This window comes from Nelumbo nucifera, chromosome 1 (assembly GCF_055504915.1).
Source record: "Nelumbo nucifera cultivar China Antique chromosome 1, China Antique-T2T, whole genome shotgun sequence".
Taxonomy (NCBI): domain Eukaryota; kingdom Viridiplantae; phylum Streptophyta; class Magnoliopsida; order Proteales; family Nelumbonaceae; genus Nelumbo; species Nelumbo nucifera.
Genome location: NC_142649.1, coordinates 157,892,896 through 157,998,935, shown reverse-complemented (window position 1 = coordinate 157,998,935; position 106,040 = coordinate 157,892,896). Strand labels below are relative to the sequence as shown.

At 39.6% G+C, this 106,040-nt stretch overlaps 3 protein-coding genes and 1 long non-coding RNA gene across 12 annotated transcripts; 1 reads left to right on the top strand and 3 right to left on the bottom strand.

The window, feature by feature from the left end:
* The first annotated feature begins 6,726 nt into the window (after positions 1 to 6,726).
* LOC104602821 (large ribosomal subunit protein eL14z) lies at positions 6,727 to 9,215 on the top strand. The gene is made up of 5 exons (XM_010266654.3): positions 6,727 to 6,859; positions 6,975 to 7,076; positions 8,121 to 8,250; positions 8,337 to 8,449; positions 8,938 to 9,215. Exons 1-5 carry the CDS (start codon positions 6,857 to 6,859, stop codon positions 8,992 to 8,994), a joined length of 405 nt encoding a protein of 134 aa, XP_010264956.1. The 5' UTR covers positions 6,727 to 6,856; the 3' UTR covers positions 8,995 to 9,215.
* Positions 9,216 to 10,613: 1,398 nt separating this feature from the next.
* On the bottom strand, positions 10,614 to 52,499 carry LOC104602820 (endoribonuclease). Of its 3 annotated transcripts, XR_016080483.1 has the most exons (14): positions 52,151 to 52,487; positions 51,952 to 52,023; positions 51,282 to 51,361; positions 31,488 to 31,713; positions 31,350 to 31,382; positions 30,933 to 31,015; positions 30,788 to 30,860; positions 30,163 to 30,514; positions 29,327 to 29,658; positions 28,245 to 28,582; positions 27,686 to 27,973; positions 23,045 to 23,167; positions 22,697 to 22,914; positions 10,797 to 11,035 (listed from the first exon to the last, which is right to left on the bottom strand). XR_016080483.1 is itself a non-coding variant. In XM_010266652.3 (12 exons), the coding sequence occupies exons 1-12, from the start codon at positions 52,226 to 52,228 to the stop codon at positions 10,820 to 10,822; spliced, it is 2,235 nt and encodes a 744-aa protein (XP_010264954.1). In that variant the 5' UTR covers positions 52,229 to 52,499; the 3' UTR covers positions 10,614 to 10,819. The 3 variants fall into 3 exon arrangements, 2 of the variants coding, with proteins under 2 accessions (XP_010264954.1, XP_010264955.1); XM_010266652.3 differs by lacking the exons at positions 22,697 to 22,914; positions 23,045 to 23,167 and having other exon boundaries at positions 10,614 to 11,035; positions 27,622 to 27,973; positions 52,151 to 52,499; XM_010266653.3 differs by lacking the exons at positions 22,697 to 22,914; positions 23,045 to 23,167.
* A 10,777-nt stretch (positions 52,500 to 63,276) lies between these two features.
* Positions 63,277 to 66,028, bottom strand: LOC104602819 (uncharacterized). 2 transcript variants are annotated; one of them, XR_016080482.1, is made up of 2 exons: positions 65,489 to 66,028; positions 63,277 to 65,161 (listed from the first exon to the last, which is right to left on the bottom strand). It is a non-coding gene; the product is annotated as an uncharacterized LOC104602819 (long non-coding RNA). The 2 variants fall into 2 exon arrangements; XR_016080481.1 differs by having other exon boundaries at positions 63,277 to 65,143.
* A 4,495-nt stretch (positions 66,029 to 70,523) lies between these two features.
* LOC104602817 (protein BUD31 homolog 2) lies at positions 70,524 to 82,170 on the bottom strand. 6 transcript variants are annotated; one of them, XM_010266648.3, is made up of 5 exons: positions 82,024 to 82,135; positions 81,851 to 81,895; positions 71,422 to 71,528; positions 71,111 to 71,298; positions 70,524 to 70,980 (listed from the first exon to the last, which is right to left on the bottom strand). In XM_010266648.3, the coding sequence occupies exons 3-5, from the start codon at positions 71,513 to 71,515 to the stop codon at positions 70,825 to 70,827; spliced, it is 438 nt and encodes a 145-aa protein (XP_010264950.1). In that variant the 5' UTR covers positions 71,516 to 71,528; positions 81,851 to 81,895; positions 82,024 to 82,135; the 3' UTR covers positions 70,524 to 70,824. The 6 variants fall into 6 exon arrangements, with proteins under 6 accessions (XP_010264950.1, XP_088751057.1, XP_088751056.1 ...); XM_088894928.1 differs by lacking the exons at positions 70,524 to 70,980; positions 71,111 to 71,298; positions 71,422 to 71,528 and adding exons at positions 73,464 to 73,539; positions 73,713 to 75,765; positions 75,905 to 76,067 and having other exon boundaries at positions 82,024 to 82,170; XM_088894929.1 differs by lacking the exons at positions 70,524 to 70,980; positions 71,111 to 71,298; positions 71,422 to 71,528 and adding exons at positions 73,464 to 73,539; positions 73,713 to 75,369; positions 75,905 to 76,067 and having other exon boundaries at positions 82,024 to 82,170.
* Positions 82,171 to 106,040: the final 23,870 nt, after the last annotated feature.

Sequence of the window (106,040 nt, the reverse complement as noted above, 5' to 3'; positions counted from 1 at the left end):
TAGCCAAATGTCCTTATTTCTTAGACTTAACAGTTGAGATCAATTCAGTTTTAGCATCATTACATGCACAAAAAAATAGTTATCATGCTTTGAAAAAAATTTTGCTTTAAAACCTTTTTCTAGCTTGCATTTAAACTGAAGATGTTGACATACATATGGATACACAAGTATATATACACATACGTAGGTACACATATCTATACGATTATAAATTTCATACTTGCATGCCTTAGTTTTGGTATAGACCCGTACAGTCGGACCGTTTGACCCGTACAATCATACATAGGTATACATATCTATACTTACTTCATGGTTTTCAAACCACCACTGACCTGTACAGTCGGACTGTTTGGCCCAAGAACTGTCCAGGCAATCGGTTTTGTTTTACCCCAAACCCGGTCACTGGCTAAAAACTATTGAATCGGTTAATGACCCATTGATTTGGGTGATCAAACTGGACCCGTTCGACTTGTTCAACAATTTTTTGCCATTTTTATTTTAATTCTTTTTTTAATTTTTAAATTCTTTGTTAAAATGGGTCATCCATCCGAACCAAACGATCAAACCATTGACCCAAAAACCGGTGGCCAGAACGGTTGTGGTTCCAGGTCATTTTTTAAAACATTGACTTACTTGTATGCATAGCACGCACCTTCACACTTGTAAATATATAATGCATACGTTTATGCATGCATAAATTGCACATATACATGTATATACACATATATACATAAGTACTTACAAACATAAATACATATTTATGCATATAAATATGAAGTTAAGTTAGACCCATGTTGGATTGGATTGACTAAAGCCTCAATCTTAAGCCAATTCATATTCAATTAGTTCCTTGACGATGGTTGTACCGTGTGCTCTTATAGATGATAGATCCGGTATCACTTTCCTCAAAGTTTAGTATATTTTTTGTTTCCACTTTTTTAATCCTTAGTCATTTTTTATGATGAGAGGATTAACTTTTATAGCTTTTATAAGGTTTTTATATCTCCACCTAGGTCACTTTTTTATTAAATTTTAATAAGATTTAATGGTGGCCACCCTTCACCGTGAATGTTTGAGGTTAAAAGAACCCAAACTTCAACTTGAGTAGGGATGGCAATTTTTCCCGTAAAACCAGGCCCCTGATTCGTCTCACCTCAAATGGGGTAGGTTTTTCTTAATCTTAAATGGGGATGAAATGGGAGCAAAGAAAATATTTTTGCTCTGAACTGGGCACGAGGCGGGAATAGGGTTTGTATATAAGTCCCCAAACCCCATGGTAAACTAGTAAAATATCCTTAAGTTTAATATTAATTTCTAAAATACCTCTAAGTTTCCCCCAATTTCTTAAAATTCCTAGGATCCCATAATTCCATTTTTATAATGTCCCCCCAAATTCTATAATCCAATTCCTAAAAATACCCCAAATTCCTATAACCCTCTTTCTAAAGTATTGCTAAATTAGATATATTTTTAGATGGTTGCATCAAAGCGGGAAAATTTTGAGGATTCCCCATCCCCGAGTGAGTGCCTTGCCCCGAATCCACCCTGCCACCAGGGATGAGGTAGGGATGGAGTAGGGTATTTTGGCTACAAGGCGTGAATGGGGAGGGGGTGCCCCATCCCACCCCACTGCCATTCCTAAACCCTACCCAACCCAACACGACCTTTTGGGTTAGGTTTATGCCCAAGTAGTCCTATGGAAGACTAGTAAAATGGCCTTTTCTAACACATTTTTTTTTATATCTTTCTCAACCATATTGTGTCTCTAACACCAATTAGGCTTTATTCAAAAAAAAAAAAAACCATTAACAGAACAACCTATTTTGTATTGTATGATTTAAAAAAAATGTCAATTAAAAATATAATATGGTTATGGCACCAAACCATTCTTTTTTTTTTTTTTTCAGAACCATGAACCAAACCTTTTTGGAACCATGAACAGACAAATTTTGCTTATTTGCTTTTCTGCCCTCTAAATGAAATTGAACCGTAAACTGAATACTAGTCAAAGTGTGAGGTCATCTTTTTAAGAAAAAGTTATGAAACACAACTTAGCTCATTAAGACATGGATGGGCATCAGACATGGACGTTATACCAAAAGGTGCAAACAAATGAGCTGAGAGGCAGTTATAGTGTCCATCAAATGTAAAATAGACACTATATTTACAACTGAAATATTTCAGTTATTTTTTCCACCCTTGTTTCTTTCTCTCATATTACAAGATTTAAAAGGCTAAAGCGTTAAAGGCATAGTTGAGATGTAATGGCCCAAAACGGTGAAGGTAAGCCTCAAAAAGAAAGTTTATAAATGATAAAACAATATAAAATGTTAGAAAAAAAGTTTATAAACAATAAAAAGAACACATGATAAAGCAATACAAAATGTTAGTACAAGTATACACAATAAAAGGAGTCTATAAGCAAGGAGTCTTAAGCTTTTAACGTTTCAACAAAATAATAACCAATTGGATAACAACCATAGACCTTTTATATTTCAAGTTTCAAGATTCAAACTTCTCAAATTATTCAAATGATCATTCATAATGTTTTAGATTACTAAAAAATTCCCTATCATCAAAAGTTTTTCACTAATGGAATCATGTAATGAATTATATATAATTGATACTAAATTTCTAATTGCCTAAGAGTTTAGAAAAAAGGGAAACAACTCAATTGATTAAATCTAAGCAATAAAAAACCCAATAAAAGGAAAAGAGGAGCAACAGGTGAAAATAGGGTAGATGGCATTTTGACTATTTTCTCGAGAAAAATAGCAAACCAAGGACTGGATCCGAAAAGTAAAAAAAAATAAAAGGAAAGAAAAAAAAAATCCCACTTAATTTGACCAATAATGAAGAGAGAACGATGAAGGTTCTTTTTGGACCTTATTGCATTGAATTCTTCTAAAACCTATGAGAAACTAATAACTCTATTTATCCCATTGCCTTTTATTTTACTCTTTTGATTTGGCCCATGATTAGCAAAGGACTCCTCTCATATGTTTGGAACTTAAGAAAAGAAAAGTAGAAGTTTTTTAACTTTATAATCAATGGTTATTGAGGCTCATGTCTTTCTATGCCTTACGCATTAAGGCTAAGGTTTACACCTCTATCTAAAAAATAATTCATAAACCTTAAGTCTATCTTTGGAAATGATGCAAGTGGAGTGTAAATCCCAATTCGGGGTAAATTTGCATTCTGGTTCACTTTTGCCCATGTTTGGCAACATTATATTTATGCATTGAAAAATGACATACCAATACATATTTACATTGATAATAAGATGTAAAAGCACATCAATAAAAAAAGAAGTAAATTTGTATCCAAATGGGCTTTTGATAAAAAAAAAAAATATGCTTTATTGAAAATTCATGTTTGCATCCATTACAGCTAAAAGTCTGTTTGGTAAGAAGATAAATTTATCAGTACAAAACTAACCCAACTTTACAATTTATATAAACCATTTTACATTCTACATATTTATATTCACACTTGTTTGCATTGTTTTCAAATACATCCTAAGGCAAAATATATGCACCTTGCCTCATTCCATATGCTTCACATTTCAAAGCTTGCCTTTTAAAACCATATTACCAACTTTTAGAATGGCAGCATCTGTTATTCTTTGGTGGCTTTGGAGCTTCATGGGGAGGGATGATCATAAAATTGGAACTTATTAGGCCGGCAGGGGGCAAGTGCTTATCAAATTCAGTGATACAAAGTCGTTAATAGGAGTTCAGAACAAATATAATTTGGCAGGGCCGAAAGCCCAATACTCAGGCTGCCCCAAAGTTTTAATTATATCGCGCTCAATTAGAGTTTGGGCCTATAATAAATTTAATAAATTCCTAACCCAATCCAACCCAAATTACAGCCCTTAAATTTGACCAACTTACGAGCAAGCATGTTCTTATAACAAAGTTTATTTCGGAATAGAACACATGATAGGCTCTTGAACATTACCATGGAAACATTAATTACTTCATCTTTTTCATTAAACAAGTTGATGACTTTTAGGGCATCCCACACACTAGTACACCATTGTTGCTGCAATTCTAAATTAGTGACTAACATGTTATTGGTGTAGTAGCAGCGCCATCAAACCCTCTACCATCCAAAGTTCGATACATACATAAGCAGCTAGCACATTGTCATTTGTTGCCAATGATAGAAACATGGTGCAAATAAGGTCCATTAACCTTATCACAAAGGGGGTATTTGTTTTTTTGGATTTTGAGAGGGGGAATGTAAGTCAATGGGATTTTGGTTCCTACTGATCAAGATATCTATGTTCATTTTTTCGAATTTATGTGAGATTCATGAAAAAATTATTTTCCCTACGGATTTGCTCTCACACCTCCATATTATGGGGGAAGCCATTGGCCAAGTAAAGATGACTTGACAATTATTATTATTATTATTATTATTATTATTATTATTATTATTATTATTATTATTATTATTATTATTATTTGTTTTAAAAACTAAAATCATACATGTTGGTAAAGAACACTAAAATTTGCATAGTGCTCTTTTGAATTTTCAAAACTCTTCCGTGTTTAGCATAAATAAAAACTGCCTTTATTCTAAAGAAAAATATGGAATACATATATACGACCTTAACTGTGATCATTATCAAACAACATAAGGTGTAATGCAGCTGTTAGGGCAATAAAGAACAAAAATGTATTAAAACAATAAAACAAATATATTCTTAAATTTGTTTCCAAACTGAAATGAAAAATGTTTTTGGTTGTATATGTTTTTCCCCCTCCTAGACTGAAATAATGAAAAATGTATTCTTAAAATTGTTGGCTTGAAGTCATGTTTCCATCCAAGGAAAAAATCTATGATGTTGGAAATATACAAAAATATTCATGTTGTATAACACGCTTATATGCATAGATGTCTTAGGTCAAGTCTTGAATCCTCTTCAAGGCTGCATTTGGAAACAATGCAAATGGAGTGTAAATCTCAGTTCAGGGTAAATTTGTACTTTGGTTCACTTTTGCCTGTGTCTTGGCAATATTACATTTATGCATTGACAAATGACAGACCAATGCATATTTATATTGATAATAAGATGTAAAAGCACATCAATAAAAAAGAAGTAAATTTGCATTCAAGTGGGATTTTGATAAAAAAAGAATATGCTTTATTGAAATTCATGTTTGCATCCATTACAACTAAAAGTCTGTTTGGTAAGAAGATAAATTTGTCAGTGCAAAACTAACCCAACTTTACAATTTATATGAACCGTTTTACGCTCTACATATTTGCATTCACACTTATTTGCATCGTTTTCAAACGCAACCCAAATTTCGGGACTTGCTCAACCTGAACCTGTACAAATGAAATGGCTGAACTGAAAAGTTTATTGCTTTGTATTTTAATTAATAAGTTTTTAAGGAGGTTATTGACTCTTTAATGGCTGAAGCTGACGTTGAATAGATCATTATACCCATAAATATTTTATTATTTTATCCATTAGTAAACACAATAATAAGTCTTTCAGCTCAACAACTTCAGTTCTAATTAAACAGCCTTCAATTTGATCAGTTCAGCCCAATGCTCAACCCTATCAAGTACTGTTAACCGGATTGGCTCGAACCGGGTGTACAAGACTCACCTTTGATTCATCAACAATTGAAGTTGAATTAAATATGTATCCATATCAGACACGGATCTAAACTAAACTGAAAATGATCAAACATTATATGTTATTAATAAATAAATCAAAATTATTTTTGACTTTTATGAAGACATAAAACATGAATATAAATATTATCAAATTTAAATTAAAAAACAATCAGAAAATATTGTTGGACCGAATCAGATTGGGGTATATTAGAAGTACAACTTGGGTGGGCCCAATTTAAGCCTGATCTGACCTAGACTGTAATTTCAGGTTAGGTTTAGGCCTAAAACTTTGGGCTTTTTTATTTCTTTTAAATTGTCTGAGATGGGTCGGGGCCTCTAAAGTAGTCCAAACTCAATAGGAGTCCAGTCTGAATTTACACATTTAGGCCCTTTTTGGTTCGTGGGAATAGGGGTTTGGAATTGAAATTGAAATGTTCATTGTTTGGTTGGATGGAATTGGAATTTCATTCCCATTCTTATTGGAATGGTATTCTCCCATTTAAGGGAATGGTTATTCCCTGCCCCTCCATCGGGAATGAAATCTCATTCTTGCTGATTTTAATTCCTATTTCCATTCCCATTTCTATCTGAACCAAACAGACTATGAGAATGGACCATTCTGATTTCAATTCCAGAAAATTTTGATTTTGATTCTAATTCCGATTCTAACGGTGGACCAAACAAATCCTTATATTTATATATATACATACATATTTACATAAATACATATATATATATATACATACGTATATACAAATTTTAAAATATATATACAAATTTTAAAAGTAGGTTCATTCACAACCCAAATCAGAGAGCACCATCCCACTGCATCAAATTTTAATACGAGCGAAGATTGGGTTTAACTATGGGCTCCGTCCAACTTTTGGGCCCAAATCTTGATATTGGGTTGGGTTGACCGTAAACCTGGCCTACCTCCGCTCGACTTGCGCTCCTACTCTCATATCCATGTTCTATCCATTTAATTTGATTCGCCTTTGATCGGACCGGATTCGAATTTACGTAAGGGTTCCACAACCCTATCAGTCAATAATAGTTCGAGTAGGGGTAAAATGGTAAATAAGAACACACACAACTCGTATATATTCGCGGAAGAAACCCTAAAAACCCCCGGAAGGAGTAAAACCTAATTGGAACACTTATCTCCCACACTCCCACCCATCGCCGTCGCCGTTGCCTTAATCGCGACTCCTGAAAAATGGTGAGTGTCTGCAATTCTCGTATCGTCTTATGCATTTTCAGTCATTCTTCTCGAATCGTCAAATTAAGGTTTAACCCTTTTCTTTTCCTCGCTTGTTTGCTGCTTTTCTCTGTAGCCTTTCAAGCGGTACGTGGAGATTGGGAGGGTAGCTCTTGTGAACTATGGCAAAGATTATGGGAAGCTCGTCGTGATCGTCGACGTAATCGATCAGAATCGGGTATGTACTTTGATCCAATTGCCGTCGAATTTTGTTACAGTAAAGAACTGATAGATATGCATCTTCTGTTTAAGTGGTTATATTGTTTCCCATGTGTTTTGAAGATCCCGTAATCTAACAATTTGTGTTGAACTTATCACGACCATTTACTTCTTCAGTAGGTTGACTCGTGATATGTCCTGGTTACCTGTTTCTACAATTTTTAGCTTTGAATTTCTTCTGATGCTTGAGAGAATTGAATCTAACTGTTATCTTTTTAGTGTGTTTGCCTATTTCGGATTACATGGAACAATTTATGACCTATCGATGCGTAGAACGGGCAAACCATTAGGAGGGGGTGTTCTATAATGTGAATTGTTTTACTTGTTGCCGGTTTCAAAAACAAATCAAAATGATCTGTTTTCAAAAAAATGCATTGTTTTTTTAAACAAAACCAACTTGCTTTGCATTACAAAGCAAAAAATGGTTCAAGAAAAATGTTTATTATTGCTAATGTAGTGATTTCAAAAACAAATGTTCATGTTTTAGAATACCCCTAATGTGTCTAAAGTTCATGGCTTCTGAGCTACTAGTTGGATGTCATGATTATTCTGAAATGTCTTGAAGCTATATATCCCAAATGGATTTTTAGAAGTTTCTTGGGATTCAAGTATATTCTTTGGCTTGTCATAACATTTGCATGCAAATATCGATTGTCTGAAAGGGAGTTACCACCTTTTTTCCTCTTCCAAAATGGAAATAATAACATTTTAATAAAATGTAGAAATGAATTCATTTCTTCATGCTTAAATTGGCGTGATCTCTATGGTTTTGGATTATTGAGCGCATCCTTTGGAATTTCAATGAAAAAACAATAAAAAAGATTTTTTGCCCTCTTGTTGCATATGTTCCACTAATTTATTTCCCATGCATCCAGTTATCAAGGGTCATGCCAGAGTTGTGCAATCTGGATTATAGTGGGTTTTTATATATTATTCTCTCCTGCATGTAAATTGCAGAACATCACTTTATCTAAATGTATTATTTCATATGAAACTTCAACAGGCCCTTGTAGATGCTCCTGACATGGTAAGAAGCCAGATGAATTTCAAGAGGCTATCATTGACTGATATAAAGATTGATATCAAGAGGATCCCCAAAAAGAAGAATCTTATTGATGCCATGGAGGCTGCAGGTAAGGACCAATTCATTGTTTTGATGCAATTTTTGTGTTTTTAGATAAGACTGAATTTAATTATATGAATCTCATTCTGGTGTTAGATGTCAAGAACAAGTGGGAGAATAGCTCCTGGGGAAGGAAGTTGATTGTGCAGAAGCGAAGGGCCTCCTTGAATGACTTTGACAGGTTTAAGCTCATGCTCACCAAGATTAAGGTTAGTAAGAAGTTTTCTATTGCGCTCTATGAACTGCTATTTATTTAAATTCACCTTTATGGTATTTTTTATTGTCAAAAATCAAAGTCACCTTGATGGTTAAAATAAGTTCTCCATGGTATGACATTTGTGGATAAAAAACTATAAATAGACCAAAACTTCTGCCAACTTTTCTGGGCCCTGTTTCCCAACTCCGATTATTAGATGTATCAATTCAAGGTTCTTAACATATGGTTCAAAGCATTAACACGAGCCATTGAACACAGACACTCAAGCTATTAATATGTTTCATTTAATACCCCTTTTCTAATCATTAATACACGCTATTTACCATTTAAAAGTTAAAAGATGTTTCTTAACTCAATTCATTAGACAGAGTATCCTCAACTGAAGAAAACACGGTGGCACAATATGTATCGATATATTGAACCTGGTTTTGGTCTGTTCTCTGTGCGCAAGCTAATGGATTGTGTATTCTGCCTTTGCAGAGAGGTGGTTTGATCAGGCAGGAGCTCTCAAAGTTGAAGAAGCAGGTTGCAGCTTAGAATGTTTCAAGTTGTTGAAATCTAAATTTTGAAAAAAAAAAGTTTTTTGCTACTAGTTTTCTTTAAATCGTTTTTATCTTCCATGTATTTTTGCTATCTCGGAGGTACATTTGAAGTTTTTTGCAACTAGTTGAGACTAATATGTGTATCAAAAATTCATGGTTGTGAACGTGGTTTTTAATTTAACAATTGGTCAAGGGCAATTTGATATTTGTTATCAATATATCATCCATTGATTCCGATACAGCATGTACAAATGTGTGCTGCAGCCCATGGATGGGTTCTGCATAGTTTATTGAATGTTTACGTATGCAATCAAGCGTCTGTGAGCTGTCTGCATCTTGGGTTCCTCGTGGTTATAGCTTATGCTGCCACGTGCTGTAGGAATTAGGATTTGTATTGGGTAAAAACATGCATGCCCACTGGGTTTTAATTATATTTTACTTCGACCTATTTTGGATTCGCTTATTTAGTGTATCAACTACACTTCGAACTAGGAATCAAAACATACAAACTGGCTTTAATCTAGTTAGTTGAAAGCCACGGTTCAGTAGATGGAGATGAGTCCAAAAAATAGGGCTGCAAGTTGGCCGGGTTGCCGGTGCCTGAGTTCGTAGAGTGAAAACGGTGCACTTTGGTTCACCAGTTCTGAGAGAGAAATGAGAATGAGAAGAAAAGTGAGAAGAATTTAGGGTTAGGTGGTTTAGGAATTTAGGATTTAAATTATAAAAAAGTTGGGTTGGACTTTTTTGACAAAGCCCGAGTTCTGCCCGAAAACAAATTGAATCAGGCTTTTAGGCCTGAGGTCAAGCCCGCAAGCTAAAACTCATACTCAAGCTCGTCCAGAGGCCAGGTCGGCCCGTCAATGTGGTGAGAGCTATACCATTATCATGCATATAAACAAATCAATATATGATATATCTATCATATATAATATATTTATATATGATATGTATTATAGAATTGGGTTGGATTGCCCAAAAGATTAACCCTAATCTAACCTGAAATAAAGTTGAGTTCATAAATTTTAACCCTAATCCTAACCTGAGCATTAACCCAACCCAACCCAACCGACTTTTTCGGATTAGATTCGGGCCAACGCGGCCCAAATTGCAGCCTTACCAAAAAATGTACTTGAAGCTCAACCCTCATCCAATGCAATGATCAAAGACCATACACGATGGATGTGGGGTACAAGTACCTCGTGGATCTGGATCCGGTTATGGAGTTACCGAAGGCTCGTAGTTGAGTTGCTCACTAGGCATCCCATAATGTGTAATTTTTAATACCAAAAAAATAGAGGTTGATATGAAGCCCCATATATGGATCCGGTTACGGGTTTCTCTCTCTCTCACACACATGCAGTTGACAGACGATTGCTGTTCGTTGGGCTTAAAGGTGCAACTGACTTTGGGCAGGGTCTGACTATTTATAGTTTTGGACAACAGGATAAGCCCTTAAGACGATTCAATATCCATGACCAAGAACCCGTAAATGGGTAGGGCCTTCAGTAGCTAGCTGGTCTGGTGTTATTAATCATCTTGTCAGATCGACTGCAAATCATCAGCCAAAAACACTTGGAAGGGGAGAGAAGTTTGCCACCAAACAATACGGTGTGATTAAAAAAATCCATTATTTCATCCATGTTTCATGTTTCCTGAATTGTATTGTAATCAGAAACGAACACATTTGTTTGAATATACAGATTGGCCAAAAAATTCATATCATCTACCATTCTATTAAATAAATTGTTTGATTCCAGTATCCTAATGAACATAAAATTTCCATGGATCTAGGTTGAGTTCCATGTCTAAATGAAACAATGTCAAGATTTTGAGGCAAACAATTCACATGTGATTATATCATGCATTAATGTAGCTGATCTACCAGCACCTAAAACAGGGACGATGTTGAATATTGGTTCATTACCCATTTCAATCCTCTGACTCATTTTTGCAAATTCAGTTAATATGTCCATGAACATGACTGATAACGTTTCTGCAGGAACACAGAGGTTTGTGGGGAAGTAGAACCTCAAGCTCTGCAAAGAGGACCCAAAATACACCATTAGAGAGGTGACACTGTCAAATAACACAACATGCACAAAATTAACACACTCAACCTTGTAATGCATACAGTATACTAGTTGGTAAAAGTTGAACCACCACAGTTATTGACAATTTTTGGGGGATTTGACATGGATAAGATGAAAACAGATCTAATACTTTTTTGATGATTACAAAAACACGCCAATTATTGAGCTAACAAAAACAGATATTTTCCATTACTGAAATCCCATGCCAAATTTAAATGACATCTAATGAAAATCAAGAATACGACCAATGACTTAAAGACTTGGAGATATTTCCAAGTGTAAGTTGGTCATTGTATCAAACAACACAAAAAGACACAATATCCTATATTCCCATGTGCATATAACACATTACTCTTTCTGCAATATAAAAGGTCATTACCCAATGTTGGTCCCAACTAAAGGTAACAACTGGCTCAGTTGGCAAGTGCTCTGGCTGGTTGGGGGATCCACTACCGACTAACCGACCATTGTGTGGCCCCATGAAACCAACAAAAAAAATGTTGGTCCCAACTACTGAGATATTGGAAGGGATAAACTAGTTATGGTTCTAACCTCTGGCATGTTTTTTCACAAAGTGGCCACTCTCACACTCAAACCTGCATTCTCGCAAATGCCAGCCTGAGATTTTACCACTACGGTTTTCTCATCTATTGGCAAAACCCATCAACACTGAATTGTCAAAGACCCAGAGATATTTCCAACTGTATTTGTATGTTGATGAACCGTCAAATAGCACAGAGATACAATACCCTAGGTGACTAGGTCAACAGAACAACTTAAGCTGAATTGCTATTCTTATGCTCTATAGTGAATTTTCTGCACCAACTTCTCTAGGTCCAACCTTTAACAACTTAGGCATGTCCGTTAAACCCAAAGAATCTCCAGTTATTCCTATGATCCTATAGTTCATTAACATAGAATCAGAGGTTAGCAGGATCGGTTTCTCAAGATTATACTCCGTGAAGGTCAAAGGTATCATTGCTTCCAAGGAAATAGTGGCATAAAAAAATTCCTTGCCCAATTCAAATCAATCATCTATATACAATTTCACCTAATCTCCTGACAAACCAATATGATGGGCAGCCTGATCTTATGGTTTTCAATTCAGAAAGATCTGCAAGGAGTACCATATAATACCTTTTTGATAATGAGTTTGTTTATAAGCTAATACTATACATTGTACAGTACCAATTCACAGCCACTGTGCATGTTGAATCTTAGTTTACAGCTTGTTATTAGTTTCTTTTATTTGTTTTTTCTCTTCTTTATCTTTTATCATTGCTAGAATGCTATTTAGTGCCGTTGTTTTCTTCTCTGTTTTATTGATTGGGCAGTCAGGGGTATAATGGTCATTAACTTTTTTTACCAATATATAATGGTCATTGTGTTCATCATTGATGCTTAATATAAATACAATAGGAGATGACTGTTTCAGTCCATACAGAGATTTTCTGAGTCTGCACACATTTCCTTTTCCAACATTTTCATAAAAGCCTACTGGAATGTCCATATATACCTCCTCCTGTAAATCACCATTGAGGAAGGCATTTTTGACATCAAGCTGGAACAAGGGCCATGTAGAGAACACTGATGTGGACGCCACTGCTGTGGTCCCCACTGTGTTCGTATGACAGCATAACATATGTTTTGTTAGTTATGCCAGTGTTAGTTGGTAGTTATTGGTAGTTATTTCAGTTTGTTGTTACAGCTTGTTATTTCAGCTTTATTATTAGTTTATTTGCCATGTAAGCAACAAGGGCAATTCAGCCCTTTTACAATTAATCAACATATATAAATATTAAGAGTGGGTCGGCAGATCGTTAAGATCAACCCTCTCTCTCTTTTCTAAATCCCTTCGTGTGCTTCTTCTTTTCTCCCTCTCTTCTTCTTCTTTTCTTCTAAAATCTTTCATTTTTTCTTTCGAATTCAAGACTGATTGTAGTCTTGATCGACTACTTGGTATCAGAGCAAGGATTATGGTTTCTCATCCGAGTCTGATCCAGCCAACCACATGAGAGTTGCCTAGGGCTGGAAGATTAAGAAGATCCCTTTTCAGCTGATTCTTGGAGGTTATCAGAGACTGTAGCAGCTGTCCAAAGAGTGGATTGTGTTCTTGATAATCAGGAAGAATCAGAGGAAGATAAAGAGTCCAAGATCAGTTTCTTTATCAAGACTGAAGGTGGCGATGAGAATTTCTGTTCAAAACCTAAACTGGTTGCAGAGAAGGTCTTATGTTAGTCTAATTAGATTGACTACATGAGAATTTCCTAGGTTTAGATGTTTTTCAACAAAGAAGGAGGATCGGCTAATTCTTGGAGGCTACTGGTAGTGTGCGGCTACTACTAAGAAGATTGTAGAAGGCTGGGAGAGTTCCAGTAGTCAGGAAGAATTAGAAAAGACTTCGGATCTCCAAGATTAGGGTTCTACATCAGACAAGATGGTGGCGGCCAAAGATTTTCTTTCATGAAGTAAGTTTATTTTTTGCTTGAGAATAACCTTGAAAGGTTCATCTTAGCCTATTTTGAGAGGTGCGGCTGGAAAACCTTTTTTTTCTTTCTAGGGTTTTGAGAGAAAACCCTAAAATTCATAACTGTTGTTGGTTTCAGATCAGATTTTGAACTGGTTTCATACAGAATTCTTTTTTTCCTTATTCTTTGGAAGACCTAGGCCGGCTGTTATCAATTGTTTAGGTGCTTTTTTCTATTACAGTAGCTTCAAAAGTTTGTTTATTGTTAATTCTTGACCAAGAATGGAGTTCAAGAATCAAGGGAAAGGTGTTTTTGGGACTAGCAATTCTGGTAACATGTCTGAGAATGCCTTTCAGATTACAACTGTGAAGTTTGATGGATCCAACTACTTAGAATGGGCCCAATCGGCCATGATGGCCATTGGGGGTAGAGGAAAAATCAGCTACTTTTTGAGAGATGTGAAAGAACCAACTAAGGAGAGGACCAAACATATACCAAATGGGTTCAGGAGAACTATTTGGTTATGACATGGCTGTGCAACTCTATGCAGCCACATATCAGCCGGAACTATTTGTGGGCAAAAACAACCAAGGAAATCTGGGATGTCATGAAAGAGACTTACTCCCAACTCCTTAATGTTGCTAGGGCCTATGAATTGAAGTGTGAGGTTAATAACCTTAAGCAAGGAGAGAAACCAGTCTCGGTTTACTTCTCTACTTTGAAATCTTTGTGGCATGAAATTGACCACCTAGAAACACTTGAGTGGGAAAATCAGAAGGATGCATAGACTCATAGAAAGCAAGTTGAAACTAATAGGGTTTTTGAATTCCTAGCTGGTCTAAATCCTGACTATGATATTGTGAGACAACAAATACTAACAAGGGATAGTGTGACCTTATCTCAAGCCTACTCCTTGGTGCATAGTGAAGAGACTAGGAGAAAGGTTATGATGCAGCATCAGCCCTTCCCACCAGCCTTGGCAGTACTTAAACCTACGTCTGGGGGTGATACGGAGAGGGATATAAAGAAGGAAGATAAGCGGGATCTAGTGTGTGAACATTGCAAAAAACCTAAGCATACTAAAGACGTGTTGGAAGCTGCACCCTCACCTAGTCCCAGCAAAACTGAGGAACAAAAGGGGTAATGCCCATATGGCTGTTAATACCGATTCTGCATCCTCATCGGGCACAAAAGGCACGCCTCTAAACACCTTAGTTGCTGTTCGGGCTGCCCTAACTCAGTTGGAAAAGGAAGTTGGGAATTCAGCTTGTTTCTACTGTAGCTACAGTAGTCCGAACTAGTAAGGAGAAGAAGAAAGAGAAGGAGGAGAAGAAGAAGAAGATGAAAGAACTGTCAAACTTGATAGCTAAACCCTATCAGTCGACCTCTTAATAGTGATTAGGCTTCTAATTAAATGTACAAGGACTAAACTGCCCCTACTTAAGTATGGGGCAGAGAACCTCTAATAAGACTGCCACATAAGCTCATAACTTAACCAAGGTGAGTTGACTAATCTACCCTTATTCGGCTAACTCTAACACTCCCCCTCAAGCTGGAGAATATATGTCATATAATCCCAGCTTGTTACATATATAGTTCACTCTCCCTGAGCTTAAGGCTTTTGTAAACAAATCTGCCCACTGATCAACCTGAGCTTACATGTTCTGTGCTTATCTCTCCAATAAGAACCTTCTCCCTCACAAAGTGGCAATCAATCTCTATGTGCTTTGTTCTCTCATGAAAAACAGGGTTGGATGAGATATGGAGCGCAGCTTGATTGTCACAGTACAACTTCATAGGTTTATCCATGTGGAACCCGATTTCTTGTAGGAGATTCCTCGACCACACTAATTCACATGTAGTGTGTGCCATGGCTCTGTACTCGGCTTCAGCACTGCTTCTAGCCACAACCGTCTGCTTTTTACTCTTCCACGTCACAAGATTTCCTCCAAGAAATGTGCAGTAACCTGTAGTAGATCTTCTATCAGACACAGAGCCCGCCCAATCTGCATCTGTGTACCCAACTACTTCAAGTTTTCCTCCTGGTTTATACAATAGCCCACGGCCCGGAGCTCCCTTCAAATATCTTACAATTCTAAGAACTGCATCCCAGTGAGATATACGAGGGTTCTGCATAAATTGGCTCACCACACTGACTGCAAAGGAGATGTCTGGTCTCGTGATAGTCAAATAGTTCAGCTTCCCCACTAGTCGTCTATACCTTCCAGGATCATCAAATATTTCCCCTGTATCACTGCTCAACTTAACATTTGGTTCCATAGGAGTCTCAGCTGGTTTTGCACCTAACAGTCCTATTTCGTCCAATAGATCGAGAACATATTTTCTTTGGCACAGGTTTACACCTTGTCTTGATCTAGCAACTTCTATACCCAAGAAATACTTCAATGTCCCAAGGTCTTTTGTTTGAAAATGATTTTGCAGAAAGACCTTGAGTTTGTCGATCCCCAATTTGTCACTGCCAGTTATGACAATATCATCCACATAGACCACTAATAAAATCTTTCCAGCTTCTGAGTCATAAATAAACACTGAGTAATCAACCTGGCATTGTTTCATTCCAAAATTCTTCACCACTTCACTAAACTTCCCGAACCAAGCACGAGGTGATTGTTTCAACCCATAAATTGTCTTTTTCAGTCTGCACACCTTACCAGCCTCCCCCTGAGCAACAAAACCAGGTGGTTGCTCCATATATACCTCCTCTATAAGGTCACCATGAAGGAAGGCATTTTTTATGTCAAGTTGAAATAAGGGTCAATCATACATAACTGCCAGGGAAATTAACACACGGATAGAGCTAATCTTAGCCACTGGAGAGAAGGTCTCCATATAGTCCACTCCATACAACTGTGAATACCCTTTAGCAACAAGTCTGGCTTTCAGACGCTCTACACCACCATCTGGCAAGTATTTAATAGTATACACCCATTACAACCCACAACATGCTTACCAGGAGGAAGAGTAGTGAGCTCCCACGTGTGAGTATGCTGAAGAGCAGAGAGTTCCTCCTCCATTGCCTGCCTCCACCCAGGTGAACTAAGAGCCTCTTGGACATTGTTAGGTATGGAAATAGATGACAATAGTGAAACAAACTGGCGATGTGAGGCGGAAAGGCGAGATACTGAAACAAAATTGGAAATGGGATGGAGAGTAGAACTACGTTTACCTTTCCGTAAGGCAATGGGTAGGTCAAGTCCTGAAGGTTCAGCAACAGGAGCAACGACAGGATCCGTAGACAAAGTAGAAGCTGGAGGAGGGGCCGGTGTCGTTCGACGTGTATACACTTGCCGAATTGGTGGTCGTGCAGTAGGGATTTGCACTGGATGAGGTGACGAGTCAACTCCAACAGGAACACCCGGAACGAGATCACTGACCGGAAGAGGAAGAGGAAGTAAAGGTGGAGACGAAGATGCTTCAGTTCCTGAGAAGAAGGGAACAGACTCAAAAAAGGTGACATCAGGACAGACATAGCACTTCCGAGTAATGGGATTGTAACACTTGTACCCTTTTTGAGTCCGAGAGTAGCCAAGAAAGACACTTAATGGAGCGTGCATCCAACTTGTCTATTCTAGGACTCAGATTGTGAACAAAGCACATACAACCAAAGATACGAGGTGTTAATGGAAAGGGAGACAAGGTGGGGAACAAGATAGAGAAGGGAGACCGACCATGAAGAATAAAGAAGGGCATCCGATTAATGAGGAAACACGCAGTAAGTACAGCATCACTCCAAAACCGTTTAGGAACACTCATATGATGAAGAAGAGACCGAGCTGTTTCAAGGAGATGACGGTTCTTCCGTTCAGCCACCCCATTTTGTTGAGGAGTGGATGCACAAGAAGTTTGATGAATGATGCCATGCTGTTTTAAATACTGTTGAAAGGAAGTTAGAAAATATTCACGACCATTATCTGAACGAAGAACTTTGATTGGAACACCAAATTGTGTACGTATTTCAGCATGGAATTTTTGAAAAATGGAAAATAATTCACTCCTTTCTTTCATTAAATAAATCCATGTCATTCTTGAACAATCATCAATAAAAGTGGCGAAATACTTGTAACCATTATAAGACTCTATTTTGATCGGGCCCCAAACATCTGAATGAACCAAAGCAAAATGACTCAACATACGACTTTCAACTCTAGGACTGAAGGAAACACGACGATGTTTCCCAAACTAACACGACTCACACTGTAACACTGACAAATGACTCAAAGACGGAACTAGTATCTTGAGTGCCTTGAGAAAAGGATGTCCCAGTCGACAATGCCACTGTAGAGGAGTGAGTGAAGTCTGAAGTGCAACTGACGATCCACCACCGTCATGGTAATACAATCCACCAGCTTCATGCCCCCCACCAATCTTCTTCCCCGTCCTGAGATCCTGAAAAACACAAGAGGAAGGGAAAAAAGTAACAGAACAGTTAAGAGTCTTGGTTAATTTACTAACAGACATAAGATTGAATGGAAACTTAGGGACATATAGAACAGATGATAAAGAAAGAGAAGCCATGTCAACATTGCCAACACCACAGATGGGAGAGGAGGAACCATTGGCAAGGGTAACAGTTTGAGATGTGGAAGTTTCAGAGAGAGAAGAGAACACACCTGGAGTCCCGGTCATGTGATTAGAGGCTCCAGAGTCAATAATCCAAGGAGAGGTTTTAGATGACAGGCAAGCTATACCTGAGTGGGCAAGGGTAACAGTTTGAGATGTGGAAGTTTCAGAGAGAGAAGAGAACACACCTGGAGTCCCGGTCATGTGATTAGAGGCTCCAGAGTCAATAATCCAAGGAGAGGTTTTAGATGACAGGCAAGCTATACCTGAGTGGGAAAGAGTAGCAGTAGTGTGCTGTGAAGTGGACTGAAGGAACCGCTCATACTCATCACGCGGTACACTCACCATCTCCCTTCCGGAAACAGATGTAGATGTGGAAGGAGTTAGGTCTGCCTGTTGATTATCACTGACATCAACCCCACCAACAACAGCATGATTGGCCCATTTAGAGGGAGGGCGGCCATGAAGATTATAACAGAAATTTACGGAATGTCCTTCCCTGCCACAGTGGGTACACTTCCTTGTAGAGCTGCCTTTTTCTTTGCCACGGCCTCCCCCTGAGTCACGACCACCACCACGACCAAATATGGAACCACCACGACCTCCTCGGAAGGCATGTCCTCCCCCTTTCATACCACGTCCACCTCCTCTGGCTGTCACAAAAGCTGATCTATCAGACTGTGTGGGATTCTCTATCTGTCCCAAAGAAATCCTGTGAAGCCGAGCAAACACTTCCTCAAGTGTAGGAAGGGTAGAGCCCCCCAATATTTGGGCCCTAACTGGTTCATACTCTGATTTCAACCCCACTAAGAACCTTGTGACATCTAGTTGTTCCCTCTGTTGTTGCTGAACCTTAACATCTGGAGTGAGGATGATAGACATTGAGTTCATTTCTGAGGTTCTTCATACTGGCATAGTACTCTTCTAGGATTTTATTTCCTTGTTGCAGACCAAAGTACTCCTGATAGAGCTGATATACCCTTGTAGTATTATCTTGCCCAGAATACAGCTTCTTGGCATATTCCCATATGTCCTTAGTTGTATCTAAGAACATGAAGTTGGCACTTATTTTGGGTTCCATACTGTTCCATAGCCATGTCATGATTTGACCATCCTCCTGTTCCCAATCATCAAACCCTGGAGAGTCAGCCGGTGGTTTATCTTCTTTCACATGCTTCACTTTTCTCTTTGCCTTGAGAAAAACTTCCACCGACTTGGCCCATGGAACATAGTTCTCACCATTCAGTTTAATTGAGGTCATCTGTACACCTAGATAGTCAGAGGAAACCACCACACTAGGTTTCTGATCACTACAGCCATCTCCCATTGCTGCCATGATACTCTTTCAATGCTGCCTCTAATCTGAATTCCCAATCACCAACTATGTGCTGCTGTCAAGAGTTTGATGTTCCAGAACCTACAGCAGTCCCTAAACACAATGATAGATACACACGCCTTTGTTCTTATCCACACCACTATTGATTTCACAAAAAAAAAACACAGACTACACCGACATTAATTCAGCACTTACTAACCACATGCAAGCTCTCTTACAACTACTCAACAAAGTTTGTGCATCACAAGCACCACCACACAGCCATAGCTGTCACACACAATACAGACCTGCTTTAACGCTTTTAAGAGGGCACCACAAGACCAACAAAAACTCAACTAGTACCATTGCATTACACCTTGCACCATTCGGCCACCTACAGTAGCAGCCCTTACACCATTTGGTCACTGTAAACACAGCCTGTTCTTGGAATTTTTCCAAGAACCAGGGCAACAACCAACCTAGTTCTCTAGGTTCTGATCAGTCCTCTCAAGTTCTTGAAGATTTTCAACCCAGAAATACCAACAACACACAGAGGAGAGATAACCAACCTTCGTTTGAGAGCTTCAGCCAACCATTCACTGCTGAAGTTGTTTTCTTAGGAAAGGAGGTTCTGTGCACCAGAAAAAAGAAGAGTTGTGATGTTTCAGGCCTAGGACGAACCACTTTTCTCCATTGACAGCCCAGAGAAGAAAAGGAGAGAACTGAAGCACGAACTGAAGTTGTCACGCTCTGATACCATGTTTCTACTGTAGCTACAGTAGTCCGAACCAGTAAGGAGAAGAAGAAAGAGAAGGAGTAGAAGAAGAAGAAGAGAAGAAGAAGAAGATGAAAGAACTGTCGAACCTGATAGCTAAACCCTATCAGTCTACCTCTTAATAGTGATTAGGCTTCTAATTAAATGTACAAGGACTAAACTGCCCCTACTTAAGTATGGGACAGAGAACCTCTAATAAGACTGCCACATAAGCCCATAACTTAACCAAGGTGAGTTGACTAATCTACCCTTATTCGACTAACTCTAACACAGCTCAATCATCTCATCCATCATCAGCTCCTTCCCCATCAGCCTTTGCTCATTTAGGTACTCGGGCCTCAGCTTACCATGCTTCAGCTCCAGGTAACACTGAACATTGTTGGGTAATAGATTCAGGTGCATCTGACCATATGACTAGCTTGCCATCACTGTTCACTACCTATCACTTATCTTCTGGTAGAGATAAAATGTCCATTGTTCCCATTTCTGGCAAGGGAGACATCAAGTTGTCTAATACCATTTCCTTATCTTCAGTTCTACATGTTCCTAAGCTTGACACTAACTTTCTTTCAGTTAGTAGTATTACAAAACATTAGAATTGTTCAGTAACTTTTTTCCCTGACCGATGTATTTTTCAGGACTTGGAGGCAAGGAAGGTGATTGAGACTAGCCGTGAGACGAATGGGATCTATCTGCTTGGAGAGAGTTCTCATTGGGAAGATCATGAAGTTAGGAAGTCGTTTGTTTCTCAGTCTGTTAGTCAGGTTATGCTTTGGCATAATCGGTTAGGTCATTTATCCTTTCAGTCTTTGAAGAATTTGTTTCCAAATTTGTTTGAGTCTGTTCAGATGTCAAATTTGAGATGTGAGAGTTGTGAGCTTGCAAAGCATTATAGAACATCTTATTCCTTGAGTAATAAAAGAAGTAATTCTTTTGATGTTGTGCACACCGATGTTTGGGGTCCGTATCACATCCCTTCTATGGGAGGATACTGATATTTTTTGTTGTTTGTTGATGACTATACCCGCTTTTCTTGGGTTTACCTTATGCGTTCTCGAGATGAGGTTCCTACTCTGACCCAGATCTTTCATCAGATGATTTTAACCCAGTTTGGGGTCAAAATCAAAATCTTCAGATCTGATAATGCGAAAGAATACTTTACCAAGCCATTAGCCTCTTATCTGTTTGATCATGGGATTATTCACTAGAGTACTTGTCCTTGTACACCACAGCAGAATGGAGTTGCTGAGAGGAAGAATAGGCACATATTGGAGGTGGCTAGAAGCATTATGTTTAACTCCAATGTGCCTATCCGTTTCTGGGGCGATGCTATTCTTACAGTAGTGTATCTCATTAATCGAGTTCCTTAACGGGTTCTTAACATGAAGCCTCCCTTTACCATTCTATACCCTGATAAAGAATTATTTATTGTTCCCCTTAAAACCTTTGGTTGCACTTGCTTTGTTCAGATTCTTGGACCTCATCGTTCCAAATTTGATCCTAAAGCCTCCAAATGCATTTTTCTCGGTTATGCACAAACTCAAAAGGGTTATTGCTGCTATGAACCTACTTCTGGGAGGAGATTTGTCTCGATGGATGTTACTTTCTTTGAGGAGGTACCCTATTACCCTAGGGTTTCTCCTCAGGGGGAGAGTAGTGAGAGTGGGGTTAACTCATCAGAAGTTCCTTTACCTGTTCCATTGAGTGATGAGGGATGTAATGGGGAGGGTTGTCAGAAGTGTCAGGATTTGAGAGTCTATCACAGGCGGTGGAGGCAGGTTGATTTCGATCATCAGCAATCCAGGCCAGCCCTAGTTCCTTTTGCGGATCCAGATCTAGGTACCACAATCCCTTTATCAGATCCAGGTCCCCCTGAGATACCTTCCACTGTTGCTACTTTACCTCCTTTGGATGACCTTGACCTCCCCATTGTAGTCCGTAAAGGCAAACGACGTTGCACCACATCCACAACTCACTGCATTTCCCAGTTTCTGTCCTATGATTGCCTGTCCCCCTCTTACAGATCCTTTCTCACATCCATTGCTGATATTCCTATTCCCAGAACAGTGTAGGAAGCCTTGTCAGTTCCTGAGTGGAAAGATACAATGAAGGTTGAAATGGATGCCCTTTTGAGGAATAATACTTGGGAGCTAGTTGACCAGCCTAAAGGAAAGAAACCAATTAGATGTAGATGGGTATTTACTGTGAAACATAATGTTGATGGTTCCATTGAAAGGTGTAAGGCCCGGTTAGTTGCAAAGGGATTTACTCAGACTTATGGTATAGACTACTTGGAGACTTTTGCTCCAGTAGCAAAGATGACCACTATTCGAGTTCTGCTATCCCTTGCAGCCAGTTATTCTTGGCCCTTGTTCCATATGGATGTTAAAAATGCCTTCCTCAATGGAGACTTACAGGAAGAAGTCTACATGTAGTTACCTCCTAGATTTTATAGATGTTAAAAGTACCTCGTCATTTGGTCTGCTTCCAAGTGGCCGATGACTTAGGCCAAAGTGGAGAACTTTGGCTGCCGAGATGAGTCACGCTGGGCAGGCTAGGTGGCGAGCTGACTATAGTGCGGAGCTGCCTGTGAGGTGCCAGGCTAACCAGATGCCGAGCTGCCTGTGAGGTGCCGGGCTGACCTGGTGGCGAGCTGGATTGATGAGATTCGTTGCTCTTTGGAGACCTACAAGGAACCAAATGTCAGAGGACCTGGGGTGGCTAACCTGGCAAGGTCGCTCCGATGCTTAAGTCAGTACTCTCATAGTAGACTGCGAGCTAAAAATCACACAGTATGAGAGCTAGAATTTACTTACTGACTCTGACCCACTACTACTGCTGCTGCTAACATGATGGCCCTGATGTCTCGGAATCTCATCCAGAAGGTAGACTCCATTCACCTCACGACCACTCCCAATCATCTTCTTTGACTCCAGATCCTGCAAAACACAATTAACGAGAAGAAAGGTCACGGAACAATTCAAATTTTTTGTCAAAGAACTAACAGACAATAGGCTGGTATGAAGTCTAGGGACATGTAAAACAAAAGACATAGTTATATCATTGGTCACTTTAACTGTCCCCTTCCCAACAATGGGAATATGTGAACCATCTGTTGTAGAGACTCTGCCTCTACCAGAGCACAACTGATAGGAACTAAAAAGGGTAGGGGCATTAGTCATGTGCTCAGATGCTCTTGAGTCTATAATCCAGAGAGGTCCCTCCTTACCTAAAGTGGATGCAAGATTTGTAGTTGCATATGAATTACCTGTATGTGCAAAGGAAGTGGTGTAGTTGGCTCCTGCATTCTGTTGTCCATCTAGAAGGCTAGAGCTAGGTGAATCTTTCTTACTCATAAGCTGTCCAAACCTCTCCAATTCTGTTCTCACTGTTGTTATTGCAATGGATTCCCAATCAGTTTGGGGAAGAGGGGCTGAAGAGTCTCCTGTAGTGGCTACATTTGCATTTCCCTTCTTGTTCCTTACCCAGGCAAGCATAAGATTTGGATGAAGCTTCCAACAAGTGTCCCTGGTATGCTTAGGCTTCTTGCAATAATCACACACCAAATCCTTCTTATCTTCCCTTCTAGTCTCACTACTCCCTCCGTCTCCATTCGACTTAAGTTTTGTTGTACCAACTATAGCCGAATGATCAATCCCAGGCTGTCTCAGCATTACATTCCTCCTACTCTCCTCTCCAGAGACAAAGGCATAGGATTGAGAGAGTGTCACACCCTCCCTAGAAAGAATATGTTGCCTAGCAATGTCAAATTCAAGCCCTGCCAAGAACTCAAAAACCCTATTCCTCTCTACTAGTCTATGATAGGTTGTTGCACCATTTACACTTTCCCATACCATAGTTTCTAAGTGATCTATTTCTTGCCATAGGGTTTTCAGTATGAAGAAATACACAACAAGAGGTTTTTCTCCTTGTTTCATACTTATCACCTGATTTCTTAACTGATAGGCTCTGGCTTCATTTTGCTTCTGAGAGTAGGTTTCAGCCACTCCATCCCAAATCTCCTTAGCAGTATTAGCCCATAGGATTTTTTTTTGCAATATGAGGTAACATAGAATTACGTAGCCAGGACATTACCATGTAATTTTCCTGCACCCATTGGGAAGAGTTTGTATCAGGTTTCTTCTCCTCCCCAATAAGATACCCTAATTTTCCACGGGCACCAATAGCCATCTTAGCTGATTGTACCAACTCCAAATAATTTGTACCATCAAGTTTTACTGTAGTAATGATCCCATACCCAAAAATATCACTACTACCTCCAACACCCAGTCCCATAGTACCGGTAGATTTCATCTCGGTATTCCAACTCTCCATCTTACTTCAAACAGTTCAACAATAAGAAAAAATAGATTGGAGACCTTCCAAAAATAATTTAATATCACACACACAGAAACCAACCCTTCCGAAAGAAGAAAACCCTATCTAGAGGGAAATCTCTCTCCTCCCCACGCCTCCCAACAGAAGAGAAGAGTGAATCAATCACTCCAGGAGGCTAAGAAAATTCCAGAAATCAAACCGCCCTCTTCAGAAAATCAAAAGAAAACTAACAATACCTAGGCACCCAAGATCAGGTCAAAAACAAAGAGTCCAACTTTTCTGGGACTCTTCCCCGTACTCTGGTTCTTCTTGATTTTGATGTCGAACAGTAGATCACCTTCTTGATGACTAAATCCCATCAAAAAATTCAATAACTGGGCAATCTATAGCAGATCAATCAACCCTTTATTACTTCATGCAGGCTGATCTAGGGCTGCATGAGAATGCTTCAAGAAACCCTAGCCGATACTCTGATACCAAGTAGAAATCTGCTGAATTAAAAAATATGAAAAAAAAGTAGTTTCTTGAAGAGAGAAGGAAGAGAGAAAGAGAGAAGGAGAGAAGAAGAGAAGAAAAGTTGAAAAGAAAAGAGAGCAATAATCTGACCGCCCCCTTCACTTATTATTTATACTAAAAATAATACAGCAATACAAAGACAACTATGCCCTTATAGGGCGGCAAAACATAAAACAGCATATATAACACTCAAAAACATAATAAAATTTGGACCCACATAACTACCGTGGTTCCCACCTCCTATCTAACAACTAACATAAAACATCTACTTAGAAAAACATCATAAAACTGATTAATCTTCAATGCTATTCTTCCTCTTATCTTTACTTCTCTCTTCTTGCTTTCTTCGTCAATCTTATATAGTTTTCTCTTCTTGTGGCCATGGGTACTGACTTTTGGATCTGTTTAAATTCTAATCAATGAAAATAAACAACAATCTACTTACCTTTTAAAAAGTTGAAAACTGAATGATTATGAAATTATGCATAACTGTTGTTAGGAGGTAAAGAGACCTTGAGTACTTTATGATTCATTGCTGTTTGATCACTGTTAACACATAGTTCCAATTATTTCAATTCAATAAATTTTTTATTTTTTATGGCTTAAAAATAATTTGACTATTTTTTCTTTGGATCTATAATAGATGGCCTATAATTTTGAGAATGTAGGGGTCTTCACCTTCTTCTTTGTGAGATGTTTGAAGATCCATGCACGGTTTCTGAGTTTTTACAAGGTCTCTTTTCTCAAAAGATAATGTTTTATTTTATTTTAATTTCTATGCATGCATTTTTTTGGCTGTTAGATTATTATTAGGTGGGTAATCTTATTAATAAAAAAATAATATCTAAAACAGTTCAATAGGTTGATAGAAATGGAACTTAATTATCAACTTGCACCAATTAATCAAAAAAATTTATTAACTTACCCGATGCAATGTCTCGTTTGTATTAGGTTCAAAATGAAAAGATATTTTATGCTAAGAAAATTGGAAACTAGGAATTAAAACATTATTCCTACAGAAGTAAATGATACATGTCAACTAGAAAATTAGTAACACTACTCATCAGTTTGGAATTAAGAACACAGTGGCTTCTCATGTAAATTTTGTAACACTTAAAAGCTTCACAAATTTCCACATCAGTTAGTAAGCTTTTTTCTTATATATTTTGATTAATAGATGGATTCATTAACTATTATTTGTTTCGGCTCATTTTTCTGCATGGGTTTCTAATTGGCATTTTAAGGTTCATATTTTCAGCCCATGGGGCTTTTTTGGTTTTGAAAAGAAGACCATGGAAGCAGGTAGTGGTACAAAAGTTAACATGAGCCCATAAGATTTAACTTTTATTGATTATATGGCTTAAGGTTTATGGACCTAAAGTAGAAAAGTTGTACGCTGCAGCTTTAATGGAGATGAAAAAGACGCAGTTGTTTTTATTGGACATACTACTTGGTAGAAGAAAGGGGAAAATATGCCTCTGCAGAAGACTGAAAGAGGAGAAGGTTCTATCGTTACATAACAGGTAGCACTTCTCTCTCTCTCTCTCTGTACCATGCTTCTCTCTCTTAGTGTTCCTTTCTCTTTCCAGCATGCTTCTATCTTACAGTCAAATTCTCACCTGTGCATGCATGGGAGACAGCATAGTTGTAAATTCATCTGATTTGTGTGGATGCTGAGTCAGACATGAGATCTGCCAAGTCCTTCACAAGTTGACTCATGGACACATGTCACCTCACGAAACCCAGACTAAGGTGTCTATGTAACACTACCTCAGACAAAATCTCTAATCTATTATTTTTCTGTGGAAAACCATTCTAAATCAAAATCAAGACAGCCAAAATTATTTCAAACAGGCATCTGTGCATGCTGAAAAATTTAGGTGGCATTTCCAAGTCTTAAGTCAGATACTTCTTTAAGTCTAATTAGATCTTATTGGAACAAGGGCTTATTTTTATGTTTGAACAGTCTCTGCCTGAAATCTAATTAAAATATCATATTGGAGTTGTTGAACCAGAATGCTTTCTATTTGAACATGGGTACGAGTGGCATTCTTATCATATGAAAGCTTTAAAAGGTTAAAAAGTAAAGAAAATATTGCTATAAAAAATGAGTAAAATAAGCATCTATATGCACCACTAAAAAGTTTAAGTGGTGAACAAATTGGAAAAAAAATGGTGACAAATGGCAACTCAAATACAGCAAAATTTTAGATAGAAGTGGACCTTTCAGAGGTAAAATAAAATGCATGATGACCACTAACCAAATCAGTTTCAGATTTCCAAATACTACCTTTATTTGGAAAAAATGGTGACAAATGGCGACCTAAATACAGAAAAATTTTAGATAGACGTGGACCTTTCAGGGTATAACAAAATGCATGACCACTTAACCTAATCAGTTTCAGATTTCCAAATACTACCTCAGTTTCGGTTGTTCCTAAAGCAGGTTATCATTATGAATGAACAAAAGACAGTTGACTGGTTGAACTAAAAAAACATCCTAAATCAGAAAATGCATGTTAAAGAGAAAAACACTGACCATAGTATCACCCCAAAAGAAATTGTTCTCCAGAAGGATTTTATCAAGAAGATAAATGCAGAACCTTGCTATTGTCTTCATGCTCTTCTCACTGATGGAATCTTGACATGTATGATCAGGGTCAAAGGATTCAGAACATATCCTTGCTGCAACTTCGTTTGTAATGCTTAAGATAACTGCACATATCTTTCTAGAGATGATAAATTTCTGGAAGCAAGAATCATGCCATTGTGCATGCTGAAAGTCCCAGTAATTTGGTAGCATCAAGCAAGATGTGTCCTGAATATCAGTTTGAGCTGTAGTTTCCTCATCCTCCGTAACATAAAGAATGGGTTTGACTTCTACCAGTGCTCTGCAATAAAGAATGAAAAATTTTCACATTAAATACTGGGGCAAATAGGAGCCAACTATGAACTATATTGGAGTATGCTGGGGGATCAGTAATGTAATAGCATTACCTGAATGAAAATAATTTGAGAAGGGCGGGAAACTGGCCCCTAATCAGGGGATGCCCAGCATTGTATATACTGGTTCTTTTATCATTCATTTAATACGTTTATAGTTATCCATAAAAAAATACTACATCCATATTCTGAAACAACATTATGGGCTTGTAGAAATACCTTTTTGGAAGGTTGGGTGCAAGAATATATAGAAAATTGGGATCAAACACTTTAGAGCTATCTCCATTGTCAAAATCATACGATCTTCTCTGCTCAAGGAATGCAACCTGCTTGCTTTGAATTTCAATTCTATCAGAGGGTGTGAGAGATGCTGAGCAGTAAACGACAAAGAGAATTGCAGAAGCAGCTATAGAACAGTTGTAGCACTTGGCAATGGCTTCGCAATTTTCCAGTGCTTGTTCCAGTTCTGCAGTAGGGCCTCCAGTGCAGAGTGTCATTGTGGGAGGGTCAAGTCCCAACTGCCCAGCCATATATAGTATTTCTTTATGCAAGGTAGCCTGAAAGAAAAGCAATGCAAATATTAGGTGCTTCCTAGGCAGCACTTTTAAAAATCACTGACCCATAAATTTTGAACATGTAGTTGAGTGGCTGATGGTAAAATGCATGATAAATATTGGTGTCTCTAAACCATATTTCACGAGTTTGTGTGGAACCATCATTAATAAAAAACATTGCCAGAATCTGTGGAATAGTGAATCTCAAAAAAAGGTTCATGCAGAATTGCAATATGTTGTTTTGCACATCAAACAAAAGATGCTGCAACTAAGAATTATGTCTTAAACATTTAAGTAATCAATATCTGTCTTTTTTACTTCCTGAGATCCTTTATTGTCTTGTTTAGCAAACAACTGTATTCAATGAAAAGAACACGAATTACTGTAGGAAAAATCTAACCATTAATTTCTGAATTTTTCTCGAGCCTAGTGTGATTGAATCACAAATGAGCAATAGTTTTCTTAGAGCTAGGAGTAGGTTAATGAATACATCTAGAATAACAATCACATCTAGTAGTAAATACCTATCTTTCAGCAAAATAATTGAAAAGCAGAGGGTAAGAATAAGGTTGGCTAGCAACATTGTCAAAGCTTATGCATGTAAACTCAAACACACCAAATGATGAAAGCATTCTGGAACAAAATTAGGTCCATGGACACTGATACAAACAAGGTTGACAAGGAGTCTAACTTAGAGAAGAAATAAAAGAAATAAGACAATATTGCCTTACTTTAGATTAGTTTTACCTGGCTATATGGTCCAATGCAACTTGGTGCCCAGCATGAAATACTCTGTACATGTAAAACTTTTTTTGTATGGTCATTGGACACTAGAACTTCAACATATGCATCCCCTAGACCCACTTGCATTAGAGGCAGTTCAATTGTACTGCGAGATGGAACACCGAAGTAGCACTTCTCTTGTGTAATAAATTTAACGTATGTTTCATTGGCAAGAGCGAAATCATTCATATCAGCAATATAAAGATGAATATAGAGAACATTCACCCATCCACAGCCATATTCAACAAGACATGATTCAATTTTCCTTAATACAGCACTCAGATCTTTATCCAAACCTGCCAATAAGAAAATTGGAAACCAATGGTTAAATAATTTGCCTACAATGCAGACTTGAAGGCTTACACTTTGATGTACCTGACAATGAAATATTGTTCATATCATTATGCATCAATTAAGGCTGTTATGTCAAAGCATCGGTTAGTCAACCAGCCAGTCACCATGCCAACTGCATCATTAACTAGTTAGTCAGTACCCATGATGCAGTTACTAGGAATGATCGATCATTGACTAGGTTGAGTAGCTTGACTAACCACAGTTATTTCAAAGTTTTATCTGCTTTTTCTCTAACTAATCATCATAATATATGCATGCTAGTTTAATTTTAATGGCAAACGTCTTGAGTGACTACAAGTGTACAAAATGGAAACAAGGCATGAAATAAAAGGACAGTGGAAAGGACTTCTGTAAGCCTCCTTCAAATTAGTGATGTACTGGTATGGAGTTGCCACAAACAAGGGAGCTACATCAAACATCAAGTTGTCAAAGTTGCATCAAGTTACCTTTTGAATTTTTGCATGAATTTTGGATCCAACAACAAATAGAAAACGTATTATCCCTTTTGGTTGTTGAAATTTGAAGCATAGCCTCTATGGTTTCACCAGAAGCAAGTGTTGAATTTTCAGAGTGGCACTCATCTTTACTTTCAGGCACTGGCTCTCCCTGGACCACAAATACAGAACTTGTTTTCTCTGATTCTAAAGAAGCATCAGTTGTGCTGTTATTGCTGCTGAAAAAAGTAAATCCCTTTTTGTGTTCTAAATGGAATGCTGATGGATGGAGGACCCCAACAGGAGCTATCGAGTCTGAAGAGTGCAGAACAACTTGAAAATCATCAAGCACAATCCGAGCATTCTGGAGATTCTACATGTTAAATCCTGACCAAGAAAAAGAAAAGGAAAGGACAACTTGCTAGGGATGAAACATTATTTGCAAATTCCATATTATGGAAGACATTCATGGATCAAATTGATCCTGGACAAAATCAATGTTATGAAGCACAGAGAAATGATCATATATCTACATTTATGACAGCCACAAGCGCAGAGCTATTCATAAAAAGATTCTACAGAATATGGTGATCCATAGATAAATAACTGGGGCAGGCCACAAAAATGGGAAACTTACTTTAAAAAGTGGGCAGTCAAGTGTAAGTGTTTCATATTCCCCTCCTTCACCACACACATTTATTCCGTACAACCTGTCCAAATGCCAAATAAATGCAGCATTCAGTATGGCTTAATATTAAAAAAGTTATTCTAGCTAGACGTACTCTTTCAAATGATGCAGTTGGGGTTGCAAATATGAAATCTCCTTTCCCAAGTGATTTTCAGGGGTCAATCCCATGGCTGCAACCTATGAGATTTGAAAATAATTTGGATTCAGAATTACAACTACAAGCAATAGAACCAATATCATCGTGGGAAAACTTAATGCAGATACAGTAAATAATTAAGGACATGATATCAGAGATGCCTCATCTTAGCACAGTTGTTAGGACTCTTGCAGTTATCCTGAGTTAGCTGTAGGAAACATATTTCATAAAGAAACTGGGTCTGGGAAGAAGATAGAGATATAATGCATATTTAGATGCCCCATCAGCCCATCTTATATTTGTGGGTATGGGAATTCAAGGAAAGGCAAAGTATGAAAGATGAAGAAAAAGATAATGTAGTGTAGTAAAATTTACCTTTACTGTGATAGCCACAATCCCTCTTGTGATCTACTCAAAACAAAAGGGGGAAACATAGTGACAGAAATAAGTAGAACACTCAGAGAATTTGAAAAAGGAAAAGTATTACACCTTTCAAATCGATAAAGAGATTACCATTTCTTGAAGGAGCAAAGATTGATCTTGTTTCCATAAATATGACAGAGAAACAAGACCCAACCTTGAACAAACACTTTCCACCCGTAGCCTCTGATAATCTGAAACGATAGCACCTGAAGACACTGCCATGATGGCTGGTATTTGTCGTTTTACTTCTTTTAGCAGAATAAACAAGTCTTCAACCTCATCACCTGGAGTTGTTCTGTAGCTAAGATTTTGACACCTATTTAACAAAAGGGGTAGAACAAAAAAAGCATTGAACATATTAAATCAAGATCCGTCATCATAAAAGCAACCTTATGGGAAATGGAAATTAAAGTGAATAATTAATTGTAATGGCAGGAAGGATATTTTCTCAACATTTATCATAATAAAGGGTCTGATTTTGATTCTCTTCAGTGTTCAGTGTTGATTTGGAGAATCAATCAAACACTGGGGCCCTTTATGTAACAGTAACAACATAATATGGACGGAATTGCAACTTTGGCATAATTTGGTGTCTGTGGGAGGAAAAGAACAAGTGCATAGTTGAAGATATTTGTATTTCTGTTGCTGCCAATCAACCATCATAAGAAAAGTGAAGATACCTATACATCACAAGAAAATGACATCTAGGGAGTTCAAAGGTATTAGCCAAAATAATATATGGGGAAGTCGATTCAAGTACTACAATCCTCCTTGTCAATCAACAAGGGTTTGCATTCTATGACTGTTCATAGAGTCTATTAGATCTTGAATATCACTATAAAACCCAGATAAATCAGAGCTAGTGACCTCTTTGAAACCAAACTAGAGTTGGTTTTATTGTTTATTTAGCTCCTATTAGAGTGAAGTGGGTAATTCAAGATATGGTTTTGGAAAATCTAGCACATACTTCCCCTTCGAGAAGGAGAAGCTATGGGCTAGAATAGTGGCAAGTATTCATGGGCTGGAGCATAATGGATGGGATGCTGGAATCAGAACTAGGACCACAAGCAATTCTCCTTGGAAAGCCATTCATGACCTGCTACCAGTTTTCTCCCCTAATATTAGGTATGATTTGAATTCCGATAACTCCATAAAATTCTAGGAACAAACTTGGGTGGGGAGTGCCCCTCTAAAGGATCAGTTTCCTTCTTTGTTTGCTCTTTCTGATCTGAAAAATGAGCCAATCTCGTCTTTTACCACCCCGTCCTCTTCCACTTCTAGGATTGGGTGGAATTGGGTCTAAGAAGGGATTTGAGGGAATCAGACTTTGACAATATTTTGAGCCTTATTGCAATTCTTGATAACGTTGTCTTAGACCCCACTAGGGCGGACTCTAGAATTTGGACACCTTCTCCCAACGGCATTTTTTCTTGTGCTTCTTTCTTCAAAGTCTTAAGTCAGTCCACCAGTCCTACCTTCCCTCCTTTTCCTGTTGATGAGGTTTGGTGCAAAGCAATACCTACTAGGGTTGGTAGTTTTTGTTGGGAAGCCTATCTGGAAAGAATCAACACTGGTGATCTACTCCAAAAGAAGAGACCAAATACTTGTTTGTCACCTCAGTGGTGTGTTCTTTGTAAAGTGGATGGGGAGACTGGTTTTCACCTACTGGTGTCTTGCCATTTTGCGAGGTCAATTTGGGAATGGGCTTTGTCCCTATTTGGATGTAGTTGGAATACCCCATCAGACTTGCAAGGCCTTTTTTCCCCTTCTCTTTTCAGGTAGCGGATAAAAAGGGGAAGGACAATGTGGAGAGGACTAAGAGCTGCAGTATGTTGGACACTTTGGGAAGAAAGAAACTCTAGGATATTCTCAGAAGCTCAAAGAGGAGTAGTAGATCTGAGGGCTATCATTCATATTAGGGCGGTATAGTGGCTGAAATCTTTGGAGCTTTTGATAGATTACACTATGGATGATATGTTGAGGAAGTGGGGTGAAATTGCAAATTGCACACAGACTAAGTCAGTAATGAGTGTGGCTTGGACCCCTCCACCTAGTGGATTCGTGAAACTAAACTTTGATGGGTGTAGCAGGGGAAATCCGGGACAATCGGGGATTGGGGGTGTTTTTAGGAATGAAAATGGGGTCATTTCTGCTATGTTCTCAGGCCCAATTGGAGTGGGTGACTCCCTTAGAGCTGAGATCTTTGCAGTTATGGAAGGAGTACAGAAAGCTAAGGAGTTGAACATCAGGAAACTCTTAATTGAAGGGGATTCAGAAGTGGTGATACGGTGGCTGATTAAAGATCACAATGGCTTATGGAAGTACAATAATGAGAGGAGGAAATTCAAGTGGCTGGTGCGGGAGATGGAAGTTAAGGAACTTTGGGTTAAAAGATCGGCTAATTCCCTAGCTGACGGTTTAGCTAAACAAGGGGCAGAAAGGGATTCACTTTTTTGGGCTAAGCTGTAACTATAGTGTGTTTTCTTTCTTTTTTTCTTTTCTTGAGGTTCTTCGTTGCTCTTGGAAGATAAGCGTGTTTGTCTTCCTATTGTAAATCTTCTTTTGATGAGTTAATGAAAGTGTTATTGATCAAAAAAAAAATCTGGCACATACTTCTCTAGAACAAGTAATGTAATAACAGATGATCTTTGATCTAGATAAATTCGAAGTGTGAGAAATTCCAGTATATTACATACTGGTGTGACCATGGCTTCATACTCAGCCTTTTGGGTTTTCCTACCTATCATACTGGACATAGACACAACCATCACCTTAGACATGAAACAAGGTTTCATGCATGGAAAGTCCTCAAGTCCTAATATTTTTGTGTATATTTATTTATATATTAGAGGATATATAGAGGATCAACTTCAAAAGACAATAGGATGAATTGTGAAACATTGATGTCTTTGTTTTTAATATTTGCAACCACAAGAGAGCAAGCATGAGAATGAGTGCATATGCACTCACAACACAACAACGTTGCAACCATGCTTTGAGAAAATTTACAATGTCATGCGATAGCTTAATTCAAAAACTGCTCTTGCATTTAATGATGCTTACTAATCATTATTTTGAAGACAATAATATACAACACCCATTTCTCCTCATAGTTTAGAGGTGGGTGACACAAAACAGCTAACAGCTGAACAGCCCAAAAAAACAGAAATTAGCACCATATATTACAATCACTGCTCCTGGACCCAGAGTACCCCATTCCAATTCAACCCTATGAAAGTGATGGGAAAACTGGCCCAATTCAGGCCCATGGACCTAGGCCACACGTCACGCAGATCTACCTCAGGAAGAATAAGAAGGAAGCTCTGGCTCAACCTGCACCTGAGTCCATCTCAGCCACCCCTGCAGTTGAGACAGTTACAGCCATCTGACAGCTAAAGAAATCATTAATGAAAGCATTACCAAGCTTCCCTATCTCTCTTCCCCCCCCCTCTCTTCTTCTTCTTCTTCTTCTTCCCTATCCCCTGTTCCCCTTTGTCCATTTCAGGAGTTAAGAGTCTCACTCTGAGAGACTCCAGAGGTAAGCTGAACTTATCAGATTGGTATTAGAGCTGTCAGATCGAGTAGACATGACGAACACTCAGTCAATGACCACCAGCAAACAAGATCAAAGTTGACCTGCACCAGGTTGTCTCCGAACTCAAACAAATCTAGGAGATGGTACCGGGAATAGCCTTCCAAAAGGAGAAGTCAGTAGTAGCCACCGGTAGAGACAGTGGCAATGAGGAATTGAGCTGGGGGAGTAATCAACAGGGGTCGGCAGGTCCTGGCAAGGTAACCAAGCTTGATTTCCCAACCTTCTATGGCAGAGATCCCATTCCTTTGGATATTTAAGGCTGAGTGGTACTCTGAGTACCATGAGATTTTGGGTCCCCAACGTGTTACAAACTTCCTTTCATTTTGAAGGTGAAACTATACTGTGGTTTCAATGGTTTAGATGCTCAAAGCCTCAAATTGCCTGGACAAAGTTCACCGACGCCCTTCGCACCCGATTCAGCCCGACGGGATATGATGACTATGACAAGATGCTCTCCAGAGTAAAGCAGAGGGGTACGATTAGGGATTATTAGGTTGAATTTGAGAAGCTCGCTACCATGGTTTATGGGTGGCCTAGGTCCATGGGCCTGAGTTGGGCCAGTGTTCCCATCAAAAAGTGAAATTGCAAGAAAGAAAACCAATCAATTCCATTGTAAACCCAAGATCTCCAAGGGGTATCTGACTATTTTCAAAATTTTCATACCTATAGAAAGAAGAAACTTAAACCACATGTCCAAATCAAGGTTTAAAATGTCAATGCCGATGGAAATGCCGCTTACCCAAATATAGGGCATATGTAATGATATTCTGTAAAAATGTAAAAATTAGACATTGGGGAAATATTATGAAATATTGGAAATATGCAATGATATTCTGTAAAATGATAAGAGAAACATTAATACACCTGTCCAAACTATTATCTTCCATGATGCATATGTTTTTGTTCTAATAAATTATTAGAATTAAATCATGTAAACAATATAAACAATTTAATATTTTTATTATTAAGAAAACTATTTTATTTTATTCTAATAAGTAATTAGTTTAAGTAATATTTTTATTATTATATAAAATATCTCACTATTTTTTGGTTTTTATGAATATTTTATCTCAAATATTAACTTTCTTATTATTATTTCATTTTTATTACTTTTATAATGCGGGTCTACACTATTACTATAGACCTTCATATAAATGTAATACAAGGCTATAAGAATATATTAAAGATTCTTTTTATAAGTTTTCTATTAGGAGGTCTATTGTATTACAATAGACCCTATTGCATTGTAACATCCTTGTAGTTATGTTTTTAAAGATTCCACTTAAAGGCTTGCTTTTGTGGTGGTCTATAGACTTAGATAGACCATCATATATTGCAGCATGTCTTTTATAACATAAACTAAACATTTAGGCTTAAGATTTCATTGGTCATTAGAACCCTCAAACTAAAACTCCAAAGACTCTACAAAGACTCAAAGACGCAGTGCAACTGTGCGAGGATTTTAGGAATTCAAAGATGAAGACAAAGAAATAGAAGAGGAAGAGGAAGACATGCATTCTCCTCAACCTCATGTCCTCAACTCCATATCTTCTTTTTTTTTCTTTTTTTTTCCCTTATTTTTTATGGTTATTTACTGTGAGAGGGAAATAGGGATGGTATTGCATACCCGACTCGAGATGAGACTTGAGAGTGAGATGATAGCGAATTCTTTAGATGTCCAATGTCCTGCATCTTTTTCCAAGAAGGTATTTTAGTGCAAGACTGAGGGTAGAAGCCACTTTTGTGCCTATTTGAGTCTGAAGTTTTAGCTCTTCCAGCTTCAGGTAAGTAAACTAAAAACTTTGTTTTTCCTATTTAATCTCTCTTTTTTCTCTTTTTGTTTGTGATGAAATTTGATTGTCTTCACTTCAAATATATGCTGAGTTGGTGACATTTGGAAGAAATATTTCGAAATATTATACTTATTTTTTGTTTTTTTAACGACATAGGCGATATTAACCAAAATGGTCGAAATATCGACCGACATTTTGTATTCTTTTTTAATTCCAATGAGAGTTCATGTCGGTAGGTCTCGACACCGACATATGTCGGGCAACACTACCGAAATGTCGTGACATTTTAAACCATGGTCCAAATCAAAATTCTTTGATTCAAAAATATGTAAAATTTGTTGGTCCAACTGGCCAAATCAAATCCTCCAATGGAAGTCACACCGCTCCCTTACTATTATGCAGCTTCTCAATACTCAGAATTGGTTCAGTAGGGAACTAGAATGTGTTGATCAAACTCTCCTTTTAGGTCTGGTTGTACCACAATACTAAGCCCCCTAAATATCTAATATATTAGGAATTTCATCCTTAAAGATTAGGGTTTCCCAGGAGATACCTTATCTCTTTGTTGATTTTCCCTTGGATTGGAATCTTCATCACTCTAATCTATGGTCAGGATTAGAAAGACTCCCTAAAACTGCAAAGAGGTCCAACTATACATTTGCAATCAAGTCCTTAAGTCCTGGAAATTAATGCATTAGCCCCTTATGCAAAATAAAATTACAATTCATTCCTTCTACACAACAATGTTCAAATATGGTTGGGATACCACGTGTACAATCACTATCTTGACCAACCACCATCAAATGGGATTTGACCAAGAATTTTACTCTGGTTGGGAAACTTCCTGAAACTCAATTTCTTGTTTTTTCAAGGCAATTTCTAGCATATAATCACTCGAATATACTAGGGACTCCCAATTCAATCAAGACAATGCAGGACAAGCCCTAGAAGCTTTCCTGTGAATTCCAATGCTACAAGGATTCTTTCCATATTCATTTCCAAACTCCTGCAGGACCAAATATTAGAGTCCTAGTGCAACTAGGATACCTTCACATGAGTCCCAGTTCAACTAGAATCCTTCCATACTCATCTCAGTGTTACCCAAGGACTTATACAAGAGTCCTAGCCTTTCCAAGATTCCTCTACTAAAGTCCTAGTCCAACTAGGATTGTTGGCCTGAGTCTTGACTTGATTTAACTTCTTGGCAATGACTCTCCTCTTGTCTAAGGGTGCAGATCCCCTTGATAGACATTCCAAGAACCATAGAATAACTCATAGACACCAAATATGTAGAGTCGCATAGTTGCAGATCTTCAGCAGCTGTCCTCATGGCATATCAAAGTAATTAATCATAACACTACAACTATAGAACTCCTAAGGTCCAAGGACTAAAACAACTTTGCATATGAGAGATCCATGTTGTTTCGACTGCTGCTACAGTAGTCCAAATAGGAAGAGGAGAAGAAGAAGAAGAAGAAGAAGAAGAAGGGTCTGTCGAAAATCTGATGGTTAACCCATCCAGTCGACCCCCTTAATCTATATTAGATTCTAATAATGTTTACAAAGATAGAAATGCCCTTACTTAAGTGTGGGGCAGAGTAACTCTAATAACACTGCCACATAAGCAAGTTACTTAATAAATAGAAGAAGACTAAACTACCCCTATTCGGCACATCTTAACACTCCCCCCCAAGCTGGAGAATATGTCATATAATCCCAGCTTGTTACATAGATAGTTCACTTTCCCTGAGCTTAGAGCTTTTGTAAACAAATCTGCTCACTGGTCATTGGAGCCCACATGTTCTGTATTTATCTCTCCAGCAAGAACCTTCTCTCTCACAAAGTGGCAATCAACCTCTATGTGCTTTGTTCTCTCATGAAAGACAGAATTGGATGAGATATGGAGTGCAGCTTGGTTGTCACAGTACAATCTCATAGGTTTATCCATGTGAAACCCAATTTCTTATAGGAGATTCCTCAGCCACACTAATTCACAGGTAGTGTGAGCCATGGCCCTATATTCGGCTTCAGCACTGCTTCTGGCCACAACCGTCTGCTTTTTACTCTTCCATGTCACAAGATTTCCTCCCAGAAATGTGCAATAGCCTGTAGTAGATCTTCTGTCACTCACTGAGCCTGCCCAGTCTACATCTGTATACCCAACTACTTCAAGTTTTCCTCCTGGTTTATACAATAGCCCACGGCCTGGACATCCTTTCAGATACCTCACAATTCTAAGGACTGCATCCCAATGAGGTATACGGGGGTTCTGCATGAATTGGCTCACCACACTGACTGCAAAGGAGATGTCGGGTCTCGTGATAATCAGATAGTTCAGCTTTCCCACTAGTCATCTATACCTTCCAAGATCTTCAAATACTTCTCCTGTATCACTACTCAACTTAACATTTGGTTCCATAGGGGTCTCAATCGGTTTTGCACCTAACAGTCTTGTTTCTTCCAATAGATCAAGGACATATTTTCTTTGGCACAGATTCACACCTTGTTTTGACCTGGCAACCTCTATTCCCAAGAAATACTTTAATGTTCCAAGGTCCTTTGTTTGAAAATGATTTTGTAGAAATACCTTTAGTTTGCCAATCCCCAATTTATCACTACCAGTGATGACAATATCATCAACATAGACCACTAATAAAATCTTCCCAGCTTTTGAGTCATAGCTGAACACTGAGTGATCAACCTAGCATTGCTTTATTCCAAAACTCTTCACCACTTCGCTGAACTTCCCAAACCAAGCACATGGAGATTGCTTCAACCCATAAATTGCTTTCTTCAGCTTGCACACCTTACCACCCTCCCCCTGAGCAACAAACCCAGGTGGTTGCTCCATATATACCTCCTCCACTAGATCACCATGGAGGAAGGCATTCTTTATGTCAAGTTGAAGGAGAGACCAATCATACATAACTGCCAAGGAAATTAGGACACAAACGGAACCAATTTTAGCCACCAGAGAGAATGTCTCCATGTAGTCCACACCATACAACTGTGAGTAACTTTTAGCAACAAGTCTGGCCTTCAGACGCTCCACACTACCATCTGGCAAGTATTTCATAGTATAAACCCATTTACACCCCACAACATGCTTGCCAGGTGGGAGAGTAGTAAGTTCCCACGTTTGAGTATGTTGAAGAGCAGAAAGTTCCTCCTCCATTGCCCGCCACCATCTAGGTGAACTAAGAGCTTCTTAAACATTGTTAGGTATGGAAATAGAAAACAAAAGTGAAACAAACTGGCGATGTGAGGTAGAAAGACGAGATAATGAAACAAAATTGGAAATGGGATGGAGTGTAGAACTACGTTTACCTTTCCGTAAGGCAATGGGTAGGTCAAGGTCTGAAGGTTCAGCAATAGGAGCCATGAGAGGATCCACAGATGAGGTAGAAGCAGGAGGAGGGGCCGGTGTCGTTCGACGTGTATACACTTGTCGGATCGGTGGTCGTTCAGTGGTGACCTGCACTGGATGAGATGATGAGTCTACTCCAACAACAGCTTCTGGAACTGAATCACTGACAGGAAGAGAAAGAGGAGGTAAGGTGAGGACAAGGGTGCTTCATGACTGGAGAAGAAGGGGACAGACTCAAAAAAGGTGACATCAGGGCAGACATAGCACTTCGGGCAATGGGATTATAACACTTGTACCCTTTTTGAGTCCGAGAGTAGCCAAGGAAGACACATTTAATTGAGCGTGCATCTAGCTTGTCTATTCCAGGACTCAGATTATGAACAAAGCACACACAACCAAAGACACGAGGAGTTAATGGAAACGGAGATAAAGTGGGAAACAAGATGGAGAAGGGGGACCGACCATGAAGAATAAAGGAGGGCATCCGATTAATGAGAAAACATGCAGTGAGTACACCATCACTCCAAAATCGTTTAGGAACAGTCATGTGGTGAAGCATAGACCGAGCAATTTCAATAAGATGACGATTCTTCCGTTCAGCCACCCCATTTTGTTGAGGGGTGAAAGCACACGAGGTCTGATGAATAATGCCATGCTGTTCTAAATACTGTTGAAATGAAGTAAGAAAGTATTCACGACCATTATCTGAACGGAGAACTTTGATTGGAACACCAAATTGTGTGCGTATTTCAGCATGGAATTTTTGAAAAATGGAAAATAATTCACTTCTTTCTTTCATTAAGTAAATCCATGTCATTCTTGAACAATCATCAATAAAGGAGACAAAATACTTGTACCCGTTATAAGACTCTATTTTGATTGGACCCCAAACATCTGAATGAACCAAAGAAAAAGAACTCAACATACGACTCTCAACTCTTGGACTGAAGGACACACGACGGTGTTTACCAAACTGACATGACTCACATTGTAAAACTGACAACTGACTCAATGATGGAACCAACATCTTGAGAACCTTGAGAGATGGATGTCCCAGTCGGCAATGCCATTGTAGAGGAGTAAGAGAAGTCTGAAGTGCAATTGAATATCCACCACCGTCAAGGTAATACAATCCACCAGCTTCATGCCCCCCACCAATCTTCTTCCCCGTCTTGAGATCCTGAAAAACACAAGTGGAAGGAAAGAAGGTAACAGAACAGTTAAGAGCTTTGGTTATTTTACTAACAGATATAAGATTGAATGGAAACTTAGGTACATATAAAACAGATGATAAGGGGACAGAAGCCATGTCAACTTTACCAACACCACAGATGGGAGATGAGGACCCATTGGCAAGTGTAACAGTTTGTGATGTGGAGGTTTCAGAAAGAGAAGAGAACACACCTAGAGTCCCGGTCATATGATCTGAGGCTCCAGAGTCAATAATCCAGGAAGGAGTTTTAGATGACATGCAAGCAATACCTGATTGGGCATATGTGGCAGTGGTATGCTGTGAAGTAGTTTGAAGGAACCGTTCATACTCATCACGCGGAACACTCACCATCTCCCTCCCAGAAGTAGATGTAGATGTGGGAGGTGTTCGGTCTGCCAGTTTACTGTCACTAATAACAACCTCGCCTGCTACAACATGATTAGCCCATTTAGAGGGAGAGCCATGTAGGTCATAACAGAAATTCACTGTGTGTCCTTCCCTACCACAATGAGTACACTTCCTTGTAGAGTTATTTTTTCCTTTGCCACGGCCTCCCCGACCAATCATGGAATTGCCACGGCCCCCTCTGGGAGCATGACCTCCCCCTCTTGTACTATGTCCACCACCTCTAGCTGTCACAAGTGCTGATCTATCAGACTGTGTGGGGTTCTCTGTCTGTCCCAAAGAAATTCTACTAAGTCTTGAGAATACTTCCTCAAGTGTAGGAAGAGTAGAGCCCCCCAATATTTGAGCTCTAACTGATTCATATTCCGACTTCAGCCCCACTAAAAATCTTGTAACATCTAGTTGCTCCCTTTGTTGTTGCTGAACTTGAATATCTGGAGTAAGGGGATGATAGACATTGAGTTCATTCCTTATATTCTTCATGCAGGCAAGTACTCTTCTAGTGTTTTGGTTCCTTGTTGTAAATCAAAGTACTCCTGATACAGCTGATATACTCTTGTTGTGTTATCTTGTCCAGAATATAGCTTCTTAGCATGCTCCCATATATCCTTAGCCGTATCAAGGAACATGAAGTTGGCACTGATTTTGGGTTCCATACTATTCCACAGCCAAGTCATGATTTGAGCATCTTCTTGTTCCCAATCATCAAACCCTAGAGAGTCAACTAGTGGCTTCTCATCTCTTACATGCTTTACTTTCTTCTTTGCCTTGAGAAAAACTTCCACTGATTTAGCCCATGGAACATAGTTCTCCCCATTTAGCTTAATTGAGGTCATTTGTACCCCTAGGTAGTCGGAGGAAATTACTACACTAGGTTTCTGATCATTGTAGCCATCTCCTATTGCTGCCATTATACTCTTTCACAGTTGCCTCTAACTTTACTTCTCAGCTACAAGTTGATTGATGTTGTTCACAGTTTGATATTTCAGCACCTATTGCAGCCTCTAAACACAACAGTGGAAGCACACACTTGTTCTTATTCACACTACTGCTGACTTCACACACTTACGTCACACATAAGCATCAGTTTACCATTCACTAATCACAAGTAGGCCCTCTTACAACCACTCAAAACAAATTGTGCATCACAAGCACCACAACACAGTCAAATCTGCTGCACCCAGTTCAGACTTGTTTAACACACTTAAGAGGGCATTACACAACCACAAGGAGTTCAGCAAGGTCACTGCATTCCACCTTACACCACTCGGCCACTTACAGCAGCCCTAACACCACTTAACAACTTACAGCAGCCCTACACCATTCAACAACTTACAGCAGCCCTACACCATTCAACAACTTACAGCAGCCCTACACCATTCGGCTACTGCACACACAGCCCTTCCTAGAGCAACAATGAACCTAGTTCTCTAGGTTCTAATCAATACTAACAGCTTCTTGTAGGGTTTCTACCCAGAAATATAAGTAACACTAGAAGAAGAGAGAACCGACCTTCCTTTGAGAATATCAATCAACCATTCACTGCTGAAGTCACTTTCCTTGTTGAAGAAGGTTATGCGCAGCAGAGAGACAAGCTGTAATGTTTCTGACCTAGGGCGAACCAGTTCTTTCCATTGACTGACCAGAAACGAAGGTGAAGAGTCACGAACAATGTTGAGGTGCTTTACCAATTGACGTAGGTCAGGAGCATGGCTCTGATACCATGTTTTGACTACTGCTACAGTAGTCCGAACAGGAAGAGGAGAAGAAAAAGAAGAAGAAGAAGAAGAAGAGAAGAAGAAGGGTCTGTCGAAAATCTGATGGTTAAACCATCCAGTCGACCCCCTTAATCTATATTAGATTCTAATAATGTTTACAAAGACAGAAATGCCCTTAAGTGTGGGGCGGAGTAACTCTAATAACACTGCCACATAAGCAAGTTACTTAATAAACAGAAGAAGACTAAACTACCCCTATTCGGCACATCTTAACACATGTAATTGATAGCAACATAGAAATCCTTTCATGAATCAACCTCAGACTAGATCTTATCAGTGTGCATCCCAAAAAATACCGACATGGTAGTATGAAGTCCCACCCAAATGGTTGAGATCACACCACACCATCCTATGGAAATCGTCTATGTGCTAACCTTATAGGTAAGTTGCCCAGACTTACCCTTAGGATATTTCAGGTCTATAAGGAACTGGGTCATCCAGATCTCCTATGATAAATCTTACTTATCATCTGAACCCCCACAGTATTACCTAGAGACCTATCTGTTATAAAAAAAATACAACTATAGATAGGATGCCTCATTAGAAAAAGTCTCATTTTTATTAGCAAAGAGAACGAAGTACAATATACATGGGGCTTTAAATAAACACATGGAAATCCCATTTCCAACATCTTATTCATTCCCATCCTTGCTAGGCTATCCACAAAGCTGTTAGCAACCTTAATATCCAATTGAACAAGCAATTTAGATTGGCTTCCAATGTCATGGTTTCTCTTAACCGATGTCGTAGACTCCAAGGGCCCCAGGTCTTTGTTTTAAACCAACTAATCACCACTTGGCAGTCACCCTCTACTATTATATCCAAGGTTCAAAATCTCGACATGGTACGCCCCACATCGGGCACATTGTATCGTATTGGTGGGGCTCCAAAATAGGAAATAAAAGGGGTTTGGAAATTTGGGCGTTTCAAGAGGTAGGCAGGCCTAAGACCGACCCCTTGTTAATTTTGAGAAAAAAACTAAAGAAAAGGTATTTTGTTGTATTGAAACACCTGATACACCAGTTCATGCGTATCGGATGTATCGATACGTCAAACCTTGATTATATCCCTCCACTCTCTTTCTGCTGCCAACCTTAATACATTCAACACAGCTAAAAGCTCAGCTCTTAGAGAGTTCCCAATATCCGCTATATGTGTGTAGCTTAGAAGTACATGACCCTCATTACTTCTTAAACACATCTCATTTAAACATTCCACACTTTGAATTCTGTTTTCAAATATTCTTGCATTTATTTCTCCCCACACACTCCAGATCACTGCTGCTCTTATGCTGTACTACAATGATTTTCCTCTTTGTGTGTGTATATATGATCTTATTGGCTTGTAAACAGCTTGACCACATCCATAGGAACTATCCAATAAGGGTCCCATAAACTGCAAAAATACATCCAGATCCTACATGTAAATGAGCACTCAAGAAAAGGGGATTTATACTCTCTTTGCGCATTGGACAAAGGATGCACACATGAGGTGATACACACTGATTAGTTCTTTAGAGCACGTCTTCCATGTAAATAATTTTCAATATGACTTCCTAACAGAATACTTTTTGGAGGTGCAGTTTCAGCCTAAAGAGCTTTGACCAGAAAGGGGGTATGGATAGAGGAGTTTCACTATGAGAGTTCGTAAAAAGAAGCACAGAAAAAGTAATCCAAAGGTATCCAGGCTTCAGATTCTTTGGCCATCTACTAGTGAGTTAATGAAAATAGATTGGAGAACTTTTGATGGGCTAGATCTCAAGTGTTTCATTGTCTCTCAATCCTCTCCTAAATCCAATATCCAATGACATTAGAGTGTGATAAAGAGGCCATGGATGAAACAAATCTGTTTTTCTAAGTGTATATGCCACATAGTCTTGGAAAACAGACACACAAGGGTTCACTCCCCTCCCAAATATCCTACCAAAATCTGGTTTTATTTCCATATATCACATCATGCCTGACATGCCTCCTAAAGGCCGGAAAGACAGCCTGAATCACTTTCCAAGGGCATTAATCAGTGACTCTGATTGTTGGTCCTACATCCCAACCATTTTGATGCATCCCATATTTTCTAGGGGATTTTTTCTTTTGGCAACCTCCATAGTCATTTGCCCAATAATGTTGTATTCGTGTCTTTTATCCTCCCAACTTGAAGGCCTCCAGGCCTCCATTCTCCTTAACCCTACACACCCTTTCCCAATTTAACAGATGATCTTTCTTGCCTCCCCTGGTTCCCACAAAAAGTCCCTTAGGATATTTTTTTTCTGACTTTTACCACTAATGGATATCCCAAGGACTGACAAGTAGAAGAGAGGCACATTTGTAAGAACTGACTTAACAAAATAACAAGGGTATGCCATCCACCTAACGGAATGTAATTCTTCTTCCATGTTTCAAGCATGGTTTCAAATGTCACCAAATGTTGCTAATGTCACCCGACATATGTCGATGTCGAGGCTCACAGACATGAAAATGGATGGTAATATAAAAATTACATTATTTCGGTCGACATTTCCTATATTTCGGAAATGTCGACCAAATCAATTCAAATAACTTTTCCTATTATGTCGACAGGATGTTGACTAATGTCGATAGGATGTCAACTAATGTACATTAATAATATTAATATAAATTATTCGATTAATAATTTCTATTTAATATTTCAAATAAAATATTTATAAAAAAGAATTAACAAAATATAAAACAAAAGAATAAATTAATTACTTAATAATATAAAACATAAAATATTTTTCAAGTAATAAAATATTAACTAGTTAGTATTTTTTAAACTATTTATTAAAATCAGAAAATGTTTATTAAATTTTACAATAAATCATATTCTACATTTAATATAAAAAATCAGAATAAATTTATTAAATTTTATACTAAATCATAATTTATTATAAATTTAGTATTAAACATCATAATAAATTCATTAAGTTTTATAAGAATTCAGAATTTATCATAATCTTAATACTACAAAAAGGAGAATCGGTTTATTAAATTTATAATAAAACATAATGTGTTATAACTTTAATATTTAAAAAATCAGAATAAATGTATTTCTATTTACTAGTGTGAATATATTAGAATTTATAATAAATCAGAATTAAAAATAAGAAAAGAAAATATCAGATAACCTTGTAAAAACATCAAAATGCATAATAAATCAGTAAATCGTCATTTACTAATTTGTTATTGATCTTAGTTTCTTAGCTTTATATAATGGTTGGGAATAAGATAATAGTCTAGAAATATGTATTAATGCTTCTTTTATCATTTTACAAAATATCATTGCATATTTCCACAATGTCTCTAATTTTTACAATATTTCCCCTCGACATTTCCAAAATTTCCAACATATGTCCTATATTTTGGTAAGCGACATTTCCATCAACATCGACATTTTAAACCTTGGTTTCAAGTTCTTACTCAGCCTCTTCACTACCTTATTCCAAAACTCCCTCTTTCTAGGGCTTCCACAATGTAAGATATAGGCCACACAACCCTCTTGCACCTAGGCATTCTCTCACATTGCTCCAACTCTCCATGCTCAAGATTTATCCCCATTAACCTACATTTTGATAAATTCACCTTCAGCCCTGACACCCTGTCCACTATCTCAACGATTACCTTTAGGTTTAGGATATCTTTCATCACACTAATCTTGGCAAAAATAATGGTATCATCTGCAAACTGCAAATGAGATACCACTTTTTTCCTCGCTTCTCACCCAAAATCCTCTTATCAATCCCCTCTCATCCACTCTTTGAAGCAAAAAACTTCAGAGTTCTAACACCAAAATAAATATTATGGGGGAGAGAGGATGCTCTTGCCTCAATCCTTCAGTTGCTTTAATGAAACCTTTGAGGGTCAAATGTTTTGAGGAATGAGGACACACGTTCCATAATCCATCTGATCCATTGTGCTCCAAAACCCATCTTATTGAACAATCCTTTAAGAAACATCCAATCAACATGGTCATATGCTTTCTGGAGGTTAACTTATACACAAACTGCCTTTTTCTTGTGCTTCTTATATCATTAATTATTTTATTTGCCACCAATATTTGATCTACAATTTGTCTATCTTCTATAAAAGCACCTTGAGTAGGGGTCACTATCTCATCAATGATTTCTCTAAGTTTGTTGAATAGAACCTTAGCTATTATTTTGTACAAACTCGTCACAAAACTTATTGGTTTGAAGTCACCTAGTACATCCACCCTAGATTCTTAGGCATCAAAGATATGAATGCAGCATCCATTCCTCTACTAATGGGTCCTCTTTGATGAAACTCTCCAAATACCTTCATCAAATCCACCTTAATAACTTCCCAACATTCTTGATAAAAGGCCATAGTAAATTCATCTGGTCCCCATGCTTTGTCTTTTATTCATATAAAAAATAGCCTTCTTAATTTCTTCCTCTATGAAAGATCTTTTTTTATCAGTAACTCCGAAAAGATTTCATTAATTAGAAAACTATAGGATACAACAAGAAGTTGTGAAAGAAGCTGGCTTTAGTAAGCTGACCTGGAACAGAATTACAAATGTGCCCAAAACATGTGTTCTTTGAACCCCTTGCTTTGCTAAGCTATGTGCCAAGCTGTTGGCAGATTTCCTAACCCATACCACCTGGATTGGCATGTTCCTCTATGAAATATCTCTCTACCCATTGTCTTTGCTCTTGACTTATCATCCTCCAATGAATTCCCTTTATTGTGGGTCTTGGGTGCACAGTTGAACCATATAACCTCTTGAAATACTCCCAATAATAAATCTCCAATCTCCTCTTGCCCCTTGACTTCTCATCCTTCATGCAGTAGTCTCACTATCAAATTTTGCCTTTTTCTCCTATTTGCCAAATTATGAAAAAAAAAAACTTGTATTTCCATCTCCCTCCTCCAATCATTGACATCTTGATTTCTCTACCTCCAGTCAATTTCCCCATATCTGATAACTTCTTCTAACTCCTTCCATTCTTTTCTATTGCTCACCATATCCTCCATTAAGCCTTGCCCTTTTTCCAATTGAACCTTTTTTTTTCATCTAGGATTCCCAAAGTCTCCTAATTCCATATCCTCAAATGACTCTTTGTTGCCTTTAGCTCTTGCATGAACCTAAAACCTTTCCATCCATCAATCCAGGGTTCACTTAGTCATCCCTTCATCTCCCTAATGAAATAAGGGTGCAGAAGCCATGTGTGAATTCCCCAATGCCAATTGCATATTATCTTAGTTCCATTAGGATTGAGTAGTAGTCTAACACCAGTCTGACCAAGGCCAACACATGTGTGTTCCCCCAATGCTCTTTCCAATCTGCAACAGATGGCTTCTTTGCATATTAGACCAAGTATATCTCACATTCAGGAGTTGGACATGTTTCAGCACATATTCATTAATTTATCTCCCAAACTTCCTCATACTCAGATTAATTGTAATATTCTCATTTTTTTCTCATGACAAAATCAAATCACATTAACGTCCCCTCCTATCACCCAAGGACCATCCCAAAGTCCATGTATATAGTATAGTTCTGCCCAAAATTGTTTTATCTTTGTAAAAAAAAGTCCATACACATTGATTAAGACCCATTCAAAGCCATCATCTCTATTCTTAAGTCTCAAAGATATAATTCTTCTCCACATTCAACAAAATCATTCTCCCACATTATCAAAAGGCTCCTAGCAGCACCCATTACTTCTATTTTATTATTATAATCTCAAATGATAGAGAATGTAAAAAAACACAGCGCCATACACAAAATGGCTAAGCGCTTAAGCAAGGCAACCTTCTATTGGTGCCCTGTCACCTAGGCATTGCCTTGACAACTATGAATCTCACTCCCTCTTGGTAACATGTTACAGCCTGTGTATTTTATGAATTGCAACTATGTAGCTAGGCATAATAGTAGCATCATTTATATCCTTAGTCAATTCATGATTAATATACCAATATTCTGTCTCCAAATAAGCTGCAACAACATTTTAGTGTAAGAACTATCACTTTTGTTAGCAATGCTATGATGCACTTGTACAGGTATGACTTCTAGAATTAAGTACAGATATGGAGACTTTAACTTAGGAGCAAGGTGCACCTGGCACATGCCAAAGCACACCAGGTGTGTGCCTTTTAAAGGGGTTGTGCCTGGGCCTAGACAAGGCACAGACCTTGAAATGCGCCTTGCCTGTGCATCTAGGCGTGATTTTTAAATCACTGCTGTGTATATCATATATTGATGAAATTTCATGCAAAATCCTAGTGCTATATTTGCTACAGATTTGTATATCAATAGTTGGGGTATGGCTTTGTTGAGTTGATAACACCATTTTAACAAATAAAACACATAACCAATGTCAATGTTAGTGGATGCAAGAAGACCTCAAAGAAATTAATTAGGCTGGTAGTTCCAACAAGGGCATGAAAATTAAGGGACTTAAACACATTGGAAATTCATGCAACATGATTTTATCTTTTTAAGTCTCAAGACACATATGAACATTATAAAAAAGGGAACAATAATGTTAAAAAAAAAAAAAAATCTTTGGAATTTGGACTCCTCGTGCTTTAAATTTTTACCGTAGTGGGCCAAAAGAAAATGTGTTTTCTTTTTTTCTTTTTATCTACTAAAACAGTATGATGATTTCTTTCTCAACAAACTGGAACATCTAAGTAGGACGAGTAGAAAGCCATAAAGGCATGGGTTTATGTAGTGAGGAAAGGCCTGAGGACTTATATGATCTACAAGAGGGTATGGCTTTAGATAAAGTTGGACAGGAGACAAGGTTCGTGTAGCATATACCAAAATTTTGCAATGATGTTTAGCTAAATTAGGTTGGGTTAAGAATCAGGACTATTTCAAAAGCCATTGATGTTTATTAATTAAAAGACAAAATATCTAGATTTTATAGTTTTGAAATTTAGATTTTTGAGAAACAAAAATATTTTAAATCCTCCAAATTCCAAATGTTTTCATTAGGGAAAAACTGGAACAAGTTTTTTATGTAGTTGAAAGTTGTAACCATGAACTAGCCATGCTTCATTTGGTCATGATTGATTAGATTGCCACTAGTCCAATCAAATCTCAGAAGGGGAGATTTGTCTTGTACAGGGCATTTAAACTGTATCATGATATTATAGACTAATAAAAAATATGGTAAAAGACAATCACCTAAACTTATGTGCAACAAAAAGTTAGTTATCAAAACCATAAAGTTCAATATTGGAAGAAAAAGAAAGTAGATCTTACATGTAAATTGTTCGCATAAAGTATAATGACTAGAACAAACCTTTTTTTTTTAAATGATAATCAGAATAAATAATTAACTCAGGACCTGTTCGTTTGCTCTGAAGTCTGACATCTGAAAGTGCAATAATTACATTAAGAGGTATATTGGTATTGGTGAACTTTTCTTTACTCTGAACTCTGAATGCAGAGAATATAGTTCTGAGTTCTGAATTCTGAATTCTGAAAATTATCAAATATCCATTTTGACCCATATATGAGAGCTTTTGTTTGTCTTTTTGGGGGTATCATTGGAAAACAAAAAGTTGTATTATTGCACTTTAAGAAATAAGAGATAAGAGGAAAAAACAACCATTTTTCTCTTAAAGTTAAAAGATTTCTCGTAAGAGATAAGAGTTAAGATGAAACGAACAGGTCCTCAGTATTTTTCACTTATTCAGCACCATGCAAAGAGAAAACTGTAATATTGACAAATATGATCTTGCCTTGTGGATCCTTGTATTCGCCTTCGAAACAATGGCACTCCCATGCATTCTGCATAGCTGACCACAATTTGGTGCCCAACCTGAAGAAACAAAACACAAATTAGATTTACCTACTTTGACAGAACAGTTTTATGAAATATATTCATATTCAATAGTTAAATAATAAAAAAGAATAAGTAGGAATAAACATTCCTGCACAGTGTATATAAAAAAAATCAATTCCATTAGACCTCAGTAACAGAACGCATAAAAGCGACCAATAAAATCCATTTCAACAACAAAAACATGTACTAGCCACTGACCCACTTGGTTAACCAAAAGAAAACCCAGTTGTATTGGTGATTGGCATCTAGTATGAAAATCACCGATGATCAAAACTTATGACAAATTAATCCTCAATATACACTGTTTCCCTTCTCTCAATTTTTTGATGAATGAAGGATAGAATTGAATTGCCCTTCTCTCAATTTAGAAATCGGGAAAACTCAAAACCGATTTATACTCTATGTAAAACCCCAAATTCTTATTTGTCCAAAATGTTTTTTTTATCTAGTTCACGCATTTCAAATCCATATTTAGTTCCAAATAAAATAACTTCTACAACACGTCGACGGTTTAAAAGTAAATGCAAATAACTTAAAGAAAGAGGGAGAAGAAACATAAAACTTACAGTTTGATACATGTAGCTATCCAGTTCATCAACTGAATCCTCTATCGGCATCAAGTTCGCCAACGCTACGATCTATATGCACCCAAAGAAGCCCCTTTTTAGGAAAATAAAAGAAACTAACATGGAAGATGGATGAGATTATCAAAAACAAAGTGGAAGCAGAAGAAGACGTTATACAGGAGATAAAGAAGAACAAGACCTCATGACCGTATTCCATGCATTTCATCATGGCATAGCAGCTATCCTTCCCGCCACTTACTAAGCCCACCACCTTCATCTCCAACGTCCAAAAATTAAAAATTGCAGATTTAAGTCGACTGATATATTTCTCAGTAATGTTTTTTCTGAAAGAAAAAATCGCCACAAAATAAAAATAATAATAATAATAGTGAGGAAAGAAATAAAACTCTCTCTCGCTCTCTCTCTCTCTGCCTGATTTTTTGACAAAGTGAATGATTTGCGGAGAGAAACAGAAGAGAGTAGAGCGCAGAGAGCACAGACCAGAGAATCACTTGATGGAAAGGGAGAAGACCGAGAAGTGGCACTGCTGTCATTTTAACTAGTTTTATGGGTTAATTGCCACGTTATTTATTTATTTTTTCACGAAAATGCACTTTAATCTCCACAAATGACGTCTTAGTCCTGGCTGGCATGACCACGTTATGTCAGGGATGCAAGTCGGGCCGGGTCAGGTTAGGTTGAGCCCAACCTTAACCCCCAACCCAACGGTCCAAACCAAGGTCAAAAGGAGTTGAGAGATCTTCTACCAACAAAACATGTTCCCTCTACCAACTTGATCTAACACCGCACATCTTACTATGAGACTGGGACCCACCATAAAGTGTGACTTGCCATGTATGAGTTGTGCTGTATGAGATTTATGTTGATAGAGGGTTGGAAGTTGGAACATGTTTTATTGGCAGGTGATCTGGACTCGGTTCAAAGTGTTTCAAGCGTACTGTATCGTATTGAATTGTCATTGATATGCTAGATAAGAACCTGAATTTCCTTCTCACACCCATCTCACAAAATCTGTTACGGTGCATTAGGAACATCTCCTCGTGAATGAAAACATACAATGATTGAAGGATAGGAGATGTTTATGTGCAACCATGGTTTTGAAAATTGGAGCAGACCAGACGATCGGATAGGTTGGCCCAAAAAACGGTTAGGCAATTGGTTCTATTTCACTCCAAAACCGTTCTTGGGCCAAAAACCGTTGATTTGGTCAATAATCCACTGACTCGGGCAATTGAATCGTCAACCTAAACAACATTTTTTTTACCATTTTTTATTTTAATTATTTTTTAAATCAAAACGGGTTGTCCATTCGAACCTAATGGTCAAACCATTTGACCTAGGAACAGGTCCCCAAAACAGTTTAATGTTTGGTTTGATTTTTGAAACCTTGTGTGCAACCAATGGCAAAAGCCAGGAATTTTCTTTTAGATGGAATCTGGGTTTATGGAAAAATGGCATGAGAAGTAAGGTCTATAATAGTTTTTTTTTTTAAATATATACACACATATATATATATATATATAAGTATGGGAGATGTTCCCAATGCATGATAGGATATGTATGTGAGGTCGGTGTGAAGCACCCTATGTAAAGAGCAAATCCGCGAGGAGGAAATCCGAACTCACTAAAGTGAGTTTGGTCATTTCATTTTAAAGGATACCCTTCGTAAAGATGTCTTTAACTCAATTTCCAGAACTTTAGTTTTTTTTTTTAATATTTTTTTCACTATTAAGACTGCGTTTGTTTTCAGTATAAACTGTTATCAATGTAAGAATGCATTGATGAGGTTAAAGAGTGATAATACCGGACGTAAAGTTTTACACCAGTCTGTATTTACACTGAAAATAAACATGTACAGCCGTCCTTTTGAAGTTTGAGCAGCATAATACGCAATTTTTGCATGGCGGTGATGCTAACATGACTTTTTTCAAGTTGTTTTGGGTTCAGTTTGGGCTTGGATTGGGTTTAGATTGGATCAGTTTTTTCACTTTATGCTGTTACAACTGTCTAGTTTCTTAGACTTCGATCAAACATATCAAGGACATCTTCACGTGCTTTAGCTTTAGTTTTTTCTTTTTCATCCAATTGCACAACCTCCGTCCAATTTTCTTAACGCATCAAAGTTAACCTTATGTATATCTTGTTTGGGGCTCTCCATTTCACCCACAAACTTCTTTGGTGCAACCTATCAAAGATTGGTTGAATTGAATTCTATAACTGAGATTTTAGCTTTTTCCGGGGAAAGAAAGATATCTTTAGGGGTGTCAATGGGTTGGTTTTGGGTTGGATTCGTCTCAATCAAAATCATTTTAGACGGATTGGATGGACAAATAAAACATTAAATTGGATCATTCTAGATTTAATGGTCCAAAATATTTATTGGATTGGACCTAATCAATTCATAATGGATTGGCCAATTGGGTCGAATTGAACCAATATCTGATCCATTCACTCCATTGATAGAAAAGAATGCAGGTGTCAATGGACCAGGTTTGGGTTTGGAACCAATCTAAACTAAAACCAATTCGAACAGATTGGCCGGTCCAGACATTGAATTGGACTAGTCCAAAACGGTCCAAAGTATCCATCGGATTGGGTTGGACCTGGTCCATCTATAATAGACCAGACCAGATTTGACCAAATCTGGTTCAATTGACACCCCTTGATATCTTTAAATGGTTTGTTATTTCTGTTTCTCCAAATTTGCCAAAGAATTGCAGCCGTATTTCTCTCAACTGATCTCCATGTTCAACTTACACACCCTATCCCATCAATGAAACATGGTTGCATCCTCTTCCTGGGACGTGGGATAACTGGGTGGAGAATCAACCATATCTGCTTAGCAATCTCATAATTTTCAAATGTGATTTGTGTCCTCTGATTTCCCAAAGATAGTCGATATCAAAGCTCGTTGCCATTATTTATAAGAAGAATTTTGGAGGGGAGTCTGTTGTTGAATAGCATGAGTAGGAAGAATTTTACCTTCATGTTTGGTTTAAAGGAAAAAATAGGGAAAGGAAGTGAAAGACAAGAAAACCAATACAAGGGTTGTAAAGGTTTCTCTATCTTTTCCTTCATTTCCCTACATTTTTCTTCAAACCAAACATAGCCGGTTTCATACTAAGTTTTCCATGGGAGTCACAGTAGTTTTGATTTTGGTGATTGACAATTTTGTTACGATCCCATTCTTTTGAGTTAACTGCCGGCATCCTTAACTTTTAGATCCAGCTGGGAAGTGAAGGGTCTATTACCTATCAATATATCATATTTCAAAGGTTCATAGGTTTTCCATTTCCAGCAAGGTTCAAAATATCAATATGCCTGATACATCGATAGGGGTGTATTGGGCAAATCGATACACATTTTTATTGCATTTTTTTTTTTATTTTTTTTCACAACCGGTTCAGGGGGATCAGTTTAGGTCTCCTCTACCCTCTAAACCGGTCAGACCTCTGATACACCCACTGTAGGGACATATTGGAGGGGTCCCGGAACAATACATATCGACCGATACGGGCCGATATGTATTAATAATTTGAACCTTGATTTCCAGTATTCCACAGACCAATTATTTTGGTTGGAGAATACCCCTCCACGCCCATTCCCTTTTTTGCTTAATAACATCCTAGACTAGAAATTGCTATTTTGATATATATTTGTTTGTGACAACTTGGACGCATCAATTCAAAGGTTGGAAATAATCTCTCTATATGCAAGGGTAGGAGCCTTGGCACTTTCCATCACAATCTAGCCAAACGCACCAAGTTGACTCATTCCATTTTCTTTAAACCCCATCCACTAAAAGAAATTGGTCTACAGCCACTACACAATTTATTCCACTTACCCCAAAGGCAAAGATTTCTTTTCCTATGAAACTTCTCTATTTTTTAAATTGTGGCCTTTGGGAATTTGAATGACCTCATAAGCCACTATGGGACAAGGACAAATTCTTCCTTAAAAAAAGTTGCACTACCTGCTAAACAGTCTTCTGCTTCCATCCATTAAGCTTGCCACTAATTAATTCTCTCCTCACCCTTCTTGAACATCTCCTTGTTAACCCCATCAATAATAGGAGCACCAACATAATTCTCTTTTCCTAACCAATAGGATTTTAAGAATTTTGAAAATGATTATACTTAGCTTTCTAAAGATATTTTTTAAACACAATATTCAATTTGGAGAGACTATGATTCTGCCCTTAAGCCCTAACAAATCACCCCAAAATCTCTTTGACTTTAATGGCATTTATTAAAACTAAGGCATTAGACAATCATCCACAAATTGCAAAATGAAAATGCTTGGGTCTTCCGTCAAAGCTTTGTATTTAAGTTTATCATTCTTGATCTTTGATTCGCTCTCAAAGCTTCACTACAAACAACAAAAGGCTATAACGATCTCCTTCACGAAATCCTCTCAAAGGTTTGATGGGTCTATAAGGAAAACATTTAAAATCTGAAAGGATATGGAGGCATACTCCATTGCTAACTTTATCTATTTCTCATTAAATCCAATTTTTCTTAACCCAATTTACCTTAAAATCTTCTCAATGAAAATCAATTCCAACCTACCATATGCTTTTCTATGTCTATTTACATGCCATGACTTTACATTTTCCTTTTTTTTAATCATTGAATAAAACATTTCATGAGTATAAAATATTATTCACAATTTGCCTTTTAGAAAAAAAAGGGCACTTTTAATAGATAAAATAACACTAAACTAACAAAAGGAATTTACAATTCCTTATCTTTATGTGCTAGGGTGTGAACATCCATATTACAATTCCGTAGAATATTTATACAGAACCGAGCTGAAGCCATTTTGGGCACATAAAATTGATCTATCCAACAATTATGGTGATCTCTGGCATCAATGCCTATTCTTCCTTAACTATTTTTCACCAGTGATTTTTTAAATAAGTATTTTTTTCAAGTAAATTTGGCTATTTGGTATCATTTATGTCATGTAAGTCAATTTCTGATAAATCTGCTTTGAGTCTGTTTGATACTGATTCTCAAGGGCCGATTATTTTTTGTAATAGAGTTATTATTCAATGCCATGTTGGATGTCATGTCATCTTCAAAAAATCAGAATCAACTAGAAATCAAGAAATCACTAGATAAGGTGATCCAACCAAACAGAAATTTTAGTGCCAATTCCTCTAACACCAACATGGCTCTAACATGGCAGTACTTTTCAAGAAATCATCATGGATGTCAAACATCACCATATATTTCTAGGCCAAACACATGAATGTCAATTTAGAGAGTCCACAAAAGGTTTTGAAAACTATATCGAAAATAGAACCATTCTGGCCACTATTTTCTGGTTCAACGGTTCAACCGTCAAGGTGGAACAGTTTGACCCATGACATCATAAATAAATAAAAACAAAAAATTATAAATAATGAAAATATCATAAAAATTAAATAAATACGAGAAAAATGCAGGAAAAAATATCATATGTGATGCGGCATAATCCGGCTGCTCCCTACTAGAGACGATTTGGCTGCCAACAACAACGGGGATTGAGTAACCTGCAAGAGATGAATCAGAGATCCCGGGGTGGCTTACCTGGCGGGGACACTCCGATGGCTAAATTAACGCTCAGTAGTAGAGAGCTTGAAGATGATATCAGAGAGTTAGAGAGCTAGAGAGCAAAGATTACGCATCATACCTTCGCCCCTAGGGGGTGAGGTCTTTATATACTGGAGTCCCTGCGGGTTAGGTGGAGCAGTTCCTGGATCCTCGCTGTGATGGGATCCCCTTTCATGTTAGGTGGGGGTAATGCCACCAACCAGTAAGGTTGCTCATCTCTGCCTTAATCGGGGAGTGGGTGAGCTAATATAGCCGTTACAAGTCACAATCCCGTAAAATGCGGGGTACGGTGGTGAGTTTCTCGGGGTTGTCATACGGTGGTCGAGTTGCCTGTGAAGTGGCGAGTTGCCTAGTGGCGAGCTGGCTAAGCTCGTGTTCTTCAGACCCGACCTGCTCTGAATGCCGAAGTGCCTTAGTACTAAGATGATTTTGCACCGAGGCAGGCTTGTCTCGAGGGGGATTCTTTCTGAGGTGGTCCATCTGTCCAGGTTTGATCTATAGCGGACTTGATATCGTTATCCTGATCGCGATCTGATACCGGGGTGATCTTAGTTCGGGATAGCTTCAGTTTGGGGTATCAGGGTACCCGAGGTCGCTTTGTAGCGAACTGATCATGCTGAGTTGTCACTTGTGTCGAGTCACATCCACGTGTCTCCCTGTTATGAGGTCAGGCCAAATTTCCCTTCATCAATTGCCCCCCACTCCCCGAGCTAGGGGTCTTGACCTGGTGCGGGGAGTTCACGTTGTGACAAGTAGATTTGGCTCGAAGTCCAAGCTGCTCTGTTAGATAGGTTGTCGGTCAGATCAGTTCGGCTGCTCGGCTCAACCAAGAATATCCCAGGTCGCGTGCGGTTTATGCGCGGACGTCACGTGATCTACAAATTCCGCGGATGCCAAAAATCGCGCTAAACTGATTTCGATCTCGAGGGTCGTGCAACCGGTTTTCTTAAGAGTCGTTAGATTGCTTTGATCTTGACCGTTGATTCTTCAGTATAGTGGCTATAAATAGGGGGGTCCCGAGACTCATTTTTCCCGCCATAAGTTCACAAGTTTGCTCGCCACAGGGTGACTCCCCTCTTCTGTCTTTAGTGGAAGCTTATGCTCCCAAAGTTGAGCCATCTCGGCTCGGTGAGACTGAGGTTCAAGAAGAGGGTCCGTCCTCTAGAACAGAGGCCCCATCTTCTTCCCAGGCTCGGGATCCAGATGACTTCGGTCCTTCCACCCTAACTTCTGATAGGCTAATGTACCTTGTAGTTCACTATCGTCTTCCTGATAGCTTGGTTTTTAGCCTTCCCTTAGGTCAATACCCTTGGGCTCATGATCACCATGAGCTCGCGGTCTTTGAGGAGCAGCTCGCGGCCGGGCTGGGCTTCCCGCTTCACCATATCATTATAGAGGTAGTTAAGTTTTTTAACATTACCATCGACCAACTACATCCGAACTCCATTCGGAATATAGTTGGTACTATCTCTTTGTTCCACACATACGACCGACCTCTGTCCTTAGACACCTTCAGCTTGATCTGTGCAATCAAGCGGAACTCTGCTTGTCTGCGCGGGGACGTCAGACAAAGCTACTATATCTCACTTCAACCTGGTTTCAAAATCCTGTTTGGCTGCCCGACAAGGTTCCCTCCTGGAAAAGGAGGTATTTCATTGTCCGAAATCCTGAAGGGTGGTCTTTTCCAACCCTTTGGAGGGTAGCTATCAAGGATCCCAAGGTGAGCTTGGATGCAGAAACTAGGGCAGTCATCAACTCGTGGAGGGACCTCGGCCTTGAGATGAAGGATTTCTTGGCCGAGGAGAAGCTTGTGCGAGCTTGGCTGAGCCCTCCTGGTAGGTTTTCACCTTGGTTCTTTATTTTAAAGTTCTTTTTAATTTGCGGCTAACCTTTTGTTCTTGCAATTGCCATGCCGCAGGATGATGCTGAGAACCTTCTCAAGAGTTCTCAGAGAGGGAAGAAAATGAAGGCCTCGAAGAGGCTTCGCCAGGAGGCCGGTTCTTCAGCCCCTGCCTCATCCGAGGTTCAGGCTGGGGAGCCGATCTCTACCGAGCTCCCTGGGGAGGAGGTTTGTCCTCAACCCCCCATAGTGGACCTGGATGACGACCAAGAGGAGGGTGCTCGGTCTCGCGAACCGGGGAGCACTTCTGCACCTGAGCGGGAAAGTGTCCAACCTCGCCGGTTGGGGAGTACTTCTGCACCGAGACCCAGGCCTTCCAGTGAGAGCATAATGACTCTCAAGCTCGCGATGCGCAAGAGCAGGGACGCCACCTTCCCCGACAAGGTCGCAGAATGGGCTGACATGTCCACAGCCCTGCTTGGAGCCCGAGCTGCCGGTTACTGCATGGTGGTAAGTACCTTATTTTACAGTTTATTTCTGTCAATTGCAAGTGTACTTACTTCGGTTTTGTTTGCTAGGTGAATTCCGTCATTCAATCGCTGATGTGCCAGTCCGAGATCTGTCTGAAGTGGGCTCTGGAAGCCGAAGAAAAGGCACATGAGCTTCACCGCGAACTGGACCTAGCTTGGGGTGAAATACTTTGGGCCAAGAATGGGGCCCGAAGCTAGCAAGAGCTGATTTTGGCCATGACTGAAGAGAAGGAGAAGCAGCAGGAACTAATCTCCACACTGACTGAGGAGAAAACGAAGCAATAGGAGCAGATCTCGACGCTGACCGAGGAGAAGGCGAAGATTTAGCGAGAAAACGAGTCTCTCGAAGCAATGATTCAGGAGCGAACTGAGATCTTCGAGACCGCTATACAAGAGGCGCGAGCTGAGGAAAGAAGCTGTGCTGTTGAACGCTTCAAGGAGTCCTCAGAGTTCCACGATCTCCAGGTCGAGTATGGATCGAGCTCCTACCGTTCCGGGTTCAAGTTGTGCCGGTACTTAGTGCGGCAGAAGTTCCCTGACCTCGATCCTAGAGTCCTTACTATGTCAAACCTTACCCCCGAGGTGGCGAAGGCGGCGAATGAAGAGTCCAGCTCGTCCGAGAAGGAAAGTGATGATGAAGCCGAAGAGGCGGGCCCCTCGGGTCAGGAGGACATGGAGACCAGCTGACAATCCTTGTAAGTGATTCTGGCTCTTTCTCTTTTTTTTGTGTTTTGAATGTATCCCTAGAGGCCACCGAGCTCGGGTTACAACAAAGTCTCTGTACTCACATTTTTTCAATCAATGAAACATAACTTTTTCTGAGCAATCTTTGTTCAAAGTAGGAATTGTATAGGTTACCTGAATTGCCGAGCTACCGAGTTGGACAACTAGTAAGGATAACCAAAGTAAAAATTTGTCCAAGTGTTTGTTACCCTGAACTGTCTACTCGGACTATTAGTAGGGGCAACTTTACGTAAGGCACGCCAAGGTGAGCGCTATTGTAGGGTATATACTCGATCTGTCTACATACGGGCTACTCATTTGAATGTTGGTTCCTTGACGGGCTCGAACTGTGATTGTTGCCAAGGTGGTATAGACATAGTAGGGTTTATACCTGAGTTGTCTATGCCTTAGGCATTAGAAGTAACTTGCCTATGCCAAAGAGGCGACTAGGTCTTAGATGCCCATGCCGAAGAGGCGATTGGAACTTAGCTCGCCCATGCCGAAGAGGCGACTGAGACTTCGGTGCCCATGCCAAAGAGGCGACTGGGACTTAGCTCGCCCATGTCGAAGAGGCGACTGGGACTTAGGTGCCCATGCCGAAGAGGCGACTGGGACTTAGCTCGCCCATGCCAAAGAGGCGACTGGGACTTAGGTGCCCATGCCGAAGAGGTGACTGGGACTTAGCTTGCCCATGCCGAAGATGCGACTGGGACTTCGGTGCCCATGCCGAAGAGGCGATTGGGACTTAGCTCGCCCATGCCGAAGAGGTGACTGGGACTTAGGTGCCCATGCCGAAGAGGCGACTAGGACTTAGCTTGCCCATGCCGAAGAGGCGATTGGGACTTCGGTGCCCATGCCGAAGAGGCAACTAGGACTTAGCTCGCCCATGCCGAAGAGGCGACTAGGACTTAGGTGCCCATGCCGAAGAGGCGACTAGGACTTAGCTCGCCAATGCCGAAGAGGCGACTAGGACTTAGCTCGCCCATGCCGAAGAGGCGACTAGGACTTAGGTACCCATGCCGAAGAGGCGACTGGGACTTAGCTCGCCCATGCCAAAGAGGTAACTGGGACTTATATGGTGCTGAAGTCTTTTATCAGTTTGCGACTTCGCGCCTAGGCCAAGCCGCCAGGTCGACGCCCGTGCCAGGCCGCGCCAGGGCCATGCCGCCAGGTCGCCTGTGCCTCGTCATTTGGTCTGCTTTCAAGTGGCCGATGACTCAGAGGATGAAGTGGAGGTGCCTAGATGTCGAGTTGCCTAGGTGTCGAGCTGCCTGTGAGGTGCCGAGCTGCTTGTGAGGCACCGGGCTGACCAAGTGGCGAGCTACCTATGAGGCGTCGGGCTGACCAGGTGGCGAGCTACCTATGAGGCGCCGGAATGACCAGGTGGCGAGCTACCTATGAGGCGCCGGGATGACCAGGTGGCAAGCTATCTATGAGGCGTCGGGCTGACCAGGTGCAGGGCTGCCTGTGAGATGCTGGGCTGACCAGGTGGCGACCTGCTTGTGAGGCGTCGGGCTGACCAGGTGCAGGGCTACCAGTGAGGCACTAGGCTGGCCAGGTGCCGAGCTGGATTGATGAGCTTCATTGCTCTTTAGAGACCTGCTAGGAACTAAATGTTAGAGGACCCGAGGTGGCTAACCCGGTGAGGTCGCTTCGGTGCTTAAGTCAGTACTCTCATAGTAGACTGTGAGCTAAAAATCACAAAGTCTGAGAGCTAGAACTTGCTTACTTGTTTCTGGGGTTGGTGCCTTTAAAGGAATGAGATATCCATCATATGGATGGCCGAACCCTGCAGGTAGGTTAGGCGAAATTTCAAAAATTTCCTCTCCCCTCATCTGGGAATCACATTCTCTGTTTTAGAAAATCTGCATTTTCAATGATCAATCTTGAATCATAAACCGAACCAAATCTGAAACCAGAGGCAAGAAGGGATATACCTGATACGGAGAAACAGTATCTCCCAATGGAGGTGTTCACACCCAAGGAATGAACCAAAAACTGCTCCCACTGAAGATGGCGCAGTGTAGGATGGAACAAAATCAGCAATGTTCGTCCAACGAACCGAACCCTTCACAAGAATTCGCTGGAGGCGATGAGCACAACTTCATATCAGCCTTTCTCTAAAGACTGATATCAAGATTGATCGTTCCTACTAGAAAGAGAAGATCAAACTGGCAGTTATGGCGGCGATAGGAAGGAGGCGACAAGGAGAAAATAACTCAGTCCCAACATACCCAGGTTTTGACCCCCATCTAAGAATCTCACTAATTGGCATATCAAAGACAGCCCAATCCGACACCTAGTGCAGTATCATAATCGAGTCTAGGGGTCAGGTGTAACTTTCCAGTTTTGCCCACTAATCTCCAAAGTCCAGAGCAATATTGGAAATCTGGTCCAGTTCAGGGTTTCAAGTAAACCTACATTGCATGTGCTTCGGGTCTCACCCTAGTAGTTGAGACAGGCCACCCCAACACTTGGCAGCACACCAGTGTCAGCCTTAGCAGGATAAATCTCATAGACTTATCCAACGGCTGTGAACATTCTAAACTAACACGAGTCTCATTAAGTGTCCAGTTTAAGGGTATTACACAGAAACACACCACAAGAACATGAATCAAATATGTACTTCATTCATTTACAATAAATGTCATAAGTACATCAAACTAATTGGAGCTAAGGGCATACAACTGTCTAACAACCTTTATATAAGCATTGTTTGGCGTGGGCTTCATGCACCATATCCGAGAATTCTACGATGTCGTCTAAGTGGTTCGAGATTCCTGGGGGTAACCGCCATGCACGTTGACCACCCTCCAAATCGTTCGGCACGTGGGCCAATTTCCAAGGATCATGAGTGTTTGGATATGCATGCTGAATTCGTCGGCGAGCACGTCTTGCAAGTCGCTAGGTCGCGCCTGTGCCAGCTGCCAGGTCGCGCCAGGGCCAAGCCGCTGGGTGGGCGCCTTGGAGCTATGACTGTGCTGCATCAGCCTCGTGACGCCGGTCACCCACTCCTACAAGAAGCTAATAGGAACTCAACCTTCGGGGGCAGTACCACTAACTTTAGGTCGCCAGCTTGCACGGGAGCCTTGGAAGGCTCGACCAGCAAGGGCGCCTATGTAGTCTGTTGACCGCCAACTCCCACGGAAGCCACGAAGAGCTCATCTTTGTAGAGGGGACCTCGCGAAGAGGACTGATAAGGTTTTATCTGAATTGAAAGTAAAATTGGTAGAGTTGCTTAATCTGTTAGCTTTCTGCATAGTTTTTGAGTTCATAGAAAATGGAAACTATAAAACGAGAGCTTTAGTTTCTAAAAAGTGAGGACTTAGCTTTTTGTTGGATGAGAACTTAGCTTTTTGTAGTGTTTCCCACAAAACCATAAAGGGTTTAGTGAATGTTGCGCCAACTACAGGAGGGAGTGGCGCGTTCCCTTGTGCAGTCGCTTGGGGCATCGTCAGCGTTGGGACCTTAGCCACAGTAAGCGGTATGATGAACTGACCTATGCAGACAAACGGGAACTGAGGTTGCCCTTCGGAGACATTCGCTTCATTGTGTTGTCCAGCGTTGCTGGAGGAAGCCATGGATTTGATTCTGAGCTTGAGATGTTGGAAATGGAAACAAGGGCTTTTAATTGTGATTTCCCACAGACAGCACCAAATGATGTGGCATAATCCGACTGTTCCCTGCTGGAGACGATCTGGCTGCCAGCAACGACGAGGACTGAGTAACCTGCAAGAGATGAATCAAAGATCCCGGGGTGGCTTACCCGGCGGGGACACTCCAATGGATAAGTTAACACTTAGTAGTAGAGAGCTTGAAGATGATATCAGAGAGTTAGAGAGCTAGAGAGCAAAGATTACGCATCATACCTTGCCCCTGGGGGGTGAGGTCTTTATATACTGGAGTCCCTGCGGGTTAGGTGGAGCAGTTCCTAGATCCCCGTTGTGATGGGATCCACTTTCATGTTAGGTGGAGATAATGCCACCAACCGGTAAGGTTGCTCATCTCCGCCTAAATCGGGGAGTGGGTGAGCTAATATAGCCGTTACAAGTCACAATCCCGTAAAATGCGGGGTACGGTGGTGAGCTTCTCGGGGTTGTCATACGGAGGTCGAACTGCCTGTGAAGTGTCAAGTTGCTTGGTGGCGAGCTACCTAGTGGTGAGCTGCCTGAGCTCGTGTTCTTCAGACCCGACCTGCTCTGAATGCCGAAGTGCCTTAGTACTGAGATGATCTTGCACTGAGGCAGGCTTGTCTCGAGGTGGATTCTTTCCAAGGTGGTCCATCTGTCCGAGTTCGACCTGTAGCGGACTTGATATCGTTATCCTGGTCGCGATCTGATACCGGGGTGATCTTAGTTCGTGATAGCTTCAGTTCGGGGTATTAGGGTACCCGAAGTCGCTTTGTAGCGAACTGATCATGTTGAGTTGTCACTTGTGTCGAGTCACGTCCACATGTCTTTATGAGGTCGGGCCAAATTTCCCTTCATCAATATGGAAAACTAAAAATATATAAATATAAAAAATAAAATGCAGCAAATACAAAAAAAAAAATACAGATATTTGCAAAAAATACAACAGATTAGCCTTGATACCATTCCTGCATGTAAATGAACCTCCATATTTAAAAAAGGATCAATATATGGACTGTTGTTAATCATACCTTTAAAACAATCAACAATTATTTCCCATTTCAAAAAATTAAAGCCATGATTTACATAGTTTACATTATAAATCGTACATAGCAAATTAGCAATGATTTGATTTGATTCGCAAATGAATAGCCAATTAGCAATTTTTAATAAAAAAACAAAAAAAAAAAATTATACCTTCACCGCCGTCGGTAAGGGTGGTGTCACAAAGAGACGAGACGAATGAAACAGCCGGTCAGATATTTTGTTTGGACTGGTCGCCGGTGATTAAAATCGTCTCTGCAACTAAATACTCGCCAGAGGTGAAAAAAGCCCAAAAACAGAGCTAAAGCCTAAAACTGCTGCAAGTAAAGAAGTCGCTGGTCGTTACTGCAAAATCGTCGGTCTCTGATCGTCGTAGATCGCCGGAACTCGTCGGAGGTTGGACGTTGGAGGTAAGATGGGCTCAACTGCTTAAGCGAGAAACAGAGAATGATAGAAAGAAAAGAAGGTCGCTGGTCACCAGTCGCCTTGGTCGCCATAAGTAGTCTGAGGTCAGATGGGAGTGAAACGAGAAGAAGAAAACAAAAGGAACGAAAACGGGATTTTTGTTAAAGAGAAAAACCCATGAGTTCGGATTCAGTCGGGGCAAACTCTGTTGGGCCAGCCTTTATTGCCTTGCATTGAGAATATCTACATACAGGGATATATTCCCATTGCAAGGTTGAGAAAGGCTGTTAGAACGGTGTGGGCATGGATTTGTCCTGACTGAAGCCCGTGCCCAATTCGAGTGAGATTTGGTACAGAAATGGAATTTTTGGATTATTTATTTTTTATTTAAATTGCAAAATATAAAGGGAGAATGATTGATCGGTCTATATCAGAATTTTTTAACTCCACTGTACAGGGATGAATCCTGACGATGGATTGATGTCAAACTTATGGGTAGGACGAAGTTTATAGGGGGGCTATTAGCAGACTATAGGGGGTTGTAATTCAAAATTCTGTATTGATCTATATTGTGATAAACAAAAAGTACACTGCAGCCTATTACTGAATTCTGAAGCACACTTACAATAATTCATAATGTTAAATACCCCACCGTAAACACCAATACCCACCCACGTATTGACATCAATTCCGAGTTGGCACCTACCCCAAATGTATGATGGGGCTAAGAATTCTGATGGTGGGCTGAATCATCATTCTCCCAAAAATAAAAAACAAAAACCATGAATGCCTGTCCAAGCTGAACAATTTTATGGTTCGACTACTTGGGTCAGTGGTTCTTTGACATTTTCAATGTTTTTTTCACAAATAACGGTTCAAATTAAAAAATACCTAGGGTCCTGACCCATTCTTGGTTCGAACAGTCCGACCATCTGGTCCAATCTGATTTTCAAAACCATAACCCACAACAATCTTAGCATTGGATAATATTAGAATGGATGATCATTGATTATCCTTTCCAAGAAGAAGAGCCTTCCTAATTCAGCCACCACCAAATAGGGATGGCATTTTCCCCATCCCCGCCCGCCCAATACCTGACCTCCCTAACCCTATGGGATCAGGGATATGGGGATTGCTTTGGTGAAGCAGGAATGGGGATGAGGACAAAGATTAATAGGGATCGCCGACCGAGATTGGAGTAGGGGTGGAGGATTGAGATTGCTTTGGCAGGATGGGAACAAAGACATGCATAGGGATTAATAGGAATCCCCTGACTGCAGTCAGGGTCGAGGATGGGAAATGAAGTCCCCGCCCCACCCTAAACTTGCTTTGTTCCATTAACTAAAGTTTTTACTATGAATTTGTAATGACATTACCCAAACTTGCTAGTTGGAAATTGTCCTACGATCTCAGGATTAACATTTTTTGAGACTAGAGCAATGAAAGTCCTATTTAATTCTTTAGGCTTAATTTGAAAAAAATACAATACAAATACATATAAAATAATACAAAATACAAGGCTTTTTCATTCTACACATTTGTATTTATACTCTTTCTAAACTGAGCCTTGGTGGTTCTCCTTGAGCGAAAAAGAACAAAAAAAAAGCCTTTTCAACTGTTTCTCCAATGATTTCTCAATATTGTTTTATAGGAAAAAAAGCTTTCAAACCAATGATTTCTCAATATTGCTTTTTATAGAAAAAAAGCTTTCATGTGGATAGGTGCAGGTCTTGCATTGACGACAACATTTTATTTTTTGGTTTTGCCTTCAAACCCAAAATTGTTAAAATTATCATTACATATTAACGGGTAAAGCCCTTAAGCCTCTCGGGTTTTCTGATAATACCTTAAATCTCCTCAGAATTTTAAGCTGCCCAAAAACCTCCCTTGTCTTGTAGGATAAACTTAATTATAAATGCCTTCTGTGACTCTTAAGTGGACAGAGTTTAAATAACTATCATTGCCACTCTTTATTGTTTTAGAAAAAATAGAAATATTTTTATCCCAACTTTTCCCCTTAGTATAATAATGAAGTAGGAGACAAATAAAACTTTGGGACTGTGTGTTCGGCGATGATACTAGAAATACTAGTAATTAATGAACTGGTTTCATAAACGTTGTAACGAATCAGGTGGCATTTATTAATATTCATAGGGGAGGGAGTTTGATCAATATTATGTCTTTTGGACAGTGTAAATTTTTCCTAAAACTTTACTTTACGGTCCGTTTGATTGCCATGGGAAAGGAAATATCTTTAAGGAATATTCCCTTTTGCATGCATTTGTTTTAAATGAAAATTTGGGAAAGGAAGAGAAACATATGGGATGTGGGTTTTCAAAAATCAATATGCAGGGTTGCATCAAAATGGTGAAACCCTAATGAGAAAAGAAAGAATAAGCAAGTGGTGAGAAAACATTGTTGAACTACCTGACCAGACCTCGTCTCCTTCCTTCCAGTTGGCGCCATCTCTGACGTTTTCATCGAATGGTAAGCTTCCATCTGGTATTATCTCATCATTTTCATTCATTTCTATAAGACTTTTTGACTTTTTGTTTTTTTTTGTTGAAATAAGCATAAAAAATACCAAACAAGTCAAATGGAACAAACATATGCCAAAAGCCTGAAGATTAACATTTTGACTTTTTGCTTTTTGTTGAAATAAGCATAAAAAGACCAAACAAGTCAAATGGATTGTCAACCCTCAATATTCTTTATCTCAAATTATTGCAAATGACGCTTAAAAATTTAGATGGTTTCATCGTTGATTAATCAACAGACTTGCGTAGTCCGTATTTCAATTTTCCATTCTTTTGGTGTTATTCAAGAGTGGGTTTCAAGCACAGATCTCATATCTCAGCTATCAGCTTTTTTTTCTTGAAATTTCAGAATTATAGATGCAACATCTTATGATATTATTGCATGGTAGTGGAATGCTACTAACTAAACTGCTTATAGATGTAATGAAATGGTTATGATCCAACAAGGGACAGCTTACACAAGGGGCAAAGCAAATAATTTGTGTCATATGCAGCTTAATGCCAAGATGGAGGGACAGCTTAATTCCCTTTATTTTGGTCATTCTTGTTTTGGTAGTCAAATTGGTGGTTATGACCGTTTTGTACTTGCTTAAATGACACCGCAAGTATTTACTTGTTATAAACATATATAAGGAAATTATAAGTATGAATGATAATTTATTACTTTGAGAGCTACTTTTGCTAACTAAATACTACTAATATGCTATATTTTCAATGCCCATGTTGTTTTTAACATTGTCATGTCAACATGCCACATGCCAAGATTCAAATAGTATTACGTCATGTCACCCATAAATAGGGTTATGTTGTGGTGTTGGAGAAAGCATAGATTTGTCCAAGTGGGCTAAAATCAAACATCCTGCAAAATTTTCTCATCAACCAAATGTTGGAAGCAAATCCTGTATGATAGTAGGTCACAGTAAACAAACACATGAACAAAAAGAAAAAAAAAAAAAGAGAATAAAATTTTCCTTTCTCATCCCACTATTTCTTGGCAATCAAATGGACCATTAGTATTTTTACTAAAAATATATTGTTAAAATCTAAAGTAGACGTTAGAGATGCAATAAAAGAGAGGGTAAAATGGTCTCATAAAAGTTCAAAACCGACAATGTTAATTACAAGAAAAACAGAGGATAGCTCTCTATCCCAACTGAAAGTCCAGAGGTAACTATGTATCACAACCCCCAAATTACAAGATAGTTTCTCTTTCTCTCTCTCTCTATATATAAAATAAAGTATATATTTTTATATTTACATATGAATTTAGCTTAAGTTATTAATATTTAAAAATATATATATAATTATATTGATTTAAACGGGCAAGCCCAAATGCCTGGCACGACCTGGTTCATGATCATCCTTAGACCGTAGGACGTTTGAGAGAAGGTAGTGTTGTTAAGAATTAAAACTCTGTTACAAGAAAATGTGAAAGGAACAATATTAGAATTAAAAACTCAGAAAACACCTCCTATACGCATCAAGAGTATAATGGACTTCTAAGCTACTAAGAAGATTTTTTTGGTAGATAGAACCATGGAAGTACATTTTACTTGATCTTGTAGAGAATCTATACTCACCAAACCGCTTATCATGGGCAAATTGCAGTTCCAGAACCTCACTCAAGTTCCATCACATAATACAAAATGGTGCAACATGGACTATGGAAGATCATTCACCCCAAGGTTTAAAGGATCGACACATATCGGCCGATATGTATCGTTCCGGGACCCTCCAATACACCCCTATAATGGGTATATCAGGGGTCTGACCAGTTCAGGGAGTGGAGGAGCCCTAAACCAGTCCCCCTAAACGGTTGCGAAAAAATTAAAAAAATGCACAAAATGCAATATTGATTAGCCCGACACGCCCCTACCGGCACATTAGGCATATCGATATTTTGAACCTTGACTCACCCAAGTCTGGTATCCAAAAATGGGGTTGCTTGGGGAAGCTCTATGGCCTCTGCTCAACACTTACAGACATCATAGTGAAGTGAAATTTGAAAGTTATGGGCCTGTTCGTTTCCTCTTAATTTTAATCTCTTAAAAGGAATATTTTTTAAGAAAAAAATGGTTGTTCCTTTCCTCTTACTCTTAAAGTGCAACCATACAACTTTTTGCTTTCCAATGATACCCCCAAAAAGACAAACAAAACCTCTAATATATGGGTCAAAATGGATATTTAATAATTTTCAAAATTCAGAACAACATTTTCTACATTCAAAGTTCAGAAGAAAGAAAAGCTCACCAATACTAATATATCTCTTTATGTAATTATTGTACTTTCAAATGTCAGACTTCAGGGCAAACGAACAGGCCCTAAGACAAATTCTAATACTCAACTTCATCCATAATTGAGTTGATTGTATAAGAACCATACATCCTGAGGATAGGGCTTATAAAAACATGGTTACATCAGTTCCAAAGGAGAAGAGACCTCAACATCAGAAGCACTTTAGAAGGATCGTTTCACAACATATGGTGCCCATAATCAAACTTAACTTATCCAAGTTTACATACACATTTTGGGATAAAGAGAAATTAATCAATCTCCACTGGCACAGCCCCTGCAACCACAGTGCACACACTCAATCACTTTTTCTTCCCTCAGGTGCTTGGGGACCCTGCAAACACATGTTGTGTTGAAGTTGTGATCCCGTGGCTGTATGCATCGTAGACAACAAAGGCGTTCATACCCTGACTGTAACTCAAAAGTTAATACATAGGGTAAATGAATTAGTAATTTGCTACATGAAGGAGAAAATGTTGCATTTGATAGTGCCAAGTATGTTGAGCAGTAAAAATGTTCTCATAGAAATTCAGAGACGGACCTTTTTCCACTTTGCAATTAGATTGCGGTCTGCATAACCTTGCTCCAAGCAAAACTCATACAGTTCCTTCGATATTTCCTTCCTTCGGTAGTAGAGGTCATAAATGTAGCGACTCTTCTGATGTGCTATCTTGAAAATAGGCCACAATGCCTCACATTTTCTCTTACCATCATGTGGGTCATTTTCAGCTGTAGGGAGAAAACACAATTACTAACAAAAAAGATAAAGGGAGAAAAACAGAATTTCGCCATAAATGTGTAGTTTTAGAATAAGTAAATGAGCACTGTCAAGTTTCTATGGAAGAGACCAGCCTTCTCTCATCTTTGCTTCTAGCTCACGGAGAGTAGGTTCAATCAGCTCCCACCCGTTTGGGTATTTGACACGGTTTGTTTTTATCTTTGGCATTCTTTCAAATGTCCTGAGAATGACAAAATATGATAGGTAAGAGTTGCTGGACATGGATCTGATTAAACAAATATCACTTGATTTAACTCAACTCAGCCTTGTTATTTTTCAAAAAGAAAAACATCTAGTGGAGACATGCCATCCAAGGCGCTGCAATTGCTACAAAACCCTCCTCCAATACCATTTTTAGACAAAGGCCCTTTATGTAGCTCTCTGCTGTTACTTCTGGGAGCAGGATTAGAATTGTCATGGTAGAAAAACATCTAAAGTTGGGATGGTTGGCCATTGCTTTCTAGTATACATGGCATGCTAGAAGTCTAGAAATGGATGTTTGTTTCAAAATGTTCTTAAGTTAGTTAGATGGATTCTAAATTGAACTATTAACATTTTTAATACTTGAAAAAAGGTTGAGGATGTTCAACAAAACTTTAATTCAGTAGCTCCTTGGGGTCTGATAGAAGATCTCAGATGGAGTACTATGTCATTAAATGTGAAGGTTTGAAAAATAATGAGATAAGATCTCAAGGATTTGTGGTGCGGACTGATTCAGGTTCATTTGTGGTTGCCGCAGATGACTTTTTTGAGGGGTAAAGTATGGTGTGCTGGAAGCAAACTGAAAGCTATTTTCTATGCTTTAAATTTTTCCAAGGTCCAGGATTGGAATGTGGTGAAAGTCATGATTAATACATTACCCTTTGTTTTGGTCCTTAATGGATCAGAAGATGTTATTCCTTGGTCTTGTCAAGATATTTTGGACAGTAGTGGACGAGATGACTTATCTGGTGTTTTTTATCAACTATCTGGTGTAATTTTTTTGAGCGAATGATATCTTTTTTTTGATAGATGAACTAACGATATCTTTACTTTATCTATAAAAGAAAAAGAAGAAAAAAACTCGAATGCAAATATAAAATGAGAATACTCTCCTTCGCAAATACTTATTTCTTACAGATTTTTAGCTAATAATATGCAGGTTAGAGCTTTGGTTAACTATAACAAAGTCTAATAAACCAGATAAAAGAGAAACATGTAGCAAATGACAATAATTTGAATAAAACTATCTTGTAATTTAAAATCTCCCCAAGTGCCATCATTTTATTTTTCTCTCTAAAAGGAATCTGGCAATGGTTTATGATGACAAAAGGCAAAACAGTGTCAGAGCACAAAGGAAAAGTAGTCTTGCAGACAAATCATGTAAAAGAAAGTGCAGAATTAGGGGATGGATTTGCTAGTTGAGTCACATGGAAAATACATCAAAGATACAATATATGCTGGTATATAGAGCTAATGTCATTTGGAAATTCAAACACATTCAACCCAGATAGTCCCCTTCACAGTAGACTTTTTGGGATGTCAAGATGAAATTTTCATAGAAATCATTCCCATGAAACAAAATAAAGAACATGTAACTTTACAAGTAATTGCTATTCACTCCAACAGCATATCCTGTCCTTAAGAAAAACTGAAATGTACAACTATGACCACAATTGTTTATCAAAAAGTATCTGCCATCAAAGCATATTATGGATGGCTTTCTACTGGATTATAGATAAACCAAAGGAGATCAGTAATTAGATCACATTTAAGATGAGCAACCCTTTCATTTCTCATTTTCATCCATCTAAGTTTCAAGACACTTGAACAAGAAGGTGAAAATCCACAAACATGTGAGAATGGAGATGAGATGTGGAGCCTATACACATTATATGCATCATTATTCAATAATAGGCATCATGATTCATGAATAATGATTACAAGCTTAGTGAAAGATCAAAAAGATAGAGGAAAATTGATTGAAGGGCAACTTTTATGATAAATGGAGACCGTGCTGATGTCCTAAGACTATATGAAACTAATAATTCCAAGGAGACGTGCAAACATAAAGTTTGACCCAGCCATTGTTGGTCTTGGAAGGGGTGGACTGGATACAGACCTTAAAATTGTGAAATGACTGAACTTCATTACTTTAAGACAGTTGGGATGATAAGCTGACTTCATAAAGACCTTGACTCCTTGTGATGCAGCTTTTGATCACCAACCCACAAACAAATTATTCATCTTCTTCTTGATAAATGGAATTAAAATCAACAAGAACATATGAAAAGCATGCATAATTTATTAAAAACAAATCTACAAACAAGTGACTTAGTACAATTTCCATAATAATTTAGTAATTGTTTTCAGCTCTGACCTATACCTATATAGGTGATAGGAGACTTGGAGATTTGCAACTTTAACTTGGTCAGCATTTTCATGAGGAGATCGCAGATGAAGCAAAAAACAGTAACACAAAAAACCTCCTTACACCTAAACAAAGTGCAGATGATGGTGTGTCACCACTCAGACTTCTAATTGATTCAAGATTCAATCATGTAGAAGTGTCAGGTATGTAGAAGCGTATCTTCATCCATGTTCCCTCAGATTCCTAATCTAACAGTATTTCATCCTTTTCCATGTGTTTGAAAAGATTCTCTAGACATACATAGAGCACATCTGCCCTTGGGTGCGATTTATCATCAACAAAGAAAGGGTGGATTGTCTTATCAATCTCAATCCAGCTGCATCCTGGGCTCTTCTTCAATCCTAACTTTTTCATCTTTAACCTTACCTTGCGTACTTCATTCCATTTTCCAATAGATGCATACATGTTGGAAAGAGTCACATAGGTTGATGGATCATTAGGATCCTCCTCAATGAGCAATCTTGCAATTTTCTCCCCCAATTCTAAATCATCATGCATGTTGCATGCAGAAAATAATGTGCTTAACAAATCAAAATTTGTTTGTATGCTTGGTGTGTTTTGGATGATGCTATAAGCTTCACGCAGTCTACCAGCACGTCCAAGAAGATCAATTAAGCATGAGTAATGTTCCAATGTAGGTTTAATCCCATAGCTAGCTGTCATTTGATTGAAAAAATAACACCCTTCATCAATCAACCCTGCATGACTACAAGCAGACATTATTGCAAGGAAAGTTACTTTGTCTGGTTTTGCATTGGAATCCTGCATTTTACTAAAAAGCTCCAATGCCTTGAAAGCTTGTCCATGAGACCCATAAGCTGTAATCATGGAGGTCCATGAGACAAAGTCTCTCACTGGTAGCCTATCAAAGACTTGGCGTGCTTCTTCCACAGTGCCACATTTTGCATACATGTCTAAGAGAGCACCCATAACCTTCTCATCAGATTCAAAACCATTCTCCTTGACATATTTGTGGATCTCCTTTCCCTGTTCTAGAGCTGCTAGTTGTGAACAAGCCGGCAAGATACTAGTGAATGTAACAGAATCTGGTTTAACACCAGCAACTCTCATGTCATAGAAGATGTGAAGAGCCTCAAAGTAATAACCTATTGTTACATATCCTGAAATCATCACATTCCAAGAGACCACGTGTGTCTTCGGCATCTCCTTAAAGACATGTTCAGCTGAGATAACACTTCCACATTTAAAGTAAAGATCAACAAGTGAGCTGTAAATGAATATATCAGATATTATCTCATTTCTTATTATATAACCATGAATAAATTTCCCCTTGTGTAGCTTAGCTAATCTGGAACAAGCTATCAAGATGCTACTTAAAGTAGTTGAAGTAGGTTTCACTCCTTCCTCATTCATCCTTCGGAAAAGCTCCAGGCATGAGTGACTATCACCAGTTAGACTGTATGCAGCAATCATCAAGTTCCAAGAGACCACACTCTTCATTGGGATCTGTTCAAAAACCTCTCTAGCCATTTCCAAACACCCACATTTTCCATACATGTCCACAAGAGCTGAGCTAATGAACCCATCCAAATGAAACCCAGTTCTTTTTACTTCCCTGTGAATCTCCTTCCCACTTTCCAAATCCAAAAGCCTTGCACAAGCAGAAAGAACAGTCGTGAATGTCACTGAATCAGGCTGAAAACCAGAACTTTTCATCTTTTCAAACAAGTCGAGTGCTTTTTCTGGTTGCCCATTTTGATAATAACAAGACACCACAGTATTCCAACAGGCAACATCTCTATTAGGCATTTCATTGAACAACTGAATTGCCAAGTCAAACAGGCCACATTTGGCATACATGCCAACCAAAGAGCTTGCAACTACTACATCAAATTCAAAACCAGTTTTGATCACATGGGTATGAATCTTCTTTCCTATTTCAACACTTTGCAATCCACTACAGGCCTTCAAAACACTTGGGTAGGTGAAATTATCAGGTTTGAGATGAGGGAAGAACTGCAACTTCTGGAAAAGCTGAAGAGCTTCACTGTACAATTGGTACCTTGTGTAAGCGGCTATAAGGCCATTCCACAAAGAAATTTCTAATGGGTTGTCTACAGTCTGAAAAACTAACCGTGCGTATTCAAATAAATGGCAAGAAAAGTAGAGATTGATAAGGTATTTACATAAAGAGATGTTGTTTTGTAGGCCAAGTAAGATTATCTTTTGGTGGAGAAGCTTGCCCTGTTTTAATGACTTTGAAGTTGTACATGCTTTGAGCATGGATAAAATCCTCTTGGTGTCCATCAAACTCAGAAAAGTAAAATTAAAGAAGCAACAAATTACCACCTAACAAAAAGTTCAAAACAAACAAGCGAAGCAATAAGTCAATAACATAATGAAACCAAGCAAAAGAGTATTATAAGTTATAAGAACTTGAATGCAAGCAAGAAAGCATACAAGCATATCCAAGCAAATAATTTATAAGGTGCCCATCTTGCCCTTTTCTTTGCCTAAGAAGGCACCTAGTATGTATGCAAAAGATACACAATATAAAGGCATCCCTAAAAGTTGCCTTGTCATCTAGGTGCCACTTAGGAGTCCTAGCTGTTGCCTTGAGAAATATGAAATAGCTATCTTATGATCATCATGTGTAATGCCTCCAAGACCTCATAGTGGCCATGGATGGATCAACACATGTTCAACATAGATCCTAGTCTATTGGTGGGTTAGTCTCCATTTTGCGCTAAATTATTACCTAGGCTCAGTTTGGGAAGAGTGCAAATACAATATTTAGAAATACTGTATACAAGGTTTTGCATTGAACATATTTGTAGGAAGGAGTACAAATACAAATATTATAGTGCAAAATCTTGTATGATTTGCACTGCACATATTTGTATTTGTACTCCTTCCAAACTAAGCCTTAGGTTTTTTTTTATTTTAGTTGACATCTTATTTATATAGGATATCCATAACTGTCGAGCTATTTTTCTCCCCAATATCTTGGAGAATGTCTTGGAAGGAACATCTATGATCATCTTTTGAAGTACTTGTCTTTTCAGTCATAAATTGGTTCTAGCTGATAAAAAATAGGGAAAAAAAACAAATGACTGATTCTACAATATGTACCCTTCATCCTAAATATAATTAATACATACGGAAAGGCTGGCCTTCCAGATAACAAACATAAGATTGATCTCCTCTTAAATCTTTTCACAATCAAGCTACTTCTTCAACCCAAGGAAGAAATAAAATTATAGATTTTATGGGTGGTGCAGCACCACACTCCAATCAAATTAGAAGAACAGCTAAATGCTAGGAATACATATGATTTAATAATTCAGGCTTGGTACACCATATTAATTTGGAATGTTCAAGAATACATAAACTGATTATATTTCTTTTCTTCGATTAGATGAACTAATTATGTTCAACTCAACGAGTCTACCCTTCGGTCTAAGCCAAATGCTAGGAAATACAATAGGTTTTGGCCCATAAACCTAATATTTTAGGGAAATACAAATAATTAGAGGGTGCTACTTATACCCTCTGTGGCCTGGTGTTGTAAATATTTTTTCATAGGTTAATTAAATGCTGATAACCACCTACGATTAGGTGGTGGTTTGCTCCTTGGCCTCCTCACCCGATTCGCATGTTGATTAAAGCTTCCATTCGTCGTTAATGTGTTGTCAATAGACTTGGCCCACACCTCACACGTTGTCCCGTCACTTGCCACGTGGTGCGTTGTCTACCCTTGGATGAGGGATTCCTATTGAGTTACAACATAAGCCCCACTAACAGCTAGGCCACCTCAAGGATCGAGGGCGGTGTGGCTATCACTTCACCTTGGCTTCAGCAAGCCTACATGCTAGCTAGATAGAGTATTGTTCCAAGGGGTCCAGCCACACACTATGGCCATGCTAAGTGCGGTATTCTCTCAAACACATCTTGCCATACATGTGGCGAATTAAAGTTAAGCTCGGTAACCACCCAAATAACTTGGCCCCACCGCTTCTCCTTCGTTTGTCTGTTTGTACATGTGGTGAATTAAAGCCCGACCAAGTTGTGTGGTCGGACCCCTCAGAACAATACTCTATCTAGCTACCATGCAGGCTTGTTGAAGTCGAGGTGAAGTGACAACCACATCACCCTCGATCCTCAAGGTGGCCCAACTGTCAAGGGGCTAATGTTGTAACTCAATTGAAGTCCCTCATCCAAGGGTAGACAACAAACCATGTGGCAAGCAATGGGACAACATGCGAGGTGCAGGTCAGGTCGACTAACAACGCATTAATGACGAATGGAAGCCTTAATCAACATGCGAACCAAGTGAGGAGGCCAAGGAGAAAACCGCCACCTAACCACAGGTCCACTCGTGCAAGAAACCCTAATGTGTGGCGAACCAGGTAAGGTTAGGTAGGAGGGAAGACTCGCGATCATAGCATCATGCCATGTTGACAGACATTTAATGTCTGGCACAAAGTTGGTGGCATGCATTTATGACCGGCATGACCGCAACAAGGTCTATTAATGGGCACGTCAAGGAGGCATGGCAAATCAAAGTAAGCTATTAGAGAAGGGACTGGGTACACGAGGGACTCTAGGGAGGGTTAGGTGTAATGAAGGCATTCACCAACTCTCCCCTCCACCGTGTACAAAAGGACAAACGAGGGAGAAGTGACGGGGACCACTATAAATACCCCCCTTAGGAGTATTAAAGGCATCAAGAAACAAGTAGTTGAGATTAAAGAGATAAGCTTGAGTGATCTATTGATCTCATCCTAGAAGGTCTCTTCCAGAAAAAACTAGACCAAGCCCGGTCTCACGCTCAAGGTGATCACAACCATCTGCCCCGCTATAAATGGACCGGGTCGAGCCGTCTTCGTCTACCTTGGTCTCAACCAACCTCTCAAATCCTGGCATATAACCAAGATCAAGATCCAGCCCCCATAGTTACCAACAAAAATTTATTCCAATCAACCACCAAGAAAAAACTAACTTTTGTTTATTGGTGCTTTTGTTGCTTCTTTGATTTTACTTTTTAGGGTTTGATGGATAATGGATATCAAAAAACTTTTATCCACGTTGAAAGCGTGTATGCCTTCTAAATCATTGAAACAAGGCAACCTTTTCCACCAAAAGATAATCACACTTAGTGTACAAAACAGCATCTCTTGTCTAAATACCTTACCAACCTCTACTTCTCTTGTCATTTATTTGAATCTATAGAGTTAGTTTTTCCAGCTATAGACAATCCATTAAAAATTTATCCATGGAATGGCCTCATAGTTGCTTGCACAAGGTACCAAATGCAACACTAAAGCTTTTCAGTTCTTCTAGAGGTTGCAATTTTCTCTCATCTTAAACCTGATAATTTCATCTGCCCAAATATTTTCAAGGCCTATAATGGATTAGAAAGTGTAAAACAAGAAGACCCGATATCTATGTAACCAAATTGTTTTGAATGTCATGCTGCCATCGCAAGTTCTTTGGCTGCCAAATTTGTCATGTTTGGTACAGCAATTCAGATGATCAACAAAATGCCTAAAAGAGATGCTCATTGGAATACTGTGACATCTTGTTACGAGCAAAATGACAACAAAGAAAATGCTTTAGACTTGTTTGAAAATATTAGAAGTTAAAAGTTAAGATTTTAGCCTGATTTACTGAAATTTGAGACTGTCCTCTCTACTTGTGCAAAGCTTTTGTATTTGGAAAGAGGGAAAGAGATTCACAGAAAACTAAAAAGAATTGGATTTCATCTGAATGGGTTTGTCAGCTTAGATCTTGTTGATAAGCATAGAAAATGTGAGTGCTTATAGATGTATGGGAAATGGAATGAAACGTACAAGGTGAGTGCTTACTGAAATTTGAGACTGTCCTCTCTACTTGTGCAAAGCTTTTGTATTTGGAAAGAGGGAAGGAGATTCACAGAAAACTAAAAAGAATTGGATTTCATCTGAATGGGTTTGTCGGTTTAGACCTTGTTGATAAGCATAGAAAATGTGAGTGCTTATAGATGTATGGGAAATGGAATGAAACGTACAAGGTGAGATTAAAAATGAAAGAACGAATGTTGAAGAACCCATGATACAACTACATTGAGGTTAATAAGATGACCCACCTTTTCTTTGTTGAAGAAAAATCACACCCATGGGCACATTGCTCTACAAAAAAAACTAGGGAATCTTATTACACACATTGAAAAGGATGAAGTACTGTAGGTGCCGTTTGATAATACTAAATATCTGGAAAGCAGAAAAGTGTGATTACTGGAAAGCCAAAATCCACTTTTCTACTTTTTTGATCATCTGAATATAGTGGAACTGTTTGAATATCTGAATGTTGTAACCTCTGAGCAATACCTATTTTATAATTTTACCCCTTTGAATGAATCTATTTTGGTACTTTTGGATGCTGTTACTGCTGAAATCATACATTTTGCACTGATGAAAAAAGCACCATACATTTTTCCCTTTTCGCATAACTATTACTTATTAATATAATTTCACTAGTAAATACTTTAAAATATTAAAATAGTCATAAAAATTAAAAATATTATCGGTTCTTAAAAAAATTAAAACATTAAAATTATTAATAATATAATAAAAAAGAGATATTGTATAATTATTAAAAATATAAAATAATAACATATAAGTATATAATTATTTTCAATACATATATAACATTTTAAAAATAAATTTCAATAAATAATTAATAATATATATTGTAAAAGGAAAAATAAGAAATAGTTAAAAAAAAAGAAAATGGGCTTACTTTGTGCATTTACAATCAGCCAACTTGCAGCTTCAAATTCTTTGTGGTTAATCTATATTCCCATCAAGAAACTCAAATAAATTCTTTGTATTTAAAAGTCATTATTTGAACCAATGAAGTCACAAAATGCAGTAATCACCATCAAACCAGTAGAATTCTTCACCATGCAGTTAAACAATTAAATATATAAACAATACCAAGCACATATAAACTCATCCAAGCACAACTACAAAGAACCTTGAATATTTGATATCTTCACCTTTCATTCACAGAGCATGAAAATGTATCTGTCTTCCAATTTACTGATACTTCGTAATCAGAAATTGAATTGACCAAGAAAAAAAAGTAAAGGTACTCTTAGACATATGTTCAAGAGCTTCACAGTCATAGAATCAAAGGTATGGTTCAACTTTTTGAGGTAAGACCAAACATAAGGAGTTCTAAAGTAATTCGGGAACATAAAAAATCGAATTACATAGTCAAAAGCTTGTGATCATGACGTTGAAGATGCTGAACCATCTAGAACTCTAGATGTTGTTCACCAAAGCTTTTAAAGAAGCAGCACAAATTATTCACTGACAGTGGCTAGCCGGAATCCATTCAGAGATATGGGGTAATAATGACAATATGATATCTCTTAACAGCTCAGACATTCCTTCACCCTTTACACATGTAATCACAGGGATATCAATTACAGGGACTCATTCGCAGATTGGAATGAGATTAAGGACAATTTTGGGAGTGCTTATTTTAAAATAAGTGCTTAAAAACAAGTGCTTATTCAAATAAGCACTTTTTTGAGTTTGGCCCGCAGCTTTTTCAAGTGCTTATTTTAAAAATTAAGCACTTATTTCATATTAGGCGTTTGGTGGTCTATTTCTCCAATAAGCACTCATTCAAAAGACAACTTTATACTACCTGCACAAAACAAAAAACAGGCATCCCTTCCCATCCTAGAAATTCGGAAGATAATCATTGTATCAACCCTAATATACTACCTGCATTATTTGCCCCTATTCAACAAATAAATCAAGCACCAAAGACCCTCATATAAGTAGCTATAATGTTTGCAGGGTTTATATAGATTGTTGAACACTGCGAAGCCTTAGTCAATCAACAGTAACCTTGTTGACTTCCTTAATCCATAGTCAAATAAGCATTGAAAAAAAATCACAACGCAGGGGAAAGAATCCCCACGGTTCAAGACAACACTTTACATTAGACATTCACAACACAAGGGGAAAAATCACAGAGCTTGATTCAACATAATGGTGAGATTCATGGATCAACGCCATGTTCAATATTCGGTTTTGAAAATGAAAAAAAAAAATATTAGAGAGGAATTCACCAACCTGGACGCAGATCCAACTTTGAGATTGAAAAACGAAAACCCCAACCTGGTATTCACAGAGAAAAAAACACCTTATTAGGGCTGGTTCGAAGAACAAAACGAAAAAAAAAAAAAAACACTTTAACTTGATTGGTTGAGGATGAGAAAACGGGGGAAAAACGAGAAGAGAGTAACCTGGCCGTAGGAACTCTGGTTCAAGCGCTGGTGTTTGGAGAAGACGAAACCATCAAACAGAGACAAACCCTATATTTATCGTTTTAGCGATCGAACGGCATTACTGGCATTTTGAAATCTAGCCGAGGAGTATTTTGGAATCAAATTTTCGAATAATTGCATTTAAGCACTGCAAAAAGTGAAACTTCCCTATTAGTAACTTATATTTTGGGCATAGTATTATTTTGATCCACGAACTTTAAAATGTGATATAATTCAGTACCCGAATTTTCAAAACGTGTCAATCCAATACCACGTTAATTAGCTACTAAAACCATCTATTAAATAGCACTTGAAAAAGATACAAATGCCCTTCAAGTATTATCTAAATTTTTTCATAAACCATTTAAACATTGATAAAAATTTAACAATCTCAAATATTTGCCTCTTCTATTCAAGAAAGTTGGGGTCACCAAAATGCCCAAGGAGACATGACCCCAACTTTCTTAAATAGAAAAAGATTTATGGCTGTTATTTTTTTTGTCAATATTTGAATGATTTATAAAGAAAATTAGATAACATTTAAAGGACATTTATATCTTTTTCAAATGCCACTTAACAGTTGGTTAACAGTTACTTAAGGATAGGTATTACGCGTTTTAAAATTTTGGATACTGAATTTTAAAGTTCAAGACCAAAATGACACTAGGCCCAAAGTAGAGAGCACTAATTGAAAATTTTCCCCAATTCTTCAATAATTGTTTTATTCTTAAAAGTAACTAATGGGCTTATTTTCTAAACGCCTATGTTTAGCCATTAATTATTGTTGGGCTAATTGGTAAATCACTTCATTATTAACTACTTATTTTTGCTTTTTAGCCCCTATCACAAATACATATAAGTGATGCTTCTTTTCTTTGATACCAACAAAAGTGTTAAGTGATGCCCTTTGAATATTATATATATTAAAATATATTTATAGAAATGATTACTCTACCCTTTGAGATACATGGGTCCACATGTCATGTATGTGGAACAATATATGGACTCACATGAAACACACGTGGCATTATTAGAAAATAAAAACAATGATGATAATAAATAATAATAATAACAATAGTAATAATAATAATAATAATAAGTATTAAATATTAAAATAAATAATAAATAACACTATTTTTAAAACTGGACTGGACCAGATGGTCGGATCAAAAAAACCAGGACCTGATCGGTTCCATTTTCCTTCAAAACTGTTTTTTCCCTCAAAACCATTATTTTGGTCAACAAACCGTTGAACCAGTCGGTTAATTGTTCAAATCGTTCGAACGGTTTTGACCGTTTTCTAATTTTTAAAATTTTTTTATTTTTTTTGTCAGAACGGTCAGACCGTTCGAACCGATAACTGGACCCCTGATTGGTTTAGTCACCGGTTCATTTTTAAAAATCATAAATAATAATAATAATAATAATAATAAAGTAATAAATTAAAATACTAATATTAATAATAATATAAATAAATATAAGTACTATTAATAATATATAATAATTAATAATAACAAATAAATAATAAAAATTAACAATAATAATATATCAACGATAACAATAATACTAACAGAAAGGACAATTCAAGGACCCAAATCCAAATTATCATTATATCGATATGTAATAATTTTTTGGTTTTTTGCTAAATAATTTAGCAATAAAACGCAACCAACATCAAAAGCAACAATAGTGAAAATACCCCACAATTTATGCAAAAAAAGAAAAAACAATGATTCGTATAAAGCTATGGAACTATAAAAAGAAAGATTAGAAATGAACTTACCTCGAATCATGTGTGTAAGTCATCCCAAAAAAAACAAACAAATTTGATTTCAAATAAAAATAAAGTAGCAAAAAATAAGAAATGGCATGGAAACGTAGAAAGAACAAGGCAAAACGTGAAAAATTCCATACTTGAGATCTAAATCGAATAAATAGCTGCTGGTAACCCCTCTATAACGCTTCCTGTTGCACTACAAGTGACCCAACGTTTTAAAAAATGATCTAGAAATGAAACCATTTTGGCCATTGGTTTTTAGGTCGACGGTCTAATCGTTTAGTTCGAACGGACGGCTCGTTCTGACAAACAAATTAAAAAAATAATATTTAAAAGTTAAAAAATGGTAAAAAACCGTTGAACGGGTTGACGGGTCAACAGTTCGATCACCCAAGTCAATGGTTGATTGACTTTTTCAACGTTTTTTGACCAAAACCACATTTTAGGTCAAACAGAACTGGTTGCCTAGACGATTCCCAAGCCAAATGGTCCGACCATCCGGGTCAACGGCGGTTCAAAAATCTTGAAGTGACCAACGCAAAAATAGGAGATGATAAGGTTTTCTCCATTTGCAAGGGTAGTCTTGGCATTCCAAAATTTTTAGGGATATTCTTTCCCTGAAAAAAAATTGAATAAGCACTTGCTTTTTAAGTATTTAAAATGAGCAACCTTGCTTATTCTTTAAGCACTTATTTTCAAAATAAGTATATTTTCTTGATTTTTTTCTAAAATATGAATAAATACTTATTTGCCACTTATTGTATGATCCCACAACTTATTTTTAATGATACCAAACAACTACTAAGTATTTATTTTTAAGCACTACCAAACTTGGCTATAATAGTAATCACGATAATAGCTATTACCAAAATGAAATAGCAAATTGTTTTGCATTAATAGGGATGCAACGTTCTGATTTGACGCTCATTGTGAAGTTATAGGAAAAAATAAAGAAAAAACAGGAGAATAAACATGAAAAAAAAAGGTGAGACCGGATATGCTCCTTCCATCTTATCATGCATTGGAAATATCTCCTGCATTTATTAGTTATTATTCATGAGAGATGTTCCCAATGCAGATGTGCCTGTGAGCGCCCATTTGTGAGGAACAGATCCCATCACCAGAGATTGCAGTAGCGGAGAAGAGAAGAAATAGGGTCTTAACTCTCAAGCAGGGGTTTCTTTTAAGTTGGACGATTATTAAAAATTAGCAATTTGTTTAGGGGTAGAGTTGTCCAAAATAATTATAAAAATCCAATCATGTTCGACAAATGGCGGGCATGTCGCTGTGTCATAATATTCTAGTTACCTCAATGGCTTGTATCGGTGATTCAGGGTGTGTTTGGTTGTGAATATTTTGGTGATATGACAAACGACAAGGATAGGATGAAGGATGTGTTTGGTTGTAAAGATTTTAGTGAGATGAGAAAGGTTAAGGCCCCGTTTGGCATCAATTATTTCATTTTTCATTCTCGGAATCTGATGACGTACGATCCGGTCGGTCTTAGCTGCCGGTAACCTTGTCTCTGATAGAGTCGAAGATGCTTGAAACAAAGAAGAAATTGGAGATTTCCGGGGAGGAACCCGGTGGGAATACTCCGAAGCTCAAGTTAATATTCTTTAGAAGGCAAGGGAAAATAAGAGATTTCAATACCAGAAAGCACAAATATCACATACCTCTTTCTCTAGGGGAAGAAGGTCTTTTATAATCACCTGGTGCACTCACTCCCAAATTTCTGCCAAGTCAAGTATAACCGCCTCTGTGGGGGGCAGACATAACCGCCATTGTCCTCTCTGTCAAGGCCGTTTTTGCCACAACTGAGATGGCGGTAGCAGGTGGCCGTTACGGCGTGATTGCCATCTGTCAGATCCAGAGCAGTCAGGTGTGCTGCCTCAGAGTACAAACCTGTCAGGTACGGTTTCACAGTTGCGCGACCTGGAGCCGAGGTGCTAGAGTGGTGCGCGAGGTGAAGTCTTGAGTTCAAATGGGAGCGCCCTACTGTCCGAGGTGCCGACATATGGTCCGGACTGACCCGAGGTGGGCTAGTCTGGGTTTGCCCCTCGCGGGCTTCTGTTAACCTTGGGATTCTTAGGGAGAGCTCGGGTTTCGCCTCCCAGGAAGTGTGGGTTCCTTTTGGGGAGCTCGGGCCTCTTATTGGAAAGCTCGGGAAGCTCGGGCCTCTTCTTGGGATATGGCCGTGCTATGTTGCCGTGCCGAGCTGGCGTTCCCGCCAGGTCACCCTGTTTTCTTCCACGTGTCGCGCAGCCAAGGGGTCGGGTAGAATCTACCTCCATCAATTGCCCCCCACTCCCCATGTCCGAGGTCTTGACCCGGCGTGGGGAGTTCACGGACTGACGGGTGGATTCGCTCCGTGCTGCTGCCGAGGTGCATCCTGCTACGATCGATCCTCCAACGATCACGTGGATCGTCCCCCGAACTGTCCTTACTTCCGGGGGCTGCTTCTGTGACTGTTCTGCTGGCCGGGTGCTGGACTCGGGGGCATCCCTGATGTGCTCCCACTGCCGACCTATCTTATTATTATTATTATTATTATTATTATTATTATTATTATTATTATTATTATTATTATTATTATTATTATTATTATTATTATTATTATTATTATTATTATTATTATTATTATTATTATTATTATTATTATGCTGTACAAAAATTCTTAGGTACCCGCGACGGATAAGTTCCTCTATCTCATCGCGGAGAGTCGTACAATGTTCGGTGCTATGATCGTGGTCTCTATGGAAACTGCAGTGGAAGTTTTTATTCTTCTCATTCGGGTTCCCTTTCAGACGAGGTGGCCACTTCACGTACGGGGCATCTTTCATCGTCATCAGGATCTCAGCCCGCTTTGCGTTCAAGGGCGTGTAGTCTGCCCGATCTGCCATGGGAGCTCGGAACGGCTGACTTGGCTTCGCCCCCCGAGCTGAGTCTTTCTTCCTCCTATCATCTTGGCTGGGGGGTTCGCCTTCCCTCGTCCTTTTTTCAAACCTGACCTCAGTCCTTTGGTTGATCTCCTCCTCTGTTCTTATGAATCTGTCATTTAACCTTTGAACCACTTTTACTTTTCGAGGTGGTCTCATATCTAGGATGGCCTTTATTTTGTCTGGGTTGGCCTCAATACCGCGCCGGTTGACGATGTACCATAGGAATTTACCCAAGGTGACACCGAAGACACACTTGTTTGGGTTTAGTTTCATGCTAAATTAACGCAGGATTTGAAAGACAGAATGCAAATCTTGTATTAATTCATGCGAAAACTGTGTCTTGACGACCATGTCGTCTACATAACATTCTATCTTTGTGCCAATTAAGGGTTGAAACAGCTTATTCACAAGCCTTTGAAAGGTTGCCCCCGCATTTTTCAGTCCGAAGGGCATAACCTTGTAGCAGTATAGGCCGAACACGGTTATGAAGGCGGTTTTTTCCTCGTCGGCCGGGTCCATCCTAATTTGGTTGTAGCTCGAGTAGGCATCCAAGAAGCTTAGCAACTCGTGTCCCAAGGTCGCGTCCACTAGGCGGTCGATCCTGGGGAGGGGGAAGCAATCTTTTGGGCAAGCTCAATTCAGGTCGGTGTAGTTGACGCACATGCGCCACTTGTTGTTTGCCTTTTTTACCAGAACAGGGTTGGCCACCCAGCTCGGGTAATGAATTTCCCTTATGAAGTCTGTTGCGAGGAGCTTCTCGACCGCCCTCCAACGTTCTAGGGCTAGGTTGTGTTTCTTCTGTCTAATGGGCCTAACTACAGGGTCAGTATTGAGCTTGTGAGTTATAAGGTTAGGGTCTATGCCGGGCATTTCTGCCGCGAACCAAGCGAAAACATCTAAGTTTTTGAGTAAGAAGCGTACCAGTTCGGATCGCAAGGGCTCTTCCACGGAAGCACCGACCTGAAGTGATCTGGCTGGGTCCTCTACCGAGACAGGGATGGGGACAGTCTCCTCCATGGGTGCAGCTCGTTCCTCGTTCTGTTCCACCAGTCGCTCTAGCTCGAGGTCGCTGGTTACCTTGGCCTTTCCCTTGAGGGCGGCGACGTAGCACTTGCGGGATTCGAGCTGGTTACCCTGCACTACCCTAATGCCGAAGTCCGTGGGGAACTTCATAGCTAAATAGTAAGTGGACACCACAGCCTTTAAAGCGTGGGTAATCGGCCGACCTACTATGGCATTGTAGGGGGAGGGGGTCGCAACCACCAAGAAGTCGTGCCTGAGTCTTATCGTGCTAGGCCACGTGCCGACTTCCACAGGTACTGTGACCTTTCCCAGGGGTTTGACCTCTTCTCCGCTGAAGCCGACCAGCGGGGTGTTCGCGGGCTTCAGGTCACTCTCTCGGAACTGGAGTTTGTCGAAGGCCGTTTTAAAAAGGATGTCTGCCGAACTGCCGGAGTCGACGAGTATGCGCCGGACTTTGAAGTCATTGATCTTTACCTTTATGACAAGTGCGTCGTCGTGGGGGTAGTGAACCCCGCACGCATCGTCCTCGGTGAAGAATATGGGGTCTTCCGTCCTCAGTCACTTTGGGGATTTTGTTCTTCTCTGGTGGCCTCACGGGTGGATGCCCGAGCTGCTGCCGAGGTGCATCCTGCTACGATCTATCCTCCAACGATCACGTGGATCGTCAAGACACAGTTTTCGCATGAATTAATACAATATTTGCATTCTGTCTTTCAAATCCTGCGTCAATTTAGCATGACACTAAACCCAAACAAGTGTGTCTTCGGTGTCACCTCGGGTAAGTTCCTAGGGTACATCGTCAACCGGCGCGGTATTGAGGCCAACCCAGACAAAATATATGCCATCCTAGATATGAGACCACCCCGAAAAGTAAAAGAGGTTCAGAGGTTAAATGACAGAATAGCCGCTCTGAGTCGCTTCATGTCCAAATCGGCAGACCGCTGCCTGCCCTTCTTCAAGGCAATGAAAAGCAAAGGGTTCGAGTGGAACCCAGGATGCCAGCCGGCGTCCGACGAGCTCAAAAGATACCTCGCCAGTATCCCAGTTTTGGCCCAGCCCGAAGAGGGCGATGTCTTAGAACTGTACGTCTCGGCAAGCGACGAAGTTGTCAGTTTGGTACTGATAAAGGAAGTAGATCGGGTCCAACGACCCATCTATTATGTTAGTAAAGTATTGTAGGGAGCAGGGACGAGATATCCTGAGATAGAAAAGCTAGCCTATGCACTGGCCATTGCAGCCCGTAAACTCCGTCCGTACTTCCAAGCCCATACTATTATCGTCCTCATCGACAAACCCTTGAGGCAAGTATTGCTCAGGCCCGAGGTCTCTGGTTGATTGATGAAGTGGGCCATCGAACTCAGTGAGTACAACCTCCAGTACAAGCTGCGAACTGCTATCAAAGCCCAAACCTTGGCGAATTTTGTTACAGAGTGCACATTCAGCTCCGAGGTCTTTAGCCCGGTTGAGCACAAGGCTCCCAGTTCGGGTGATCTCGGTGCTCCCAAGCCGGTTGAGTCCGAGCACCGTGAGGTCACACCCAGCTCGGTATCTCTCCTGGTTAGGTCAAGTGCGAACTGGGATGAAGAGCCCTGGATCCTTCACGTAGATGACTCCTCAAATCAGCAGGGCAGCGGAGCCGGTGTAGTTCTCCGCGGACCGAGTGGCACGAACCTGGAGTACGCACTACACTTCGAGTTTGCGGCATCCAACAATGAGGCAGAATACGAGGCGTTGATAGCCGGGCTAGCCCTGGCTCAAGAGGTAAAAGCGAAACACATAGTTATCTGCAGCGATTCCTAGCTTGTGGTCAACCAAGTTACAGGCGAATACGAAGCCCGCGAACCAACTATGATTGCCTACTTAGAAAAAGTAAAGGAGGCTCTACTTAACTTCCAGTCACACTTCATCAAGCAAATCCTGAGGCCAGAGAACGCTGAGGCCGATGCCCTATCCCGGTTAGACAGCACCAGTGACAACACCATGAGAACTGTGTACATAGAGGACTTACCTCGGCCTTGCATTCTCGGGGGAGCAGAGGAGGTCGCTCCTGTCGCCCAAGCAGAGCCGAGCTGGATTGATCCACCCGCGAGCTTCTTGCTACATGGAACCCTCCCTGCAGACCGCAATGCCGCCAGGAGGGTAGAGCGCCAGGCAGCCAAAGACGTCATAATGGACGGACGGTTGTACTGAAAATCCTACATGCTCCCCTACCTGTGCTGCTTGCGGCCTCTCGAAGCCGAGCTTGTACTCCACGACATTCATGAAGGCCTGTGTGGCGGACACTTGGGGGGCCCTCGCTCAAAAAGCACTACGACAGGGGTACTATTGGCAACAATGAAAGCAAACACCGTTGAGCTAGTCAGGAAATGCGATAGGTGCCAGAAGCACGCCAATATTCACCACCAGCCCGCCGCCGACCCCAAATACCTCACCAGCCCATTGCCCTTCGCACAGTGGGGCATCGACCTACTCAGGCCATTCCCGCCAGCAATAGGTGGGAGGAAGTTCCTAGCAGTGGCGGTAGATTACTTCACAAAGTGGGTTGAAGCTGAAACTCTCGTAACAATCACAACTCGAAACGTCCAGAACTTCTTCTGGAAGAACATAGTGTGCCGCTTCGGGCTACCTCAGATACTGATCTCCGACAATGGCAAGTAGTTCGAAGACATCAGATTCCAAGAGTGGTGCCAAGACATGGGGATCTGGAAAAACTTCACGTCGGTCGCGCACCCACAAGCAAACGGTCAGGCAGAAGTCACGAACATAGCTATTCTCCGCGGACTAAAGGCCAGGCTAGACCGAGCTAAAGGGTTATGGGCGGACGAGCTGCCCAACGTTCTATGGGCATACCGAACTACAGAGGAAACCGCCACCGGAGAAACTCCCTTCAATCTCACCTATGGCACGGAGGCAGTCATCCCAGCCGAAATCGAAATCCCCTCACTTCGGTTGGAAGCATACACTGACAATACCAATAACGATGAGCTACGTACCAACCTCAACCTGCTCGATGAGGTGAGGGACCTCGCATACATCAGGACCGCAGCGTATCAGCAAAGGGTAGCTCAGTACTACAACGCCAAAGTCAAGAAGCGGAACTTCCGCGTCGGCGACCTGGTTTTCCGCAAGGTCATGGTACCTGAGTCCGGCGTTGGCAAACTCGGGCCGAACTGGGAAGGACCCTACCGAGTAAAGCGAGCACTCGGAGGAGCGTACGAGCTTGAGACCCTGGAGGGTAGGCAAATACCCCGAGCTTGGAACATCGTCAACCTAAGGCGATATTACCTATAAGCTACCGAACTGGGCGGACTATGAGCCGCTCCCAGAGCCTAAGGGCCAGAATGTCGAGGTACCTCGACACTACAAGACCCAGTCGCCTCTCCGACATGGGCAAAAAACCTAGGAAAATATCCTAAGGGTTAAAGTGTCGAGCTGAGGATGACCTCGGGACCTCATCAACGTAAACTAAGTGTTAGCACCAAGAGAGCAGGCAACACGGGTACAGATTGGGCATATAGCCTTACTATGTTTACCCGCCTCAAGGAATCCCCTCGTTTCGGGGACCTAATCCTATGCAGCTCGGCAATATAGTCACTTTGGCAAAAGGAGAATAGTTGCACAACACTTAAACAGAAAAAGTTCTTCATTACTAAATGTTTGCTTTACATTGTTCAAAAAAAAAAACAAGAGAGAAAATGAGCTCGGAGGCTCGATACATATCACTTCGAGCTCACAGGCCCGGTACACATCACTTCGGGACTACATACCCCTTGCCCTCAGAAGGGACTTCGACAACACTCGGGGGGTTAACCTCGTCGTCAGAGTCTGGATCTTCATCGGCCGCAACAGCCATCTCCGGAGTGATACGCGAGGTGGTGATGGCACGAATATCAAGTTTGGGGTAGGCATCCCTTATCATCCACCGGCTCAGTTTGAAGCCCCTCCGGTATGAGCCCACTATCAGGTCGTCGAAGTGCTCCGATGCTATCTAGTCGTTGACGGCCTTCACCTTGGTGTCCTCAAGGGCTTGGAAGAAGATCTTGGACTTCTCCTTGGTGTCGGCCTTGAGGTATTCCCCCTCGTGCTCCAGGCCCCCTTTCGAGGTCGCGAGGTGTTTCACGACGAGCCTCAGGGCGCCGTTCTCCCTTCAGAGTCTCTCCAACTCACTCCTCTGAGCCGAAGTCTCGCCCTCAAGACGCTGGACTCGCTCACGAGCTGATCCCAAAAGCCTCTTCGGCAGTTTGTGCCCACTCCCGAGTTGATTCCAAAGCCTCTTTGGCAACCTGTGCCCGCTTCAGACTCCTCTCTGATTGGATAATTAGGGCATGGATGGAGGAGTTCGCCTGCCAAGCAAGGAGTCAGTTCGGCAAGAAAGTAAAAAAAAAGAAGGCACAAAGGGAACCGCGTCAACTTACCACCATGACATGAGATGCAGCACGTGCGCCGATGTGGCCTGGAGGAAGCTCGTACCATGCCGCGACCTCGCTTGGGTAAATGGCCTTCTTACTCTTCCGAAGAGCATAGCTCGGAGTCAGCACACTGCCAACTCCCTCTTGGCTCCCCGAGCTGGAAAACATTGTCGGAGTTCGGAAGCCTCTGTGGTTTCAGCTTTCCGAGCCTCTGCGACGCCGGGCTCCGCTACCACTTCGGGGATAGGCCCCTTCTCCTCAGGTTCCCTGGAAGAATCTAGGTTGATGACCGGAGGGTGGCTCGGGGCTTCGAACTCCACGGCCCGAGGAGACTCCACGCGAGCACGCTTGGTGACCCACTTCCTCCTCTTCATTCCATCAAGTAGGTTGGCACCGCGGGTCTTCTCTGCCTCCATGATATCTGCGAAAAGAGCTCGGCATCAGTAAGAAAAAAAAAGAAGGAAACTAAGTAAAGAAGCCTACCCGGACTCAGACCGACCTGAATAAGTTTAGATTCCGAGAGGTATTCTTTGCACTCGAGCCCAACTTGGGCCCAGGACAGAAAGGTCTCCGCCATGTCTTTATCCAACATGACGCCGGGATCAGGGACAACCGCCCTCCATTGAGTTGGAAACGACCACCCCGTAGCACTCTGGACCACGAAGTAGTCTTGCTTCTACGCTTGGACCTTGTTTGGAAGTTTGTGAAGAAGTTTGAATCCCGGGCAGGTAGACAGGTAGTAAGCCTGCCTGTGCTCGGGAAGGAAGCTCGCTTGTTTTTTGAGCATAAGAAGAGCAGAAAAAATTTCTAAGTCCAAAGGAATAACATATTCGTAGTAGAGGGATATGGTCCCGACGACGTTGCGAATAGAGTTTGGGTGAAGCTGACCGATTGAGACGCCGAAGTGGTTCAAAACTTCGACAATGAGGGGGTGAAGAGGAAGGTGCAGCCCGGCAATGATCTGCTCCCAGAAGACCACGATCTCATCTGGACCGTGCTCCCAAGGGAAGTTGCCCGAAGGTAAGCTATATGCATACTCCCCGGGCAGGTTGGACTAACGAACAAGGGACTGAAGTCTCTCAGACGTCATGGTGGAGGGTCCGAATGTGTCCGGCATCCGAACCCGACGAGAAGTGGACTCTAGGCTACCCGGGGTGACCCGGGCTGAAGGCCCTACCTCGGGCTCATCCAGAAGGCTGTCAAAAGAGTCTGCCCGACCCGAGGTCTCCGCCTCAGGCCCTTCTAAGAGGTTATCTAAGCTACCCGAACTACTCGAACTAGACATCGCAAAAGGAAAGGAAAGGAAATTGAAAAGGGCTAAGGGGACTCACCAAGGGAATGATACCGAACTAGGGAAAGTGACGCGAGCTGAGGACCTTGAACGCGAGATCAAGGAACGATCGCTGAATATTGGCGAAGGAAAAGTGACCAGGGACCCCACTATTTATAGCCGATGTACCTGCGCATCAACGGTTGAGATCAAAGCCATCCAACGGCTCTCAGGAAAACCGAATGCACGACCCCCGAGGTGAAATCAATTTAACACGAAATTTTGATGTCCAATAGTTGATAAATCGTTTGACGTCCGCGCGTGAGCTGTACGCGACTCGGGCTGACTCTGGTTAAGCCGCGCTGATCTTGGTTGAGCCAAGAGCATCGGCGGGTCAGACCGGGAAATCTCTGAGCTAGACTAAGCACGCCACAGAGCGAATCCACCCGTCAGTCCGTGAACTCCCCACGCCGGGTCAAGACCCCGGGCATGGGGAGTGGGGGGCAATTGATGGAGGTAGATTCGGCCCGACCCCTTGGCTGCGCGACACATGGAAGAAGACGGGGTGACCTGGTAGGAACGCCAGCTCGGCACGACATAGCACGGCCATATCCCAAGAAGAGGCCCGAGCTTCTCGAGCTCCCCAAAAGGAACCCACACTTTCTGGGAGGCGAAACCCGAGCTCTCCCTAATAATCCCGAGGTTAACAGAAGCTTGCGAGGGGCAGACCCGGACTAGCCCACCTCGGGTCAGTCCGGACCATATGCCGACACCTCGGACAGTAGGGCGCTCCCATTCGAACTCAAGACTTCACCTCGCACACCACTCTGGCACCTCGGCTCCAGGTCGCGCAACTGTGAAACCGTACCTGACAGGTCCGTACTCTGAGGCAGTACACCTGACTGGTTTGGATCTGACAGATGGCAATCACACCGTAACGGCCACCTGCTACCGCCATCTTAGTTGTGGCAAAAACGGCCCTGACAGAGAGGACATTGGCGGTTACGTCTGCCCCCCACAGAGGCGGTTATATACCTGACTTGGCAGAAATTTGGGAGTGAGTGCACCAGGTGGTTATAAAAGACCTTCTTCCCCTAGAGAAAGAGGTATGTGATATTTGTGCTTTCTGGTCTTGAAATCTCTTATTTTCCCGTGCCTTCTCAAGAATATTAACTTGAGCTTCGGAGTATTCCCACCGGGTTTCTCCCCGGAAATCTCCAATTTCTTTTTTGTTTCAGGCATCTTCAACTCCATCAGAGACAAGGTTACTGGCAACTAAGACCGACCAGATCGTGCATCATCAGAATCCATCTAGAAAATGATAGATTATGGATTTTTGGATTTAGAGAATCTGTTCACATGTTTGGTACAAAGAAGTTCTGAGAATCAAAATCACGTTTGGCATTACCTTGTTTTTAATTCTGAAACATAAAAATTTAAACCATATAAAATCGGAATGTATTGATCAACCCATATAAAATCATTTTTCATGTGCCTACAAAAAGCATAGATATATTATACCCAAATAATATTCATTAATCAATTAGAATGATGATTGAAATGAAGGAACAAGATTCATGAACTTATCACTCCAAATGGGCACTTGAAAAACCATTAGCCAATAATAGTTTCATTCTCCCTCTTTCGCAAGAACTAATTGATCATTCAAAGTTTTCCATTTATATCTTGAAGAAAAGTATGTAAGCATACATACACACAAACATTTTAATAAAAAATGATAAATATCACATAATTGAAAAAATATTCTATAGTTTCATTGAATCTAAATGAAATCAAACATCAGTTCCCAACTCACAAAAACTAAACACAGTAGTCATGAATGGTGGCAAGAACCAAGGAAAACTAGCATAAACAAAGCCACCCAGATAATTTTTTTTTTTTTTTTTTTGCATAGAATAAAACCATATTAAATATTATAACTTAATTTCTTAATGTAAGAAGTTTTCAAATAGCATGTAACTTAGCGGGCAATGGAAATGGGAAGTCAACACCTGGCCTAAGTGCCTCGTAAAACACTCTTACGTCATTTGAAGATTGAAGATCCCTCTCATCCAACATTAAAATCCTTAGTGGTTGCTATTTTTCTACCATAGTAAGGGATTTGTCGCCCAATGTTCCAAACAAAAAGATTAGTTTGGTTGTCTTTAATTTGGTCCTTAGTTGGAGAATTTACTGTTGGAAGAAGGTCGAGTGCCTCAATGGTGTGGTCTTGTTTCTTTTGTTGTGTTTTTATTACTAAAAAAAGGGATTTGCCTATCTGACAGTATTAAAGGCAGTGATATGATATCATGTTCTAAAACTATATACTAGAACGCATGCACACCAGTATGGGTACCATCAAGGGCATTAATATAATCCTAAAAACAAACATAAGTCCTAGCCAAATATACTAATTCATGTATAAATAAAGCAAACACATTACTATATAAATGAATTTAACCAATTACTTTGAAGTAAGGGTAATACTTAGGTTTGATGTAGTCTTACTGGGAGTGTTAAAAGAAGGTGATGGGATGATATCACACGCTAAAACTACAAGCGCCTTTAATACTGTCATGAAATGTCAATGGATTGTCTCACATGAATGCTGCCAAAAATTAAGAGATATTTTGGCATATATGATGGTCGATAGTATTTTCGTTTGTTCCTCAACGCTGACAAACTTTGATACGCCCGATGGGTGTATCGGGTAAATCAATATTATTTTTTTTAGTTTTTTTAGTTTTTTTTTTTTTTTTTCTGAAATCAGTTTACGGGGCGGTTTAGGTCTCCTCCATCTCCTGAACCGGTCAGACCCTTGATACACCCACTATAGGGGCGTATCAGTGGGGTCCCAGAACGATACGTATTAGTTGATACGGGCCGATACATGTCGATACTTTAAACCTTACCTAAGAGTCATGCATAAATTTCTAAAGACATAATTTTCCATCCTAAAAAACATCTTGACAACTCTCATGGTGTCCTTGAAGTACATCATGTAGGTATCTTGCTCCCTTACCAGAGTGAGTATATTTTGGCTCTTTCACCATATGTTTTATATAATGCTCATACAACAGGCCAAAAAATCTTGACAAAGGTCATTCCAATCATCATAAAATTCATTATGACCATGTGCATGGGTCATAATCATATTGGCTTATTAATAGCCACAAGCCTATTCAAATTGAGTTCACCACAAAATGGTTCAATAATAAAAATAAACAAATATCACAACAAAAAGAAAATTAAACTAATATCACAATACAAAGGAAAATAAACTAATAACACAATACAAAGAAAAATAAACTAATATCACAACTAGAAAATAACCAAACTAAACAATAAAAATAATCCAACATCATATGAAGAAGTTCAATAGAAAATAATGCCAACACTGATTGTTAAGAATATATAACATGTTCAATTTTAACATCACAACTAACAACCAAAGAGTTCATCTTATTAATATTGCAACTAAAAAACAACTAAAGAGTTCATCTGATTCATTTACTCATCATTGTCAACGCCCAATTTTGCTCAGTCCCTTCACCATACCTCTTTGTACTCTACTCTTAGACCCTAAAACTCGGACTTTACAAAGCCAAAACTTTCTCTTGACACAACCTACAAGACAAATGAAAACCTTGAAATCAACATTGACATCCAATCAAATATGGTCTACAGACTTAAAAAATTATAAATTAGCCATATATCCACTGTTCATCATGCCAACTTCCTTTCTAGTAGCCCTAGTCCAATGATCCACCACCTTAAGATCACTAGGATACAATCAATTAGCGAATTCCACTATATATCCTATTTTGATGGCCCCGAATAATTACCAAGATCAACCATTTCTTTCTCAGATCAAAACTATCCACTTGACTCCTCACCTTAATCCATGCCTATCCACAAAATTTCATTCCAAAATTCATCCGTTTGACCCACCATCAAGCTTAGATCATATTTCAGCAAATCTCATCGATTAGATCTTATCATCCATCATCCCAACTTCATTTGATTGATCAGACCTCACTATTGTGTTTAAAGACATGAAAAAACCCTAGCACGTCAAATTTCATGACCAAACTCCTCTATTTGACCATTAAAAAGTGAAATTCCATTTCGAGCCTTGTTGTTAATTGATAAACTGTTGACCCAAACAAAATCTATCAGTCTACACCTCTAATTAAAGATCCATCACTTCCATCAGGTTCAAGATGTTCAAAAATGCTTATCCACCAAATTCCATCCCAAAATTCCCCTGTTTGACCCTTCATCAAGCAAAGATTCTATTTTAGCAAATGTCATTGATCCAAACTCAAAAGCCATAGATCTCCATCATCCCAATCCTATTTGACCAATCAGACCCCACCACTGTGTTCAGAGACCCAAAAAACCCAAGCACGTCAAATTTCATGACCTGATTCGTCCGTTTGACAATTAAACTAGGAAAATACCATTTTGACGTGCTAGATTGAATCACCACCTCATCTTAGAGGTGTAAAGTGGGCCATGTCGGGCCGGAACGGCATGGATCGTGGGTCGTGCCGCCCTCCCCGGTGAAAAAATTGGGGGTCAGCCCGGCACGGCCTATGACCTAGGCTCGTGCGGACCCGTGCTGTATCGCGGGCCGTGCGGGCCCGTGCCGTACAGCGGGCTGGACTGGCCCGTGGGTTGAGCCTTGGGCTAGGTCGGGCTGTGCATCGGGGCAAGGCTATTTATTTAAAAAAATGACAAAAAACTAAAAATTTTAATTTTATATGAATTTTGTGTATACAATTGCTTATATATACAATAATTAAATAAATTAGTATAATAAATGATAAAATTTAAAAATTATTTATTTTATTAATATATTATATACTATATATTATTCTATAATTATATAATATTATATAAATAATATATATGGGTCGTACTGGGCCGTGTCGGCCCACGGGCCTCGGGTAGCATGACCCGCTCGATCGTTCTGGCCCGTGGACCTAAAACCCAAGGCCCAGCACGGCTCGCATGATCGTGTCGGGCCTGGCACGACCCGTGGACTGTTGTGTCAGTTTAGTCCAAGTTCGTGCTGGGCCACGGGTAGCACGACCCGATTTACACCTCTACCTCATCTATTCCAATCTGAAACCTCAAAAGTGTGATGACTGATGTCAGATCTATTATTGAGTTGTTCAAACACTTGGACAGAAATTAAGTCTAGTGGACCCAAATGCCCCAAAAACCAAAAGATACCCCCCACTTAAAACTAAGAAAAAGACAAAACTTCTTTTAAAAGTTCTTCAAATTTACATTTTTGCCACTAATAACCCCAAATACGAGATTGCCATGACAGGCATGCCCAAAGCTCTCATTGGATGCACAAAACCCGTGAAAACCACCCCCAAATCGAAAAGAAAAACCTTTCACCAAAGAAGAAGGCTTGACCAGACACTATTTTCTTTGAAAAATCTTTATCTATTTATGTAAAAAATCTCTGTTAAATCCCAGGCACTATAGCTAAACGAGTTTTAGACCTCTTCCTCTCCCTTTCTTTATACAGACCCAACTCAAGCTTTGAAAAGGGAAGGGAGGAAACCTGAGGAGGCTTTGAAAAGAATTTTGGGTGCGGATCTGAAGAGGAGAGATCTTAGAAGCACTCTCAACCTCTATAAAAACTTCCATTCATGAGAAACCCCCAGATATCAGAACCTTAAACTTCAAAACCACCATTTGTGTTTCAGATCTGAAATTTTCCCAAAATCACCAAGCATTCATCTATATCAAACCTCTATTGAGATTTGAGCCCATTCAACTACTCTTTTGATCAGCCCGATTGTTGAAATATCGTTGTCAAGGTTACATACGAGAGGTAAGCCTCTCACTCTATCTGTAGCTCGAGTTTGTGTTTTCCGTGTTGCTTGAAGTTCTGAGACATTGGAGAATCATTGTTTTTGACTTCTTCTAGACTAAGAATAGAGGCAGAAAGGCAAGAGTCTTTAGGAAGTTAGTGCCTAAAACTCGATAGCAACACTTCAAAATCGGTCTTAGGAGAAGTTGAGAGCATTTTCTCTAAATTTTAGAAATTTCAACAACTATTTCTGTTATTTTTCGCATGAAATAGAGCATAGACAACTCTCGTATTGGGCTTCTACAGCAGCTTAGAGAGAGGGGTACCTAACACTTTCCCTCTCCCAATCCTTAGGCTAAGTTTGGAAGGAGTACGAATGCAAATATGTAGAGCGCAAAACCTTATATTTTGTATGTATTTACGTTGTACATATTTACATTTGTACTCTTTCCAAACTGAGCCTTAAGATCCAAAATCTCTTGATTAGGTGCTTTTCCCGAGGAAGAACTGAATCACTATCAAAACAAGTGAACCGATTTTCGTATCTAAAAACGAGAGCCCAATTTCTCTAAAAAAATGGGTGGCGACTTCATTTTTTGAACTGGCCATGAGCTTTCCGGAGCTCGCAATCATCATCATCATCAAACAACCAACTCCTATCCTCAAATGTTTTTACAAACAACTCCCTCTAGATACACTCCGGCAGCATGTTTGGTACCTTCTAATACTTCTTCCTAAAACCCTTCATCCCATTCAATGTGTCTACAACATTTCTAATTGAACAAGGATCAATGTCCATTGACAAAGTACAACGAATTAAAGGAAGATGAAAGAAGTGAATGGGGCTAGGGCTAGGGCTTGCCGATTGGGAATTGCATTTTGAACAAAATTAATACAGAACCCTTGTTTTGGCGTGTAAGACAAGACAATCACACGTGTTCTTTATTTTAAAAAGGATGTGATGAAAATCAATGATTCTGAGAAGCGATTTTTATTTTCACTACTCAAAATCACACTCCTAAAGCCATTTTCTCCTCCAAATTTGAAACAAAATCGTTGGAATGCTACATCCAAACATGATTATCAACTCGAAAATCAAAAGAATCACCAAAATCGCTTACAAGGAGTAATGTCAAACGAGGCTAAGGATAGGATGAACAAAAGAAAAATGCGAACTTATCAACTAATTTGTAAAGTTTCCTCCTAGAGGCTTAAATGGCCATTATTTTTTGAGAGCACAATGATAATAATTGTTTTAGGGAATTTGGATTTCCTCCTCGTAGAATTTGTCCTCACTACTCTTACCGCCATGCATCAAGAATATCCCCCTCATTAATGAAAATATACAAATACGAAGATGTTCCAAATGCAAGGTTGCAAGGGCTGTGAGGATGAAACCCAAACTCTTTTTAAAAGTATTTCTACCTAAGCAAAAGCACATGGAACCAAAAGGCACATGGCCAAGATTTCTACTTCAAGTTTGTGCTTTAAGCCCACATTAAAAGCAGGTTGTTTTTCATTTTCTTCTCTTTTGCAAAATGAAATAAAATATGAACACATGTAAAAAAACGCAAAATGATATAACCAAATATACCATGTGGCATGCCACACAACATCACCATTTATGTATTATGTGGTATTATCATGAACTTAGCATAATCATATATGCCACTTATAATAATCATATGTGCTATGTAACATAACCATTTATGTGTTATGTGGAATTTCCATAATCATGGCATTATCACATTGCCGCATTGGATAATCAAAAGTCCTACACAACATTTCTATGTGTCATGTGACAACTATTTATTTGTGGCATAATCCATAGAAAGCATAATTATACGTAATGCATGAGATAATTACATGCCCCAAGTGGCATAACCATTTATTTGTTACGTGGCAAAATCATAATCATGTGTGACATATGACATAATCATATGTAACATGTAGAGTAGAGCTGCAACTTTGGTATGCCCAACCCAAGTTTGATTTGACTTAACATGAGCTTTTGCATAAGTTGGACCTGAGTTAGGCTGTATGTTAGAAAAAAAGAAGGAAGACTTGGACTTGGCCTAAGCTTGTGTTGAGGCCTTGAGCAGTCCAAGCCTGGCCGAAATAAAAACATACATATATGCATTTTATTTATATAAAAATATATTTTTCTAATTATATATACATGTATCAAATACGTATATGCATATTTACAAATGAAATTTATGCTTATTATCAATCAATATATTAGTATATATTAAAACAAAGATGGCCACGTCAGATGACCTCTCTTTTCTCCTTTACACCTTGCACTTCTAGCCTCTTTGCCTTATACCGCTCCCAACTCTCTCAAGTTGCCACATCAGTAGGGTTAAAATTCTTCTTAACATCTATTCCTCTCTCTCTCTCTCTCACACACACACACACACACAATCTCCCAATTACCATTTTTCTAAAATTCCTACCCACTTCCCAATTACCTAAAATCTCTTTCTAAATCTATTAATCCCCACTTTCCTAAAATTCCTACCCATTTCCCAATTACCTAAAATTATTCATAAAATCCCTCTTTCTCTCAATCCCTCTCTCAACCTAAAATTCCCACATTCTAACGTCCATATCCTGCATACTCTTCTTATTTCCATCCTTACCCTTCTTTATCTTTTTCCCTTTTGCTGACTCTATATCACCACCATCTCAACCTACCCTATCATTTGTTAATGTATAGTTGAAATGGAACATAAGGTAAAACATTAATTTAGATACTATTGATTTGATTAAAATAATAATGATTTTTAAGTTACTAGCCTTAATTTTGATAGTATTAATTTGATTATGTTAAGCAAAATTTAATTATACTTAATTACAATAATCAAATTTAATTTGATTACAAATAGAGGAATTTAAATTCAGTGTAATTTATTTTCAATAATAGTAATAATTAAGTTATTTATAATTTTCATTATGTCAATTTAATTAATTATATTTAGTTAAGTTTAGTTAAACTTAAGTAAAAGTAAGGTACTTACTAAAGAAGCAATCCCCATATCCATTGTTCACAAATTAAAAGAAGAAGACCCCATAGCTATTAATTATTTAATTTAAGTTTGTAGATAAAATACTTAAATTTGGATAATTAATTAATTTTTATAAGCAAGTAATTTAGTTTATGTTAATTTAATTTGGGTAGATTAATTTAGATAATATTAGTTTAAATTTGGGATGACAATTTTCATTGTAAAACTAGGCCCCCACCCCAAATGGGGTAGGTTTTCCCAAATCTTAAATGGGGATGAGAAAAATATTTTTCCCCGAACTAGGAACAGGATAGGGATGCGGTTTGTATATTACTCATCAAACCCACCCCAAACTAGGAATGACAATGAGGCGGGAACCATATGACCTCATCCCCAACCTCGACTTTAAAATAAATTCCCATCTTCGACCCAATCTTCGTTGAGAATAAAAATGACCCTCCATCCCTGATTGCCAATGGAGATAGGTTCCCCGTTGGGACCCAAATCCTTAAGATTTTTAAATTAAATTCATTTTAGAAAATAAATTTACTTAAAAGAATGAACATTTTTTTAAATATATTTTAATATATATAATATAAATAGTATTATATATAATTAGGGTCGGGGCGGGGTAGGGAATGTGAAGAAACTCACTGATGTACCATATTACTGTAGTTCATATTGTATTGTATCTCTTATTTTATTATTTTCTCTTCAGCCCTACAAGGACCTTTCTGTAAATATTTTATCTCTTGCCCTACAAGGGCCTCTATGTAAATTCTCTAATTTCATTATCTATATAAAGGACCATTGCGGTAGGGTTGAAGCATCCATTTCTTCATCCCATAATTCTATATTCTTCTCTGGGATTGTTGACATGGTATCAGAGCAAGCTGCTCTATAATTTATGTTCTTTCCTTGCTCACTCGTTGGCCATATCAGGGGTATTGTTCTTTGGGTGTTTTGACTGGTGTTAGGGTTATGCTCTTCAACTATAATCCTAGTTCTCTTTGGAGGTTTCTGTTTGGTGCAAGGGCTATCCCAGTTTTTTTTTTTTTACTCAGAAGATTTGTGGGATTTGAAAAGTCTTAGAGGAGTTCTGGTCTCTTCTCTCCAAGGCGGTAGCATCCTTTTTTTCTCCTCCTGTAAACTGGTTTCTCTAGGGCGGCAGCAACTTGGCTTCTTATGGTTTAGTCTTGAACAGTAGCAGACTAAGGAATCTCAATAGTCTAGCTTCTTCCTCTTTCAACAACAACAGTCTTGAACTTCATTTTCTTGGTTTCTTATGCTTCAAACCGAGGAACTTCAACTGACATAAGGCCTTCTTTTCAAGCTGATATGGAAAACTTCTCATTTTAGGTTGGTGTTTTCACTATTGTCTTAATCGGTTGTTATTAGTCCTTGGAACCCTAGTTTTGCATTGCCCTAGGGTATTTTCTTTTCTCCTCGGTTATTAGTCCTTAGAACCCTAGTTTGTGCTACCCTAATTTGTGTTGTTTGGGTTGTTTATTGGAGGATTTTGATTCCTCTATAAAATATTTTTGTTGAAGTTGGTCTGGATTGATGTTGTTTTGGGATTAGACTTCATTGCTATTTGTTTGCATTTCATGCTTCATCCTTGATGTTAAATTTGTTTTGAGAAATATTGTGTTAGGCTGAAGTATTTCACTACTTAGTTCAATGCCATTTTAAGTGAATTGATTAACATTGCAAACATCAGTGTTGCTATCCTTTTCCCTGGGTTGATTTTGCTTATTTATGATGGATGAAAAGATTGGCTTTCTCCCTATAAAATTTTATGGAACATACTAGAGTATTTGGAAGTTCTATTTCGATTTCTATGTTGGGGGGAAGAGACTTGAAGGTTACTTGAATGAGACTGTATGTAAACCAAATGAGGTTGATAGTAAAGCCTATACACAACGGAAGCTAGACAATAGAAAGTTAGTTTCCTAAATTTTGAGCTCCATTGTGCCTCACATTGGTATTCCCATGAGAAGACTAAGGATTGCATATGAGATGTATTCTTATTTGAAAAAGGTTTATCATGAGCCCAATATGTCATGGCAATACTAGATTGAATATGAAATCTTTGCATATTGCCAAAGGGATAAAAAGATACGAGAATACTATGCAGGCTTTATTGATCTCTAGTATGAATATGAACTAGTTCATATTGAACCTTCTTATCCCATTAAATGTGGCAAGTATTTGCAGAAGCACTTGAAAATAGAACGAACCAGTTTCTTATGAGGTTGAGACCTGAGTATGAAATAATTTGGTCAAATATTTTAAGTAGAGAAACTGTTCCAGACTTAGACTCTATGATGTGAAAGTTGTTGAGGAAAGAGATTAGACTCCTAACTCCTAACAGTTTGTGTTCTTTTAGCCCTCTCTATAGCACACTTGATGAGGGCGGATTTGGCCCTCCGGTGAAAATATGACACCTGGCACCTCATGCCAACTAAGTGCAGCCTCTTGACAACTAGCTCCGCACCTGGTCAGCTCAGCACTTACAGGCAGACTAGCGTCTTACAAAGAGCTCGCCACTTAGGGGTAGCTCGGCACTTATAGACAGTTCGGCACCTGGTTAGCTCGACACCTCACAAGCAGTTCGGCACTTACAGGCAGCCTAGCGTCTTACGAAGAGCTCGCCACTTAGGGGCAGCTCGGCACTTACAAGCAGTCTGGCGTCTTACGAAGAACTCGCCACTTAGGGGCAGCTCGACATAGGTAGCTCGCCACTTAGGGGCAGCTTGGCATAGGTAGCTCACCACTGGCAGCCGGCCACTCCATAGGCAGCCTGGCGTCTTACGAAGAGCTCGGCACTTACAGGCATCTCGGCATAGGTAGCTCGCCACTTAGGGGCAGCTCGGCGTATCGCAGGAAGATCTCCTGCCTGACAACCGTACCTGACACCTGCGCCCACGTCTCTCGCCAGGCGGCGCCGTGCCTGCCAGCCTTGAGACTTGTCCCTTGCCTGGCAGAGCTGTACCCTACAACAGCTGCCTGCACCCACCACCTCAGCTCTGTCAATAACGGCTGTGGCAGAGAGATAGAGGCGGTTACGCTTGATTTGACTGGACACCGCTATATAAGGACTCCAACCCCCAAAGACAAAGGGGGGAGAGAATGGAAAAATGGAGGTAATCCCTGCTCTCAAGCTCTCTCATTTCTTTCCAAGCTCTCTGCAATAAGAATGCTAACTTAGGCATCAGAGAGTCCCCGTCAGGTAAATACCCCCGTGTCCTCTGATTCAGTTCTGGCAGGTTCCTCAGTTCCCGCCGCCTACAAAGAGGAGGAAAAGATGGAATTCTCATAGGTCTCTCAGCTCCCGCTGCCTACAAAGGAGAGGAGATCACCTCATGCAGAGGGCAGTCGGGTTGCGCTACACCAAGGAGCTCCACCACCCTCTGAGTTACAGGCCCCCTAGGAGCAGGTCAAATGACGAGTCCATCCAGGGAGCTCATCACCAGGTAGCTCACCACCAAGGAGCTCGTCACCAGGTAGCTCACCACCAGGGAGCTCGTCACCAGGTAGCTCACCACCAAGGAGCTTGTTACCAGGTAGCTCACTACCAGGGAGCTCGTCACCAAGTAGCTCACCACCAGGCACTTCACCATCAGGGAGCTCCACCTTCCTCTCCTGGGAGCAAGTCAAATGACGAGGTACTTAGCCAAAAAAAATTGATACATCACAAAAAATTGGTACGTGACCAGAAACGGTTA

What these genes read in the sequence shown, in the direction of transcription:
- LOC104602821 (XM_010266654.3), top strand. An exon ending in TGATGCCATGGAGGCTGCAG is followed by an intron (nt 8,251 to 8,336) that starts GTAAGGACCAAT and finishes TTCTGGTGTTAG; the next exon opens with ATGTCAAGAACAAGTGGGAG. An exon ending in TCATGCTCACCAAGATTAAG is followed by an intron (nt 8,450 to 8,937) that starts GTTAGTAAGAAG and finishes CTGCCTTTGCAG; the next exon opens with AGAGGTGGTTTGATCAGGCA.
- LOC104602820 (XM_010266652.3), bottom strand. Translation starts at nt 52,228, where the DNA reads ATGAAGGTGGTGGGCTTAGTAAGTGGCGGGAAGGATAGCTGCTATGCC. An exon ending in CAACTGCATCATTTGAAAGA is followed by an intron (nt 30,861 to 30,932) that starts GTACGTCTAGCT and finishes GCATTTGGACAG; the next exon opens with GTTGTACGGAATAAATGTGT. An exon ending in TCTTTTGGGGTGATACTATG is followed by an intron (nt 11,036 to 27,621) that starts GTCAGTGTTTTT and finishes TCCTCTTTGCAG; the next exon opens with AGCTTGAGGTTCTACTTCCC.
- LOC104602817 (XM_019198683.2), bottom strand. Translation starts at nt 76,025, where the DNA reads ATGGACACCAAGAGGATTTTATCCATGCTCAAAGCATGTACAACTTCA.